Genomic DNA, 144,179 nt, shown 5'->3' with positions numbered 1-144,179 from the left:
ACATTATTGGGACAGTCGCCAATTGTTTCCTGTTAAAATTTCAGAATTTGATAATAGCACCATGGTAACATAAGGGAATGTCCTTGTTCTCAGGAGATAATACTGAAGTACTTAGGTATGAAGGGTCATAATCTCTAACCTACTCTTAATTTGTTCAGGAAAAATTAAAGAAAAGGATAAAAAAATACTGTGTGTATTAGTATACTATAATAGTATTTGTGACAAATAAAGGAGTGGCAAAAAGGGTAAAATCTAGAAGTTCTGTGTAATATTTTTATAATTTTTCTGGGATCTGAAATATTTTTCAAGATAAAAAGCTCAATAAAATAAATAAATAAGAAAATATCTGAGATAAAACACTCTAGGGGCACCTGGGTGGCTCAGACGGTTAAGCTTCTGACTCTTGGTTTCAGCTCAGGTCATGATCTCACGGTTTGTGGGTTCGAGCCCTGCTTCTGGCTCTGTGCTGACAACCCAGAGCCTGCTTGGGAGTTTCTCTCTCCCTCTCTCTCTGTCTCCCTGCTTCCTTGCTGTCTCTCAGTCTCTCTCAAAATAAATAAATAAACATTAAAAACACTCTAAGAAATTTCATATTGCTCTTTCTATTATTTTTATTACAATAATAATAGTGCTGTTTCTATGATTTTATTACAATATACTATCTTCATCTGTCATTATTGAGAAATCACTTTTCTAAAACACAAGTGAAAACTAAAGGGTAGACCTTTCAATGCCTATATAAGTTTTTTTAATGTTTAAGAGAGAGAGAGAAAGAGAGAGAGATAGCATGAGTGAGGGAGGGGCAGAGAGAGAATGGGAGACACAGAATCCGAGGCAGGCTCCAGGCTCTGAGCTGTCAGCACAGAGCCCGATTCTGGGCTCGAACTCAGGAACCATAAGATCATGACCTGAGCCAAGGTCAGATGCTTAACTGACTGAGCCCCCCAAGCACCCCCCTATATAAAATTTTTAAACAAACTTATAAATATATTAACATATTTATGATGTTCTAAACAAAATATAAGGAACATAATTTATTCTGGGTGATTCTGGGCATTTTAGGGGCCAAATGCTCTAAATAACACATGTGGTCATAACTGTTACTTTGGAGGTTACATTCTTTTTGCATGTAATCTACAGGACACCTCCATCCCCAACCCCTCACCTCTGAGTCCTGCTGGAGAAGCCACCATTATAAATTCAAGGTCACTAACTGTGCTACCGACCATCTATCTGTAATCTCTAATTCTACTTTCATTTTCGCACTCTCCTTTCAAACCACTGAAATCTCCCACCACAGCCAATCCACCAAAACAGCTCTGGCTATGGTCACCTACAACCTCTTGGTTGGTAAATCCATGCATATTTTCTGATCCTGACTTTACTTATTTCTCTGCAACATTTAACTGAGCCTTTCCATTCTTTCTGAGACCATCTCCCCTCGCTAGTTTTCATGGATCTAAACTTTACTGATTTTTCTATTTCTACTATCATTCTTTCTTCATATCCTTGAAGGAAAAGGTCTTTTTTTCCCCCTATGTTTTGGTTTTGCTTTTTTGAAAAATAAACTAAAGCATTCTTTGTTTTATTTTAATGTTTATTTCTGAGAGAGAGTGTCACACACACACACAGTGCGAGCGGGGGAGGAGCAGAGAGAGAGGGAGACACAGAATCTGAAGCAGGCTCCATGCTGACAGCACAGAGCCTGACATGGGGCTCAAACTCACAAACCGTGAGATTATGACCTGAACTGAAGTAGGACGCTTAACTAACTGAGCCACCCAGGCACCTCTGTTTTGTTTTGTTTTTAACTGTTTAGCTAATATAAATTCTCACAGATAAAGATGGGTGGGAAGAGAAAGAAAAATGGAGTTAAGCACAGGGAAGAGGAATGGGCAACAGTTTGGAAGAAAATATAAATATTTTATCCAAAAATGGTGTATATTCACAGACACGTGTCAAATTGGAAGGAAATATAAGGACATGCAAGTACAACTGGACCAAACTTCCACTCCTTGTGACTAGTACTTACCAATGAGTTCAAATACAGGTGCCATGATTTGAAGTAAAGGTTGGAAGAAGCCTATTTTGGTGGATGCTATTTTACCTGGGATGTGTGTGTGTGTGTGTGTGTGTGTGTGTGTGTGTGCGCGCGCACTCCAGGGCTCTAATATATGTATTAGAACTGACCCATATTCCTCCTCAGTTCTAATTGAGTAAAAGGAAATGACAGGAAGTAGAACTGGCAACACTTCGTCAGGAAGCTCTCAGCCTCCCCAGCCCTTCCCCATCTCCTAATACTCCCTAATACTCATGGGGAATAGTGGGAGGAGTGGCTGCCTGGAAAGGCAAGGTCTTCTGTCCAAGGCTTGGGAGTAATGATGGGAGTAGAAGATTCCAGTAATCCAAACAAGAAAAGTCTCACTATTTAGCAAGGATTTACTCAACGATCACTGCTGTGCAGTTTCCAGATGCTGTTCAGTGTCCAGTGGGGAGATAAAGATGTAAAAAGGTGCTCTAATGTACTGTATAATAACAGTATGTCCACAGGATAGTAATGGGACATGGCCCTCTTCTCTGCAGAGTTGTGCAGTTAGGTAAAGCCTCTGTATCAAGGTCACTATTGAAGGATGAATGACGACTTCACTGAGCAGGAATTGAGGAGTTGGATTGGCTCAACTTTCTGCACCTGAGAGTCATAAAAGGTAAGGTAAGACTATATATATATATATATATATATATATATATATATATATATATAATCTTGGTATGTCACATGGGAAGCTGGTGGCAGATCCAAAGGACATGACAAGGAGAGGGAAAAGTTCATTCTATGATCATTTTAATGCATTTTCACATTCAAACAAACTTATGTAATAGATTATTACGTTCATATGGAGTGTTTAAGATAAACCACAGAACTTTAAAGGAAGCCCACTATTTTTTTTAAATGTTTATTTTTGAGATAGAGATTGAGAGCACTAGTGGGGGGGAGGGACAGAGAGGGAGGGAGAGAGAGAATCCCGAGCAGACTCTGCCGGCTGTCAGCACTGAGCCCCACATGGGGCTTAGACTCATGAACTGTGAAATCATCACCTGAGCTGAAATCAAGAGTCAGATGCCTAACCAACTGAGCCACCTACATATCCCCAGAAGCTCACTATTTTAAGTACTTCAGAGTTTTTCTGCCAACATCCCTGGCATTTCTTTCCTTGACCCTTCCAGGTGGGTCCCTGATCATTAGCAAAGCAAGGGGAGATATGCAATAAATAGTTCTGTGCTTGGTACTTTGTGCCTCTTTTTTTTTTACATCAACATAACATTTTAATATTTATGTTAAATCTATTTCTATTGCATACCTTTACTTCCTTTTATGTTTATAATGTGTTTCATGCAGAGATCAGAGACATAGCCACTCACAGTTTTTCAACTTCCATATAATTTCCCTGTATTTTTCCTCTTCACAAACTTTAATCCATTTGAAATTTATTTTTATGTATTTACTTTAGTGCATGGTATTAGGTATGGAAACCAAATAGATTTTTTGTCTCCCAAACTACCAATTTATCCTATTATTTTTCCTGTTTATTCATGGTACACCCTTCATTGTATGCCAACTCCTTTTATATTATGGATTCTGTCTGTGGCCTATTTATTCTCTCCAAATGGACTTTTCTTTGTAATTGCACGCAAGTTAAAGTCAATTGAGTAAAGCAGGCCCCTTTACAGTAGTAGTCAATCGGTGTTCTTTACAACCAGTGGACTGACTTCTGCCTCACTTGGATGAAGAAGAATTGAAACAGACCTGTGGTAGCTCCCAGAGTCAAAGGAAAAGCTGAACAACCAGACCGAAAGTCCAGAACCCGCTCAGCTCCAGGGCTCAGGGTGGCAGGAAACAGGATGCTGTGCAGAGCACCAGCTCTGGGATGAATGTGCATCCAGTTTCGCGGCCTTTGTGTCACCCAGTCAGAACTCAAACTGCAGGGCACCGAACCAACAGAACCAACAGAGCCAACCTGGGTAACGTGCTCACCTAAATCCAACCAATGTTACCAGAAGAAAAGAAAATGAATGTCAAGGAAATTACTACATGTAACTCTCCAGGGACCCCCCATAAACTGTGTGCACTCAACCTATTGTCTCAGACTGTGCTACCTGGGAGAAACCAGACTGAGATTCTTTCCAATACTAGATGTTACAGAGAAGGCCGAGACCTGCCTGATGTTGCCACTTCTTTGTGGACAATGATTTTCCTGGATTCTTATAGGATTTCTTCTTTGTCATTAAAATTTTCAATTCTATCAATACATTCAGGCATGCTACCTTTTTTCTAATAATTTGCCTGGTGCATGGTATTTGCTCTTAATTTGCAAATTGGGGTCTTTGTTTGGATCAAGAAATGTATCTTCCTTGATTACTGCTTCTGTGGTGATTCTGTCATCCTTTCTGAAATTCCTCTTATGAAGAGATTAGGTCTCTTCCACCTGTCCCACTTAAAACTTTCATAATTTTCATCATTTTGTCATTTTCTCTGTTGGACAATCTCTCAAATTTACCTTCTGTTTAACTAACTAGACCTTCTACAGAGTTTTGGCATCATATCTAACTAGCCCTTTGGGGTGGATACACTGCCTCAGGTGTCCTGCTCACTCCCATAAGTAGATATAAATAATACACCATATCCTTTTGGGTTTAGTGACTTGCTTTGCCCAAATGGAACTCCCTTGGGTGCTCAGGTCTTTGGTCGGAGTGGCCAAGCACCCTGTGGACTCTACAGTTCTCTGGTCCTACTGGTGGGGTTGGAATGTTATTGTTAGGAAAGAGGAGGAGATAGGTCCAAGTGAAGCCCATTCCTACATTCCTATGGAATTGCAAGCTGTTGGGCAGATGATATTTGCCTCACAGTGTTGTGAAGGTTACAAATAATGTATATAAAAGTGCTTTGTGAACATGAAAATGCCTTTTAATTTAGAACCATCTAGTTTTGTTTTTTTTTTTTTAGAACCATCTAGTTTTTAAACTATGAAAACACTCCAGTTATGGGGCTTTACGTAATAGCACTGTCATCTCCCCAGTAAGACTTGGGAGTGAGCAGATTGATTGGCTGAGAGAATTGGGAGCATCCACCCCTTCCCAATAAGCTATTTGGAACTTCCTGCTTCTTTGTAAGGACTTGGACCAAGTATACCTGGTGTCTTTAATCTACCTAGCACTTTTTCCTCCTTTTTGAACTAGCACCAGCACTCAAATGTCCCTTTCTAGATTCACCTCCTCCTCATTACCAATGGGCACAGTACAAATGAGGCTAACCACATACCCATTCCAAAGGTGGGCATTTGACGCCGCTGGGGCCAATAAATGTGAATCACTTTCTGCTACGGTCGGTAACCGGTGGAATGGAAGCCTGGAATCATTGGTGACGATCTTTGCCACCAAAGGAAAACCCTGCTGGAGAATAGGATCAGAGCAAAAGAGAGCAGAACCAAGGCAGAGGAAGGGATGGACTTCCATCTGAGTGCCTGGGCCATGCAGTATCCGAGCATGACCTGCCCTGGCACTTTCCTGTGTCCTAAACCTACCAAGTCCCCTTTTGTCCAACCTTATTAGTGTTGATATTCTGTCATTTATAACAAAAGATTGCTAATAACACAGGCTACATGTATATTTGGTCCTTTGTTGAGATTGCATTTGCAGTGTGTAGAGGGGGAAAGAAAAGAGAAACTGGAATTTAAACTAGTTTAAGTTTCAAGTCCTGCAACTTATCAGTTGCTTCACATTGTGGTGTGGTCTGAAGGTCTTTATCTGCCCCTAAATTTTGTACATTGACATCCTAACCCCCAAGGTGGTGGTATTAAGAGCAAGGGGTGGGGAGGAGAAGGTTTGGAACATGATTAGGTCAGGAGGGTGGGGCCCTAGTAAATGGAATCAATGTCTTTATAAGAGGGCCACAGAATATGTTTGCCTATTCAATCATGTGAGGACACAGTGAGAAGTCAGTCTGCCACCCAGAAGAGGGCTCTCACCTGACCACACGGGCACCCTGATCTCACACTTCCAGCCTCCAGAACCGTTAGAAATAAACTTGTTGCTTATAAGCTACCCAGTCTATGGTATTTTGTTATAGCAGCCCAAACAGACTAAGACACATTAGAGCAGTCATTTCTGAGCCTCATTCATTATCTTTAAAATGGTAAGATTCTGGGGCACCTGGGTGGGTGGCTTAGTTGGTTAAGCATCCAACTTCAGCTCAGGTCATGAACTCACAGTTTATGGGTTGGAGCCCCACATTGGGCTCTGTGCTGACAGCTCAGAGCCTGGAGCCTACTTCGGATTCTGTGTCTCCCTCTGTCTCTGTTCCTCCCCCGCTCGCACTCTGTCTCTATCAAAAATAAAGATTTAAAAACATTAATAAAATAAAATAAAATGGTAAGATTCTACTTCTCAGATTTGTTTGTGTATCAAATGTGAAATATATTCGAAAGTTATATAGCAGTCTGAAAATGTAAGTTATTAATGTCTAATTATGTTATTTTGCCTCATTCTAAAAAGAGATATGATGCCTGCTTTTTTTCATGAAAATTGATGTTAATTAACTGTTCTTTAAAATCAGTTTGTGTTACCCTCCTAGCTAAAAATTCAGGTATGTCTTTAATTCTTTATCATTTTTTCCCACTGATGTTTCTAACTAAAATAACAGGAAAGCTTTATTATCAAAATATGTCCTGATATAAATGGTATAATGTCTGGGTTTTGCAAGATGAGGAGTGGCAGGGTAGTGGGTAAGGGTATAGACTCAAGAAACTTGACCATGAGCTGATCATTGTTAAGACTGGGTAACTACATGCATATTCATTATACAATTTTCTCTACCTTTGTATATGCTGGAAATTTTCCATATAAAAATGTAAAAATTCCCTGAAACTCTAAGGTGGCAAACACCTGTCCGAGAAGACTTACGAACATGCAGCTCTCTGATTCTGTAACATATATTCACAATCTTTAAAAAAAAAAATTTTTAATGTTTATTTATTTTTGAGAGAAAGAGAGAATGTGTGAGCAGGGGGTGGGTGGGGGCACAGAGAGAGAGGGAGACACAGAATCTGAAGCAGGCTTCAGGCTCTGAGCTGTCAGCACAGAGCCCGACATGGGGCTTGAACTCACAAACTGCAAGATCATGACCTGAGCCGAAGTCAGACACTTAACCAACTGAGCCATACAGTTGTCCCTCTATAACATATTCAAATGTCAGGTCTGGTTTTTATCAGTGAAATCTTATCATTCAACTTGCAGAAATATAGTTTTGACAGATAATCCAAAAAAATGACAGTGAAATACCCTAGCTAGAGCTAACAAAGAGAAAAGCAGAGCTTGACAATGATGATGATAAGAGTTTCTCACAAATATAAACATCATCATTCTCATTATAACTATGTCTAGAATCATAACACTTAATAGACACTGCTCTTGAATTGTTTTGTGTTCTATATAATGCTTAACTGTACCTATGCCTTTATTGGAAAAGAATCTGCAGAAATATATGAGAAAATCTGTGGAAAATATAAGAGAAAAAAAAAAAGCAAAGAACATTCCTAAAAAATATCAGGACTTCCTTGAAACCAAAAGACCATGCCCTGCCTTCCAAAAGCTCTACATTCAAACTCTGCCAGATGGGTGACCATCTAGCCTAATCAGTAGGGTATCAGTCACCATGTAAACCAAAGCTCGTGTGGCAACCCTGAAAGAATCTGGGATTTTAAGTTAAAAGCAATGGATTGGGGGCGCCTGGGTGGCTCAATCGGTTGAGCGTCCGACTTCGGCTCAGGTCACGATCTCGCGGTCCGGGAGTTCGAGCCCTGCGTCGGGCTCTGGGCTGATGGCTCAGAGCCTGGAGCCTGCTTCTGATTCTGTGTCTTCCTCTCTCTCTCTGCCCCTCCCCCGTCCATGCTCTGTCTCTCTCTGTCCCAAAAATAAATAAACGTTAAAAAAAATTTTTTTTAAATAAAAAAATAAAAAAAATAAAAGCAATGGATTGAAGTAGCTCAACTTATTTACTACTGGCTCTTATTCTTGGGCAAGTCATTTAACCTCACTGAATTTTAGTTATTTATCTTTAAAATGGAAAAGATATTAATCTCCATCTACAGGAATGCCAAATATAGCACAAGGAGGTAAAAGAGCTTTGTATGCTGTGGCAGTCTGACTACTTATTGGTTATTTTAGTCACTATTGCTATTAATATTATTATAAGAACATTTTCATGGTAAAATGTTTGAAAGTAATATAATCTTTTTTTAAAGTTTATTTATTTTGAGAGAGAGCATGAGTGGGGGAGGGGCAGAGAGAGAGAGGCAGAGAGAGAATACCAAGCAGGCTCTGCGCTGTCAGCACAGAGCCCAATATGGGGATTGATCTCACAGTGGCTTGTGAAATCATGACCTGAGCTGAAATCAAGAGTCTGAGGCTTAACCGGCTGAGCCACTTAGGTGCCCCTCAAAGTAATATAATAGAATGTTCTGAATGATTTTCTTAAAACTTACCAAATTCCTCCTGCTAAAATTGAAGTTTATTCTTCTTAGGGAAAATAAATGGATCCATTCATCATCATTCATGGAGCATCCAACTGAACTAAGGTCCACATCAGTCAAGATAATTGAGTGAGATCAAGCCCCCGTTGGGCTCTGTGCTGATAGCATGGAGCCTGCTTGGGATTTTCTCTCTCTCTCTGTCTCTCTCTGTCTCTCTCTGTCTCTCTCTCTCTCTCTCTTGCTGTCCTTCCCCCACTCATGCTCTCTCTCAAAATAAATAAATGAACTTTAAAAAAAGAGATTATGTAACTTTAAAACATTTTACCATGAAAATGTTCGTATAATAATATTAATAACAACAATGGCAAAAATAACCAATAAGTAGGCAGTCGGGGTGATAGAGCTGGCAGGAGAGACAGCCTGAAGTGTAATCTAAGTCTCTGGACTTCAGGTTGAGGTCCACAGCATCATACTATTTATAAAGAGAAAAAAAAAAACCCATAATCAAGAGTAATCAAGACACCATATCTCTATACTATTGTTTACCAGATTGTGTCCCTTGGAATACAATTTCTCAAGATGTTAATAAATGGTACACAGAAAAGTGTTCCAGAGCTAAATTTATGAACTGTATTTGATAATGTGATGTTGAGCAGGACTATTTACAAAAAACTTTGCTCTAGTATAATATTATATTATAAACTAAAAAAAGAGTAGAATTTCCCCCCAAATATTTGATCATTAGAACCCTTATTTTAGTAACACACTCCAGAGCCAGATGGCCTTTGTTCAAATGCTCTCTAGTAACTATGTCATCTTGAACAAGTTACTTAATCATTTTATGCCTCCATTTATACATCTAAAAAGTTGAAATAGCAAAGATACCTACTTTATTGGGTTGTTAGGAAGACACAGGGAGTTTACATATTAAGGTTCGGAACCTACCTGGCTCATAGTAAACACTAGAAATGTATATGCTGTTGCTATATTATTGTTGTTGTTGTTGTTGCTGCTGTTGTTACTATTAGATTGTGTTATTGTAATTCTAGGTGCTATTTCAGAGGACTACACATTAACACATCAGCGATCTAGATCAGATGTAGCAGCTGGCAAAGCAACTCTAGGTCAGAAGTTACCCAACCTGGTGGATTCTCAAACAATAGATTGCCATCCCTCCCACCTGAGATTGCTCTGCAATAGAGCCCAGGAATTTGCATTGATTTTTAAAGCACCCCAGTGATCATCAGATCACTCAAGTTTGGCAGTCTCTAATCATATCAAAGGCATTTGTTGACACTTCTCACTTAAGGCCTGTATTTCAAAACTCTAGGAAACTTTCTCTTATCAGCATGTGTGAATTTTACAGACTCAAGGGAGAACAGAAGGGACAGGCTGGAAACCCAGCATGTGCAGTGGACTTGTCTATGTTGCCATGGAGCCAACAGTCTGTTAGCAAACCACTTTGGTGTTGCAGACGTTTAAGGCAGCTCTAAGGAGACCCAGGCGAGGCCTTCCAAGAGGTACAGGGTAACACAGAGAAGGGCAAAAAATGGATCAGGGTTAGGAGAAGGGGCAAAGATAAAATAATTTGTACAAAAGATAAATGCATTTCACTGTTGGAAGACATGGGCATTTCCCCTGCAATCCTAACATCAATGAGTGATAGTGACTGTCCCCAAAGTCCTACCCACAGATAAATCATGAGACCTCTAGATTTTTGCCTATTAAGGTGAAATATAGTAGACTTTTAATTTGTATGAGCCTAACTGGCATGTTCTCTTTATATGTTTAGGGACATTTGTATTGATATTTCTGTAAACTACACAGCTTTGAATTATTTCCTTTATTCCAAGTGTAAGCCACTCCACCTAAGTTCATAAAGCACTGAAAGAGTTACAGGAAAAAGAACAAAGTGTACCCACTTCTTTGGTCACTTGCCCTTCTTTCTGCTAAGGAACCCACAAGGCACCATTTATAGCCATTCCTAACTGGAGTTTGACAGGATGTTCTTGGGTTCACCCTAGAAACAGCCAACTTTTCTTATCAGTTGAACTAAAACATCACGTTAGGTCCCCTGGTCTGGGTAAATAGATTTGGTCTCTACCTTTAAGAAATCTGTATTATCTGTCATTCTCTTCATCTTCATTGGAAATAAATAGATTGACTTGAAAATGTTATCTTTTATGCGGCACCTGGGTGGCTCAGTCGGTTAAGTGTCAGACTTTGGCTGAGGTCATGATCTCATGGTCCGTGAGTTGGAGCCGCGCGGTGGGCTCTGTGCTGACAGCTCAGAGCCTGGAGCCTGCTTCAGAGTCTGTGTCTCCCCCTCTCTCTGACCCTACCCTGCTCGCACTCCATCTCTCTCTCTCTCAAAAATAAAATAAACATTAAAAAAAATTTAAAAAGAGAAAATGTTATCTTTTCCCACACATCAACAAAGAGAAACATCAAGATACTTTAAAAATTGATTTCATACTATTATGCTATTCTGTAAACTGACTATGCCTATTTAACATATTATGGAGGCTAAATTGATTGCGGGATTTAGACAGTGAGTTGATTTAAATTACTCTAATTCAAAAAATATTATCTATCTGCTCAGCACAATGTATTAATATAAGGTTTTATGTATCACTTAAAGCACAACTGGAATTGAACCCAACATGGGAGAAGTCCCTGGCTTCAGCTAATATGGAATTATTTTATCCTCTGCAGAGCTTACTAACTAGAAGGTACGTGAAAGTTCTTATATTGATTATTATACCATAAATAATGGTAAAATAATGGATTTTCCCCCTTAGCACACACATATTTTCTCTCTTTTATTCCTAATGCAGGGGTAAGCAGAAAGGACACTTTCATCCAGCTACTCCATGTGGGCTCTCATCCAACAAAAGGGACACAGACACTAAAGAATAATCCTACAAAACACTAAATATATCATTTCCCATTAGCACAGCACACATCCTATTCCTGGTAGTAGAAATTAGGCCATGCTAATGTGAGAGCCCTATAACAAGAGCATAAAAATTAATACACATTTCTACAATGAGTTTCAAGTTTCTAAGAATGAACGAATTCTCTTTTTAATATTCTAACTGGCTTTTGCCAAAAAGAAGAAAGAATAGTGTGGTGATTAATTTTGTGTCAAGTTGACTAGTCCATGGTACCCAGATATTTGGTTGAATGTTATTCTGGAGGTTTCTGTGAAGGTATTTTTTTAGATGAAATTAATATTTGAATCAGTAGACTTTGCAGAAAGCAGATTATCCTCCATAATGTGGATGGGCCTCATCCAATCAGTTGAAGGCCTTAATAAAAAAAAGACTGACCTCTCCCAAAGAGGAGGGAATTCTGCCAGCAGACTACTTTTGGACTTGAATTGCAGCATCAACTCTTCCCCTGGTCTCCAGCCTGTCAGCCAGCGTGTAGATTTAGGACTTACCAGCCCCACAATCACATAAGTCCAAGAGCCAATTTCTTAAAATAAACCTCCATCTCTTTACTTCTTGATTAGAAAGATAGATAGATAGATAGATAGATAGATAGATAGATAGATAGAGATGTCTATCCTATTGGTTCTGTTTCTCTAGAGAACGCTGACTAATACAAATAGGAAAGGGTTTGCAAGTAATACTTGGAAGTAGGAATATGGAAGGGAGTAAGAAATGAGCCCGAGAAGGAAGAGCCAGCTCCCTAAGCAGCTAATGCATCTGTAATGAACTGGACAGACACACAGATATCAGAGCAGTTGAGGCACCTTCCAGCTGTGACACAAGGCTTTAAACCCAGGCCAAACCACTCTTCCACCAGCCCACAGTAAGAGAGAGCTCAGGGTGACTCAGCCCTGTTTACAGCAAAGGTTTTCACTCTCCCAAATTGTTCCTTCTTTGTTTCTTGAATATATTCAAGAGTGGGGGAAGAAAAGTAATGTTCTCTTTTAGGTTCTTGGCTGATACTCTCCTGTCATAAAAAGAGATTAACGGGGGAAAAACAAATTTAATTATGTGTACAAGTATAAACATACAGGAGCCCCACAAAGTTATGAGACTCAAAGAAGTGACCAGAGCAGGAAGGTTTTATACCTTTTAGACAAAAAAAAACAACAATAGATTTGTGAAGAAATGACAAGACAAAGGGGTTTCGCTAGGGTATATGGCCAACAAAACATAGCTGACCCTTGAACAATACAGGGTTTGGGGCACCTTGCACAGTTGAAAATCAACTATAACTTTCAACTCCCCAAAACTTAACTACTAATAGCCTACTGTTGACTGGAAACATTACCCATAACATAAACCATCAGTTAACACAGATCTTATATGTTACATGGATTATATACTATATCCTTACTATAAAGTAAGCTAGAGAGAAGAAAATGTTAAAATCATGAAAATTGTAAGGAAGAGAAAATACATTGATAGTACTGTACTGTATTTTTAAAAATACACATGTAAGTGGGCTCACACAATTCAAACCTGTGTTGTTCAAGGGTCAACTGTATAACAGATATGACTAAAGTTTATCCTCATTTTATGGATGAGAACACTGAGGTTCAGGGTTTTATTCAAGAGATTTGCCCCAATCTCACCGCTGGTTCTAAATCCATATTGGCTATCAGATTCCAAAGCTGATATTCTTTTTTTTCTTTGAGAGAAAGAGAGAGAGAGTGTGTGTGCGAGTGAGTGAGCAGGGGAGGGGCAGAAGGAGGGAAAGAATCTTAAGCAGGTTCCAAGCTCAGCAGAGAGCCTGATCTGGGGCTTGATCTCACCACTGTGAGATCATGACCTGAGCTGAAATCAAGAGTCAATTGTTTAACCAACTGAGCCACCCAGGTGCCCCCAGAGCTGATATTCTTAACTACTACAGAAAACTGTCTCCTGAGATTTTTTTTTTTAAGTTTATTTATTTTGAGAGAGAGAGAGCAAGCAGGGGAGGGGCGGGGAGAGGCAGAGAGAGAGAATTCCAAGCAGCCTCCACACTGTCAGTGCAGAGCCTGACTTTGACTGTAACTCAGAAACCTCGAGATCACGACCTGAGCTGAAATCAAGAGCTGGACACTCAACCGACTTAGCCATCCAGGCGCCCCTCTCTCCTAAGAGTCCATGGGAGAATGGGATACAAACAACAACAAACAAAACAAAACAACAACAACAACGACCACTTCCAATTATGATGGAGAGTTGAAGGGAATTTGATATCCTCATGAATCTGTGTAAATTCATTGTTCAAAATGCATAGGGCATTTATCAGTAATTGATAAAACCAGAAAAGCGAAAGTAAGCACATCTCTGTAAGGAACTGTTTTTGGTGGTAAGTGTTTAAATGCATTCAAATGTTTAAATGTGCTGATTATTTAGATCACATGATTTAGTGCAATTACTTCCCAAAGTAGGTTCTGAGGAACAGCAGTTCTGAGAGACTCTCCTTTCTGAAAGAATTCTAGGGTTAAAACATTTGGAAACTATTGTATATCTTTAGAAATTCACAAAGAAGTTCACTTGCAAATAATTTTGAGAAGCTCTGAAATAAGAATGAGTATTTAACTGTCAAGCCAACATGTCCCAAATTTATTTGCCTATGGAACACTTTTTGTTGTGACACTTGTTAACATCCTTTAGGCACCTTTAGTAATCCTTTAGGATTGCTGTCCTTCAAACATGTTTTGGAAAACGTAATTTTATAACACTGAAGGAAACAAAAGTTAACTCTTGCTGAGCACTATTATTCACGTTACCTAATCCTCACACCCCCAGGGCTGGTATCTTTGGATTTTGGCCACTTATTTGTGTTTGAGATTTCATCAAACAACCCTTAAATTCTCAACTTAGGCAACACCTTCACCACTGAAGTGCAATACATAGTGCTATCCATAGCTGTTTATGGAAGCATTTGTCTTAACTGCAGTTCTGGTAATTGAATGATCAACAAATGTCAAATTGGCAATTCAGAGAAATTCTCCAGTTCTCAAACAAAGCTAAAGAACAGCCAGGGGAAGATTCAGAGCCTTGAGGTGGATGTTGATGGCTGTTGTGGGTCATAGCAATTGGATTTGTGTTCTTTATTCTTTAGTTTCTAGAGAGCCTTTAGCTTTCTCTCTTTCTCTCTCTCTCTCTCTTTCTCATTCTAACAAACTCACATTAACCTTTCCTCCCCTTGAAGTTTTGCGCTCTCTCTCTCCTTTCCTTCAAAATCAAAGAATAATCACCAGTTGCTAATCTTTCACTCAGCCCACTGCAGGCTGGCTCCTGCTCTAATACTGCAATAAATTTACTCTGACAAAAGTCACCCGTAATCTCCTAAAGCAATTTTATGGCATTTTAAAGCTTTTTAATGTGAGAAATTTCAAACATAATTAAATGCGCCAACTGGTATAATGTGCTATTTGTCCCATGTACCCATCCCCCCCTCCCCATTTCAACAATTATCAATTCATGGTCAAGCATGTCTCACCTGTACCACTGTTCCCTCCCCTCTCACAGTATTTTGAAGCAAATCCCAGACATTATGTCATTTCATCCTTAAATATTTCAGTATCTATCTCTAAAATATAGAACACTTTAAAAAAAAAGCATAACCACAACCTTAATGGCCTTTTCTATTGCTTCTCGCACTCAGCCTCTCTGCATCATCCGAATGGTGCCATGTTCTTTCTTCTTGAAACGTTTTTCTCTCTTGTCTTCCTCAGCGGTTCTTTCTCCCAGTTATTTTATTTCTCCCCATGGCCCTCCTTCTTCTCTAGCAACTCTCCCTCTGCCACTGTCACCCCTGTTATCTCTGCCCCGCTTTTCAATAGCAGCCCTGCCCCCCCCCCCCAGTACTGTCCTTTTTAGCCTATTCCAGAGCTTCTCAAACTTAAAGTGAATAAAAATCACCTGTAGCTAAAATGCAGATTCTAATTCATTAGGTGCAGTGTGAGGATTGAGATTCTGCATTTCAACAGGCTTTCAGATTCCAGCTTTGATGCTGATTGTATTAGTTATCAATTGCTGCCAGCATGCACATTACTCCAAAGTTTAGCAGCCTAAAGCAGCAAATGTGTTATTTCACACAGTTTCTGATGGGTCCCCAGTCCCAGGAGTTGGATGGGTTTGGATCAGGGCCTCATAGGAGACTGTAGGCAAAATGTTGGCAACGGCCGTAGTCATCTAAAGCTCAGGTGGGGTTGCGGCAAGGGTAGCTCATCCACATAACCCTTGGAAGGAGCCCTCATCTCCTGATCATTGGGTAGTTCTAGTGTCCTCAGGACATGGCAGCTGACTTCCTTCAGAGCCAGTGATTCGAGAGAGCAAAAGAGAAGCCGCAACATCCCTTAATGAGCTCTCCTTAGAGGTCACACTCTGTCATTTACACAACATCCTCCAGTTACACAAGCAAGCCCTTTTGTTGTGGGAGGGGACTACACAAGGTCATGCATACCTGGAGGTGGGGACCTACCTGGAGGCTAGTTTTCATACTGGTCTGTGGATCATGCTCTGAAGAGCAAGACTTGACACAAAATCCTTGGAAGGTTTTGTTGTTGTTGTTACTCCTAGGGCATCAGATTTCATTTATATATAAATAAATCCTAAATTTTGTATCACTCCCTAATTTTCTTCAGAGTTCTATACTTGTAACTGTCAAATGGGCATATCTTGCTCTTGGAGAAGCACTTCAAATTCAGTATGCTCCAAAATGAACTTGTTTCTGCCCACAAACATACCCCTCCTCCTGAGCCCGATCCTCTCAGCATAAGAGAATCACCATCTACACAGGTGTTCAAGAAAAGAACCTGATAGCAACTCCTTTTGTGTCGTCTTCATACAGTTAAGTGGTTGCCAACTCCTGCGTTTTTGCCTTCTAAATAATGGCCTTCTTCACCAACATCATTGCTCCTGCCTTAGGATCAGAGCAACTGGCCTTAAAACAATTTTCCTTAACTATGATCAAACTATTTACTTAGTCACCTAAAATTCATTTGAAGCATTCCATATATGTTAGGCAAGTGTCAGCCCCTTTTTAAGAATTTCTGCGTACTTTCTGTTTCTGTGGGGGAGAGGGTTTCTATTTCACCTACTATTTAGCTTTAAGGATTTTTAAAAACACATTTGTCTAGAACTATGGGTTGATGGAGGGAGGTGGGTGGGAGATGGGCTAGATGTGTGATGGGTACTAAGGAGGGCACTTGTTGTGATGAGCACTGGGTGTTGTATGTAAGTGATGAATCACTGAATTCTGCTCCTGAAACCAACGTTGTATTCTATGTTAACTAAAATTTAAATTAAAGTAATAATAACAATAATATCACATTTGTCTAAGGACATTTCTAATAACATTGTTCTTGTAGTATGATTTTAAATCACATTGATGCATTTCTGCACAATATGATGCTAATCTCATTCTGAATATGTATGGTTTTTCTTTTTTCTATTTTGAAAATTTCAGACACTTTTAACTCATCCAATGATGCTGTTTTTTATTTTCAAATTTTTAATATATTTATCAAATCTGTGATGCTCAAAACCAGTATGTCAAATGTTTTCAATATTCTTGCCTTTTTTCAAACTTTTTTTCCTGATCGTACATATATATCTTTGCCACAAAATGGATTTATTCTGCAAATTGGCACAGGCTCAATGATGATTTCTGATTACTTCAGCCTAATGTGCTAAAAGTAAGAGTAAGAAGATGGTATGGATATATCCAGTGCAAATTTAGCACACTCCTTTGTTTTTCATACTATCTAAACAATAAAGTGGTGCTGGATTTGAAAATATCATCAATTTAAGTAACATCTTTTAGCCTAATTTTTTAAATAAAAATTTTTAAAGTAATACAGTCCATTTTTTTTCATTTGAAAGGTACATACAAGTTTTTAAAAACCAGTCATAGGGGCGCCTGGGTGGCGCAGTCGGTTAAGCGTCCGACTTCAGCCAGGTCACGATCTCGCGGTCCGTGAGTTCGAGCCCCGCGTCGGGCTCTGGGCTGATGGCTCAGAGCCTGGAGCCTGTTTCCAATTCTGTGTCTCCCTCTCTCTCTGCCCCTCCCCCGTTCATGCTCTGTCTCTCTCTGTCCCAAAAATAAATAAACGTTGAAAAAAAAAAAATTAAAAAACCAGTCATAATTAGAGCCAGATTATGAACATTAGAAGCTCTAAGCACTGAAAAGATTGCTTACCCACTCCCAGTATAATTCTATCTAAACCACAAAAACACAAAACTTACATATGTGTTGATTTTGAATAGGTTATTTCTGGATTTTTCTGAAGCAGTAATTTGAAACCAAATTTTTCTTTCTCCTTCCTTCCTTTCTTTTCCTTCCTTACCTCACCCCTCCCAACACTCCCCAGCCTTCCTTTCTTTCCTTTTCTCTTTCTCTTTACTTTTGTGTATGTGTCCTATTTTGCTACTGTCCTAACTGCAGGTTTAGTTTACCTACTGTGAAATCCATTCTTTTCCATGGCCCCACTCCTTGGCTAAGCAAATACATATGGAACATCTGTTATGAGCCAGGTGTTGTATCAGGTGCTAAGAATACAATGCTGGGCAAAAGAAAACCAGTGCCCATGCTCTTGAAGCTTATGGTCAGGCATGGGTGTTAGTCATTAAAAAAATAATCCTATGGATAAATACAGAATTTCAGACTGTGATAAGCACCTCGAAAGGACAAGCCAGGGTGCAATGAGAGTTGATTCCCTCCTAATTTAGGAGACTGTGCCAGGAGACTGTGCTTTCCTGAGAAGGAGATTTTTTTTTTTAAGATTTTATGTTTAAGTAATCTCTACTTGGGGTTCAAACCCACAACCCTGAGATCAAGAGTCTCATGCTCCACTGACTGAGCCAGCCAGGCAGCCCAAGAAGGAGATATTTTAGATTGGAGGTATTTACTAAAAGGAGTTAACTATGCAAAGAGAGAACGGACTGAGAGCAGCCCAGATAAAAAGAACAGTACATGCAAAAGGCCTGAGGCATGAAGGACTTGCTGTACCTGATGATCAGCAAGGAGGCCTGTGAGGCTTAAGAATGAGGGGAAGGAGAGCTGGAGAGGCAGGTGAAGTGGGATCTCGTACAGCTTTTAGGTCTCGGGAAGGGTCTTGGTCTTTATCTTTCATTAATAATTAAAAAACCACTGAAGGAGTTCAGGGAAGAGGAGCAATAATATTTGTATTTTTTTTTAAATATGCCTCAGGCTGCAGTGTCATGAGTGATTGGGAGGGGAGAAGAGTGAAACAGATGGACTCTTAGGACAAAATCGACCAGTCATGAAGATAGCTTGGGCTGAATTGCTGGCATGAGATGGGAGATGTGGGACACCTGACGTGCTTGCGGAGGATACAGTAACACTGGAAAGTGACTGATTGCATACGGGGGAAGTGAGGAAGAAGGAGGTATCAAGGCATAAAGAGTGGTCAACCCGAGGACAGAATCTACTGAAGAATTTACACATGTAAATACAATGATAATTTGGGTGTCAATTATGTGTGAAGCATTTTCTTGACTTTTTTTACAACCTTGGGGCACCTGGCTGGCTCAGTCTGTAGAGCATGCAACTCTTGATCTTGGGGTCATGACTTTGAGCCCTACCTTGGGTATAGAGATTTCTTAAAAATAAAATTTTAAAAACATTTTTATTTATTTATTTATTTATTTTAATTTTTTTTAACGTTTATTTATTTTTGAGACAGAGAGAGAGACAGAGCATGAACAGGGGAGGGGCAGAGAGAGAGGGAGACACAGAATCTGAAACAGGCTCCAGGCTCTGAGCTGTCAGCACAGAGCCCGACGCGGGGCTCGAACTCACGGACCGTGAGATCATGACCTGAGCCGAAGTCGGCCGCCCAACCGACTGAGCCACCCAGGCGCCCCTTAAAAACATTTTTAAAGATAAAGTAAAATTTAAAAAATCTTTTACAACCTTGAAAAGTAGGCATCATCTCTATTTCTTAAAGAGAGGAAACTGAAAAACTCAGACTTTTTATGCCACGATAGCCACTAACCACACTTGGCTATTTATTTTCAAATTAAATTAAACTAAAAATCAAGTTCTTCATCCACACTAGCCCCACTGCACATACTCAGTAGCCACCTTGGATAGTAGCTACTGTATTGGGCAGTGCTAAATTATAGAACATTTCTATTCTTGGAGAAGTACTACTAGGCAGCTTGGTCTAAGTAATTCAACCTGACCCAATAGGTGGTAAGTCATAGAGCAGTGGTTTAAGAGCAGATCTGTTTGACTGCCAAGCCTGCTCTTCATACCAGCAGGGAATGGGCAGCAAGAGTGCTGATTGATTCTGAGCGAAAGGTGTCCGAGACCAGGATTCACTGAGGATGGCCTCACCTGGCCAGAACCAATCTGAAAATGGGCATGAATGAGCTTAAGCTTTAAGAGGCCAGGCAGATAGCTCTGGTTGAAATAGGAACTGATGTTGTAGGAAACAAACAATTTCTAATTTGTTGACTTGGTCTACCCACAGTGAGTATATAATTCATAGTCTACTTTTGAGAGTACAAGGGAGCACTATTAATATTTATGCCAGACAACAGGCAAAAAGCAGGACTGCACTGTGACACCTTGTCACTCTGGTAATCGGGCACCCTGTGTAATATAAATACACAAAAGTCATTTTGTTTTATTTTTTAATTTTTATTTAGTTTTGAGAGAGAGACAGAGTGTGAGTGAGGGAGGGGCAGGGAGAGAGGGAGACACAGAATCTGAAGCAGGCTCCAGGCTCTGAGCTGTCAGCGCACAGCCTGACGTGGGGCTCGAGCCCATGAACCCTGAGATCATGACCTGAGTCAAAGTCAGATGCTTAACTGTGGGAGCCACCTAGGTGCTCCAGGCAGAAGTCATTTTAAATTTACCTTCATTTTTTTGCAATTCTTATGTAATTATTCTCTTAGAATAATTAAAAACGGTAAGGAGCTTAAAAACACATCAGTCCTTTATTGTTCAAGGAAAAATGAGTAATTTTACAAACTAAAGGTATAACAAGAGTCATTTTTATGTCATTAATCTAAACAAAACTGACTACATAAAGTGACCAAGAAGATGTGCCACTGAGAAGCCATGTTAAAATGGGAAGGAAATGCAACTTTCTTCATTCAGCAAATACCACTTGCTTGCTGAGCGTTCTTAGAGAACTCACTCAACTTTTCAGCACCTCAGTTTTCTCATCTCTAAAACTTAATTTTCTATTGCCATATACCAGTTGCCCCAAAACTTAGATGCGGTCTAGCTGGGTAGATTGGCTCAGGGTGTCTCATGAGGTTGCAGTCAAGGTGTCAGTGGGGACTGCTGTCATCTCAAACAGGAGCCTTCAGTTCCTCCCTCCAGGAGTGTCTCCATATGGCTGTTCCTGACATGGTTGCTGGCTTTCCCCAGAGCAAATGATCCAGGAAAAATTAGGGAGAGCAACCAAAATGGTTGCCATCATGCCTTTTATAACCCAGTCTTCTGCCATGTACTGTTGGTCACACAGACCACCTGGAACAATATGAAACGGAAACATTTAAGGGGTTGAATACCAAGAAGCAAGAAATGGGGGGCCATATCCGAAGCTGGCTACCATAGGTGCAAATTTGTTTTGCTGGGCCTTTTGTTTTGCTTCAAAAGTATAACAAAGGCAGAGTGGAGAATTACAAATGATTGACGAGTAGATGCCAGATAGATACTTGAAGAATTATACAGTGCATTATTCTCCTGAAATCTTAGAGAAAGAAGTCACATGCCGCCCCTGCCACTCAGTTACAAATCATACTTTGAGGAGTCATTTGGGGATGCAAGAATGAAAGAAAAGAAGTAAAGCAATATATACTATTTGGACACATTTCATTTAGTTGAAAAGTTAACCAAAAGCAAAACTTTATCTTCATTTTATTTTTAATGTTTATTTATTTTTGAGAGAGAGAGGGAGAGAGAGAGGGAGAGGGAGAGAGGAGGGGAGGCACATAGAGAGACACAGAATCTGAAGCAGGCTCTATAGGCTCTGAGCTATCAGCTTGAACTCATGAACCACAAGATCATGACCTGAGCCGAAGTCAGATGCTCCACCAACTGAGCCACCCAGGCACTCCTAAAAGAAAAACTTTAAAAGAGCTCAAGTGAAGACTGGCATATCTCCTTTTGAGTTCCCTCCTTTGAGTTCCCTCCTTTTGAGTGAACACCACATAGAGAATCACACAGCTGAAGAGGATCCAGAAGATAATCTATTACTAGTCCAACACATAGCCTTCAGACCCAGGAAGTTAATGAAACTTATTCAAGTTAAATAGCTGATTCACTGCAGAGGCAAAAGCAAACATGGCCTCCTAATTCCCAGTCCAGAGTTTGTGCACCGCTTACCAATAGGGCAAACTTGACCTACTCACTTAATTTCTATTGCCTCGGTGTCTTCATCTACAAAATGGAGATAATATTAAAGCCTACCTTGTTAAGGTTGTTCTGAGCATGAAATTAGTCAAGGCATATAAGTTAACATTGAAAAAAAATGTTTCTTATTGTTAGTATATTATTTACCATTGCAAATGTAAAAAGAGCAAACAGGGCCCTTCTTTAACAAAGAAGGGCCTGGCTTATTTCTAAGCCTGGTGTCTAATCTTCTGTCAAGACAGCTGAGCAAAGATCTTAACTGGGTCAGTCACAGGGTTTGGAGGCTTTAGGAAAGGGTTAAGATCAAGGCAGAAAAACAAGTCCAGCTCAAGTCTCCAATGCAAAGGAGTCTAAGAGAATATCAGTAGGCATCTTGGGAGACAAAGAGAAGAGAAGTGGATTCAACTGGGCAAGCAGGAGATAGTTGTGTATTTATTCCTGTGCTGGGATAATACTCTCTGGAATTATTTTGTATATTCCTCATTCATGCTTTTGTGGGAAATCCAGGTTTTTAATTTAAAAAATCGTCATTATATTTACATTCCTTTTATGTTTACATAAAGTTATATGGCAATATATGATTTTAATTTTGAGTACTAATTTTTAAAAAGTAGTTAGTTCTAACTATATGATATTCAGGAAAAGGCAAAACTAGTGAGGAGAGAGGCATGAGTTGGCACAGTATAGAGGATTCTTAGGGTAGTGAAATTATTCTGTATGATATTGTAATGGTGAATACATATCATTATACATTTGTCCAGACCCATAGAACATACACCAAGAGTGAGCCCTAATATGAACTATAAACTTCGGGTGATAATGACCTGTCAATGTGGGTTCGTTGATAGTAGCAAATGTACCACTCTGGCATGGGATGTTGACAGTGGGGTAGGCTGAGTAGGGTGAGGGGAAGGTCACAAGGGATATATGGGAATTCTCCGCATTTTCTGCTCGATCTCACTATGCTCCAAAACTGCTCTTAAAAACTGAGGTCTCTTTTTTTAAGTAATTTTTTTCTTTTTAAGATTTTATTATAACTTTTTTTTTCAAAAATACAAAGAGAAAAAATAGAACGAATCCATCAGACAAGCTTTAGTAATTATCAACACATAGCCAATCTTGTTTAATCTATACTCCCACTCACTTCCCTCTGCCCCCTCCACCGGATTATTCTGAAACAAATCCCAGCCAACAAACTATCTCATTGAGCCAAGTTAATTTCAAGGAGCTGAGAAAGATTGAATCAAGCATATTAGGGACTCATGAAAACAAGTTCTCAAAGGCCCTTACCATGTAATAATAGCTAAAAATGGAAATTTCTTTTATTTTAAATAGAAACTTCAAAATAACTTCAATTTATATTCATTCACCTAAGCTAATAATGTGAATTTTTTTTACTGTATTTTGCTTTTAGATTTTTTTCCTTTTATGTCAAAACATTTTTGGATGGTTTTTCTCTAAATTCATGGTATGTCCATCTTTTTTAACCTCCAAATTTAATTTTTTCTATACCTTCTAAACAAAATCTATTCATAAAAATTGAAAAATATCATGACCACTGTACTGACAGAATGAATAATTTACAAAAGCTCTAAGAGAGAAAAAACAGAACCCTACAAAATAGTGTCTAAGTTGTCTTATGACTCTTTAATAAATTTTAAGAGGTAAAACCCATGCTTTTATTATCATATTTTCTTGGCACCAGGACACCTCTTCATGGAGAGTTCTCATTTACCACTCAAGTAAGCTATTATGAGGCACAACTTGGCCAACACTCCTGGAATGCTGAAGTCAGTGACCTGAGCTTCCTCAGGGCGGAGCTGAGTAACTTCATATGATGTGCTTAGGAAGACTTACAACAATATCACTCAATAAATAAGGGCAGGGCTGTAGATCTTCTTTCTGATAAATATTATTACAGGTCATATTGCAATAAGGATCTTCATTAAAATTTTTTTTTCCAACGTTTTTATTTATTTTTGGGACAGAGAGAGACAGAACATGAACGGGGGAGGGGCAGAGAGAGAGGGAGACACAGAATCGGAAACAGGCTCCAGGTTCCGAGCCATCAGCCCAGAGCCTGACGCGGGGCTCGAACTCACAGACCGCGAGATCGTGACCTGGCTGAAGTCGGACGCTCAACCGACTGCGCCACCCAGGCACCCCAGGATCTCCATTTAAACATGGTATACTTAATACCATGTTTATCACTACTACCTAGGGGATTCCACTAAAACTATAGGAAGGGAATTTAAAAAGATATAAAGTCAAGAGGATAAAGAAAAAGGGACATGAAAGAAAGAAAGAAAGAAAGAAAGAAAGAAAGAAAGAAAGAAAGAAAGAAAGAAAGAAAATGGAAATGAGAAGAGAGCAGAGGAAATGTCAGCAACATTTTGGAAACCGGAAAGTAGATAGATGAATAATAACTGAGGTGGCAGACCAGAGAAAGCTGAAGTTTACTTGTGCCAGGGAGAAAAGCCAATAAAAAGCAAGGTACTTCTCACACAAGGCACCTGCGCCCCTAACCCCTGCCACTGAAAGGACATGATAACACCATGCTTGCCTGCAGATGGGAATTTGGGAAAAGGGTGAAAAACTGAAGGATTTATTGAGATTCTACATAAGGAGCAAATATAATTATAAGGGGTTCAAGATCCTCATGCAAATCCTTTGTAATTAGGCTAGTACCATTCCCTCCTCAGGCAGAAGACAGGTTGGTTCTCTTTGAACCATGGAGTCCATGGACTTGGAGACACTAGACATGGGTGAGAGCAGTGGGGAGGGACTGAACTGAAAGCAAACACAGAAATTTACATCCTCAAAAGTGAGATTTCCAAATCTGCTCCCCTCAACACCAACATCCATATGGCTTCAAGAACATGAGAGGCAGATTTAAATCCATGGCAGATGACTGAAGAATTTCCCTCTGGTGAAATTGATCAAGGCAAGAAAAAAAAGGGATATTGATACTCGATACCTTGATCATGCAGTATGAAGTCCACCATCAAGGCCTACCATGCACAGGGATGCCCAGCAGAGTGGCAGGGGCACTGTTGCTGGCTGCAGGGCTTCAGAGCCTGGCTCTCTGATTGTCCCAGAGATTTGTTCAGCTGCTCAGTGGTCTTCCACAAAATCTCTTCTGTTTAAAGCACCCAGAAGAAATACTGAACAATGAAAAATGGAATGCTATTCAGACATTAAAATTACAAAGTTCATTGATATGCCCTTATATACAAACAGCTCAAACACGTATTGTTAAACAAACAAAAAAGATTAAAAATGATGTGTAGTATTCGAAAATAAATAAAATAACATAAGAAGGGCCCTTGGATTCACTGGAATAAACTAACTTGATAGGACTTCAAAATATCGCCATATGTTGGAGTCAGTTTGTCAAAACGGAAAGAACTAAACTTTAGCATAAAACAGACTTGCGTTGAAAGGGTAGATTTGCTTATTACTAGCTATGACGTCTTTGGCAAATCTTTTATCCTTACCTTCTCTGAAGGTCAGTTTAGGCACATGTAAAAGAATGACATATCTGGTGCTGTCACTGTAAGAACTGAAGCTCTGGGAATAGTGCCTGGCCTGTAGTAGGCTCTCCCTAAGTGGCACCGCACCTAGCTAGGTCCCCCCTTCCTGTCACCACATAGATGAAGAACCCTAAACCCCACATTAGTTTGCATTGTGGGGTATTGGAGGAAAAGGGAGGAAAGCTGCAAGAGGTCATAGGACTGCATCAAAGCTGTGTGGATAATTGGCTGTGGAACCTTAGCATTATGAAAAAAGAAAATGGGCTGGCATTGTTTTCCTTCCATTTTCCTCATCCCCCAGAAGTTCTAGCAAACACACTATACAATGGACCACCAATGGGGCTCCTGGGTGGCTCAGTCGGTTAAGCATCTGACTTCGGCTCAGGTCATGATCTCACAGTTTGTGAGTTCATGCCCTGCGTCAGCCTCTGTGCTGACAGCTCAGAGCCTGGAGCCTGCTTCGGATTCTGTGTCTCCTTCTCTCTCTGCTCCCCCCCCCCCCCCCCGCCACTTGTGCTCTGTCTGTCTCTCAAAAATAAATAAATGTAAAAAAAATTTATATGAGAAAAATGGACCACCTGTGCAGGGGGTAGGCATGGGTGACTAGAAGAATATGGATTGAATAGCTAGACTGTCAGAACTTGAGGTTGTGTGAATCAAAGTGCTACTTAGGATGTAGTGTAATGGATAAGCCAGGAAACCAGCAACAAGCAGATTCGTCCCACAGACACCACCAGACTCCCCACAGCCCAGCCATAGATGTGACACTGCCACATGATGCCAGTTACTTGAAGGTCTGCTTCAACTAAGACTTCTAAAGTAGAATTAGGAGAAAAACTCTTGTGTAATCCAGTCCACAAGATCTGCTTAGGAAAATGCTTACGATATACTATTAAGTGAAGAAAAAAAGATTAAAAGGCAGTGTATGGAGATAATATATTTGTGTGTACATGTGTGTGTTTCCATAAAAGACTAGAAAGGAATATGCCAAAAGATAAACAATAATTTAAAGTTTAAAGCAAGATATCAGAAAAATCCAAATCCTGGGGAAAGAATAACCATTCTGAAGGGTAAGAGTTAATAAACAAACAAACCAAAACCCCACAAAATTCACTTCAATTTTGGGAAGAAAAAAAATCAATGTAATCATCCTAACAACAATGAAATAAATAACCCTTAGGCTGTTAGTGTTCTCTTCATCTCATCATTCATGAGACATGCTGATTTGTAGACTTTGGTTCTTGGTTTAGATGATGATCTTTCAGATTGTTGCTGGGTGTGTCCGAAGAAGCCAGCAGGGTAGTGAAAGTAGGAACCCCAGAGTCCCACAATTCTCATTTTTGTTTCTCCTTTACACAGAAAGCTGATACTGCAGGTTCAGACTTCTCCTTATGTTGCAAGGCTCAAGAAGAAAACAAAGAAAACTTTTGCTAAAAGATATATTGAAATGCGTTTGAAGTTAGGCTGTCATTATCTGCTTTTAACTTCCTCCTGGAAAGAGATACTGTTTGTGCTTAAGCATTTTTCACAGCAGCAATTTAAGTGCAGCATTTTGAGCAGCTTGTGGAAACAGGAATAGCATGTTTAAGGGGTAACATCCTACTAGATATAATTAAAATAACACCTTTTTTTTTAACCTGTCCAGTGGAGCCAATTAGGTATTCTGATAGGTAGAATGCCTGGATAAAATTGCTAATTAGAATAGTAGCAAGTCTTAAATACTAGAGTATATAGGAAGTATTTATTGGCCAAGCTGATGAATTCTATCATATAATTCATTCAATTTTATGGATGAGAAAACAGGCTTATGGAGATTAAATAGCTTGCCCAAAGCCACATGTCAGGAAGTAAAAGAATGAGAATTACAAACTAGGACAGCCTGCCTGGGAAATGCTCCTAACCACTGGATGACATGGCCTTACCAGAGCCAGCTTTTAAATTAAAAAAAAGAAATAAATAAAGTAAAATTTTAAGTTTGAGAGAGAGAGAGCATGAGCAGGGGAGGAGCAGAGAAAGAGGGAGAGAGAGGATCCCAAGCAGCCTCTGGCTATCAGTGCAGAGCCCGTCACAGGGATGGATCCCATGAACTAGGAGATCATGACCTGAGCCAAATCAGGAATCAGATCTTAACTGACTGAGCCACCCAGGTGCCCCCAGAGCCAGCTTTCAGAAAGTTAACCTAAAACAGCTAGTTGTTTTATCAGCAAAATGTGTTAATTTGGGAATAGCAGAGGAATTGCAAACAATTAGGAACAAACCAGCTATCGCCTAAGTCATAGGCAAATCCAGAAAACAAAGATCCGGGACCACTCTTTAATAGAAGAAAGGGGTGGTGGTGCCAGAGTGGCTGTTATAAACAGTCCGTTGGAGTAAACTTGGAGTTTGAAATGTATCGGCTTTTCATTGGCTGAGTTGTGACTGCCTCTCATTGGCTAAATTGTGACCCTAATTGGCTGAGCTGTTGCCAAGGGAGGAGAAAATCTTCCCTCCTCCTGGGGTGGTAGTAAGAATGCTAAGTATGTCTCTTCTTCTCAGATCTGCAAAGGGCTACAAGGAGTAGTAGGTGTGAGAGCTCCCTCTTTCTGGCCTCCCAACTCCATTTTATTTATTTATTTGTTTGTAATGTTTATTCATTTATTTTGGGAGAGAGAGAGAAAGAGAGCAGTGGAGGGGCAAAGAGAGAGATGGAGAGAGAGGATTCCAAGCAGGCTCCATGCTGTCAGCACAGAGCTCGACCGAGCTCAATCCCCCAAACAGTTACATCGTGACCTGAGCCCAAATCAAGAGTCAGAAGCTCAGCTGACTGAGCCATCCAGGCACCCCCAACTCCATTCTAAATGAGGTTTCTTTTATTTGGTTTCACAAAACTAACCACCCACAATGGTTTAAATGGTCGGTTCACCTTTTCTTCCCACCTCTTGGTTTCCCATCCCTTCTCTCCACCACCTTCACTACTGCCTGGTACACACTGACAGAGATGGTCAGGGCAAGTCTAGAACCATTGAAAAGTTTATCCTCCTCAGGTCAGATGGATTGATGTCAGAAAATAGATATTTTCCTTAAAGTATGTCTATTTAGAACACCATTTAAAATCAGTCAGGAGGAACTTGCTCTTAAAAGTAATACCATAAGGGCACTCATGCATCTCTTGATCTTGGGGTCATGAGTTCAAGCCACACGTTGGGCATGGACGCTACTTCATTAAAAAAAAATAAAAATGAAGTAATACCATAAAGCATTTCTAAGGCAATGATTGCATGTGTAGGGTGTGTGTATGTGTGTGTGTACATATGCATGTTAATTTGGGAAATTTTGGGTTTCTTGACATTCAGTTTAGATTGATACCTTGAACACACCCTTACAAAGTACATCCAGAACTGAGGAGTCAGGAAGTAATAGAATGGAAACAAAATTAAAGAACACATTGGATTTATTATGAAATAGAGAACATTTTGTTTATTTATTTATATTTATTTATTTATTTATTAAAAAATTTTTTTAATTTTATTTATTTTTGAGAGAGAGAGAGAGACAGAGCATGAATGGGGGAGGGTTAGAGAGAGAGAGAGACATAGAATCTGAAGCAGGCTCCAGGCTCTGATCTGTCAGCAGAGAGCCCGACATGGGGCTCAAACCCACGAACTGTGAGATCATGACCTGAGCCGAAGTTGGATGCTTAACCAACCAACTAAGCCACCCAGGTGCCCCAGAGAACATTTTGTTTAGAAAGAGTAAGTGGAATGAGGAAAGGCTCAAAGATTACCCGTAAATAAAAAACAGAAAAAAAGTACTTTAAAAGATCTTGTACAAAATGTACAAGGGAATCTGATTGAAATGGTTATTCTGAAAGGGACAAAGTCAATAATTCCATGTAGACAAATAAACCAGGTAGATACGCTGCATGGTGAATTCAGACTGGATGTCCACAAGTTCAATGGCTTTGGTGTAAGACTGACTGGTTTCTGAGAAGTTGAGATCTTCTGAATTCTAAGAATTCTTAACACAGAAAACAGAGTAGGAGCAAGTCATAGTTTACTAAATTCTCTTAACCTTTTAATTCACAAGTGTTGATGAAATGTTTTTAGCAAGGTTGCCACACCAATACGAATGGTTTCACTAAAAGCTTAAATTGATTTGAAACCCAATATCTTCTCAGATTTTTGCTCATATTTAATGGATATGTATAATCCAACGCAAGCACTTTACACTATAATTACTGAATATTTTATCAATATCCGTGATGAACAATAAACTGCAAATATGTGTTTTGAAAGTTAATAGGTATGTTTGCCTTTTATTAATCAATGTTGGGTTTTGCACATAGCACATATATTAAAGGAAGTAGCATCTGAAAATGTCATGAACTCCAGAAGGGCAGGAACTATGCTGTTTCGTTCACAGAGAAGCTGTACATTGTAAGAGTGGGCTTTAACAAGTAAATGCCCCAGTTTCATCCTGCCACTGACACCTTCCAGGAATGTGACCCTGGTGAATTATTCAGCCTCTCCTTGCATATCCAGATGGATGATCTTACAAAATGGGTGATGATTAGTAAAGTACCTACGCATAAGAATGCTGTGAGGGTTACATGACTTGTGTGGAAAGCATTTGGAGCAGTGGATGGCACAAATGAAGATCAGCCTATCATTCCTCACAGCTCTATCCCCAGCCAGGCTCAAGGTAAATCCTTGTTGGCTGAATAAATGAATGTCAAAGAATCAATTCCTTTTTTTCTTCTTTTGTATTTTTTAATGGATCTAAACTGTATGGAAATTACATGGTGTTGAGATATAATAGGTACTCTTTACTGTCAATATGTATAAAGATACAAGATCTTTCAGAGTAAAAGTAGCCTAAATCAGGAAAATCACAAATCAACATATACTATATCCATCTCAGTTGCAATCACATTGGTTTCTGATGAGATATCTTTTATGGTTTTATAGATTAAAAAAAGGGCCTAAAGTTAATAGAGTACTATAGAAAGTGAGAAAGTGAATAACCTAGTAGACAATTAGGTTATCTCAAGACTTAAACTAGGTATTTAAAATTAAAGAGGAGAGGAGTGGCTGGCTGGCTCAGTTGGTACAGTATGTGACTCTTGATCTTGGAGTTGTGAGTTCAAGTCCCATGTTGGGTGTAGAGATCACTTAAAAATAAAATCTAAAACAATAATTAATAATAATAATAATAATAATAATAATAATAATAAAAGAGGCAGCGCTTTGGACAGAATCTGCATAGTCATTTACTTGATTTAAATAAATTTGAAAATCACAGAAATGACCCTAATTTTCAACTGGTAGATTTAGCCAGTGAATACTTGTTTTTAATTTTTTTTAATGTTTTATTATTTATTTTTGAGAGAGAGAGAGAGAGAGAGAGAGAGTATGAGCAGGGGAGGGGCAGAGAGAGAGTGAGATACAGAATCTGAAGCAGGCTCCAGGCTCTGACCCAGGACTCAAAATCACAAACCTTGAGATCATGACCTGAGTCAGACCCTTAATCAACTGAGCCCCCAGGTGCTCCTAGCCAGTGAATACTTAAATTGAGTGTGAACCAGATAGCCAGGAGCCACCCAGGCTGAACCTGCAGCTCAAATAAAATTCAGTGTTAGCTACATGTCGTGCTCCATTCCCGGGAAATGTGGGAGTCCTGTCTCCTACTGTCCACAGTATCAGAATACTCAGGAAATGTGCTTTATAAATATCTCCAAGTGAATTCAAACGGAACAGAACCTCAGAGGCAACATTTTGTACCATTTCTCTTTTGTGCAATGAGTTGCTGGGCTGAGTTAATTTGGATTGCCAAGTCAGAAAAAAAGATGATATGAACTCAGTCGGGTACAGTTTCCCAGATAAAATAGAGGATGCCCAGTTCAATTTCAATTTCAGATCAACAGCGAATACTTACTTTTGGTATAAGTATGTTTCAAATACTGCATGGGACATACTTATAGTAAAAATAAGCGTTGTCTATCTGAAATTGAAATGCAACTGGACACCCTGCATTTTTATTTACTAAATCTGATGATCCTACTTTCTGCTCATAATAAGCACATACCTTTTTATTTTAGCCACTGCTCCTCTATCCATTCATGGGGGAGGGGAGGGAAGAACACTAGCGTAAGAGGCAGTGGAAAATATTTACTATTTGTTTTGGCTTTGATCACAGAGAAAATAAATGGAGAAGGACAAAAGAAAATAATAGCTATGTGATTAACATGTTTGTCACATTAGGGCAGTCAGCTATTTTCTAGTGGCAACTAAAATTTGTTCAACTGAGACTACTGGGCCCTTCAGAAATGTCAAGTTCTCTGTGGTGGAAGAAAGAGAAAAGGGAGAAAACGTGGAAGGAGACCATGAAATGGATACGATATTATAATTCTCTCAGAGGCTGAGCCTGTAGGTGGATGCAGTGCAGGGAGGGAGCAAGAGCCACCTGACAGAAGTTACCGCAGCGGCTTTCAAAGTTTGGTTTCACTGAATATATTTAACTGCAAACATGGAATAATGGCTTTTTTTTCCCCTTTCAATCATTTTTTAAAAAAAATAAGTTCTGGGGGCGCCTGGGTGGCTCAGTCAGTTGAGCATCCGACTTTGGCTCATGTCATGATATGGAGGTTCCTGGGTTCCAGCCCTGCATTGGGCTCCCTGCTGTCAGCGCAGTGCCCACTTCAGACCCTCTGTCCCTCTCTCTCTGCCCCTCCCCCACTTGCACTCTCTAATGAATGAATGAATGAATGAATAAATAAATAAATAAAACATTTAAAAATAATAGTGAAAAAATAAACACTGGAACAGACCCATAGAGTCCAAATTCTAACTCCGCTATTTAACAAATGCCTAGACTTGAGTTATAAACACCTCTCTATAACTTACTTGGGAATAGTAGTTCTGATTATGTGAGAATTCAGTCAGTCCATAAAAGGCACATAACAGAGCCTAGTACACAATGAGGATTATATGATTGTATAGAAACTCTGGATTCTCAGACGTATCTTCTGGAGTAGTGCTTAAAGGGTCTGGATTTTAGGGTTCTCCTAATCCTGATTTGATTACCAGCTACGTGACTCTTGACAAATTGTATAACTTTCATAAATCGATTTCCTCATCAGTGAGGAGAGGTATAATAACAATACTTTGGTCATACGGTTATTGAGAATTTTAACTGAAATAATGCATGCCATTTTTTAAATGTTCCTTTTTTTTTTTTTTAAGTTTATTTGAGAGTGAGAGAGAGAGAGCATGAACAGGGGAAAAGGGCAGACAGAGAGAGAGACAGAGTGTGAGTGAGGGAGGGGCAGAGAGAGATAGGAAGACACAGAATCTGAATCAGGCTTCAGACTCCAAGCGATCAGCACAGAGCCTGACGTGGGGCTCGAACTCATGAACCACGAGATCGTGACCTGAGCTAAAGTCAGACACTTGACCAGCTGAGCCACCCAGGCACCCTATCTGATTGTTCGTTATAGTTAAGAGTCTGTTTCTTGGTTTGCTCACTCTATCTCTTTTTTTTCTGCTTGTTTGTTTTGTTTCTTCAATCCTACATATGAGTGAAATCATATGGTATTTGTCTTTCTCCAACTGACTTATTTCACTTATAATGTATGCCATTATTGAAGGTTTATAAATGTTAGCTGTTGTTGAATTTTTTCCTTCTCTGGCATTCACAATGCTATATCACCCTGATTCTGTTCTTACATCTCCATCCTTTGCTTGTTGCCGCCCTGTATTCTTTCCTTTTCCTTACCCTGGTCAGGAAGCCTTTTGCACACTCATCCAGTGTCTCCACTCCAGCCCCCCCGCCACCCCTTCCATGCTGGCGATTCCTGTCTGTTACCTTCAATTTTTGTTCTCCCAATTATGCCACAGTCTCATACAACTTCCACCACCTCAATGTTGTTACTTCAGAGAATTATTATTGTCTCAAAACGTGCATGTCCAAATAAGATTCTCAGCTCTCACCCACTGCTAATTTTCATTGGGGTTACACAGGAAGTAGCAGCTCTTTTCAGTGTCCCCGCTTTTGGCAAACACTGTCATTCTCTAGTGGTCTCTGAAGTAAAAACTTTGGAGTCACCTTTGACATATCCATTTCTATTATCCTTCATGTCCACTTAATAACCAAGGCACTAGGCCAGCTCCCAAATACCAGGAAGAGAAGTCAAAATCCCTGAAAAGCAAAAACAAAACTACCGTCTTTACAAAGATACATCTGACAGGAAAACAAAATTAGTTATTTAAAATCCATACCCCACCCCATACCCCCCTCCTCACACACCCCCTCCACCCTTCTCAGGAGGGTGGATATCGGTTGGTAATTGGAGTGTAGTTGCTTGTCATTTTCAAGATAACGGCTTTTGCATATTTGAAATGGTAGGAGTAGGAAGCACAACTGAGAGAGCTGAGATAAAGTTCAAGTGTACTTCATGAAAAGGATGAGAGATGGGGGCCAAAAGGGTGGATGATACAGAGGTGGAGCTGTGTCAGGGGAACGCTAAGGAGACCACTGCAGTGACAAGTAGCCAAAGATGAACTTGGAGAGAAGGCAGAAGTTGTGCTGACAAGAGTGGGATGTGGATTGGATCTGTGAAGGTTAACTTTATGTGTCAACTTCTATGGGTGCCCAGAGAGCTGGGAAAACATTATTTCTAGGTGCATCTGTGAGGCTGTTCCCAGAAGAGATCAGCATTTGAATCCATAGACTGAGTAAAATCCACACTCCCCAATGGGTAAGTATCATCTAATCCTTGAGAGCTAGCAGAACAGGAAGGCGGAGGAAGGTGAATTTGTTCTCTCGCTTGAACTAGGACATCCATCTTCTCCTGCTCTTGGACATTTGTCCTCCTGGCTTTTGGGCCTTTGGATTTGGGTGGGGACTTATACCTTTGGTCCCTGGCTCTTGGGCTTATGGACTTAGACTGAGACTTACACCATTGGGTCTTCTGATTCTCAGGCTTTTTGGGTTCGAACCAGAACTATACTGCCTAGCATCCCTAGGTTTCTGGCTTTCAGACAATGGATATGGGGAATTTTGGCCTCCATAATCCCATGAGTCAAAAATTTATAATAAATCCCTTTCTGCAGATATAGATCTTATTGATTTTATTTATCTACTATAGAATCTTTTCTTTTTTCACAATCATATTTTCCATTTCCAAGAGCTCTTATTCTTTTTTTCCTTTTTTGTAGTTGTGATATAATGCTTTCTGAGAAATACATATATTTCTCAGATATATTTGGTCTTCATCCATAGTTTCTGAAGCCATAAAGGTGGCATGGGTGTCTTGTTACTAATGAAGGGGATTTGGGATCCCACTGGAGGGTGGAGGCTGGGTGCCAGGAGGACCAACCATGTAATTATAAGGTTGGGCCTTCTAACCTCACCCCCTGACCTGCAAGGAGGGGAGAGGAGCTGGAGGTAGAATAAGTTAATGGCCAGTGACTTAGCCAATCCTGACTATGTAATGAAGCCTCCATAAAAACCTAAAAGGACTGTATTCCTGTGGCTCAGGATGGTGAACAAGTGGAGATGTGTGGAGAGTGGCATGCCTGAAGAGGGCACAGAAGTGCTGTGCCCTGTTCCTATACCTCACCCTATGTATCTCTTCATCTGGCTGTTGATTGGTAACCTTTATCATATCCTTTAGTAAGCTGGTACATGTTAAGTGTTTCCCTGAGTTCTGTGCAAATTGAAAGAACCAAAGAAGGAGGTCCTGGGAACCTCTGATTTGTAGCCAATTGGTCAGAGTACAAGGTAACAAATGGCAAGTCCAGGGAGAAGACAGTTGGAACCCTTAATCTGCAGCGGGCTGGTCAGAAGCACAAGTAACAACTTGGGGCTTGAGAATGGTGTCTGAAGTGGAGGGTGGGGGAGGTTAGAGGCAGTCTTGTAGGACTGACCCCTCAACCTGAAAAAATCGGTGCTATCTCTAGGTAGATAGTGTCAGACTTGGGTTGAATTCTCAGACATTCTGCTGGTGTCTGAGAATTGCTGGCTGTTGGAAGGGTGCTCCCCCTTCCCCAACACTGGAATTGGGTCCAGGAACCAAAAAGAGTTTGTGACAGTAGAATAGCACTCCCTTCTTGTTTCAAAATTCTCCACTAGGTTTTTTTTTTAATTTTTTAAAAGTTTATTTATTTATTTTGAGAGAGAGAGAAAGCACGAGTCAGGGAGGGGCAGAGAGAGAGGGCAAGAGAGAGAATTCCAAGCAGGCTCCATACTGTCAGTGCAGAGCCCAATGTGGGGCTCGAACCCATGAGCCATGAGATCATGACCTGAGCCCAAGTCGGATGCTCAACTGACTGAGATACCCAGTCTTTTCAAGTTTCTTTTTTTAAGTTATTTATTTATTTTGAGAGAGAGAGAGAGAGAGAATGCACAAGGGAGGGACAGAGAGAGAATCCCAAGCAGGCTCCACACTGTCAGTGCAGAGCCTGTCTCAGGGCTCAATTCCATGAATTGTGAGATCATGACCTGAGCTGAAATCAAGAGTCTGACGCTTAACAGACTGAGACGACCAGTCTCCCTTCTTCTAATTTCTAAATTACCTTTGCCAAGTACCACTTAGATATCTATATTTTTATTTTGTAGCATACTTTTCTTTAAATGCCTGGTGATGTTTTCCCCCTTCATATTAAAGAACCAACTAGAAATATTGGATTGTGATACTGCCCGTGGAAGAGGTTGGTCAACCAAGGGAATTTACATTAGAGGACTGTATGAGATGTAGGCATTGGAGAGATTTTTTTCCTCTTGGATTGGTCCACTATCTTTAGAAAAAGTATTTGGTATTTGCCAAGGATTCTGTGCACATGGATGAAAAACAGGCATAATGAGATGGAGTCAATTCTTCAATACATTGGTTTCTAATGTCCATTTTCTTTTTTCTTTTTTTTTAATGTTTATTTATTTTTGAGAAACAGAGAGACACAGAGTGTGAGCAGGGGAAGGGCAGAGAGAGAGGGAGACATAAAATCCGAAGCAGGCTCCAGGCTCTGAGCTGTCAGCACAGAGCCTGACGAGGGGCTCAAACTCACAAGCCAAGCTGTGAGATCATGACCTGAGCTGAAGTTGGACTCTTAACCAACTGAGCCACCCAGGAACGGCTTTAATGCCCATTTTCAGCTCAAGTCTCACTCCCCATCCTGACAGCTGGCATATCATTAAATAATATGCTCCAAGGCATACTATTAAATTAAAAAGTATGCTATAGAATATTATGCAGTACATATACATGTATATAATATGTAATGTATATAATGTATATATTTCTGTGTGTGTGTGTGTGTGTGTGTGTGTGTGTGTGTGTGTGTGTCTGCAAGGAAGTCCACCAAACAGTTAAACAGTAGTTTTGTCTAGGAAAATAGTATATTTTCAGGAGTTACTATATACTCTAGATAGTACAGTATTGTTTAACTTTTTAACTTTCATGTATCATTTGTAATTGGATAGGTGTGTATGTGTGTGTATGTGTGTATGTACACAGATTTTAAAAAATCCAGGGGCACCTGGGTGGCTCGGTCAGTTAAGCGTCCTACTCTTGATTTCGGCTCAGATCATGATCTCACCGTTTGTGAGACTGAGCCCTGAATTGGACTCTGTGCTGAAAGTGCACAGCCTGCTTGGAATTCTCTCTCTCCCTCTCTCTGCCCCTCCTCCACTCATTCTTTCTCTCTCTTTCAAAAATAAATACATAAATTTAAAAAACCCTACATATTAGAATTTCACTTGGTTCTTATCTCCGAATCCCATAAAGTGCCTCGCAGAGTGTACTGACGTTTGTAGGTGCACAATAAATATTTGTTGCATAAACAGATGAGTATCTATGGAATGAAAACAGATATGCATTATTATTGTTTCTAAAGTATAATTTCCAAAAATCATGAATCATGAATCTCATAAAAATATGAAACAAACACGTCAAAGATTTTATTTGATGCATTAATTAATGAGGGAGCCAGAAAGATATTAAAATTAGTTCAATGGGATTTTGACTTAAAATGACATATTCTCTATCAGAAAAAATTCATTTACATTGTCATGAGCAAGAACCAAGTCCATGGTTATCAGTTTTCCACAAATCAACTTTCATCCCTACAGAGTTATAAAATAGCCTAGGTGAGGGGCGCCTGGGTGGCGCAGTCGGTTAAGCGTCCGACTTCAACCAGGTCACGATCTCGCGGTCCGTGAGTTCGAGCCCCGCGTCGGGCTCTGGGCTGATGGCTCGGAGCCTGGAGCCTGTTTCCGATTCTGTGTCTCCCTCTCTCTCCGCCCCTCCCCCGTTCATGCTCTGTCTCTCTCTGTCCCAAAAAAAAAAATAAATAAACGTTGAAAAAAAAAAAAATTAAAAAAAAAAAAATTAAAAAAAAAAAACAAAAAAAAAAAACTCTGACTTAGAGATACCCTTAAAATAGCCTAGGTGATCAAACACAATTGCTATAGACTGAATGTGTGTCTCCCACCCAAATTCATATGTTGAGACTGTACCCCCCAATGTGATGGTCTTAGGAGGTAGGGCCTTTGGGAGGTAATAAGGATTAGATGAAGCCCTGAGGAGAGTCCTCATGCATGGGATTGGTGATTTATGAGAGCCATTAGACAGTTTGTTTCCTCTTTCTGCTGTCTGCCAAGTGAGGATCTGAGAAGTCAGCAGTCTGCAACTGGAGAGCAGGCCGTTAAAAGAACTGGACCAAGTTGGCACCCTGATCTTACACATCCAGCCTCCAGAACTGTGAGAAATAAATTTCTATTGTTTATGAGCCACCCAGTGTGTGGTATTTTGGTTATGGCAGCCTGAGGTGTGTAAGGCAACAAAAAAGGTGCATCCCTCTATAGTATCAGATAATCTCCAGTGGACCTGCTAGGCAGTGCCCAACACCCATGGCAAGGACCACTAAATATCTCTTTTGCTTCTTTTTAGGGGCACCTGGGGGACTCAGTCGGTTAAGCATACTGGGTGACTCAGTCTGTAAAACACCCAACTCTTGGTTTCAGCTTAGGTCATGATCTCACGGTTTCATGATTTAAGCCCCCGCTTGGGATTCTTGTCTCCCTCTCTTTGTCCCTCCCCCACTCGACTGTCTCTGTCTCTCTCTAAATAAATAAATAAATAAATTCTAAAAATTGAGGCATCTGGGTGGCTCAGTTGATTAAGTGTCTGACTTCAGCTCAGGTCATGATCTCATGGCTCATGAGTTCAAGCCCTACATCGGGCTCTGTGCTGACATCCCAGAGCCTGGAGCCTGCTTTGGATTCTGTCTCTGTCTCTCTCTGCCCCTCCCCAGCTGGTGCTATGTCTCTCTCTCAAAATAAACATTAGAAAAAATTAAAAGAAAAACTCCTTTTCTCCTTTCCAAAACTTGTCAATTTTACCTGACACTGCTATGTTAACAGTCATTGGTCTTGATGTTTTGAAAGAAACATTTATGAATCTCTCTTCTTTTTTTTCAACGTTTATTTATTTTTGGGACAGAGAGAGACAGAGCATGAACGGGCGAGGGGCAGAGAGAGAGGGAGACACAGAAATGGAAACAGGCTCCAGGCTCTGAGCCATCAGCCCAGAGCCCGACGCGGGGCTCGAACTCACGGACCGCGAGATCGTGACCTGGCTGAAGTCGGACGCTTAACCGACTGCGCCACCCAGGCGCCCCTATGAATCTCTCTTCTAACATGTGTCAATGATTCCATAGTTTTGAGTAACTTCTTTAATTCACATATATGCAAATTGATACTATTCATGCATTCTTTTGACAAGATTGCCAAGTGACAAGGCTGTCTAAATTTGGTTTGCAAGTAAGGCAATTCAAGGTTTTGTCTAATGAAAAGTACAGTGTCCTTGTAGAACATGCTTTTTTATTGCACTACTAATCTCCTCCTCAAAAATGCTGGAAATAACTTGGCACAATCAAGTTAAAGTCATTTTGGCATTTGTTTCCTAAATGCAACAGTACAGTATTTACAGTCTGAATGATATGTTGCTAAAGCCAGGTTTGTTGACAAAAACACACACTGAACGGTATTCGGTCTTTCTTAAGTATCTTAGGTTAGCGACCATTCCTGGCCCACCCAGATATTCTCATCCGTTTCTTGTTCTAGGCTCTTTCCAGCTGCCTGGAGGCTATAGTCCCTCTCCACCCCCAGAAGTTTAAACACAAGAAAATGCATCAAATACTCCATGATCAAGGCACCAATTATTGTTAAGGGGACAGAGGGGATTAATTTAATCTCTGCAATAATTTGGGATATTAATATTAATTTGGGAGCATATCAAATCTCTTAAAATATGATAAGAATATTTTTAAGTAAATCGGACTATAAGAGGGGCAACAGACAATAGGTATTACCAGAGATACATCTAACACTAAAGGTCTTTTGTCATATGCAGGATTATAATAGATTCACTTATGAAATAAATTGTTAAACATGCTTGCTGAAGATATTTTCCAAATAAAAAATTAGGCCTCAGGGCACCTGAGTGGTTCAGTAGGTTAAGCACCTGACTTCGGCTCAGATCGTGATCTCACAACTCGGCTCGTGAGTTTGAGCCCCCTGTCAGGCTGTGTCCTGACAGTTCAGAGCCTGGATCCTGCTTTCTCCAAAAAATTAATGTAGCAAAAGGTATTTTTGTTTTTTGTTTGTTTGATTTGTTTGTTTGTTTTTTTTTTTGCTATGAGAATATATAAATGTGGAAAAGTTTTTCAAATTTTTGAAACCTTAATAATACATAGTTATATATTGAATAGAATAAATATCCTTTACTGAAAAGAAAATAAATGCATGTAATTGGGACCATCTGCAAAAATCCAAGATATGTGATCTTAACCAACAATAGTCAATCTCTAAAGTGCTATACTTCATTGACTCACTTAAACCATCATTTAAAAAATGCACTATTATTTCATGTACTGCGAAGAAAAATAAAATGGCCAATTAAATATGACACAGTGTTTTCTTATCACAGCAACTGTAAGACATACTATGATTTCAGAGAAGTTGAAAGGTAAATAAAAAGGGAGTCTTAGGGGCACCTGGATGGCTCAGTGGTTAAGCGTTCAACTCTTGGTTTTGGCTCAGGTCATGATCTTACAGTTTGTGGGATAGAGACCCATGTTGGGCTTCACGCTGCTTGGGATTCTCTCTGTCACTCTCTCTGCCCCTCCCAAACTTGCTTGTGCTCTCTCTCTCTCTCTCTCTCTCTCTCTCTCTCTCAAAATAAATAAATAGACATTAAAATAATTTTTCAAAAGGGAGTCTTAGATGAAATACAGTTTTTGTTATGTTTTCCAACAGACATGAACTGTATCTTTTATTTCTGATCAGTAAAGAGTTTTTTACAGATATATCTTATGGCTATTACTACATCTTTTCAAATTATTTTTTATTTTTTTCCTTTTTTCTATTGAAGTATAATTAATACACAGTATTATATTAGTTTCAGGTGTATAACATAATAATTCAACAATTCTATACATTACTCAGTGCTCATCACAGTAAGCATAGTTACCACCTGTGACTATATTCCTTATGCTGTACTTTCCATCTCTGGAGGTTTGTACCTTTTAATCCCCTTCACCTATTTCACACAGACCCCCATCAACCTCCCCTCTGGCAACTACTGCTTTATTTTTATTTATTTATTTTTTTTAATTTTTTTTTTTCAACGTTTATTTATCTTTGGGACAGAGAGAGACAGAGCATGAACAGGGGAGGGGCAGAGAGAGGGAGACATAGAATCAGAAACAGGCTCCAGGCTCCGAGCCATCAGCCCAGAGCCCGACGCGGGGCTCGAACTCACGGACCGCGAGATCGTGACCTGGCTGAAGCCGGACGCTCAACCGACTGCGCCATCCAGGCGCCCCTGGCAACTACTGCTTTAAAAGTCTGTTCGTTTGTTTGTCTCTTGGCTTCTTTATGTGTTCATTATTATTGCATCTTATTAGGAAATGCTGCCTATTGTTAAAGTGTAAGTAAATAAGAGTTTGTGAAGAAAAACCTAAGTGAGAAAGAGCCAGTGGTGGCAACTGTGGCACCTAGTGGCCGGTGCCCCAGAGAGAAGGTGCAAGCCGTGGTGGTCTGTCCCAATGGGTCTAGCAGCAGGGGCCTCCGTTGGCTGGTTGTGGGTATGGCTTGGGCTCCAGTCCTGGCCGCTTCTTAGCATCTTTTGTTTCTAGCAGTTTTCTGCGTGGGTTCTTTAGCTTTCCCAAGAGTTCTGTGAGCTTCTTAACCATTTAGTAAATTCCTTGTCTGCCTAAGTCCGCCAGACTTGCATCTAAGAACCTTGACGGATACCTCTGGATCTCAGCAATTTGTTGACAGAGATAATTGATATAATTTGAAACAAATCAGTGATTCAGCCTCTTGAAGGGCAGTTAACCAATCTCCCCCACTTCTCTAAATGACCACCTCCAAAAAGATACAAATCCAGCCAGATTCAACAGTAACAAAATCGTTGAACCATGCGATATTGAAAGCACACGTATACCTATTCTTTTAGAACATAACTTATAAGGCTAGAGAGGGAATATACTACCTATTTTCCAGAAGAATTAAAGTACCAAAATATAATTTGCTGAGAGTTACTCTGACTCTGTACAGAAACTAGAGAAGGAACTCTGCAGTCACCATATCATATAAGGCTACACGGTAGTAATGGATTCCAGTTAACAATAGGGACTGCCAATTTCGTTCATCTTACTACCACTGGAGGATAAAGCAAAGATTTATTTATTTATTTATTTATTTTAATTTTTTTTTTTAACATTTATTTATTTTTTGGGACAGAGAGAGACAGAGCATGAACGGGGGAGGGGCAGAGAGAGAGGGAAACACAGAATCGGAAACAGGCTCCAGGCTCTGAGCCATCAGCCCAGAGCCCGATGCGGGGCTCGAACTCACGGACCGCGAGATCGTGACCTGGCTGAAGTCGGATGCTTAACCGACTGCGCCACCCAGGCGCCCCAAAGCAAAGATTTATTAATCTGACAAGCTGATGATTTCTTTGTACCTATTTGCAAAGTTGCCCTACCCCATTTTTTAATCTCTACCCACCTGGGCAAAGTAATGTCAGCATGTCCTTTTTGCTTCAAGGTATTCCGGGGTGTTGCGGCTTCAGTGAATTTAGAAGTTGAACATTGGGGCGCCTGGGTGGCGCAGTCGGTTAAGCGTCGACTTCAGCCAGGTCACGATCTCGCGGTCCGTGAGTTCGAGCCCCGCGTCGGGCTCTGGGCTGATGGCTCAGAGCCTGGAGCCTGTTTCCGATTCTGTGTCTCCCTCTCTCTCTGCCCCTCCCCCGTTCATGCTCTGTCTCTCTCTGTCCCAAAAATAAATAAACGTTGAAAAAAAAAATTTAGAAGTTGAACATTGTTCTTGACAAATACAGCTTTTATTAATATAAATGGTAATCAGAGATAATACTTGCATAGTCCTTCAATATGACCAGATAAGGTTATAAGTATTTTATATGTATTAACCAATTTCATCTTCATAAGACTTCCAGGAGGGAAATATGGTTACCCATACTCTCATTGTATACATGAGGACACTGGGGCACAGGGGGTTAAGTTACTTGACTACTGGCACAGGCCGGTAGGTGGCACAGCTAGAATCTGAACTCAGGTTGGCTCCAGAATTCTGTGCTTAGTTGTTAGAAGTTGCCCCCTCTTAGAAGTTATTTATTTCTGCTACTACCTATTTGTAATACACAGTGGACCCGGAAGAATTTGAAGTACAAAAAACCTAGGCTTCAATCCCAAACCTGGGCAGTTTACATACTGAACCTTGGATTTTTTTTAACTTGAAAAATAGGAATAATAATATTTGTCCTACCGAAATTATGGGTTGTTGAGTAGAATAAATAAAGGCGCTTTGTGAAGTGTTACATGAAGAGCTACTACTTAAACTTTGAACGGTCATGTCAGTTAGCATATGGCTTCAGCTGCATGTGGTGTTCCGCGAAGTAAGGAGGGTTACAGCTAGAAGGTGATAGGGTTATGACTGGAAGGCATGGCTGCCCCTATGTTAAACCTGTGTGTCTAACTGCACTACTGCGCTTGCCCCTCTGATACTCAGTCACTATCATACCTGATGGTACACCGTTGTTTTCCTGTGTTGTTTCCTTAAAAATAAGATTGCAAACATAAATTATCCTTCAGGGATTTCCCACAAATGTTTCTCTAGTAGGCCTATGTTGGAAATTACTACCTGCAACTTACGGACTGGCAGAGGGCAACAGAGAAAGACAGGTCAAGTGAGGAAAGCTACAACGAGAGTGTGGCAGAGGAAGATTTCCTGGTCCCCTGGCAAGTTGGGGACATTCCAGTCAGGCGCCTTTGAGGCTCTAATGTGGAAAGCAGCTCAAATTCCCACACAAGAGGTATGTTTATCAGTCTGGGAACATTCTGAGGATTCCCAGGGAAGACAGTGATAACAGGTCTCTCCATCTCATCCACTTACCACTTCAGGCGAGGTCTGTCCATCTTTGGGTAACATAAAACTAAAATCAAAACCATATAAATAATGTTAGTACTCTCTCTCTTTCCCCTCTAGCAAATCCCCTGCTAAGGGTTATAAATCATTCCAATATCTCTAATGTAGAAAATCTATAAGCCAACTGAGAAGTATTGGCAAAATGTCTCCTGTGTGATTAGTCCCTGCATGTGCTTGGGGTCTACATGATGCCCTTTAGTAGATTAAACTCTCATAATAACAGGTGAAGACTTAGAAACCATTACCTGCCAGATTTTGTGTCACTGAACATAAATGTAATAAACTTCAAGAACGTAAGCTCCTCAAATGAAAAATGGAAGATAAAAATGAAAAAGCACACCTGAAACTAATGTAACATTGTGTCAAAAAAGAAAAAAAAAAGACACCAAGAAAGCCTGAGAACATAGAGCTCAGTAAGGCCATGGTTGACTATATCATAATATATCTTATAAAAAATGTGCAAGCCATTACTGGAATCTCTTAATATATTTTAAAAATCAATCTTTCTCTTTTCATATAAAGTGAAAAATGACAAATGAGTACCTATCTAATTCTAAAATAGACCTTTTTAACAAAACCCCAAATACCATATACCTGGTTATGCTATACTGCTGCCACTCATTTGTTTTTTCATTCACTTCTTCAACAAATGTATTAACTATATGGGGGTGTGGGCCAGCACTGTGGCAATGGCGTGGCCTGTGAAGATGAATAAACTGTGGTTCTCGCTGCCTGGACTCAGTGTGATCACTCGATGAGAGGCAATAACTATAACAAAGAAGTGAAAGACATGACTATCTTAGCTGAAATCCAGGCAGTAGGCAGGGCTTAACGAAGGGTGAGGTAAAGTGGTAAACAAGTCTGTTTTGGCCGTCTGTACATTGTTTCCACTTTTCCTAGGTGAGGGAATACCATTCCTCCTGTCCTGTACTTTTTTCCTCTGTTGTTTCCTCCTGCTGCATCTCTCACTCTTTTTTCCTCCTAAAGCAAAAGGAGAAGGAGGTCAAAGGACCTCTTATTGGGTTGACTAGGGAAAGGGGTTGGAGGAAACATTTCAGGTACCTTGCTATGCTAGGTCCCCCTTTATTGAGTCATGGGGGAAAGGAAGGACTGGATTCTGGAAATGTGAGACGTTAGTTGCAGAATCGTGTGCGCTGGAAGGGACCGCAGAGGCCATCTTCCTTAGTATCCATTTTATAGCTGGGGGCATTGAGACTTCATGACTAACTCAAGCCAACGACATCAGCAAGACCACAACTCAGGCTTCTTAACTTCCATGAAAGCTAGAATGGACCAATGAAGCATTTCTAATGCCCCTTTTTGCTTGGTGAAGGAGTGAAAGATGGAAACTTCACTGCTGTCTTCAGCAGCCTCTTCAACCCTATGTTCTTGACAAGCACGCAGTCCTTCATTTCTGGTCCTCCAGAGAAATGGAGGACAGTTGATTAACCTAGTCACCCCATAGCTCTGTTCCTTGAAGAAAACCACACCACGTCTATCACTCAAAGGATTTTTTTCATATATTTTATTATTTTTGTTACCCCTCTCATAAGTCTGATTTCTCTATATCCTTTTGAAAATATGATGACCCAATCTGAACTCAGAGCTTTCAAGATTTGTTTGGTGAAACAAAATGATGTCCTTGTGCTCTGGTTTTTAATGCATTCTACTTTGACTTTTTGGTTTTGCTTCTTATTAAAATTTCAGAACAACAGCTACTTATTTTCAACATGTCAGTAACGACCTTGAGAAATTTATATTATTTATTTCTGTTAAGGATGTTTTCTTGAACGTTGTTCCGTTTGTGTGATGGCCTGTCTTCCCCCCCGCCGCGCCATTTGTCAGCCTGTCAGTAACAACCAGGTGGTGGATACATGTCAAGAAAACTAATCACCTTCTAACAGGATTTGGAACGGAATTAATGCGGATCTTGGGCCCTTCCTGTTCCAACTTTAGCAGCCCAAGGTCCAGGACTGCTTACAGATTAGCTGGCTGGTAACTGCGCCCCGCGGCGTTTTAGGGTCTGGGTTCTCTCTTCAGACCCTAGGCAGGGAATTTTGTTAGATCCAATATTCGAGGTCCTCGGAGACAGAGCTTGGGTTTGTGACTGAAACGGGCCAGTCCATCCTGGGACGCCCAGCGGCGTAAGTGCATCTATTTTCAAGGTGATGACACCAGGCTAGAATGCCGCGAAGTCAACGAGTCCATCCTGCCAGACAAGTTTCCGCTTCTGGACGCCTCTGGGGCTCCGACACGCCGTGGTGTGCGGGGCTGATGGGACCCTGGTCATTGGAAGGCGGTAGTGCATAGTGCTGTCAATATTTACCAGGCGTCTTCGAGTTGTTCTTCCAGCCCTCCCGGTTGCTCGAAGACGAGGTCTCCGAGGTCTCAACTCCTCCCTCTTGCTAATCAGTGTGCTCGTCTCTCCTCCACCTCCCCGCCCCTCCCCTTTTCTCCAGCCCGCAGGGCTCCCACCTTTTCTCTTGGCCTCCACCTGTGTGCGTGCAGAGACCAGGGTGGAGCCGTGGCGGGGGGGGGGGGGGGGGGGAGGAGGCCGTGACGTCACCTCTCCGCCACGGAGGCGGGGCTGTGGGAACCGCAGTGCAGCGCAGAGGGGCGGGGCGGGGCGGGGCCTGCGGCGCGTGACCTGGATGCGGGAGGCAGGAACCCGGAGAAAAGGTGTAGGGGGGCTGGGACCAGCAGCCTCCTGAGTCCGGGGGCGGGGCGGGGAGCGCCCGGGCTGAGGCGGCTGGCGTCCGATGGAGTGGTAAAGCGGGTCACGCTTCCTCCTTCCCTCCCCGCCCCTTCTTCTCCTCCCACCTGGGCCTCTGCGTGGAGACGCGCACCTGGCAACCGGCTGCAGTGCTCCGCCGCGTCCCCGCCTCCTCTGCTCGGGCCCGGTGCCCCGAGCCCGACCCCGGCCCCCGGCGCTCGTCTCTCCGCCGGCGCCGCGCTCGCTGGAGGCGGCCTCGAGCGCTCGCTCGTTGATGCCGTTTTGGGGGTGACCCGACGCGGCGGCGGTGCCTCCATGGTGGGGGCGTGTTAGTGGCCGCGGCTCTGCCGGACGTCGAGTGCGCGGCTGCGGGGTAGCCGAGCAGCCCGTCAGTGAGACGCCGCGCGCGTTTCGGGTTTCGGGGCGCTGGAGGAGGCCGCCACGGCCGCGCGGGAGCGGGAGATGTTGGAGCTGAGGCACCGGGGAGGCTGCCCTGGCCCCGGGGGAGCGGTGGCGCCGCCACCCCGCGAGGGAGAGGCGGCCGGCGGCGACCACGAAACCGAGAGCACCAGTGACAAAGTAAGTGGAGCCGCGAGAGGCGCACACCTGCGCACGGGTTGGGTCCTGGTTTGGGCCGGGACACCTGGGAGCAAGGGTGGGGCCCGAGGAATGTGTGGGGAAGCTGCAGGCTGCCCGCTGCGCCTTCCTCCGGCCTGGCAGTATTTTCTCCTTCCTCCAGTGGGGTCGGGAACCCGGACGCCAGAGCCGGTGCGTTTCCCAGGATGGCCACGACCGCTGCCCAGGATAGCTGGATGATTCGACTTGACTACAATTTAGTTTCTTCCCGTGCCAGTTCCCCTTCGTGGCGTCTGAAACCGACGCTGGAGTTAGCTGGAACCTGCCACCTTAGGAGGTGCAGATTTCTAGTAGCTGCCACCTAACACCTCTTCTCGATAGGGGAACAAACTTAGGAAGGACTAAAGTTAAGACGTGCACCTTCGTCTCTAACATGTCATTGGATCCTGGCGCTGGAGGCTTGGCCTGTTGAGCTCCTCCATTAGCACTGTTTCGTTTCCTGTGCCCTTTCTCTGCATGATAGATTGGGGGGGGGGGTTGGGGGTGTGTGTATCATACTCGTGACACGGTTGTAATCCTCCAGCTTCTTTAGAGTCCCAAGACAGTGCAGCTCTTCCAGTGGATTTCATTTGACCTGATATGGTAATTCATGAGGACTTTTAACTTGCATTCTATTTAAAGGTAGCAAAAGAGTCAAAGCTCAGCGTATTCCTTAATACAGTTGTCCAAGTAGGAATTTTGGGAAAACAAAGCACTTTTATGACCTTTTAGACTAGGTGGTTTAGGAAATTGGACCAGAGAATAGATTGCTTCCCAAAATCTGTTTAGACAATTCCATTGTATTTTAGAAGCTCAAAGCTCTTGAACTATTCCTAGAGGCATTCTTTTTTAGAAGCAAGCATCGCAGTTTGAATTACAGAAGTGAAATAAATGGATTGCCCAAGGTCAGATCAGTGGCCTTTTGGAAGTAGAAGTGTTTCCTGATACCCTTTTCTTCTGGTTTGTCCTGTTGCGGAGACCCACTGGGCAGTTCTGATTTGTGGAGGGTTCCACCTGCAACTTGATGTTGGTGAACTTGATGTAACTCAAGTTACAAGGCCTTGGTAGGAACATCACAGGATATCATGAAATAATAACTTTAACAGTGATTTTAGGAATGAAACCTTAGAATCAGTGGGATGACAGATCTTTTTATTTTCTACCTTTGATAGCAGGTAGAGAGTCTGTGATAGAACGTATGTGTCAAGGAATTACACAAAATATAACAGTTTTCAGTTACTGAAGGTTGGTGTTACAAAGCTAGAAACAGTGGGCTGAGAATAGTCTGTGAAAACTGCCTTGGAAACTAGACCAAAAATAGAATTAATTAGGTTGGGATTTGTTTTGTTTTAGCACTGGTATAGTTTAGAATCAAGGAAATACCAGCTTCGCCATGTTGACTTCCTTAACCAGCATAAGCTAACAAGCTTTTAATAAAAGAAAACATGTTCAGGAAGCCATGCATAAAATAACTTTCGAATTAATTTAGTTTCTTAACACCCTAATGTATTTAAAATGGAAACTACTGTGGTTTGATTTGATCATTAGAACTGTTGTCTCTATCTATGACTGGGTTACCTTACTGCATACTCACTTATTTATAAACACTGCACTATTGGTTTTCATTAATATGTACCCAGCTGGATTTTGTTTTTTGAGAGTAGATGTTGCCATATGCAACCCATTCTGTCAAGATTCCTTAGGCAAGGATGAGCATTTTCAAACGGTCTAAAATACTGCTGCACTTTTAGAGTTTATCACAAGGAACTCTTGACTGGGCAAGCCCTGAGACATTGAACTCTATCCTCTATCTGTTCTTTATTATCAGGGTGTATGCTTGAATGCACCTGTCTTTCCAGGTCAAGGGCTGTTTTAAAAACAGCTTGCACATCAGAGGCGGGTTAATATTTGGTCTATTTAAACTGTTATAAGTCTTTTCTCTGTTCAAGTTGAAGTAAAGGCTGAACTCTTGGGGAGGTAATGAAGTATTATTATATTCTGCTGTTACAGTACACCCCTAAGCCATTTGTAATGGTGTTGTTAACATGACTTTCTCATTGTTCAGGACCTGGAGACATGCTGGGAGAAGGATCTGTGCTCCAGAGAGTTAGCAAGTGAAAAAGTGTGTCTTACCTGCAGGGGAGTGTTTCCAGTTGTTAAAATACTGGAGTAATACTTAAAAGATGACAAGACCGCCCCCTCAAGGAACCTCCCAGCAGACACATGAGTTAGATTTATTATAAATCTGAACAAGGCTAATTGCGAGCACAGAGGGCATAGTTGCACTCTCCATGGGACAACTGGAAGAGCTTTAAAGAGGAGATGAGGGTTGAGCCTGGAATGAAAAGATGCCTGGGGACGCACCAGGTGTGCAAGCATTGGGGCAGGGCATTCTAGGCAGAGGGCATGAGGAAACTTTTTCTTGAGTCAGCGTTGCAGGCACTGAGAACTGGAAATAGTTGATGATCCTGGAACATAAATTGTGTATGTTTGGGAGGTGCAGCTGGGAGCTTGAAAGTCTTGTGAAGGAGGTTAGGCTTTATTTTATGGACTCTGGGAAGTAACTGCAGGGTTTTTGCAGAGGCATTAGCTAATCACTGCAGCAGCAGCCTGGAAAAAGCATTAGAAACAGGAGATACCTGTTGCAAAGAAGCCAGATAGGCGTGTATTGCAAATGTGATAGATGTGAAATGACAGGGCTTGTAGTAGATCTGGTAGGGGCAGGGAAATAAGGGTGGAGAGAGAAAGTATATTTTAGATAATGATTGTGGGACCTAGACTAGGTAGATCAGAGTTAAGAGTAATACAGGAAGAACCTGCTAGCAGGTACACTTTGATCCATAACTTAAGAGGCTTTAGGGGAAGAAGCAAAACTTTGGGAGTAGTTTTGCAGGTTGGGAGTTGGCATGAGTGAATTGGGTTGTGCATTCTCTAAAATAGAGGTGATTCGGGGCGCCTGGGTGGCTCAGTCGGTTGAGCATCCAACTTCAGCTCAGGTTATGATCTCATGGCTTGTGAGTTCGAGCCCCACGTCAGGCTCTGGGCTGACACCTTGGAGCCTGGAGCCTGCTTCGGAGTCTGTGTTTCCCTCTCTTTCTGCCCCTCCCCTGCTCATGCTCTGTCTCTGTCGCAAAAATAAACAAACATTACCAAAAAAAATAAAAAAATAAATAAAATAGAGGTGATTCAAGGTAGTGATGGAAACTGAAATGAAAAGTTCGGGTCTGGAAATGTCAACTTTTGATTAGAATATAAGAGGGGAGAAAACTGAAAACAGAACCTTGGGAGGTGCCCATGTATAGAGCAGAGTTGTATATATAAGAAGGGAACCAAGATAATGAGGTCCTGGGGGCTCAAGGAAGGATATCATCAATAGTATTTAGGATGAAGGGGAGGCATGGAACAGAGAGTTTAGCAGAAGGTCCTAGAAGCTAGGTTTTAGGTTGAAGAATGTGAGAGGTAGAGTACTGGTGGTTATTGTTAGAAAGTGCCATTGAAGGGGCATACAGGATAGCAGTTAGAGAAGACATTCAAATGAAAATCTCCTTTTTCAGGGGCACCTGGGTAACTCAGTCGGTTTAGTGTCAGACTTCAGCTAAGGTCATGATCTTGCAGTTTGTGAGTTTGAGTCCCACATCCGGCTGTCTGCTGTCAGCACAGAGCCCGCTTCAGACCCTCTGTCCCCCTCTCTCTGCCCCTCCCCTGCTTGTGCTCTCTCTCTCTCTCTCAAAAATAAACATAAAAAAAATTTTAATTAAAAAAATCTCCTTTTTCAAAGGAGGGAAGATAGGTATTTGTATGAAAGAAGTCAAATGAGAGTCAAGATGCTGATGAGGATGGGCAGGCTTTAGAAAAAAGGAAACAGATGGGTGTGAAGAATACAGATTAGAGTATCCAGGGAAAGGAAAGAAGGAATGGAGGGTGGATGCAAAAACATTTTGAAAAGCAGAAGAGAGTAGATTAAAATGTTTGATGCTTTCACTTTTCTCAGTAAAGTAGGGTCTGAGAACCATATAGCTTCAAGGGATTTTAGAAACAATTTAGTTCAACCCAATCTATATATACATAATATAATATAGATAATAAACTTGCTCTAGAGTGTGGTTGTTATTGCCCAGAATAACCTGGAGCAAGCAGCAGAGCTGGAACTAGAAGTCCTTGCTGACTAGGACCTGTTGGGAGTTTATTTTAGAGAGTATGATATGAAACGACCAAGAGGCAACCAATAGAATTATCACCAGTGAAGATTCAGTTGAGGGGCACCTGGGTGATCCAGTCAGTTAAGTGTCCAACTTCAGCCCAGGTCAAGAGGTTGGTGAATTTGAGCCCTGCATGGAACTCTGCTGACAGCTCAGAGCCTGGAGCCAGCTTTGGATTCTGTGTCTCCCTCTCTCTCTGCCCCTGCCTTGCTCGTACTCTCTCTTTCTCTCTCTCAAAAATGAATAAACATTAAAAAAGTTCTATAAAAAGATGATTCAGTTGAACTAAAATAACACAAATTTGTTATTTGTACCAAATTAGCATAGTTCTTAAGTCAGTAGTAGTAATAGTCATAATAGTTGATACTTGTAGACTGGTTTAGAGTTCACAGAGTACTTTTACATTATTGAGGAGGAAGACTTTTCTCTGACCTTCAGGGTCCTTCTAGCTGGACTAAGAATGAAATTTACACAAGACAGATTAGTAGGAGGAGCACCTGGGTGGCTCAGTTGGTGACGCATCGGACTATGGCTCAGGTCATGATCTCACGATTCATGGGGTTGAGCCCTGCATTCCTCTATGCACTGATAGTGTGGAGCCTTCTTGGGGTTCTCTCTCCCTCTCTCTTTCAGTCCCTCCCCTGCTTGCATGCTAACCCTTTCATAAATAAATAAATAAATCTTAAAAAAAAGATTAATGGGAGAAAATAAAATTTAATTTTATATGTCCAGGGAAACAAGACAGACATGGAAATTCCAAAGACAGGCAACATGAGGTATGTAAGGAGAAGGGGGTGTATAAGGAGAAAGGGAGTAGGGATCTGGAGTTTCAGAGGGAAGAAATACAGTTCACAGGAGGATGAAGAAAAGCAAACGTTGGCAAACAAATGTTTGCTGGGCCTCTGAGAAACAACAGGACATGGAGGACTTTGATCAAACAGGCCTTGCTCGGCTCCTCCGTATCATACCTAGTTCATAGTATAATGTAGCTATCTATGGTGATAGCTCTCTACCTGGAGCAGGGCTTCCTTCTATCTAAATTCTTTTTAGGCAGTTGGAGTGGGGGGAGGCAAAGAACTTTTTCTGAATCTGCTGGGTTTTGATTGCTTTTAATTCAAAATAATCTTCCCTCCAAAGTGGCTCATCTTGGGGCTGCCTGCTCTTGGCCCCTATAACGTCTTACCTTACTTGCACCTCACAACAGTTATATATGTGTTAGGAGTAGCCCCCATTCAATAGCTGAGAATAAGAAAGGCACTGAGTGTGATTTCAGCCTGGGAATGCCAGGTCAGGAATGCCAACGGAATGAGCAAATCATCGAGGCCAGATTGAAGTGGCTGACCACACGTTAGGGTAGGCAGGGAAGTGGACTGAAGACCAAAGTAGGTTATTGAAGCTCTGGATGGATTGAGAGGGATTGAGCAGTTGGAAGTCAAGCTAAGAGCTGATTTCCTAGACCAAAGTGAGAGAGAGGGGTGCACATGGAAGTCATGGCTAGTAAAGAGGGGCACATGTGGAATAGAGGGCTGGGGGACAAGGTAGGGCTGCTACCTTGGTACAGATTTTGGTTTGTGAGGTTGAGGGTGAAACGATCTGGTCAGTTAATTTCTGTCCTTCCCTATTTCAGATGTGTGTAGTTTCTTTCACAAACAACTATAGTTGTTGTTTTGTTTTGTTTTTTTTAATTTTTAGTTTTGGAACTTGTGTTTCTATAAATTCATCATTTTGCCACACTTCATGATGGGTTTGTCTTAGGATCACCTGTAGGTGTAATAAACATTTTTTCTTTTTCTTTTTTTTTTCATTTAAATCTAGGCTGTTAATAAATACTAGTATTTAGATCTAGACATCTAGAATACTGTTGAGATTGATACTCCCCAGTTGTTGATCAATTATTAGTCAGTATTACCACCTAAATAATTGTTCATGGTTCTGTTATCATTTGCAGCATATTCGTTTTATTTAACAACATATTTTGAATGCAGGCTTCCCAAATATTACCAACCTACGAATTAATAAGACTAAGACAAAGGTGAGTTTATGGGTTCCCATGTTGAGGGAGAACAGCACCTGAACAGAGCTTTGACAGAGTCATGGAGTGGGAAAGGTAAGGTTGGATTTTAGTGAGAATCGAAGTTTGGCTTAATGCAGGTCTTTCAGTGCAAGGACTTGTTTGGGACTGAGTAAAGATCACAAATAACAGTTTGGGGTTGTTGGCAGTAGCCACACAAGGATTTTAAGGCAAGGGTTCAAAGAATCTTAGGAAGAAACTTGTTGATGCTTCCCATTAAAGAGTTAATGTGTCTTTCAGAAGGTCTTTTGGTGAACAGTGAACTGTAGATCAAGTGTCAGGAATAGTAAAGTTTTGCTAATGTAGGCAGTCACATTTTATTTTATTTTATTTTATTTTATTTTATTTTATTTTATTTTATTTTATTTTATTTTATTTATTTATTTATTTATTTTTTTTAACGTTTATTTATTTTTGAGACAGAGAGAGACAGAGCATGAACAGGGGAGGGTCAGAGAGAGGGAGACACAGAATCTGAAACAGGCTCCACGCTCTGAGCTGTCAGCACAGAGCCTGACCCGGGGCTCAAACTCACGGACCGCGAGATCATGACCTGGCTGAAGTCGGACGCTCAACTGACTGAGCCACCCAGGCGCCCCGACAGTCACATTTTAAAGTCATGTTAATGTAGGTAGTAAACTATGTGGAGGTGAGGGCGGGTAGTTTGTTCTCATACCTTTAAATGATGTGTTCTATTCTTGGGACATCCCATATGAGTTTTTCCTTATTGTTTGTGATCTTGACTTTCAACAGTTTATTTTCTTAATATTTTGAGAAATTTTACCATAGGATGTCCTCAGCTATATCAGGCTTTGGATGTGTACTGCAGTGGACTTTTTGAGGCAAACAATATTTTGTTTGGCACAGATGTCCTAGGGAAATGTAGCACAGTTTAAAGTAATACTCTGGAAATTATCTCCTACAGAAAAATTAGGATGTATACATGTAAAGTATGATTATCCTTCATGTTTATATATGTGCATTTTTGTAAAGCAGGCTTTCCTCTGTTTCTTCATGGATAGCACAGCTAAATACAAAGGTTTTTTCTGCTTGTTTTTCTTTAACTGTTTTGTGGTTGGGAATGTCTTTTTAAAAAAATACAGGTTTTGATTTAGTATAAGGAAAGTATGTCACTTAAGAATTTGTATACGGATGTATTTTGTGAGGCTTGGCTTCCTTCTGTGCATTTAGTAAATACTTGTTGGATGCCTGTTTGGGGTTCTGATTAAATGTCACCTTTTTTGTGACTCTTTGTACCTTTGAAAAAGGGGTGAGGCCAGGATTTGTCTTTTGCTCAACAACTAATTGTAGAATATACTGATTTCTTGGACTGTGGACTTCAATCGTATGGAATAAAGGTAGTAAAGTAATCATAGTTTGCAAAATACTCACTTGTACATAATGCCAATTTCAATCTCTTAACAATTGTGTAGACAAGGGAAATAGCTTTGAGCAAAGCTAAATTCCTTTCCCAAGGTCACACAGTGTTAAGACCTAGGATTTACCCTAAATTTTCTGTCTAAAAAAACATAAAGGAGAAATTAGGTATGTGGCCCTAAATTTAAAAATTATTTAAAATATTTACTTAGGAACTTTTTTACTCTTACTACTTTCTGTGATTTTTGAACTAATTTGGCCTTTCTGAATTTGGTTAGAATCTTTTAGCTCAAAATCTATAATTCTGTGATTTTACTCACATTGATTTTTGAACTAATTTGGCCTTTCTGAATTTGGTTAGACTCTTTTAGCTCAAAATCTATAATTCTGTGATTTTACTCCAGCACCTGGATTTAACTCACACAAAATAGTTTTTAGTGTTTCCTCACTTATTTTGTGATTGATTAGGAGAAGAAATCATTTGTTGTTTTTTTTTAAAATTTTTTTTTTAACGTTTATTTATTTTTGGGACAGAGAGAGACAGAGCATGAACGGGGGAGGGGCAGAGAGAGAGGAAGACACAGAATCGGAAACAGGCTCCAGGCTCTGAGCCATCAGCCCAGAGCCTGACGCGGGGCTCGAACTCACGGACCGTGAGATCGTGACCTGGCTGAAGTCGGACGCTTAACCGACTGCGCCACCCAGGCGCCCCAAGAAATCATTTGTTTTTATTTTATAGCTGTTTATACTTTGATTCATTTAGTTGGGAAATGTTTCAGAACCTATTTAATGAGAATGACATCACATTTTGAGTGACTCCAGAAAACGAACTAATTTCATTAGCAATCCATTGGTTGTTGGTCACATGCCAAGTTTAGTTATTTTTCTAAGCATTTACTAATTTTCTTATCCATGGGGAGAGGTCAAAGTTGTTTTTCATGTCATGTCATTGAATGTTTGTTTGCTTAAGACTCAGAACTATCAGTGTTGTGAACTTTCTTTTAAATATAAAATTGAAATGCACCGAAAGGGAGAAACAAGAGTCCAGTCCAATGTGAGGAGCTCCTAGCTATAGAAATTTCAAGTTCCTTTTTGCTAATGTGGTGGTTAGGGAACCAGCGATACTTTTCTGTTCCTGGCTATGCTTGCAATTCCCTTTATTTGCCAGGATCCATGGCCAGCTGTTTAAGAGCTTTATGTAGGTCTGGATGAAGCCAATCTGACTTCTTCATCTGTCTGGCCCAGGTGGGACCAAACCGTGGCAGTTAAGATTGGGCTCAATGCCACGTTTCTATTCCAAGCAGGTTATTTGAAGACAGTGTGGTGCTGTGGGGCAGCAAATGTTTATTAAGCCTACCGGGGGCTTAACATTTTACCTTGAAATGCAGAAATCCAGATCTGGAAAACAAAATTGGACTCCTGTCTCTTTCAGGGTTTTGGTTTTTATTTTCTTTTCACCTACTTACTGTGTTTGTACATGAACTGTTTCTGTGTTGTCTTTGAACAACTCTGGGACACCATTCATGTAGGGCTTAATGTAGATGGTGTCCCCTGGAATTCTACAGGTGGTGGTACTACTTATAAAATTGTTATAAATAAATATAGTATCGGTATGAAAGTATCATGATACAAGGAACCCCTTAGGCACATGGCTAATCATACCTTGAATTTTGTATTCAATATTTTCTTTTCTTGATAGGTTTATAAGATATTTGTATCCCCAGTGTATTGTTTAGTTTTGAATTTTTTCCTAACTTTTTATTATAAAAGTGTCTAATAATGTAGAAAAGTTAAAAGGCTAGTATGATGATCATATAGTCAGCACTTAGATTTAACAACTGTTAAGATTTTGGACAGATTTGCTTTATCTTGCCATATATGCAAATATTTTGTTAATGAACCATTTGAAAATAAACTGCAGACCTCATGGCCCTTCACTCCTGATACTAAATCATGCATCTCTTAAAGACATTCTCCTTTGTAACCACAATACCGTTATCATATCTAAAAAAATTAATAACTTTCTTGACTAAAAGGGATCCATATTCATATTTTCCCTTTTGGTGCCAAAATGTCTATTGAAGATTCCCCTCTTCCTTCCCCCCTCAAACCAGGATCCAGTCAAGGTTCACATATTGTAGAAAATATCCAAGGACAGGTTTAATCACTCTTAGTGCATATACTTGTTTTTCCCTCCAAAAGGCAAGAAGAGCTGTAAGCATTATTTTTCTTAGCCATGAAAGAGTGATGTCCCTTTGGAGAGCTCAGCACTACTATATGATCTCAGATAAAATGCAAATTTGTGGTGACAGTAATATTCCACATTTGAATAAAACTCCTCAGATTTCTAAGTTATTTTGTATTATCCCATGGATTTCATCTTCAGGGATCTTTATTCCTAATTTGGAATTTAACACTCATATAACCGAAACCATAAGATCTAGTACAATTTTAATGTATAATAGAGTTGGGTGTCATTGGGAAAAAATCAGAATGAGCCAAAAATATAGCAAACACTTAAAACAGGCCTGGAAACTAGATCAGATTTGAATATTGTAGGTAGCATTATAGGACTGGCAAAAAATAGAGTAACGGTACTGCAGATTGGGAGAATCAGCTTGATTCCGTTTGGAGGTAGAGATGACTGGTCACCATTTACTCAGGACACACTCGCTGAGCTCCTGGTTACAGGCATGGCAGTGGCGGACAAGACTCTGGTGGGTGAACTGGAAACCTAACTGCGTCCTGTAAACTGTGGCAGAGCTAGGCTGCCTGAGGGACATGCAGGAGCTACACCACTGCTCTGAGGGGCTATGAATTTAGTTGTTGGTTGCTGCTCTGCCAAATCACCACAAGTCTGTCTTCCAGTTTCGGACATCAGAAGTTCAAGGTGGGTCTCCCTAGGCCCAAATTGAGGCATTGGCAGGGCTGTGTTCCTTCTGGAGGCTCTAGGGGAAAATCTGTTTCCCTGCCTTTTCTAGCTTCTAGAGGCTGCCTGCATGCCTTGGCTCATGGTCTCTTCATCTGTCTTCAAAGTCAGCATCACTGAGACCTCTTGTTTCTGTCATCACATCTCTGACTCTCCTCTCTTGCTTCTAAGGAACGTTGTGATTATATGAAACTCACCTGAATAATCCAGGCTAATCTCCCCATCTCAAGGTCAGCTGAGTAGCGAACTTAGTTCTGTTACTTTAATTCACCTTTGCATTGTGACATACTCACAGGTTCCTCAAGACATGGACATACTTGGGCACCCTTATCAGGCTTTTGATAGGCTCCCTGAAGAAAGGTTTTCTAGAAGTGATATCAAAGCTGAGACCTTTGGGATAAACAGACACTAGCCAGCAAAGCCAGGCTCAGAGGAGGGAAGCACGTTACAAGAGCAAAATGTCATGAGAATAAAACTGTTCATTCTGGGCATGCAGGAAGTTCAGTTCTGCAGAGCATGAAGTGGCATGGTGGGCATGCCGAGAGCCCTGGCTGGAGAATGAGGCGGTTGGATTTGAGCAGTGGGAAGTTCCTGGAAGATTTTAAATGGATGATTGACATAATCAGATTTGCCTTTTACTAGGGCATTTTATGTGCTGCTGATGCACATTGGGTTTTCTCTGATCCCAGCATTGGGATGCACTAAATAGTGTAACACCTGATCAGAATAGTATGGCTGTGCATTGGAGCATACAATCATCTTTTTCTTTCAGTGGGGGACTAGAACAGGGCTGCAAAGATTTGGAGGACCAGTCTTTTCCTTTTCAATTCAAAATTAGAAAAGGCAAAGAGGCTTTATCGATCATAATAAGTGCAGGATAGGACCATAGAGCTGATCACTGAGATAATCAGATTTTTTAGAATATAAAGTCCTCTGACTGTTCATCTTCGTCACAGAGGTCTTGAAGACCCCTGTACCCCACTCTTAGTTCACAATACTGATGACTCACTAGGAAATAAGTTGATTTAGTCTCCCTCCCAAGCACAGATAGAGGCAATTTTGTCTAGTGTTCACTTCTTGTCCTGGGAGAAAGCAAAGGAAATCCGTGTGTTTATGGACAAATGGAGGAACGGAGAGAAAATGCTGAAATCGGGAATATAACCTAATGTTATTTCAAGTAAAAACTGTTCAGCTTCAAGATTTTTAAAAGGCCTCCTCCTTTTATGCACAGAGAGCTCTGTGTCCTTTTGCTTGGTTGCAGTTTTAATGCTAACTAGTACAGGGATCACCATGAACCTCAAGGGACCAATAGTGGAGAAGCTGACCCTGACTGACTCACTTTTTAGGGAATCTGATATAAAAAGGTTGGAAGCTTTGAGTGATTTAATACATTATCCTTTGTTGAATTCTAAACTGCTTACTTACCTTCATTAGTTTAGAGACTTTGGAACCATGATCTTGAGTAGACTGGAGCCCATTCTCTTGTTCCTGTCTTTTCAGTCCCCAGTGTTGGGAAGTACCTCAGTTCTCTTTCCCTGACTCCTGGTTCACCTGTGGTCTTCAGGAGTCATCATGATCTATAAATGACATACACTAAACCATACTGACACTGCAACATTTTGTAAGTTTTGATATACACATGTATCTGTGAATTCATCACTGTAATCAAGATTATAAACATATCCATCACCACCAAAAGTTTACTTCTGCCCTTTTGTGATTCCCCGCTCACCTCCAGGTAACTACTGTGCTGCTTTCTAGCACTTCAGATGAGTTTGTATTTTCTAAAATGTTTGTATAAATTGAATTCTATGCATATGTGTATGCATATAAACATATGTATGTACATTTTTATCTGGCTTTTTTACTCAGTGTAAATTATTTTGATAGTCACCCATATTATTCCTTTATATGATATAGCCCAACCTGTTCTTTTCCCTGTTGGACATTTGAGTTATTTCCAGTTTGGAAATATTACAAATCAAGCTGCTGTGAACATCTGATGTACAGTCTTTGTGTGGATATATACTTTCATTCCTCTTGGGCAGATGCCTAGGAGTGGAATGACTGCATCATGTGATGGATGTATATTTAACTTTTTAAGAAACTCAAACTATTTTACAAAGTGGTTTTACCATTTTACATTCTTGCCAGCAGTGCATGAGAGTTTCAGTTTCTCCACATTTTCTCCATCAGTTTGGTATTGTTTTTAAATTTAGCCATGCTCATAGATGCATAGTAGTGTTGTATGTGGTTTTCACTTGCATTTCCCTAATAACTAATGATGTTGAACATTTTTTTCATGCTTATTTGCCATCTGTGTATTGCCTTTGGTGTATTGGCTATTCAGATATTTTGCCCATGTATTTTGAGTGGATTTTTTAAAATTAAATTTTGAATTATTTATATATTCTGGATGCAAGGCTTTTACTAGATAATGTGATTTGCAAATATCTTTTTCTAGTCTATGGCTTGTTTTCTTGCTCACCTACTAGTGTCTTTTGAAAAGCAGAAAGTTTTAATTTTGTTGAAGTTCTGTTTGTCAATTTTATCCTTTATAGATCACACTTTCATTGTTATATTTAAGAAATCTTTGCCTAACCCAAGTTCTCAAAGATATGTACGTTTTATAGTTTTATGTAAATGTCTGTGATCTATTTTGAATTAATTTTCGTAAGTGATATGAGATATAAAGCAAAGTTCTGTTCCCTTTTTAACATATGGATATACAGTTGTTCTAGCATCATATTGAATTACCTTTCAACTTTGTTGAAAATCATTTGACTGTATGTGTGGATTTATTTCTGGACTCCTTATTCTGTTCCATTGATCATTTTTTCTATTATGCCCGTACAACAGCTTGATTACAGCTTTATAATAACTCTTAAAGTAAGTCTTTCAACTTTGTTCTTTTTCCATGCTGCTTAGGCTCTTCTAGGTCTTTTGCCTTTTCATGTAACTCTTAGAATCAGCCTGTACATGTCTACAAAGAAAAAAATGCCTATTGAGATGTTTATTGGGATTGCACTGAATCTGTGGATCAACTTGGGGGAGAATTGTCCTTTTATTTTCCCTCCTGTGTGGTTTCAAATGCAAGCTATATTGCTTAGAGCTGTGTAAACATGGGCACTTAACCTTTTGGATCCTAAATTTTTTCACCTAGAAAATGGAAATGATTATTTACCTACCTCTGTGGTAATGTGAGGGCTGTTAAATAAGTCCATATTTTTAAAGTGTTTTGCTCTTATTTTCTAAGTATACTTTTACCGTAGGAATTGGATTTACAAGATAATAAACTTATTTCTTTGACTTTTATCCATCATTTCTCAGACATATTTTCTTTTTTTAAAAAAATCTTTTTTTCTTAACGTTTATTTATTTTTGAGACAGGGAGAGACAGAGCATGAACGGGGAGGGTCAGAGAGAGGGAGACACAGAATCTGAAGCAGGCTCCAGGCTCTGAGCTGTCAGCACAGAGCCCGACGGGGGGCTAGAACTCACAGACCGCGAGATCATGACCTGAGCCGAAGTCGGCCGCTTAACCCACTGAGCCACCCAGGCACCCCTCTCAGACATATTTTCATTAACGTTTAGTATTTGGAAAATAGTAGTTCTGCATAGTCCGAAGCCTTCATTTTATGTAAATAAGTGCAATGAGGTTTCAAGCATGGTAACTTGGCCAAAACTACTCAACTAGCAAGAACAGATGAGAACTTATTTTAATCTTAAATGTTAGCATGAGTTGACAGACTCAATTCATTCAACACATATTCATGTAGTGTTTCATAAAAGCCAGCCACTGGGCAAGTTCCTTTGCTGACCTCTTAGGATTTGAGAGTGAGGCCAGTGAATGGTATTTCCTCTTCTCACAAAGCCTGTGGACTACTGGAAAATAAAGACAAGCAAATAGTTTTGATGTAAACTAATATGTAAAAATTAGAGGAACTGTGGAAGCACAGTTGAAGAACAGCTAACCTGGAGCTGGAGGTGAGCAAAGACCTTTTCAAAGGAAATAACCTGGAAGCTGAGGTCACAGGCTGAGGGACAGTAGCTAGATGTGGAGATGGGAACTGGGATGAGAGCAAGAGAGAAAGTGTGCAGTTTGTACTTTGTACATAGAACAAACATCTGCATTCAAGAGAGTATGGCACTGTGAAAACTGGGGAGTCACCAAAGAGGGGCTGGAAGAGCAGGGTCTCATCATGAAGAACAGTAAAAGCAATGCTAAGTAGTTTGGCTTTGTCCCGGTGGCCTCAGGCTGCAGAGTGGTAAAATCAGATTTGCAATTTAGAAAGATTATTTTTATGTTGAAATGAATTTGAGAGGCAGGCTAGAGGGCAGGGGGATGAGCTATGTGAGAGGGGATGATGTTCAGCAAGGACAGAGCAGTGGGTGAGGATGGAGATGGGAAAAGATGAGTGATGGGCTTGCTCCTAACTGAATGGGTTTCCAATATTTGAGTAACATAGCTCTAAAATATCATTATTTTGGAATCATCTTTCATTCTTTAGTTATTAGAATGGAATCGAAAAAGCGTAGTTAAATCTTCAGAGTTTCATTTTGAGTTTCTTTAAGGTATATAAAATAGAAATCAGAAGCTTAATTAATGAAAATAAAAGCAGGGCAGCTATCTTGAGGGGGGGGGCAGTTGTGGCGCATCACCATTATTGCCAAGTAGACTTTAAGGTAGCTTGCTGAGAGCTTTGTGTTTGGAAGAGCACAGTTTGAGTTCTAGTCCAATGCTTTTAATTTACGAGGAAACCAAAGGCTGGGTTTCTTGTATTTTCTTTCTTTAATTTTTTAAATGTTTTTTACATTTATTTTTGAGAGAGAGAGACAAAGCATGAACAGGGGAGGGGCAGGGAGAGATGGAAACACAGAATCCGAAGTAGGTTCCAGGCTCTGAGCTGTCAGCATAGAGCCCTACATGGGGCTTGAACTCGTGAACTGTAAGATCATGACGTGAGCTGAAGTTGGCTGCTTAACTGACTGAGCCACCCAAGTGCCCCCAAAGGCTGAGTTTCTTAACCAAAGGGTCAAGTGATTTGCCTTTCATCACAGTAATAGAGTAGAGGTGGAATTAGTGCTGGCAACTTCTGATTCCTAGTCTAGTGCTGTTTTGCAACATGGTGATGTTGCCTTAGGGAGCCAGGTCCATTAATCACCATCTCTACCACTACTCACACCACACCTACAACACTCTGGGTTATTGAAGTTTAAAAAAAAGGGTGGTAGGGAAATGGAAAAGAGAAGTGATGTGTTCCATCATTCTAGATGTCAAGGACCTGCTGGCATGTCAGACTGGCAGCAGTGCCCTGACATTTTCAGGGGTTGTTCTGTCTGGTGGGTTATAGTCATCAACATCTCTCTATGTTTAAGCTGCTTTGAGGACAACTGACTCGGTGTCGCAGTGGGAATTCAGCATGTCTATTTCATTTGTTATTTTTGGTATGATGACACATTTAATTTAATAATTGTTTAATAAGAAAGTTATAGTTAGTAAACAAAAAGTTTATTATTGCTTTACAAAACCTGTGAAAGTGTTCTCCCGAGGCTAAAATTTTATTTGGTAAGCTACTTAATGAGGAATTGAAAGACTTGATTCAATCATAATAATAGCTTCCTACTTCTTTGACTTTACTGAGTCCTTGGTGTTATATTAAATGCTTCCATTATTTGGATGAAGAAACCGGTAAAAGGGGTGATATTTACCAAAACTTGGTTGCTAGTAAGGGCTCAGTTCGGTTTGAGATTCTGGAACATTCTGAATTCCTAGGCACTCATTCCTTGGATCACTTCTGGCCCAAGGTTCTGCTCAGTGTTCTTTCTGCTTATATTCACCTGTAAATATTCCCTTTCCTCCAGCCCAGTTCAGCACGTTGCCTCAGTTTCACCGTCTGTAAACCACTCTCCCAAAGCACATGTATGTGTAGCACTCTTTACTCGAGGTTGCTGGGGGTGGAGGGTGGTGGGTGTGGGAGAGGGGAGGACATAGGGGTGGAGACACGTTAGAGCTGAATGAACAACTTTAAAACAATGTTTGATAGATCTGTTCTTAAAATTCCTTGGTCACTCAAACCCTGGAAATTCCACAGTGACCACCTTTGTCAAAGGCTAGAGCATATACACACAGCTCCTGTACATGTGTTCTTAAAGGTCAGTTTGCATTTTAAATAACTTTATAAAAAATATTACCATCAAATAAAATGCTTTTGATCATAGTTTATGTATCCATAAAACAGGTTATAATGTCTGTTTGACCTGCTTCACTGAGGTTGTCTCTTGAGGATCTAATAAAAATGAAGGAAGTGAAAATGGTATATATGCATATATATATATATATATATATATATATATACATATATATATATATATATGCACGCCAGTGTAAGACACTCTTTTGTTGATGGCTTTGATTGTAATCAAAAGGAAACTGTGCAGTTGATCGGAATTAACATGTTCTCTCAGTTAAGTAGCAAAACAACCAACATTTGACTCTTGTTGGTAGGTTTCTGATTTAAATAATATAGGAGCTTCTATTTGTGTCTTTTGGTTAAATTAATCCTTTATATTGATAGATTTTAGCAAAGATGATCAAACTTTCTAACAGGAAGTACAATAGTGCTTGGTTATTCAAAGTTCTTTTTTTGTTTCAAGTTATGTAACTGAGATTTGACACACTGAGCAATAAGTTAAATACCTTGGCAAGCATGTACTCTTTTCGTTTTTCAATTTTGCAAAGTGATTTTCCTTTTTCTTTAATTTTAGGAAACAGATATTGATGATAGATACGGAGATTTGGATTCCAGAACCGATTCTGATATTCCAGAAATCCCACCATCCTCAGATAGAACCCCTGAGATCCTCAAGAAAGCTCTGTCTGGTTTATCTTCCAGGTATGATTAGGTGAAGATGACTATAATGGGTGCTCAGGAGAAGTTGTGCGGTTATGCCGGTTGGTGTAATAAATCTCACTTTTTCACAGTTTTGGAACTGTGAAAGAGAGGGCTTATACTTTTTCACCAAATATGCAGCATGGTACTAAATGCTTGATGTATATTCTTTCATTTAATCCTTACAGTCCTGTGAAGTGTGAGAAAACCAAATCTCAGAGGTCAACTGATGAAGGTTACAGAGCTAGGAAGGTATAGACCCGAGACTCTTGTCCTAGTTTTGTCAGATTGCTCAAGCCGCTGATCCATTTACTACATCAGGTAGCCTTTCCTGGTATTGGAACGTCTAATAAAGAAAATTCCATATTCTCTGTTCCCTGTTTTTCAAATGCCACACATAAATAGGTCATTGTTTTTCTTTTACTGAGCTTAAATTATCACCCCAAACTCCACAACCCTTTTATCATTTTATGTTTGCTATATTTTTTAATGTTTGATCACCATCAAGATTCAGCAACTTTTATATTGCCCTCCATTGTATACTTTAGTAATATGAATTATAAAAGTTACAAAAGCAAAATAAATGTAAGCTTTATCCAGATTAATGTGTGAAATCTTAAATGTTGGTATAGAACAGTGTTTTTCCAGCTTTTTGATTGTGATACACAGTAAAAGACATATTTTACACCACATCCCAAGAGACACAGAAATGTATATTTTAACTGTTGCAAAATGTTATGAAGCAATTCTTGCTACTGTGTGTGATACTCTCTGATTTCTTTTGATACTGTTCTATATTATGGAACAAAACGGCTAGTTGTGACTTACTAAATTGGTTTTACTACCAGTAGGTCATAACAAAAAACACTGGTTAGTCATATCTAATAAATGTAATACAAATTTTTCTGCTTTTTAATATCTAAGAGATAACCATATTAGAATAAATTGATTCAAACAGAAATTTTCATATTTTTTAACCAATAGAATAACTTTTTGCTGTCCATTATTGAAAACATGATTATTATTTTTATAGTTCTTGATCCTAGTTTTTCTGACCTCATTCACACATATACATTTTCTTTAAAATCTTATCAGGTCTATTTCAACTCTGAAATTTTTTTTTAAAAGCTTTTTAACGTTTGTTTATATTTGAGAAACAGAGCATAAGTAGGGGAAGGGTGGAGAGAGAGGGAGACACAGAATCCAAATGAGGCTCTGAGCTCTGAGCTGTCAGCACAGAGCCCGATGCGGGGCTGGAACCCACAAACCATGAGATCATGACATGACCCTGGACGCTTAACTGACTGAACCACCCAGGCGCCCCTGAAATTTTTTTATACTGATGTTATATAAAAATGATGCTGGACGCCTGGGTGGCTCAGTCATGTTTAGCATCTGACTCTTGATTTCAGCTCAGGTCATGATCCCAGGGTTATTGAATTGATCCCCATGCCAGGCTCTGCACTGAGCATGGAGCCTGCTTAAGATTCTTAAGATATTCTCTCTCTCTCTTGGGGTGCCTGGGTGGCTCAGTCGGTTAAGTATCTGACTTCCGCTCAGGTCATGATCTCACGGTTTGTGGGTTTGAGCCCTGCATCCAGCTCTGTGCTCACAGCTCGGAGCCTAGAGCCTGCTTTGGATTCTGTGTCTCCCTCTCTCTCTGCCCCTCCCATGCTCATGCTCTCTCTCTGTCTCTCAATAGTGAATAAATGTTAAAAAAAAAAAAAAAAAAAAAAAAAAAGATATTCTCTCTCTCTCTCTCTCCTGCCTCCTCTGTCCCCCCCTTTGTCCCTCTCCCCCACTTATTCTCTCTTACTTTCTCTAAAAAATGAAAAAAATACCTCTGAAGAATGATTTCTTTAGTGTGTCATTTATATTAGATTTTTCCTTAATGATGAAGGGTTTTTCCCTGGTGTAAAGTAACAATAGCAAATAATAGCAGCTGCTATTTCTTGAGCATATGCTCTGTGCTAGGCACTACTCCAAGCACTTTACACATAGTGACTATTCTCACAGCAACCCTGTAACAGGTTCAGTTATATAGACCTATTTTATAAATGAGGAAATTGAGGCACAGAAATGTTATATGTCAAGGATCATGCAGTCAGTAAGTGATAGAACCACATTATGAACCTAGGTATTGTGTTCTGTTTATAAAACAATTGGTTTTGGGGCACCTGGGTGGCTCAGTCGGTTGAGCGTCTGACTTCAGCTCAGGTCACGATCTCACAGTTTGTGAGTTCAGGCCCTGTGTCGGGTTCTGTGCTGTCGGCTCGGAGCCTGGAGCCTGCTTCCGATTCTGTGTCTCCCTCTGTCTGCCCCTTCCCCGCTCATGCTCTGTATCTCAAAGATGAATAAAAAAAATTACAATTAGTTTGAAAAAATGAACAATAAGTAATATATAACAAGTTTCAGTCTTCTCAGACTTTGCTCTAAAGGTTACATGAATGTTTCAAACTCTATCTTAATTCATTTTAGGCTCTTTTTAATCTAATACCCAAAATGGTCTGTCTTGAAAAAATTTAGAAGTTGTAGATGCATAGAATTAAAAATATTAATTGCATTATAAAATTACATGAATTGCAGGGGGGAAAAAAAAACTCTTGTAATCTTCCCACCAAAACATTGATACCTAAAATATTGTGATGTTTACTTTTTGAAGTTTTTTTTTTCTTCTGCGTTGTGTGTATTCGTGTGTGTGTGTGTGTGTGTGTGTGTGTGTGTGTGTGTGTGTGGTGTATAATATAAAAATAGCATTGTACTGTTTCTTACCTTTCTGGTTACATTTTCATTCTGTGGTATTAGAAACTATATCATTTTTTTAATGACTTAAATTTTTTAATGACTACATGATAATATTGTTTTGTATGACTGTAGTTCAGTTTATTCAACTAAACTAAAATTGCTGGGCGTTTAGCTTGTTTCCAGATTTTCACAATTAAAAACAACTCTGTAGGGGCGCCTGGGTGGCGCAGTCGGTTAAGCATCCGACTTCAGCCAGGTCACGATCTCACGGTCCGTGAGTTCGAGCCCCGCGTCGGGCTCTGGGCTGATGGCTCAGAGCCTGGAGCCTGTTTCCAATTCTGTGTCTCCCTCTCTCTCTGCCCCTCGCCTGTTCATGCTCTGTCTCTCTCTGTCCCAAAAATAAATAAACGTTGAAAAAAAAATTAAAAAAAAAATAAATAAAAACAACTCTGTATTAAACATTTTTCTTTGTAGCTAGGTTAAGATTTATGCTCTTTTTTTTTTTATGTTTATTCATCTTTCAGAATGAGAGGGACCGTGCAAACGGGTGAGGGGCATAGAGAGAGGGAGACACAGGATCCAAAGCAGGCTCCAGGCTCTGAGCTGTCAGCACAGAGCCCAACTAGGGGCTCAAACCCACGAACCGCGAGATCATGACCTGAGCCAAAGGTGGACGGTTAACCCACTGAGCCATCCAGGCAACACTAGATTTATGCTCATTTTTAAGGCTTTAATATATCATATTAAACAGAGCATAAGGTGTTGAAATTAGAAGAGGCCTGAAGGTTTTTAGGCACTTGGCACATTGTCCCAATTGACCTGTGTGTGGGTCTTGTGGAGATGAATAGTCACTTAACCAGTTAAGTCTGATTCTATCCGTTAGTGAAGCTCTTCTTCAGCTATCATCTCATCCAGGGGCAATGCCCTGCTCCCCCTCACCCGAAACTGCACAAGTGGACATGTGCATTGACTGGAGACATTTTAGGTTGTCACAAGAGATAGCACTACTAACAGATAATGGGTAGAGGCCGGGGAGGATGTTAAACATCCTATAGTACACTGAACAGCTCTTCACAACAAAGAATTCTGTGGCTCACAACGTTATTAGCACTGAGGTTGAGAAACCAAGGAAACATACAGGCATAGCCTTATACTGGGTGCTCTTGTACTGTATCATGCCATTTTCCTTCTCTCCAAGAACTTGCACACTTCCTGTCCAACCTCCAATGGCTGGTAGATGGACTTTTTCAAAAACTTTTCTTGCCAGATGGCCCACAAAATACTTATTTATTCTTTTTTTTTTTCCTTTTTTTTTTTTTAATTTTTTTTTTTTAACGTTTATTTATTTTTGAGACAGAGAGAGACAGAGCATGAATGGGGGAGGGTCAGAGAGAGGGAGACACAGAATCTGAAACAGGCTCCAGGCTCTGAGCTGTCAGCACAGAGCCCGACACGGGGCTCGAACTCACTGAGTGTGAGATCGTGACCTGAGCCGAAGTCGGCTGCTTAACCGACTGAGCCACCCAGGCGCCCCAGTACTTATTTATTCTTGAGGAGTGTCTCTGTGTACCGATTCTTGGCTCAGGTGAACTGCTTTGCCAGCCCAGGTTCTTGATGACTCATGATGTTTGTGTCCCTAGGAAAATATTTTTTTTTTTAAACCTCATCATTACTTTTGAAATAAAAACCACTCAATATCTGTAGTGACAGTAAAACATTGTACATCTCGTAACTGATTTGAACAATAAGTATATATGACCACTTTAGATAACCACTTGTAAGGAGACTCCTGAATTATATACTTTTTAGAAACCTCATTTCTAGCTCATATAGTTCTGGAGATAAGGGACTTGAACGAAAATCTCCTATATTGATTCTGAGTTCCTTTTTCCAAAGCAATTGTGAGGTGATGATAACTTGGACCTGAAATCAAGGCTGTCTCTAATGTGCTCATGGTAGTATGGTAAAAGAAATCAATAATTTGAATTCAGAATCAGGTTATCCTCTGGTTTTTGGTAACAGTGATTTTTTTTTCCCTTCATATCGTGCTCTGTTTTGAATTCAGTGGTTCTCCCTTAAAAGATGTCTTTCAGTCACTGTATCCATGGATATGTATAAGTATGTTCTTTTATTTTCTTTGTATTAAGTATTCTTGAGAAATTTGAGGAGTCTGTGAAAATAATTAAGAGAATTAGTCTTTCACCTTGTTGGGGGAGGGGAATTTTTCTGGGAAGGGAAATAGGTATATAAAAGATAACTAGGTGAAATATGTTTCTTGATGGCTCAGGTTTTCAGTTATCACGGAACTTTTGGACGGTAGGAAGAAAGTAGGTCTTCTGTTTAAGATCTCTGGTTCCTCAGCAGCTACCATCCTCTGAAGTTCAAAGCCAGAGGCGTCTAACAGAGGTACATGTGGACATTGGCAACATCCACCTAGGGACTGATTGGTGACACTTATGTAGTGTCTGTCATCTTCTATGGGTTCTGAACAATTCTGACTCTGAGGATCAGTTATACAGGAGAGCTAAATACGCTTCTGGGTTTCATGCAAACAGGACGGGATCACTATCATTATCTCTGTTATCATTAGAGACTGGTTTATGGTCCATTATGTACCTTTGACTAGCTCTGTGACCTAGCCCAGTTCCCAAATCTATTCATTAATCCATAAAGAGTTATGTATATAAAACTCAGTGGAACCTTTCAGCTCTAACAGTTTTTGACTCTCTGCTCATTTCGGTTCAGTCCTAAAGCCGAGAGTCTAATGAGAAATTTATGAGCCACATAGTTTATCACACAGCAGAGAGAAGGAAAGTCGTCTAAGTATAATGTGACCACCTCATGAGAAACCGTGGAAGTTAGGTGAAAGAGTTTGGACTTAATGTTGTTGACATTTTAGACCTTGAGTACAGAAATGACCTCATAAAAGGGATATTTAATAAATATCTGGAATATTGGTGAGAGCAGGGAATGTAATCAATATTTGATAAATGGATGAAGTCAGCTAATTTTTTTATAGAGAGGAGAATGAAAGCCTGTGCTTAGAACACTGTGTGTGCATGCATGTGTGTGTACATATATGTGTGTATGTGTATGTATGCTACTATCCTTTAAGATGAATCCAGGTATCTTGTATCATAATTTAAATGCTGCCATTTGAATTAATAGACATAAGAAAAGTCTTAAAACTTTGCTGTGAGTATAATGTAAAATGAGTGTAGAATGAAGAAAAGCAGGGGGAAACAATTTTAGATTCAGAAATATCCATATATAGGTGTTATTAGAATCCTTTTGGTTTTACACAGTGGCTGCTGACATTTTTCATGACATAGCCAAAGAAATAGTGACAGTATCTGTCAAATATGCTGGGGGTGAAACGTGAGTGTCCTGGGTGTGAGGGGAGGGCTGTTGGGCACCCTGGGCCCTTCCTAACCGCCAGAGAGGATTGAGGGAGATGAGTTCTTAGCCTAGCCAGACATTCAACAGGGAAGGCCTGCTCTAAGGAACAATTAAAGGCCCAAGGATGAGGAAATAATGTTGTGCTTTTAAGACTCTGTGTCTAAGTGCAGAAAGCCAGCAGCACACTTAGAGCTCTAGGAGAAAGTGATCATCCGTCTGGCCTTGCCCTCAGTGACTGACCTGCTTGCCTTCTTCATTTCACTGAGATTTCTGTGCTCTGTAGTTGGCTTCTGTATTATCCTTTCTTTACTTTCTCTCATTGGAAGTCTGTGTTCTCTGTCTATACCACCTCAATAAAATCACTGTTGTTATATACCACCCCAAAGGATAGATCATGGTTTTCTTTTTTAAGTTTATTTATTATTTTGAGAGAGAAAGTGTGTGCATGCATGCGCTGGGGAGGGGCAGAGAGAGGGAGGGAGAAAGAGAAAATCCCAAGCAGGCTTGCACTGTCAGCACAGAACCTCATGTTGCTGACACTCAGAGACTGTGAGAGCATGACCTGAGCTAAGATCAAGAGTTGGCCACTTAACCGGCTGAGCCACATAGACACCCCTTAAAAAAGTGTTTTTTAAGTTTTTTTTTTGTTTATTTTGAGGGAGAGAAGGATAGATCATCTTTACAGAGGGCTTTTTGCACCTGCCATCTTCCCTTCTCAATGACCCTGGTGGGGTGTGCACATATCCACATTGGCCACCTCACTTCCCAGCCTAGTGATTCATCCTCATTCACACTGAACAAAAATTAGTTTCTTTCTTTGGCTAACATAATTTTACACTTAATTTAGCTCTGAGTGAGTGAACAAATGCTGTTGGTTAGATTTTTGTTTTTGTTGTTACTACAGGTGAAGTAAGGGATTCTTTTTTTTTTTTAATATTTATTTTTGAGAGAGTGCAAGTCAGGGAGGAGCAGAGAGAGGGGAGCAAAGGATCTGAAGTGGGCTCTGCACTGACAGCAGAGAACCCAAAATGGGACTTGAACTCATGAACCAAACTGTGAGATCATGACCTGAGCCGAAGTTGAATCCTCGACCAACTGAGCCACCCAGGTGCCCTGAAGTAAGGGATTCTTAAAATATAGTTAGGGAAAATATGAAAGTCTGATAATACTGAAACCACACAAAAAACTCAATACATTAAACACTAACTTTATAAACATTTTCTTTATAGGTGGAAAAACTGGTGGATTCGTGGAATTCTTACTCTAACTATGATTTCATTGTTTTTCCTGATCATCTATATGGGATCCTTTATGCTGATGCTTCTTGTAAGTGTTTTACATTTTTCCAAGTATCTCTTGCTTTGTTTTTCAGCACTGATATGATTGAAGTAATTTGAACATGTCATAAAAAATAAAGTAGTTCAGGATTTGGTAACAACAAATTTATTTCCCTTAAGCATTTTCTTGTTCATGAAATTATCTGGACCAACCTTTCCTCTTTGCAAAATGGCCATTCAGTGTATTCACTCAGCAGAGACCAAGTATATGTAATACGTAGTATTAGGGATTGCTAACGACTTCACACACTCATGACATGATCATATGGAACTATTAGCTAGATCCCTAACTTGAAAGAATTCAATCTAATGGCACAGATATATAAGTAACCATATGAATAAATAGTATAGTAAATAAGTGGGTAACTTTTTGGGAGAGCACAGTAAAAAAAGTATCTAAACCAGCCTGAAAGAGAGCAGAGAGGACTTCCAGAAGAGTTTATGCCAAAGTTAAACCCTGAAGAAGGGGCTGGACAGGAGAGGGCCTTCCAAGGTGGGGATATCATAAGCAAGACATGGAGATAATGAGAGAGTGTGGTTTGTTGGGGGATTTGCAACTGGTGCCTTTGGAGGGTGTCTAGGGATGAGACCAGAGAGGTGCACAGAAGCCATTTTGGGAGTGTGGGATTTTGTTGTGTATGGGAAGTCCAACAAGTCATGAAGCCAGACAAGTATTTTAAGATTTTAAATCATTCGTTTAGTAAATGCTCCCAAGATGCGCAGGCATTGTGCTGCTTCTGGGGTATGATACAGCAGTGCTGAGAAAAGCACACATGTCTCTTCCCTGGGGAGTTTACTGTCTGTGCTTCAAAGAACTGATCAGAAATATAATTACAGGGGCACCTGGGTGGCTCAGTCGGTTGAGCGTCTGACTCTTGGTTTCTGCTCAGGTCGTGTTCCCAGGGTTGTGGAACGAGCCCTGCTTTGCGCTCCATGCTGAGCGTGGAGTGTGCTTGAGATTCTCCTTGTCTGCCCCTCTCCTGCTTGTGCATGTGCGTTCTCGCCCAAATATACATATAGAGAGAATATATTTATATAGGATAGGGTGCTATGAGAGCAAGGGGGGATCTGGAAGACTTTCCAGAGGCATCCTGTCCAGCACGTGTGCTGCAGTTTAAAGCTTGAACAGGTGGGGGGTAAAGGGGGAGCTTGGGGACAGGAGTGTCACAGCAGAGGATTCCTGTTTATGAAAGCCTTGATATCCAAAGAAGCGTGAAACATTTGGAAGTGGTGGGAGTGGGAAGGAGACCTGCGTTTGTTTAATAGATTCATCAAGCACTTGAGGGTGCTGAGTGTGTTTAGCACAGGGAGAGCCTTGCTCTCAGGGATATGCACAGTGTCCCTCTTTTTTGTTGTTTCTTTTTCATCTCATCTCCTTTAATTGAGCCTCTTTCACCCTCACCACCTCGCTCTCTGGCTGCTCCAACTTGTCTGCTCCCCTCCATGCCCAGTCCTATTCCTAGTGATAGGCATGGGCAATATGATACGGTTTTCCTTTCAGTCTATAAAAGAATAAATAAGTTTTGAAGTGAAATCAGACACGATTGGGGAAAAAAATCCCATCAACTCCTGACCATCAAGCCCTTTCACTTTCTTTCTGTTCCCTCATTAATTTTGTACTTCCTTGGGGGTATCAAGGTAACAGGAGTGAATAAGAAATCACCTTCTCTGTTCTGTTTTTGCTGACATCGTAAAGAACTTTTTCTCACAGAAAAACAATGGATAGTGCATAGGACCTCTTTAATGTGAGGCCAGAAGATGCTGAGTCTAAAAACCAGGTAGGCCGGTGTGAGCACGGTCCAGGTGTGACTCCAGGGAAGGGCCCACTTCTTTTCTTCTCAGTGTGCACCTATGGAGGGTTGTGAGTGCCAGTGAGTTTGGGCCTTTCAGGAGTGAGTGGGTACAGAGCACTTCTCAGTGCTGTGTGCTGAGTGATGGGCCAGGGGACAAAGGGATTGGGTGATAGCTGACAGCTTGGTAAGGCTTTGTGGATGAAGGGACCTTTCATCAGACCTTGAGGGTCTTTCAGGGTGGAGTGAGCACCGAGAGTAAAGGTCCAAATGGCTAGATGTGTCAGGAAAAGGCAAATGATGTCTTTTTCCTGGAGCATAGGGCCTTTGAACTTGGAAAAATAATTGGAGATCGGATGCTAGAGGGCCTTGCAATACTGTGTGAAGAAGTTTAGGATTTATTTGTAAAGGATTGGGGAGCCATTGGAAATATTAAAGATCATTTAAATTATTATTCCCCTTTAGGAGGTAATTTTGATCTAAGACATTGTAAAGCACCAGCATCCTTGATACATGGACACAGGCTGGTCTGGTGGGCTCTCTGTGAGTAAGTTACATTGTTCTCCAAACTAAACCATTTGGTGTGGTAACTTGGGCCAGAATTTGCAGATAGAGACTAATTTTCAAGCACCCTTTTACGAGAAAATTCAAAACACCTTTAAAGATATCCTTGCATATTTGGATTTTGGTTTTTTAAAAGAGAATCATAAGCATACCTAAAGTACTTGAGCTTTCTTGTTTATTTTTTCTGTTGTGAAAGGAAAATACCATTTTAATACGAGTTCTGTTTCATTGGTGAGCTTAATCAGAAGAATATTAAAGATCGAGTTAAGTAGATTTGAACTGTTACTGCTCTTATTTAGGTTTATTGTAATGCATGCACACATGTACCATGCATACATACACATGTTGTATTTATGATACGTATATTAAGGAAATATGGGTGGATATACACATATGCACACACTGTTGGTACTCAATTGTGATACTACTTTTATGTGATTTCAAGTCTTATTTATGCTCATATCCCTAACTAGGTCATTTATATTTTGAGAGGCTTGCATTTGCCCTACAATATCAGCACTCGTAAATGATTGATTCAAGAGAATTTTATTAAAAACTTATTTCTACCAAATGATAGCTACTACTTTAAGATGGAATCATACAGGAACTTTTTTTTCTTCAATCTTCTATTTATAGCACTTACATGTTACATTCATAGCTTGCAATCACACTTTTTTTAAAAACTTTTTTTTAGGTTTATTTATTTCTGAGAGAAGGGGAGAGAGAGAGAGACCAAGCTTGAGTGGGAGAAGGGCAGAGAGAGTGGGAAACAGAATCCGAAGCAGGCTCCAGGCTCTGAGCTGTCAGCACAGAGCCTGACGCGGGGCTCTAACCCATGAACTATGAGATCATGATCTGAGAGCCAAAGTCAGATGCTTAACCGACTGAACCACCCAGGCACCCTGGAATCACACTTTCTAGGTGATGGAATTACTAAAGCATACTTTGATTTAGAGGAAGATAGTGTAAGAGGTTCTCACCTTCACCTTCTTGGAAACTCCTATAATAAGTTTTAATTCACATGTATAATTTAGTTTTAAGTAGTTTTTTTTTTTTTTTCCATTGTGAGAGTTATAAAAGTGTGTTAAAATTACTTGGGGAAATTGTTAATTTTTTGAAAATCACCCGTAGCCCTATCATCAACTACCAAAACCCAATTAATACTATTTGATATATTCTTTTAGTCCTTTTCTTCTTGTATGTTTTAAAAATCATGGTTGTAATCATAACATGACTAGAATTTTGTATCCTGCTCTTTTGAACTAAGTATTTTATCGAGTGTTTTGTGTTGCTCCATCTTTACAACCATCAACATTAATACATTCCTTGACTGAATGGAATGGAATGTATCATAAGTTATTTGAACCTCTGTGTTATTTTCAGACATTCGGGTTATGTTTTGGTTTTCTCTATGGTGAATAATACTATCCTGAACATAATAGAATGTAAAGCTTTTTCATATGCAGGATTATTTTCTTTGAATAGATTCCCAAAGTGAAAATAGGCATTTTTATTTGGATAACCCATAAATACCATAGTTCAAACTCAACATATCCAAATCTGAACTTCCCTTCCATCCCCATCCATTCTGCATAAATATGTCTCCTTTCCCAAAAGCCTTCTCTGGTGTTACTCTGTGTTCCTCTGACTCCCTTAGCCACTCCCCCCCCCCCCCCCCCCATTTCCTCAGCCACCAAATCCAACCAGTTCTGCTTCCTCAATGTCTTATTCCTTGTACTCCACTTCCCCGCCGCTCGCCCAGTTAGAGGTTCATCTACACTCAACTGGATGGTGGCATCTTGCCTGCCTTACTTTCTCTCTACTCTTGCTGCCTCTCCAGTCTGTTCTTTCCACCTCTCCTATCCCCAAACACACACATCTGATCACGTGTAGTCCTTTGTACTGTTTGCTGTGCTTCTTGTCTCTCTCTGCCTCTCACCCCCATCTCTGTGAGTAGGCAACTCTGAAATACTTGTAGTTCCCTAACATGCCTCGTCTTCTCCCATATATGTAATTCTGTATATCTTTCTCCTCTGCCCCAACTGTGGCCCATCTCTACCCCCCACCCTGTTTTGTTTGCCCATGCTTATATCCATGTGGCAGTTTCCACGTGGCGTTGTAGCCATTTGTGTCCTCCTTGACAGACTATGCCTCTCTGAGGACAGATATCCTGTATTATTTCTCTGAATCCTCAGTAACTAGCAGAGTAGGCATTTAAATATTGGTGGTTGTCTTTAAGGCTCTTAACACATTTATTGAGCCAACAGAGTCCTGCCAGTGTGCACGGCTACCAGTATTGGTGGCCTGGAATATCAGTTTCCGGGTGATCACCCAGCCTGGAAGATACACATACATTTTAAGGATTTTAGCTGTACTGTTGTGAACCCCCTGTTTTCTGTTTTCCCAGTGGCTCTATATTGATTCTACTTGCAAACTGTAATTGACAATCATATAAATATGTATGTGTGTGCTATTAAAAGTAGTTTTATTTCCTCTCAGTAAAATATCATGTATAGTGCTAATGGTTGTTCTTGAGCAAATGTGTTCATTTAGCAAATAGAAATTGCATCAGTGCATTTGATAGTTTAAAAGCCCTTGGTTCTATAAATAGTACAGGCTTTGCCATTTTATTTTAACACCTAGCATTGTCCCCATTTTGTGATTATTTAAAAAAAATAACTTTTGACACATTCAAAGCTTATTGAAGGACAATATTTGAATTTCCTCTTGTCTTTATATTATAAAACATTAATGACTTCTTCTTAAAATAACTATTTATAGTAGTTTGACCTAATATTTTCTTAGCATATGGCTGAGGGGACACAATTGCTTTAAGTATGTGATTGGACACAATAGGTATAATGGAGAAATATAGCTTAAGAATATCCGGGGGCGCCTGGGTGGCGCAGTCGGTTAAGCGTCCGACTTCAGCCAGGTCACGATCTCGCGGTCCGTGAGTTCGAGCCCCGCGTCGGGCTCTGGGCTGATGGCTCAGAGCCTGGAGCCTGTTTCCGATTCTGTGTCTCCCTCTCTCTCTGCCCCTCCCCCGTTCATGCTCTGTCTCTCTCTGTCCCAAAAATAAATAAACGTTAAAAAAAAAAATTTAAAAAAAAAAAAAAAAAAAAGAATATCCTGAACAGTAGGTTTGGGAAAGCTGATTTTGGGGGAGCTTAAAAGGAAATACCAAAGTATATTCTTGGGCAGAGTTTGGTAAGCTTTTTGAGTATAGAAACAGGTAAAAATATTTTAGGCTTTAAGGAACCACATATTTCTCTGTAACATCATTTTTAGTTTTTGTTTTTAACTAAAAAAAAAATATCAAATCCATTCTTAGCTCGCAGGCTGTACAAGACCAAGCCCTTGAGTATATTCTCCAGAGGCTGAAGAAGTCTGCTATACTCATAAAGATTTTAATCTCTTAGCTCATGGTAATAAGTGTTCAACTTGCCACTTGTTTTTCGAGTCTTGGAATTGACTGAAACCAAGCATTAGATATGATGCTGCATCCTCAGGGATTACCTGTACCCAAGTTGGTGGATACAACAGTTTGAAGGACTACTAAGTAGACCATCAAAAAAGGATTCATAAATATAAAACAATTTGTTAGGAATGTATAAAGAACACTGTGCAAACAGAATTGCATAGAATCAATTGACCGGGTGAAGTGGCTGCAAATGTAGAAGGCTATTTATCATTTGCCAGTGTAACTCCACTTAGATGTATCAGACAGATATGCAGCTGGCTATGTGAGAGTTGGCACAGCTGGAAGAATGAAAAGACCGTGCCCAAACCCTGCTAGGTGACAGGGTGAAGATGTTTTAATTACAGTCATTCGTTTTGACCGTGGCTTTATCCTTGGAAGGCATACCAGGATGTATGGTTAAAAATAAATATATACAGGGGCGCCTGGGTGGCTCAGTTGGTTAACCATCTGACTCTTGATTTTGGCTCAGGTCATGATCTCACAGTTCATGAATTAGAGCCACGTTAGGCTCTGCACTGACGGTGCGGAACCTGTTTGGGATTCTCTCTCTCTGCCCCTCCCCCCCACCCCCCCATGCACGGGCTCTCTAAGTAAATCAATAAATGCAAACTTCCACATATGATCCTTTTTCTAGGGTAACTCAAGAAACAAAATGGACGAAAAGATTGTCCATCTTAGTACAGATGAACTCAAGAAATGAAGTAGTAATGAGAGATAAAGCCTAATCAACCATGACCAACAAGACTGTATCCCTCAAACTTTAAGCTACAGTGCGACCTCCTACCCCAGGATGGAGCTTTCATGTTTTGGATAAACTTTCATTTGCTTACCCCTTTGAAATATCGCTTGATTTTAGAGACATTGACTTACTGAATTTTTGCTACTGACATTTAGAATAATTAAAACTGGGCAGATTAAAGATTTTTTTAAACACATATGACATAAGAAATGACTTATTAAATGATTAAGCACAAATGTAAACACTAAGAAATGTATGTTAATGTGTTCTCTTGGTTTCAGGTACTAGGCATCCAAGTGAAATGCTTCCATGAAATTATCACTATAGGTTATAGAGTCTATCGTTCTTATGACCTGCCATGGTTTAGAACATTGAGCTGGTAAGTAACTTAAAACTGTTTCAGATGTGAAAATCTGGTTCTTTTCTAAAGTTTTTAAAGGAAGCACCCTGATGAGTCAGTATCACACAGTTGACCTTATAGATTGATTTTTGGAGAAAGATAAATAAAAATAATGCAATTGGATTTTGATAAGAAGAAAATCACCTTTAACTCTCCTTTTCTAACACTACTATTTTCATATCTCATCTTTCAGTCTTTGTAGAGATACTTTATATTTGAATGTATACACTATTGACCTCTTTTTTTTAAACATTTTTAATGTTTATTTTTGAGAGAGAGAGCATGTGACAACTGGGGAGGGGCAGAGAGAGAGGGAGACAGAGGATCCAAACAGGCTCTGCACTGAGAGCAGAGAGCCCAGTGTGGGACTTGAAGTCACGAACTGTGCGATAATGACCTCAGCCGAAGTCGGACTTAACCTACTGAGCCACCCAGGTGCCCCTGCGCTGTTGTCTTCTTTAAAAAACATTGTATTGGACACCTTTTTATATCCTTTATAGTTACAATTTTAATAAAGTTTCGTTTTGTAAAATGTTAGAAATATGTGTAATCTTTTGCTTTCTTTTGCCTCAGTTGAAATGAGAGCACACACAGAATTAGATTATTTCTGCAGAGAGTGAAAGATGAGATATGAAAATAGTTGTGTTTTCTGTTTTGTTGAGTGGTCAGTGGTTTATTCATGGGGAAGAAAGCCCTTGATGAATGTCTGTCCCCCCCCCCCCCCCACCCTTCCTTCCCCACTACTGCAAAGCTGGCCCACCTCCTTGTAGGCCCTGGGGGCAGTTAGAGGAGAGGCAGCTCCTACCTTTGTTGTTCCTGGTTTGATCTTGTCTTCAGGCCCCTGGCTGGTGACCTGCTACAGGGAGGGTTGTTAGAAGAGTAATACTCTCTGAGGAGCAGTGTGTAAGGCAGTCTTGTAAATAGCACCAGCAGTTACCAGCACTTGAAATACTGTATATGTACCATGCATGTAAAACTTAGTTTAAAAAAAGGCATGCGATTTTAATATTTAAAGTTTAATATATCTTTTTATAACTTTTCAGTTATAGTTCTCAATTATCAAGACCTTGACCAGGAAGGAAACATGATAATATAATAGTTCATAAAGAACCAAATTGACCATGCCTTTGAATATAGCTGTTTGATTAGTATCAGCCAGAGGGTCCAGTGTCTTAAGAAAACAGATGTATCACCTTTGGGGTTTAGAGTAGTCAAAAAATAGTTTCTAATTTTTCCTTATGGCAAGTTTCTTCACGAAGGGCAAAATGTATGGGAAATGTTAGATTAAGTAGTTGGAGAATAATTAAATGCTGAACCATGCAGGATTGATCAATTCTAAGAAAAAAAGACATAGGTCAGGATGGGCTCCAGTGATTGCAGAAGTATTTATGGAGAAGGTGAGAAACAAACTATCACTTGAAATAAAGACAAGTTTTGGATAGAGAAGAGTGCTCCGCAGTGGGGAAGCATCACCTATCAAGTTCTAGATGAGGGACTAGGAGGAACATGCCACAGAGGCAAAGACATTCCTGGCCTTCTTGAGCAGAATAATGGGGGAAAAGTTGGGTTGGTGGACTAGGGCAGGCCTTGATAGCTTGATGGAGGAGTCAAAGACAGTTTCCATTGTAGGAGAATAGAAAAATGGTAATGCAGCTGATAGAAATGGGAATACAGTACTTTACTTTGAAAACTGTGGGGTCTAATTCCATCCATGAGGACCAGAGGGAAATCGCTCCTTTCCTCCTCTGCTCTCCTGGCCGAGTAGGACTCGGCCCTTCAAAGGGTGAGGCACGGAGGAACTCTGAAGCGGTGCTTCCCAGCCTTCTTTCCTGGCTCACACAAGTGCCATCAGTCAATTCTCATGGGTTCTCCTTTCCCTGGGGGGGAGGGATATATCAGAATTGGGTGGAGGGACGGGTGATTTACACAGTTTTTTTTTTTTAATTTTTTTTAATGTTTATTTATTTTTGAGACAGAGACAGAGCATGAACAGGGAAGGGTCAGAGAGAGAGGGAGGCACAGAATCTGAAACAGGCTCCAGGCTCTGAGCTGTCAGCACAGAGCCTGACGTGGGGCTTGAACTCACAGACCGTGAGATCATGACCTGAGCTGAAGTCGGCCGCTTAACCGACTGAGCCACCCAGGCGCCCCTGATTTACGCAGTTTTAAGAAGTTTCTCTTAGAGGGCTGCCTGGGTCAGTCAGTTAAGCATCCAACTTCGGCTCAGGTCATGATCTCACGGTTTGTGAGTTTGAGCCCCGCGTCAGGCTCTGTGCTGACAGCTCAGAACCTGGAGCCTGCTTCAGATTCTGCGTCTCTCTCTCTCTGCTCCTCCCCTGCTGATGCTCTGTCTGTCTGTCTCTCTCAAAAATAAATGAACGTTAAAAAAAAAAAAGTTTCTCTTAGAGATTTTTACCTGCTGCCTGCTTCTATCCCCCACTACTTCCTCTTAAGAATCACTGTGCAACTGGGGGCGCCTGGGTGACTCAGTCAGTTAAGAATCCAGCTTCTGCTCAGGTCACGATCTTGCAGTTAGTGGGTTTGAGCCACGCATCGGGCTCTGTGCTGACAGCTCAGAGCCTGGAGACTGCTTCAAATTCTGTCTCCCTCTCTGCCCCTACCCGCCTTGCACTCTGTCTCCATCTTTCTCTCAAAAAATGAAAAAACATTAAAATTGAAAAAAAGAATCCGTGTGCATCTGGAGTCCATCTGGAACATGGAGGAGGGGGAGAAAGACACCAATATGCGTAATGCAGTGAGGATCGGTCAGAGGTTGAATTGCCTCTTCCTGCTTTCCCTATTGATTTCCTCCTCAGGGCAGGTGGGAATTTGGCTTAGAATCTCCACTATTAAAAAGCTTTAGAGCTGTGAATAGTTAGTTGAAAGTGGATTTTCATTATAAAATACTGTGTGTGTGTGTGTGTGTGTGTGTGTGTATCTGCGTGCATGTGTGTGTGTTTATCTGTGTGCGTCTGTGTGTGTGTGTGTGTGTATTTGGGTATGCATAGTATTTTTTACATTGTTTCCCAATCTCTGGCACTAGATTTTGAGCTAAGTAGAGGCGTGAGCTGTATTCAGTAAACTTTTGTTGACTGACACATTTGAAATTAAGTTTAAAAGAGGAAAAAAATGTTTTGGTGGAATATCCTGAACCTGTGTCCTGAACTTAGTTTTTTTTTTTGTTTTTTTTTTTTTAATTTTTTTTTTTTTTTCAACGTTTATTTATTTTTGGGACAGAGAGAGACAGAGCATGAACGGGGGAGGGGCAGAGAGAGAGGGAGACACAGAATCGGAAACAGGCTCCAGGCTCCGAGCCATCAGCCCAGAGCCTGACGCGGGGCTCGAACTCACGGACCGCGAGATCGTGACCTGGCTGAAGTCGGACGCTTAACCGACTGCGCCACCCAGGCGCCCCCTGAACTTAGTTTTTGATCTTTGTGACATCATGAAAATATAGAGAATAGTTTTGCTGAGTTTGAGAGGGGAAAAAAAGGCTTCAAATATGAAAAAGCTAATTGTGTTTCAATTATAGGTACTTTCTACTGTGTGTAAACTACTTTTTCTATGGAGAGACCGTAGCCGATTATTTTGCTACATTTGTTCAAAGAGAAGAGCAACTTCAGTTCCTCATTCGCTACCATAGATTTATATCATTTGCCCTCTATCTGGCAGGTAAGGAAAATAGTCCGTATTGGTATGTAGCTGATATATATTACATGCTTATTTTTACTTACGTTATTTGAATTTATGACATCTTCTATTTGTTACATTTTAATCCAGTTCCATTTTTATTTGTTCCATGTATAAAAAGCTGTTGCTTTCATCATGGTCTTAAACAGCAATTACTCCTTCATGGTGATTTAAAAAAAGGACCTACTTGCTTAATACTCCACATATTTGAAAATTTTCTTTGGAAATTGTAGTAAACTTTTAAATACATGGATTGATTGTTAACCAAGTATGATTTACAAAGAAACTTTTACATATATATTGCTTTATTTATATAGTATTGTGGTATTTAGTTTTACTGACATGGTTTATTATATATTCTTTCTATACATGTATATATATATATATCATATGTATATATATGATATATATACATATTTGTTTATAGTACACTGTACCATTTGTTTTTAAGATTTTAGATTAAGAATTAGATACTAGGATAAAATTAGAATTAACAGGTATTTCTTTAATAAAAGTTTATCAATCATAAAAAAATTCTAAAAACTTGATTTAGATATGTACTTTTTATTTTTATTAAAACAATTTTTTTTTAACATTTATTTATTTTTGAGACAGAGAGAGACAGAGCATGAACGGGGAGGGTCAGAGAGAGGGAGACACAGAATCCAAAACAGGCTCCAGGCTCTGAGCTGTCAGCACAGAGCCCAATGCGGGGCTTGAACTCACGGACCGCGAGATCATGACCTGAGCTGAAGTCGGACGCTTAACCGACTGAGCCACCCAGGCGCCCCAAAACAATTTTTTTAATGTCTATTTAGTTTTAAGAGGGACAGAGTGTGAGTGGGAAAGAGGCAGAGAGGGAGGGAGACACAGAACCCGAAGCAAGTTCCAGGCTCTGAGCTGTGAGCACACAGCCCTACGCAGGGGCTCGAACTTGCAAAATGTGAGATCATGTGACCTGAGCCAAAGTCAGATGCTCAGCCAACTGAGCCACCCAGGCGCCCCAGATATGTACTTTTTAAAAGTCAGCTTGCCAATGTGAGTCTTGGCTCTACTACTTACTAGCTAAATAAACATTGGGAAATTTAATTAATTTATCTGTACCTCAATTTCTTTGTAAAGCACTTAGAACAATACCTGGCACTATTTAAATATTTGTTGTTGTTATCATTACTTTCTTCTTAAAGGAGGATATGAACTTTGAGTTTTTACTTTAGCTCTTACAAGTTTTTCAATAAATTCTTTTCTTATTAGCACAGTTTTGGAAACTGAATACAATACGGATGACTCTTCATTTCTCATTAAACTAGAAATATGAAGAGTGTATGGAGAAGTATGTCCAGTCCTTTAGAAGTATGTCATTGTATTCAGTTTTTGTGCTGTTCTGCATGATGCTCTTGCTTTAATAAAGCCTTCTTCAGACCCTGGACTTGATTTTGTTTCTGGATCTAGAAACCCAGAAAGTGAAACAGTCTGAAATGAGAATAGTAGTTTTTAGAGAATCATTTTTGGGATGGGAGGAACCTACATTTTGTAAAGAGTTTTATTACTCTTTTACATTCAGGGTTTTTTTTGGTGGGTTTGTTTGTTTGTTTGTTTTTGCTTAGTCCAGTTTTCTGTTACTTTATTTTTAAAAATTGTTACTGATACATCTAAAGAAAGTACATGCCTGAAAGAGGATATTGAAAAGCATTTCTTTTCTTTCATGGGCAAGAGAAATTACTCATTTTAGGTAGTCATTCAATTTTATTTTTTTTTAATTTTTTTTTTTTAACATTTATTTATTTTTGAGACAGAGAGAGACAGAGCATGAACAGGGGGAGGGCCAGAGAGAGAGGGAGACACAGAATCTGAAGCAGGCTCCAGGCTCTGAGCTGTCAGCACAGAGCCTGATGCGGGGCTCGAACCCATGGACTGTGAGATCGTGACCTGAGCGAAGTCGGACGCTCAACCGACTGAGCCACCCAGGTGCCCCAGTCATTCAATTTTAAATTCGAATCAGTTTACAAGAATCATGATAATAGAGAAATTAATGATGACTGAAAACAGGTAGAATTTGGATAGAAAAACATTGACTCCGATTCTATGTTTACCAAAGCACATTTGTGACATTTTTTTCTTGGAAGGAACTTTGAGTAGTTTATCTCACTTATCAAACTAACAGATTTGATTTACACTGTTAAATGTAAGTTGGATTTGGGGATAGATTCTTTACTGCTACAAGAGCAAAGAATACAGTGCCTTTTTACTTTGTATTTAGACTGGCAAGACTTTATTGGTATTTTAAATTTTAAAAACCATATTAGCAAAAAGTGTCCATAGTGGCTTCTGCTGCTGAACCCAACAAATTCACATTATTTCATAATATCAGTCTTGTAATTACTGAATAACAAAATGATGATTAATGAAAATAGAAATCATTTGTATCAGTGTATGTCAGTTAAAAAATCAGTTTCAAAAACACAGTGTAGACCACAACCCTGTACCCCATCACTTACAGATTATTTTTTTTTCTAAGTAATATGCCCATTTCTTAATTTATATTAGGCATTACCTATTAACTACCTCTTATAACCTTTCTCTCTTCTCCATACTGTTTTTTATTGCCATTGTTTACATTTTTTAAGTTTATTTTTTTTTATTTTGAGGGGGAGAGAGCAAGAGCATGCATGAGTGGGGGAGGGGCAGAAAGAGAGGGAGAGAGAGAATCCTAAGCAGGCTCCGTGCTGTCAGCACAGAGCCCGTACATTTCCATTCTTATACAACTTTTTGTTTTTCTTAAACTTAGAACTGCTTCATCTTCTCTTTTCCACATCTATAAATTTCTTTTTTTGTGTGTGTTTATTTATTTTTGAGAGATAGAGATAGCATGAGTAGAGGAGGGGCAGAGAGAGAGACAGACAGACAGAATCTGAAACAGTCTCCAGGCTCTGAGCTCTTAGCACAGAGCCCGATTTGGGGCTCGCACTCAGGAACTGTGAGGTCGTGACCTAGGCCAAAGTCGGATACTTAATCAGCTGAGCAACCCAGGCGCCCCAGCACATCGATAAATTTCTGTATAGGAATCCTTAATATTTCTTTTGGGTCTGTTCCATGCCTATTGGTAGTTTTTACAAATGTTCACACAAATCTCTTTTCCACATCTATACATTTCTGTATAGGAATCCTTAATTCTTTTGAGTTTGTTCCATGCCTATTGGTAGTTTTTACAAATGTTCACACAAATCAGTGTATCAATCTCCTTTTTTCCTCAAGACCTCTGTCCTAGAAACCTCTGTAGTCTGGTCTTGTCTGGACTGTCTGCTTGTGGGCCTACTGCCTAGGTGTCCTCATGATTTGGCCTTCTCATTTCTTATATTTCACATCTTCCAGTTTCTGAGTTGACACCCTTATTTTGCTGAAGCATGGCCTCCAATAGTTTCCTGTGAAATGTTCATAGATGCTAAATGTTTTATGTTCATACATTTCTAAAAATATTTTAATTGTCACAGCTGACTGCTTCTGCTGGGGCTTGCACTTGTTATTAGTAGACTGGTACTTAGCACTATAGTCTAGAAGTCTAGGCCTTACCTTTGCCTTCTACTGAGAGATCTCTGTTTACTTTTTTCTGGAAAATACTGCTAGTCCCTGATTTCTCAGGTCTGCTAAAATTTATCAAGTCTGTTTTCCAGCTTCAAAATTTTGTAGCCATTTCTCTTCTATTTTCCTTGATGTTTCTTCAGTTCTCTTTGCTCTCTGGGTTTTCACTGTAATTTTCTTTTCTTTTCTCTTCTTTTCTTTTCTCTCCACAATCAATGTTGGGCTCAGTATTCAGTGAAATCTCCCTCCTGCCTCAGAGCCTTATTTACAATCTCCAGAATGTCTCCAGAAGGTGGCCAGTACTTTTGCAGACATTTTCTAAGTATTAAAGCTTATATGTTTATATCCTCTCCACACTCTTTTTTTTTATACAAATGAGAACAGGTTATTACCTACCTGTTTTTTTCCACTTAATGCAGTTTGTGCATGGTTTTATATCAGCACATCTGAATCCAGTTTTTTCATATCTGCAGTTACATCTGTATTGATGTGTGTACAGCAAATCTGAGGTAGAATGTCATAAAATAAGGTGACTACTGTTTCCTTTTCTTACTTTCCCTTTGTGGTTTGCTATAACTAATACTTAAGAATAACTTCTCCATTGAGTGGGTAAAGACAATGTAATTTATTTTCTTTGTTTTATTTAGCTCTTAATTTTTAGTAATTGTTTGCTTCATATGCTAAACTTTCCGACTCTACTTTTCTAAAGAAAAATCAGTATTTCTTCCTTTTTTTTCTGACTTAGTTTCTGCCATAGAAATAGCTTACCGCTTGCTGTTTTAGGCTATTAGAATCATAAAAACTCGTCAAAAGCCATTTTTTCAGCAAACATATGAGTGCTTTCCAAATCCTAGGTACCACAAATGGTGTTGAGGATATACAGAGGGAAAGGAGGTTGATAGCATGCCTTCTGGGTCTTGAAACTGGTGAGACATGACTCCCCTAGTCCATTGCTGAAATGTGGACAGGGACCTCGAAGAGTATGAAGGGTAAGGAGGACTTTACTCTGCTGGAGACCATAGAAGGCCTTTGAGAAGAGATGACAAGTGTCATGAATAGTAAAGAACAAGCAGACATTTGCTAGGTGAATAGAGGAAAAGGGCATTCTAGGCAGAGGAAAGGTGCAAAGGTTGGAAATGAGAGAGGATTGCATGTTCTGGGCCGCTGGCAGGCATTAAAGGTTGGAAAGGAGGTGGGAAGGAGCCACATCTTGAGAAGCCTTGTGTATCATGGGAAGGATTTGGACTTTATCCCTAAGAAACCAATGGAGAATTTTAAATTAAGAGATGATATAACTAGATCTGTAGTGTAGTGAAGGATGAGTTGGGAGACATTAATAGGATGACCAGACAGGAAACTGGTACTGTAATTCATGCTAAATATAAGGAGGGCCTGAGTTTGTATTTAATACTAAGAGGGTTGGAGGTTCCTGGGTGGCTCAGTCAGTTAAGCATCCAACTTCAGCTCAGGTCATGATCTCATGGTTTGTGAATTCGAGTCTTACATCAGGCTCTCTGCTGTCAGCACAGAGCCTGCTTCAGATCCTCTGTACCCCCCTCTCTCTGCCCTTTCCCTGCTCGTGTTCTCTCTCTCTCACACACAAAAATAAATAAACATAAAAAACTTAAATACTAAGAGGGTTGGTTATATATTAAAAAATAAAAATAACTGTGGACTATTCTTAGAAACAAACTGCTCTTTATTTTTTTTAATGTTTATTTTTGACAGGGCGGGTGGTGCTTGGGTGGCTCAGTGGGTTGAGCATCCGATTTTAGCTCAGGTCATAATCTCACGGATCGTGAGTTCGAGCCGCATGTCAGGCTATGTGCTGACGGCTCAGAGCCTGGAGCCTGCTTCAAGTTCTGTGACTCCCTCTCTCTCTGTTCCTCCCCTGCTCACACACTGTCTCTCTCTCTCTCTCTCTCAAAAATAAATAAACATTGAAAAGAGAGAGAGAGACAGAGTGCGAGCAGGGGAGGTGCAGAGAGAGGGAGACACAATCTGAAGCAGGTGCCAGGCTCTGAGCCGTCAGCACAGAGCCCGATGTGGGGATTGAACTCCAGAACCGCGAGATTATGACCTGAGCTGAAGTCAGATGCTCAACCCACTGAGCCATCCAGGTGCCCCCAAACTGCTCTTTATAACAGTCTATGAAAAATTGCTTTTGTATCCCAAATTATTGGCTGAAAATGTACTTTTTGTTGAGATAACCACCTGTTTACATGTAGTTGTAGGAAGTGATAAGAGCTATCCCTTATACACTTTGCCCAGTTGCCAGCAATGGTAATATTTTGCAACACTAAAGTACAATATCACACCAGGATATTGACATTATTACAGTTGTATGAATGTAGTTTCCTAATGCAACCTTGTAGTAACCTAGGAGTTGCTGTGTTAAATGATAAAACTTCTAATATAAATCATGCATAGTATTCTGTATCTATTGTCATTTTACGTGTGGCCTAGATGTGGTCCTGTTAGAACATAAACAACCTACTTTGTGTCTCTCTTATTTTTTAAATGCCCAGTGCCTAGTGCAAGGCCTGGCATTTATGTTCCCAATACATACTTTTTGGATGAATGGTCAAGAGGCCGGGAACATGGACATTCACACCCAGTGCTTCTTATAGATATATTTTCAGCATCTGTGTTTTGCTTGCCACATCTTGAGGCCTTATTGGTGATTCTTGAAGTAGTTAACAACATTCTTGGGCTTAGTCTAGCAAAGGGAATTTGACTTTAAAACAGGAGTGAGGAAATAGAAAGCATGCTATGTTGAGAATGTGTACTTTTTTCTCAGATTATGCTGTGAAAATCATTGGAATTCTTTTTGTAAAAAAATATTCAAAGGAGTCCTATAAGAATTTTAGTTCTTCAGTGATCAAATGGCTTTGGAAGGTGTAGGTCTTAGCAGATTTAAACAGCAGATGCAGCCCAAGCTATTTCATTGATACTGAATGTTATTAAAATAGAATGTAGGTATCTCCAGGTCTGACCCCCTCACCAAGGCCCATGAGACTAAATGACCTGTCTAATATCATACAAAGCAACTCATTGACAAAGACCCAGAAAGTCATTCTGACATTTAGATAATTTTGTTGTAAAATGAATTTGATTGGTAGCGAAGAAAAAAATCAGCAAGGCTGAAAGTAATAGAAAAAACATTTTCTCTAGGGTCTAAACACATTTTTAAAAAGCTCTTGGTCATTTGGATTTGGGGCTCTTTAGGAACCAGAGCAGCCATGTGATTATGTAAATAGTGATGAGTGAATAAGCTTAAGATGTTTGACTCTTAATATCATCACTGTAACATCTCTTTAGCTGACCAGTGATATGCATGTTATTTCTAGTACTTTTTTTGCTTGAAATGTATGCGTGTATGCTTGTATTTTGATCTATAAAAAAACCCTAAAGGAGAAGGTGTGACTGGAACATAATACTTTGAATTCAAGAACATCAGTAGACTTGTAAAATTAAATCATGGCTAAAGTTAATGCATAATTAAGAATTTTTTCCCCAGACATCCTAGATATCTAATTATCTCAAAGGGTGTTGATGAAATCTTTAGAAAGACATCACAAACAACTGTTCACAGAGGACTCTACCTCCAAAACCATTTACAGTTTTTGAGTTAAAGACAGAATCTGTGCACATGCCAGTGTTGTTCTACACCTTAAACTCAACATATAGATGATAGAAAACTTTCTTTGTCTAAGCTAATATAATGGTTGGTTTGCGTGACAGTTTCTACAATAAAGATTCATTTAAAACTTTTGAGGGGCGCCTGGGTGGCGCAGTCGGTTAGGCATCCGACTTCAGCCAGGTCACGATCTCGCGGTCCGGGAGTTCGAGCCCCGCGTCGGGCTCTGGGCTGATGGCTCAGAGCCTGGAGACTGTTTCCGATTCTGTGTCTCCCTCTCTCTCTGCCCCTCCCCCATTCATGCTCTGTCTCTCTCTGTCCCAAAAATAAATAAAAAACGTTGAAAAAAAATTAAAAAAAAAATAAAACTTTTGAAAAACAACTCAGTCAGAGTCTAATGTCTCAATATGGGCCACATAATGCAGTGGGCTTCTGATTTCACGTAACATGATATTTGAAATGTTTTGAAAAATATGGCCACATGAAAGAGTGAGAAAGAGTCATTAAGCTCCAATATTTAATCCTGGGTCCATCTTAATGTCTGTTTTTTGAATTAAGGACTACATGTATTGAATTGGTTAATCAGCAACAGTAAATTTTAGAAACAACTTTATTATGATTTCTGTCTCTTCAGTTAGATTCTGACTGAACTCCTTGAATGGGAGTGCTGGTCATATTCATTTTATATATATTTTTTTTGTATCTGGCATATCTTCACTGTTCAATAAATATTTTTTGAGTGTTCATTTTTCTGAAATTGCCTCAATCTCATCTTTATGGGCTTTTTAATGCCTTTTTTCTCCTTTACTTCTCCTGACTCGTTTAGAAATCTCATTCATTTTCTTTTTGAATATATTTGTCTCCAGTCTTTTGGGTAATTGGATCTCCCTAACTACCTGGGAACTCTTTGATATACTAGACAACAGGATGTACACATCTTTGTATGGACAAAACTAGGTGCAGTGCTATGTACATAAATGCTGACCAGTAGTAGTAATTAAACATAATTATAGGGGTGCCTGGATGGCTCAGTCTGTTAAGTGTCCGACTTTGGCTTGGGTGCTGATCTCACTGTTCATGGTTTCGAGCCCCCTGTCAGGCTCTTTACAGAGAAGAGCCTGGAGCCTGCTTCAGGTTCTGTGTCTCCCTTACTCTATGCCTCTTTCCTACTCATGCTCTGTCTCTCTCAAAAATAAACATTAAAAGTGGCTACAATGAACAAATCAGGAGACTAGATGCTGGCGAGGATGTGGAGAAACAGGAACCCTCTTGCACTGTTGGTGGGAATGCAAACTGGTGCAGCTGCTCTAGAAAACAGTGTGGAGGTTCCTCAAAAAATTAAAAATAGATCTACCCTATGACCCAGCAGTAGCACTGCTGGGAATTTACCCAAGGGATACAGGAGTGCTGATGCATAGGGGCACTTGTACCCCAATGTTTATAGCAGCACTTTCAACAATAGCTAAATTATGGAAGGAGCCTAAATTTCCATCAACTGATGAATGGATAAAGAAATTGTGGTTTATATACAGAATGGAGTACTACGTGGCAATGAGAAAGAATGAAATATGGCCTTTTGTAGCAACGTGGATGGAACTGGAGAGTGTTATGCTAAGTTAAATAAGTCATACAGAGAAAGACAGATACCATATGTTTTTGCTCTTGTGTGCATCCTGAGAAACTTAACAGAAGACCATGGCGGAGGGGAAGAGAAAAAAAAAAGGTTAGAGAGGGAGGGAGCCAAAACATAAGAGACTCTTAAAAACTGAGAACAAACTGAGGGTTGATGGGGGGTGGGAGGGAGGGGAGGGTGGGTGATGGGTATTGAGGAGGGCACCTTTTGGGATGAGCACTGGGTGTTGTATGGAAACCAATTTGACAATAAATTTCATATTAAAAAAAATAAATTAAAAAAAATAAACATTAAAAACAAAATTAAAAACAAAACAAAACAAAAAGCAGGCTCCAGGCTCCAAGCTGTCAGCACAGAGCCCGATGTGGGGCTCAAACCCATGAACCATGCCCCAAGAAATCCTATTTTTAATTGGAGATGTGACCATTCAGATATTGTTTATTAATTAGGAAAAAAAAGTAAAACTATGTATCCAAATGGACAAAGTTATGCTTTCCATAGGTTTATTGAAATATAGGATAATGTATTTTTTATTAAATTTTTAAAAACGTTTTTATTTATTTTTGAGAGAGTGTGAGCAGGGGAGGGGCAGAGAGAGAGGGAGACACAGAATCTGAAGCAGGTTTCAGGCTCTGAGCTGTCAGTACAGAGCCCAATGAGGAGCTCGAACCCACAAACTGTGAGATCATGACTTGAGCCAAAGTTGGATGCTTAACTAACTGAGCCACCCCAGGCACCCCAGTATAATGTATTTTTACACATTTAAGCATAAAACGTACACATAGCTTTATGGTTGTGTATGAAAAAATAAATTTATGTGTTTCTTTTCCAGATTGTTCTTTAAAAATAATATTCCTTAGATATTCTAGGAAAATATACCCTCGCCAAATTCAGAAAATTTTATTATCTCAATGTATCTTAAGAGTCAGACAATTATAGCCTTTATTAAAGCACCATAAAAAGCTGCATGTTACTGGTGATTTAACAGTGAAATTGGACCAGGTAAAAGTGAGTTACCAAGACTGTCTTAGATAAAATCACCATTAGGAAAATATTGAATAATTCTGTTAGTGATTTTGTTTGAAGAAATGCTTAAGGGTGAATGGTGTTATATGATCTCAAAAATGAGAAAACCATACATGTGAGAGTGGTATTTGTGAGGCAATAATTCACAGTTAATGATGTTGAGAAGTTCCCACGGTTGTGCTGGGAGAGTCAGAGGGGTCCGTTTGGACAGAAGTAGAGCTTCCAGAAACGTCTGTCTTGTCTCTGCTCAGCTCTTACCCCATTAGCCTCTACACCACGTCCAATTTACATTTGCCTCTAACTGTGAACCAATAGCATAAAACAGCACAGAAATTGCATTGTTACTTGAGCCACAAAATAAGTCTACCTGTTAGAGAATAAAATCTTAAAAGCAATAATAATTACTAAAGAGGTTCTTTATGCTACTGGTGATTTCAAAGCCGTGAATTTCATGTTTTAATCTGTACCTCCTCCCAGTTTCTTTCTTTGTCTCAAGAAAGTGACCTAGGGCTTTCAGTTGTGCTTCCATTTGAAAATGTTCCCATGTTTATCTTGCAGTTCAGTCAGTCACATTAACTCCATAGGTGACACATAGGAGGTGAGATAGGATCTGGGAGCCAGTATGTATTTTCTTCCTTTGTCATTTTCCTTTACACTGACATTTCGAATTAGCTTTCAAAAAATAGCTAAAGGAAGCTGCTGGTTGATTATTTACTCTGGTCAGTGTAGTATCCACCTTGGTTGCTCTAGTAGGTAGAATGGCCTTGGTAAATATAACTTAGATATATGAAAGCTAGTGTTTATTTCATATGGGATAGATTACCTGACAATTCGTTTTCTATCTTGGGGAACTCACAGTAAGGATATCGTAGAATAGAATGCATGGATGGCGCTTAACTGAAGTTAAACTTAATTTATGTATTTGCAATATCTACTTCTGTAAAGGAATATTTCTCTTTAGAAGTTTACTGATACCTTAGGTAAAAAGTGCTTCCCGTTGCATCTCCTTATTTTGTATATGATTATTTCACTGAATTAGGTATAATTTTTATTTAGTAAAATATTATTGTGATAAATTTGTGGGATATAAACATAAACCCAAACACATTTGCTGCTTGTAAATCTTTATTAAGAATATTATGTTTTACTACAGTTATAATGTGGTTCTGAGAAGTTTCAAGTCATTCTTAACCTGAATCTTACTAATAAGGATTTATGGAGCCACATGGCTCTTCAGAGTCCATAGGATCTGAGGGTTTAACTGTTTTGTAGCCCTGTGATTTTCAGACAGTTAATAAAGTCCTTTGTGCATTTTTCTTCATACATAAAATGAAGATAATAATAGATACTTACCATCATAGGGACGTTAGAAGCATTAAATGAGGTGATATTTGTAAAATGCTTAAATGAGAGCCTGAAACATAATAAGTGTTCAGTAGATGTTAGCTGCCATATAATTAGTATTAATTTTTGGTCTTATGTAGAGATTACAACATTCTGTACATACACCTGATGGACTGATAAAGCAAGTACCTTTTTTTTTTCATAATGATACTTTGTGTTTTTTTAATATAGTTGACACACAATATTATATTAGTTTCAGGTGTACAACAAAGTGATTTGATAAGTTTATATCCTATGCTATGCTCACCACAAGTATAGCTACCATTTGTCACCATACAATGCTATTACAATATCACTGACTATATTTCTTATGCTGTGCCTTTTATTCCTGTGACTTACTCATGCCATGAGTGGAAGCCTGTATCTCCCGCCCACCTTCACACACTTTGCCCATTCTCCCACCACCTTCCTTCTATTAACTGTCAATTTATTTTCTGTATTTGTAGGTCAGATTCTGGGTTTTTGCTTATTTACTCATTTGTTGTTGTTAGATTCCACATATGAATATAATTATATGGCATTTGTCTTCCTCTGACTTATTTCACTTACCATAATACTCTAGGTCTATCCATGTTGTTGCAGTGGGTAGAGCTCATCCTTTTTATGGCCGAGTAATATTCCTGTGTGTGTGTGTGTGTGTGTGTGTGTGTGTGTGTGTGTGTGTGTACACACATATATAGCCACATTGCCACATATTCCTAACCTGTCTATTGATGGACACTTATGTTCCTTCCATGTCTTGGCTATTGTAAATAATGCTGCCATAAATATAGGGTGCATGTATCTTTTCAAATTAGTGTCTTTGTTTTCTTTGGGTAAATACCCATTAGTGGAATTTTTGATTCATGTGGTATTCCTATTTTTAATTTTTTGAGGAACCTTCATACTGTTTTAGACAGTGGCTATAACAATTTATACTCCCATCAACAGTGTATGAGGGTTTCTTTTTCTCCATATACTTGCCAGTGCTTGTTATTTCTTGTCTTTTTAATTTGAGCCATTCTAATGGGTATGAGGCGATAGCTTGTTGTGGTTTTGATTTGCATTTCCCCAATTATTAGTTACGTTGAGCACTTTTTCAGTGTGTTAGAAAAATGTCTGTTCAGGTCCTGAATTTTTTTAATTGGATTGTTTGTGTTCTTTTGGTGTTGAGTTGTAGAAGTTCTTTATATATTTTGGATACTAACCCTTTATTGGATAAATCATTTGCAAATATCTTTTCCCATTCAGTAGGTCTCCTTTTATATTGCTGATGGTTTCCTTTGCTGTACAAAAGCTTTTTATTTGGTAGTCCCAGCAGTTTACTTTTGCTTTTGTTTCCCTTGCCTTAGGAGACACATCTAGAAAAATATTGCTATGGCTGATGTCAGAGAAGTTACTGCCTGTGCTTTCTTCTAGGATTTTTATGATTTCAGGTCTCACATTTAGGTCTTAAATCCATTTTGAGTTTATTTTTGTGTATGGTGTTAAGAAATGGTCTAGTTTCTTTTGCATGTTTGCATGTCCAATTTTTCCCAGATCTGTTTATTGAAGAGACTATCTTTTTCCCATTTTATAGGTTTGCTTCCTTTGTCATAGATTAATTGACCATATAATCAGGAATTTATTTCTGGTGTCCCTATTCTGTTCCATTGATCTATATGTCTGTTTTTGTGTCAGTATTATACCGTTTTGATTACTGCGGCTTTGTATAGTATATCTTGAAACCTGGGAGTATGATACCTCCAGCCTTTTTTTTCCCCCCCTCAAGATTACTTTGGCTATTTGGGGTCTTTTGAGGTTCCATACAAATTTTAGTACTATTTGTTCCAGTTCTGCGAAGAATGCTTGGTATTTTGGTATTTTGTTAGGAATTGCATTGAATCTGTAGATTGATTGGGGTAATATGGACATTTTAACAATATGAATTATGATCCATGAGCATGGAATATCTTTACATTTGTTTGTGTTATCTTCAGTTATTTTCATCAGTGGTTATAATTTTCAGAGTACAGGTCTTTCACATCTTTGGTTAAATTTATTTCTAGGTATTTTATTCTTTCTGGTGCAACTGTAAATGGTCTTGTTTTCTTAATTTCTTTTTCTGCTACTTTATTATTAGTGGATAGAAACACTATTGATTTCTATGCATTAATTTAATATCCTGTAACTTTACTGAATTCATTTATTACTTCTGGTAGTATTTGGGTGGGGTCTTTAGGATCTCCTGTATATAGTATCATGTCTTGATCCCCGTTTAACCTCTTAACCAATATGGATGCCTCTTCTTTCTTTTTCTTGTCTGATTGCTGTGGCTTGGACTTCCAGTACCATGTTGAATAAAAGTGGGGAGCATGGACATCCTTGTCTTGTTTGTGATCTTAGAGGAAACACTCACAGTTTTTCACCATTGAGTGTGATGTTAGCTGTAGGGTGTGTGTGTGTGTGTGTGTGTGTGTGTGTGTGTGTGTACACATACATACTCTAACCCTACTTTGTTGAGACTTTATCATTAATGGATGTTGGGTTTTGTCAAATGCTTTGCAACTATTGAGATGATCATATGATTTTTGTCCTTCATTTTATTGATGGTGGTGTATATCTTGTTGGTTGATTAGTTAATATTGAACCATCCTTGCATTTCTGTAATAAATCCCCCTTGATCCTGGTGAATCTTTATAATGTATTGTTGTTGTATGTGGTTTGCTAATATTTTATTGGGGATTTTTGCATCTGTGTTCAGGAACGTTGGCCTGTAGTTTTTGGTTTTTTTGTGTGATGTCTTTGTCTGATTTTTGTGTAAGGGTAATGCTGGCTTTGTAGAATATATTTGGACATTTTTCTTCTATTTTTTGAAATAGTTTGAGGAGAATAGGTATTAAATGTTTTCTGAATGTGAGTCTGTCTAGTCCAGAACTTTAATTTTTTGGTAGTTTTTTACTAGTGATTCAATTTCTTATAATCAGTTTCTTTAGATTTTCTATTTCTTCCTGTTTAGTTTTAGAAGATTGTGTATTTCTAGAAATTTATCCATTTCATCTATCCATTTCTTCTAGATTGTCTTATTCGTTGGCATATAATTTTTCATAGTATTCTCTTATAATCCTTTGTGTTTCTCTAGTTTTAGCTGTTACTCCTCTCTTGTTTCTGATTGTATGTATTTGGGTCTTTTCTCTTTTTTTTCTTTATGAGTCTGGCTAAGGATGTATCTTAATTTTGTTTATTTTTTCAAAGAACCAGTTCTTGGTTTCACTGACTTTTTTTTCTACTGTGGTTTTTAGTCTCTATGTCATTTATTTCTGCTCTGCTCTTTATTGTTTCCTTTTTTCCTACTCACCTTGGGCTTTGCTTGTTCTTCTTCTAGTTCCTTTAGGTGAAGATTAGGTTATTTATTTGAGCTTTCTTCTTTCTTGAGGTAGCCGCTTATCACTATGTATTTTCCTCTTAGAACTACTTTCACTGTGTTCCAAACATTTTGGATCATTGTGTTTTCATTTTCATTTGTCTCCATGTATTTTTTTTTAAATTTCTTCTTTGATTTCCTTTGGCCCATTAGTTGTTAGGATCATATTGTTTAGCCTCCATATGTTTGTGTTGTTTCCATTTTTTCCTTGTGATTTGCTTCTAGTTTCATACCATTGTGATTGGAAAAGATACATGGTCTCAGTCTTCTTAAATTTATTGAGGTTTGTTTTGTGGCCTAATATGTGCTCTATTCTGGAGAGGTTCCAAGTGCACTTAAAAAGAATGTGTATTCTGTTGTTTTTAGATGGAATGTTCTGTATGTATCTCTTATGTCTATCTGGTCCCATGTGTCGTTCAAAGGCACTGTTTCTTTTGTTGATTTTCTGCCTGGATGATCTATCCATTGATGTAACTGGTGTGTTAAAGTCCTTCAATATTATTGAATTACCATCAATTTTTCCCTTTGTGTCCATTAATATTTGCTTTAGGTGCTCCAGTGTTAGGTGTATAGATGTTTATAATTGGTATATCCTCATGTTGGATTGACCTCTTTATCATCATATAATGCCCTTCTCTGTCTCTTGTTACATTCTTTGTTTTAAAGTCTACTTTGTTTGATATAAGTATTGCTATGCTGGCTTTTTTTTTCCCCACTTATGTTTGCATGGTAGATGTTTTCCCATCTCTTCCCTTTCAGTCTGTATGTGTCTTTATTTTTTTTTTTATGTTTATTTATTTTGAGAGAGAATGAGTGGGGGAGAAGCAGACAGAGAGGGAGAGAGAGTCCCAAGCAGGCTCTGCACTGTCAGCACAGATTCTGACATGGATCTTGATCCTACAAACCAGAAGATCATGACCTGAGCCTAAATCAAGAGTCGGATGCTTAAATGACTGAGCTACCCAGGCACCTCCCCCATATGTATCTTTAGATCTGAGGTGAATTGCTCGTAAGCAGCACACAGATGGGCCTCTTTTCTTTATACATTCTGTCATCCTATGTCTTTTGATTGGAACATTTAGGCCATTTACATTTAAAGTAATTGTTGATAGATATTGCCATTTTATTACTTGTTTTCTGACTGTTTTTGTATTTCTTCCCTATTCCTTCTTGCTCTCCTTCTTTGTGATTGATAAGTTTCAATAGTCTTATGTTTGACTTTCTTTCTCTTTGTTTACTGTGTTGATTACAGATCTTAGGTTTGTGGTTATCATGAGATTCATATATAACATCCTAAGTAGCAGTCTACATTAATTTAATGGTCATTTAAGTTCAAACACATTCTTTAAAAAAAAAAAAACAACAGAAAAAGAAACAAACACCTTTTCTTTTCCTTTTTTTTTTTACTCCCCCCATGTATTATATGTATGTGATCATATTTTACATCTTTTTATTCATAATTTTCTTATGTTTACTTATGGCAATTTCTTTTCTACTTAAGGAGGCCCCTTTAATACTTCTTGTAAGACTCTTTTATCTTCTGTTTGGGAAACTCTTTATCTTTTCTTTAAATTTAAATGATATACTTGCCAGATAGAGTATTCTTGGTTGTATGATTTTTCCTTTCAGCACGTTGAATATGTCATGCCACTCCCTTCTGGCCTGCAAAGTTCCTGCTGAAAAATCAGCTGATAGCCTTATAGGTTTTCCCTTGGAGGTAACTTTGTTTCTCTCTACGCAGATGACTTTTATTCAGCTGAAATTCAAGATCTGTTTTTTCATGTTCACATATTTGCAAGAGACTAATTCTCTTAATGCAGGGGATGTTTATTGAATTTATGTCATGGAATATAGTAGGCATTTTGGAGAATACAAGATCATTTCACTCAAGAAGCTTTTATTTAAAATGCTTAGGGGCACCTGGGTGGCGCAGTCGGTTGAGCGTCCGACTTCAGCCAGGTCACGATCTCGCGGTCCGTGAGTTTGAGCCCCGCGTCAGGCTCTGGGCTGATGGCTCAGAGCCTGGAGCCTGTTTCCGATTCTGTGTCTCCCTCTCTCTCTGCCCCTCCCCCGTTCATGCTCTGTCTATCTCTGTCCCAAAAAAAATAAATAAAAAACGTTGAAAAAAAAAAAAATTAAAAAAAAAAATAAAATGCTTATTATAAGGGGCACCTGGATGGCTCAGTAGGTTATGTGTCGGACTCCTGATCTCAGCTCAGGTATTGAGCTCAGGGCCTTCATTTAGTTCAAGCCCCACATTGGGCTCCAAACTGGATGTGAAACCTACCTAAAAAAATAAAAATAAAAATAAAAAAAAAAATGCTTAATATGAGTAGGAGAGGTGACCTATGAGTAAGTGCTAAACTATATCTAGAAGTGGTTCAGAAAATTGGCTTATTTGAGCTCCGTGAATCCTACATTTTGTAACAAATTGCACAAGCGCATGTGTTTTGTTCTTGAACAGGTTTCTGCATGTTTGTGCTGAGCTTGGTGAAGAAACATTATCGTCTGCAGTTTTATATGGTCTGTATTAACTATTATTCTGTAGTCACTGTGTATAATAAAAACACTCACCTTTAATTTTTTTTTTCTGTAGTGAGTAGATCTAATCTGCTAGTTGATGTTTTGCCTAATGTGGGGGCATTTCAGTTTTGGTTGACTATTAAATACAAAAGGTTTAAGTTGTAAAGTTTTTGAAGGTTTAAAAATTTTAACTGTTTTCAAAGTTTCCCAAACTCTTTCTTTGAATATTTTCAAAGCCTATAAAATGAAAAGCAAATATTTGAAGCATGTTCATAGTCTCCTGAACAGTTAGTGAGGAAAACACATACCATGTTTTTCTAGAGAAAGTATCTATGTTTATTTGTTGTTAGCCTGAGCATAAAGAGAACAGAACATATATTTTCTTGGTAGTTGTGGTTAGTCACACAGTTGATTGCATAATTCTTTTTGCCCTAAGGTGTTTTTTTTGCACTGTATCATTGAAGTATGTTCAGTGTTTAATGAAATTTATCACTGTGCATTATGAACTTATTTTCTTAAAAGCTGGCTAATTATAAGATTGTAAAATGCAAAATATAGTATTTAAATCTGTGAATTTATGTGTTAGGCTTATTTTGGATTTGGATATATTTCCTATTCTTTATGCTTTGCTTTTCCCCATTAGGACATTCTATTGAGCATCTTCACTGGGAAACTAGAATTTCTTACATTTCTAATTTCTGGGGATCTTGAGAGGAGATTAAAATTCTCCATAAGAATCTAGAAATCATCAAGACAAGTTAGAAATAATAGAATGTGCTATGAAAATATAAATGGTGCCTACTGAAAAAAATTAAATACACATTTTGAAGAAACCAGGATAAAAACAATTGGATCTTTTATACAGATAAAAAACAAAACAAAACAACTAATATATTATTTGCCAAATTGGGAAATAAGTTATGAATAAATCAAAATATTAAGAATTATGAACATTTTATAAATTCTAATCAAAATTGTAAGACAAACATATAGAAACATTAGTTTTTTTCATTCATATTGTCCTCATACTGATGATGCTAAAAATTACTAAAGTGACATTTCTCAGGCTAGATGGACTTGATGAGACACACAGTCTTTGAAAATCTGAAATCAAATACTGTCATTGAATAGTGCTGTGAAGACCAGTTTTCGAGAATGAAGAGCTGGCACTTAAGGGTAATTGGTCCCTGCTGGTTTGAGTTATTTGAAGTCAGAAATAACTCCTAATGGGAAAAAGCTACCATAGTGAATTCTGAAAGAAAAATCATTTTTAGCATTTTTAATAACTGCAGAATGCCAAGGAAAATGTTTCTCTCTAAATTCTGAAACAACCACCATAACTTTCTCATTATCATTTTAACTAATGACTCAAGATTATTGTATATTTTGTATATGTTTTTAAATTTAGTAGTGTATCAATACTGTTAGCTTTCTATTTGTGTATGAATTAAGATTACTTTGTTAAATGTCTTCATGGTTTTAAGGTTCCAGTAGGAACCAAAATGAATATAATTTACTAACAGCATTTATTCTGTATGACTCTACCTTTTAAAATTTGACTGAAAGTCATGCTAGAAACTTGTGTTTCAAAATTGCTATTGCTCCAGGGCTGCACTGATGAGTTGTGTTCACTAATTGTTTTGTTCTTGGGCTATTAACAGTTTGCATGGACTCATGTCACTTTACTGATAACAGTTACCCAGTCACATCTTGTCATCCAAAATCTGTTTGAAGGCATGATATGGTAAGGGGACAGTGTTATGCTGCTTTGTATTTATATCCTAGCCTTTTTAAAGCTCTTTCACATTGGACAGTGTCTTTCAGATTTCTACTAAAATGTGCTCTCTGTTGTTGCTCTATTTCATTAAAATGTCTTCCTGAGTTTTGCTTACCATTTGACACCTGAAGACAAATGCTTTGTTAACAACTTGAAAACCCTTCTTATTCGGGTTCCAAATAAAATGCAGGAAGTCTTCCTAAAAGATCCCACAATTAATTAACACTTTCGGGTGTTACTGCACCTTAGTGTGCCTTTTTACAAAGCACACATAGACTTTAAAAAGAGTATATTATTTTTGTGGAATGCAGAAAGTACATGAATGTTTGCTTGTCAGCAAACAGAATGCTGGCAATGTATTTTCTCTGGGTGAAAGTTGGGTAGGTTTTACTCTGCCTTTACACAGGAGTAGGTGTCCAGATTTCAGATGGAGTTACTTGCTACATAGCAGTGCCTTGCAGATTCAGAAAGCATTTTTGTTTAAAATTATGAAAGTTATTAGTTAAAAATCAGAGTGGAGAAAAACTTACGCTTTAAGAAATCTGACCATATTTTCCCTGCGTTCTTTTAAGTCCATTAATTAAAATCTTTTAGAGTTGATAGGTTTTGTCAAGATAAAACCCTTCACAGCTCTGTGTTTTAATTTGTTTATACTGAGGTGTGTGTATAACAAAGATTGTCTTCCATATGCAGACTTTTAATTGATGGGGAGCAGTTACTGAAATTAGTAGGTTCTGTACAATTAGTAGGGTTTAATGTAACTATAGGCTAAGATAGAATTGAAATTGATAATTATTCCTGAAAAAGAATTTTTATTAAGAGCTTGGTATAAATTTATGAAGATTATACTGTGTCTAAACAGATGACTTATTTCCATTTTGAAAGACCGCTTTTTAAATTCTTTGTTCTATTTATAACTTGTTCCTCATAAAAGTAAAATTTGAAAGTTTATAGCTATAGAAATGGATTGCTTAATATTAAAATTAAATTGATTTTTTAATATTTTCCTTAGCAATATTCTCCTGGTATGTTAGTTTATTTATAGATTTTGCTGTGCTGAATTGCTTAATGGGAAAATTTACTTGATACTTATTGTTTCTACTAATGTTTTGGCAAGTGTTATGTTCTGGATGAGGCTGCAATATAATCCAAAGGGCTATTGCATTGGTTCAATATGAGTCATAAACCTATATAAATGTTTGCCACTTAATCATATGGACTTTTTTCTGATTTTTTTTAAGGTTCCTTGTTCCAATATCAAGTGTTATTTGCAATGACATAACTGCTTACCTTTTTGGATTTTTTTTTGGGAGGACTCCATTAATTAAGGTAATGGAACAACATCACAAGGAAGCCATTACCATAACCTTAAAGATTAGCCACTGGAGAAGATCTCCAACAATTTGGTGCTGTGGCACATTTTTATTTCTGAGGTGCTTTGATTTTCCTTAGCTGTGTTTAACAGCCATAGTGTAGAGGCAGTGAGCCATGTTTCCCAGTGATTCCATGTGGATTCTTAGATAACCTGTTAGCTCCTCCGTAAGGACCTGACTCCATCATTTGTCCTCTGTCTTGTGAAGAAGGCTCATTTCATCTTTCTGCTGGTTTCTTTCTGTTAGCTATAGTGCAATTCTTCTTTCTTCATTCCCCAGCAACCCTACAAACAAGCCTTTCCTAGACTCTGCTCTCCTCTGTCACTGTCTCCTCTATCACCTCCTTTACCAAATTTTTTTTAAAAGTGTACACTTCAGGGGCGCCTGGGTGGCGCAGTCGGTTAAGCGTCCGACTTCAGCCAGGCCACGATCTCGCGGTCCGTGAGTTCGAGCCCCGTGTCGGGCTCTGGGCTGATGGCTCAGAGCCTGGAGCCTGTTTCTGATTCTGTGTCTCCCTCTCTCTCTGCCCCTCCCCCGTTCATGCTCTGTCTCTCTCTGTCCCAAAAAAATAAATAAACGTTAAAAAAAAAAAATTTTAAAAAAAAGTGTACACTTCATCACCTTCCCATAGTCCTGTCCATTTGTAAGACTTTTACACCCAAGCTTATTTTGAAAAAATTTGAGGCCCTACAATAAAATACTGATAATGCATGTAATAAGGAAAGGTTAAGATAAGGGAAAGGAAAATACATGTGAAAAGACCATGTGTTTTGCCTTAGATTTGGTTCTGCTTACATTCAGTGGAGGCAAAGAAAGAAATGAATTAATGAATTATACAGTGCTCATTTTGGGGAAGAAAGAAACAAACTGATTCCTCATGGAAAAATAGACCTTTTACTAGAACTGATTACCTTTAAACAAACTTTTCGTGTTGCGGCTTTAGATAGGGTTCTCCCCATTCATGTATTATGCAAAGTCTTTAATAATATCCCCACGAATATTTTGGTTGGCTATTTTGATGTTACTGTATGAAGGCAGTTTGGAGGGACTGGGACAATTGTGCAGATACAAAACCTGTTTGTTAAGAATGATACAAGAGTAGCTTAAGTGTTCCCAGAGGAACACATGGATGTGCCTGTCCTTTAAAAGTCTTCCATAAGTTCTTCCCCATGTAAGAGTCCAGCAGCATACAGCATCAGGCTGAGCTATAGGGAGGGATACAGCAAGCAAGGTATATATATATTTTTAAAAGTTTCTAAAGCTGCTGCAGCATCAGGGCAAGTGATTAAATATTCAAGACTTCTGTACCAGATAAGTTTTTGGCTTAGAAAGCCTTCAGAGAGGATGTTATGGTTGTAGAGGAATCTTACTGTTTGATTTTGGACACAGATTTCTAGTGAATTTACCAGGCTGGATTAGTTGTATAATATACCCATATGTGATTAAGCAAGTTAACCCCTAAATCAGTTTTATATAGGTCAATTTAATTTGAGAAGTCATCTTTAAAATAATCAACAGGCACTTTTGAATTTGAGTCAACTACTTCATGATAGTAATACTGAATCATCCTAGGAAATTGTCTCTGTGGCAGAATTGTTATCAGATTTGTCAAGAAACCATTTCTGTCAACACTTTGGCTTTGGGTTTTATGAACATCATTAGGACAAAAGGTCTATAAAGAGATCAGGTAGATTAGCCTGTCACCTGTTTCTGTCTGCAGAAACTTCTGTCTGATATTTATTTGGCTTCTGTCCCCACCCATCCACTGAAAGAGTCATCACAGAGGCCATCAGTGATCTCCCCATACATCAGTCCTTATCATATAGGGCACCTCAGGCAGTTAGAGCTGTGCACTCCCAAATCTTTTCCTCCTGCCCCTGCATCACTGATTTCCAAACTTTCCTCCAGATTTCTCTGCCTGAATGCCCCATTGACTGAGAAACAATAGCCGGAATCTGAAACAGTATCTATTATTAGAAGCACAACATGTTCCTTTCTTCATGGAGACAGACATAGATTGTGACCCAAGGGAGAAGGATATGTGAATACTTGTGGAGCAAATACTGTATCTGGAGTGTTTTGCCATTTCAGGAAGAGGTCTGTTGAATGCATGGCATTTTTGAGAATATATGAAAATCTCATGTGCTGCAATGTCTGTGTTTTGTTATACTCATTCTTCTATTTTTTGTCAGTTGTAGGTCAATACAGACCATATGTACTTGGAATGACTATATCTCACCCTTACTGCAAGAACCACCCTATTGTGGGGGTTTATATAAGCATAAGAGTCATGGGACGATGATTTCAATATAGAGTTCATAGTTCTTTGGGAGAGAAAAAAATAAATTGAGGTTATTTATACAGAAACATATATTCACAGTTTGAGGGTCTAAAATGTGTTAGATATTACTAGAGAAATTTGTACAAATAAATCGGGATCATGGAATGAAGGAAAAAGGTTTGCAAAGCCATTCCATCAAGAAAAAAGTACGGAGAGATGTATAAGGTATTGTGGGAATTCACTGAAAACAATTTGCCATATGTATTTGTGTGTTTTGTGAGTGTAGTAACTTTTTAATTTTATTTGGCCTTTTTTAGTTGTCTCCTAAAAAGACTTGGGAAGGATTCATTGGCGGTTTCTTTTCCACAGTCGTGTTTGGATTCATTGTGAGTTTTACTGAGATGTTTATTTTATTTATATTTTGAAAATGGTGGCAAATTTATCAATCTATTTTGAACCTAAAAAAATTGAACCACAAAATGCTAATAATGTATTTATTGAAACCCATTAAACAGAGCCAATTCTGTACTCCAGTAGTTCTCATCATGGCCTCATATCAGAATTACCTGGGGAGAGGGGTGCCTGAGTGACTCCATTGGTTAAGTGTTCAACTCTTGATTTCAGCTCAGGTCATGATCTCAGGGTTTTGAGATCAAGCCCTACAACAGGCTCCCTGTTGGGTGTAGAGCCTGCTTAAGATTCTCTCTCTCTCTCTCTCTCTCTCTCTCTCTCTCTCTCTCTCTCTCTCCCTCTCTCCCTCTCTCCCTCTCTCCCTCTCCCTCTCTCTCTCTCTCTCTCCCTCTCCCTCTACCCACACCCTCCCTCTTAAGTAAATAAGTAGGGGCGCCTGGGTGACTCAGTCAGTTAAGCATCCAACTTTGCTCAGGTCATAATCTTGTAGTTCATGAGTTTGAGCCTTGTGTTGGGCTCTTTGCTGACAGCTCAGAGCCTGGAGCCTGGTTCAGATTCTGTGTCTCCCTCTCTCTCTGCCCCTCTCCTGCTCATGCTCTGTCACTCTCTCTCAAAAATAAACAAACATTTAAAAAAAAAAAACTTTAAAAATATGTAAATACATACATACATACATCTTAAAAAAAAAAAAAGAAAAATAGAATTGTCTGCGTTGCTTATACAAAATATATGTCCCAGCCCTATCCCATCAGTGGACTCCCCGTTAATTCTGACGTACAGCTAGATTTGAGACCCGCTGTTGTGCTGTTGTGTTTGGCAGTTTCTAACAGCTGTTCTGCCTTATGGGGGACACAGGGACACAGGTGCTGGGACAAGTGGTGGCTTTGAGAAAAGCAGAGAATATAAACGATGTTGAAGAACTCTGTCTCCTTAATGCATGCTGGCTAATTGATTTAGTGGGGGTGTTTGCTGCTGTAAACCCAACTTGCAGGAAAAGTTTGATAAAAATAATTGACATTTACTTTTAGCCATGCATAATAGATATTGTTAACATTTTAATAATTAGTGTACAATTATGGAATTTATGTTTGTATTAAAAGAGGTCTCATGAGAATTAATAAAGATACAGTAAAATGGCTGGATAGAAGTATGCAAAAAAAATAACTGGTAAGAAGTTTAATTTTTCAAGAGTCTAGTCCCTGATAGTTCTGAATATATTCTGTAGCCAGATGTGGAGTAACTGGTAACAACATGGAGCTTTGAGAGGGAGCAAAATACAAATAAGTGGAAATGTGCCAGGTTCCTGGATGGGAATACTACCATAATTGCCCTGTTTAATTTGTAAGTTTAGTTGATTCTCAAGAAAGTGGCAATAGAATTGAGTAAAATTATTCTGATGTTTATGTGGTAGAATACTGGTGAGATAATAATTGATAAATAGAACAACGAAAAGAGATCCAGGCTTGTCCAATGTTTTTACATCACAAAGCAGGTATAATTAGAATATTAAGTTAAATAATACTATAAGAATGTGGTATTAGTATCATTAAAGACTTATTTAGAAATACTACAAGAATAGCCATATCATTAGAAGACAATAAAGAGCTACTCTATAAGAATATAATGCATGACAAAGGAACAAGGAAGGAAATTACTTACATATATTTTTTAATAAATGATTTTGAGTAAACTGGTTGGAATGGTTGGATTAAATCCATTCCTAGTGTCATATTTGTACATTTGTTAACCATTCTTCAGCAATATAATGGGGCAAATGGCTGCAAAATAAGAGGGTGACTGTTGTCTAGCAATTTAAATTTATAATGAAATATTTTATGTATCTTCTCCCATGGCTGAGGATAGCTAGTTTTAAAAATTGTAGTGATATGGCTATAAGAATACTTTAGTAATAGTTTCCTGGATTGGTTAAAAACAATGGTGTTTTTCACTTACTAGTAATTTTGAATAAGCAGTTGTTTATTGTTGAAATTAATGTAACCATAATTTATGCAATAAATTTCAGTCCTGTACTCTCTCATCCCTTTATAATTGTTAGCTTCTGCTAACATTCATTATGTGTACTTTAAAAAAGTAAAACCTTGCTGTAATACAGCAGTTTTCTTTTTCTCTTTCCCCTTCCTTCTTTTTGTTGTCGTACAAAGATTGTAAGATCACTGATTTCCAAAACCTTTTTATTTTCTTTCTTTCTTTCTTTCTTTCTTTCTTTCTTTCTTTCTTTCTTTCTTTCTTTCTTTCTTTCTTTCTTTCTTTCTTTCTTCCTTTCATTCTCTCTGTCTCTCTCCCTCTCCCCTCCCTCCCTCCCTCCCTCCCTTCCTTCCTTCTTTCCTTCCTTCCTTCCTTCCTTCCTTCCTTCCTTCCTTCCTTCCTTCCTTCCTTCCTTCCTTCCTTCCTTCCTTCCTTCCTTCCTTCCTTCACGGAGAGAGGCAGAGGGAAAGAGAGAATCTTAAGCAAGGCTCCATGCTCAGCACAGAGCCCAATGCTGGGCTCTGGGATCGTGACCTGAGATGAAATCAAGAGTCAGATGCTCAACTGACTGAGCCCCTCAGGCGCCTGGAAAAGCTTTTTGTTTTCTAATGGCTTTTCAGAGTCTTTTATTGGGTCATTTAAGACCATCTAACTTTTAAAATACATAGCAAAATGTGAATGCAAAGAAATTTTGGCATTCTGTCTCTGGTCTTTCTGACACATTATGATAGTTAAGAAATATGATAGGTTTTTTTCATTCAATGTTTCATGGACTCCTGCTTTGTTATTCAGGCTGCCTACATGTTATCCAAATATCAGTACTTCGTCTGCCCAGTGGAATACCGAAGTGATGTAAACTCCTTCGTTACAGAATGTGAACCCTCAGAACTTTTCCAGCTTCAGAGTTATTCACTTCCTCCCTTTCTAAAGGCGGTGTTGAGACGGGTAAGATAAACATAGTTAAGGATCCTGCATCCCAGAGTTTAAGGTTCATTTAAAAAAAGGACTAAACTTTTTGCAAGAAATCAATTTGTACAGAATTTTAAATTCAATGATACAGAAGTGGTATCACTGTCTACTTAGCATCAATAATATTTTCTATTCCCTTGTGACTTCCCTTTCTCAAACATAAAATGAATATTACTGTCATAAACCAGTTGTCTCTTAGGAATTTACTTGATAGTTTGATTACTGATGCTAATTTATCTTGTATTTTTTTGAAAATATTTTTCAGTATTTCTTAGATTTCTACAAATCAAATGGTTTACAGTGAGCTTCCCTTGTAACTGGTATGAATTGACTCAATTTAAAGCGTAATTAAAATTCAGCAGCTCAAAGTCCCTTGATTTTTAGGGGACCTGTACTAGTACAGAAAGCAGCTGCTTCTAAGAAATCAGTTTACCTTCAAAAAGCACACTGTTGGCATTTAAAAGCAATACTGACGTCTCTCACTGAAGGATGTTGACAAGCTGTCTGGTAGAACCCTGCTGATCCATGCCATCAGGACTGGTGGTTGGTTGGTTAAAGTGGGGATGAAACAGTTAGGTGTGTACTGTGTACGTGTGTGTATCTGAAACATTTTTAACTAAAATCCACAATTTTGAGGAGCAGATTAACCAGTAAATTATTTCTCTCCTTGAGTGTTCAATGCACGGATTCCAAGAATTGTTTTCAGTGTCCAAGCCATCTGTTATCTGCTGTAAAACTTTTTGACACTACTGATCTTTGCTTTGGGGTAAGGCCTTCACTTTGAGAATGGGTCCAGAGATTGGTGTTCTAAAGAATCTTTCTTAAACCACAGTATTTATGTACTGTCTACAACTTGTAGTTTTAGTTTCTTTAAAATGGAGCAAGAACCAAGCATTTACAAAATAATTAGACTGTAGAATTCTTCTCAATTTTTGTTATCTCCTCTCTGAATCTTTTATAACTGTCTTGCTGATGCTCAATTTGGTGGTCTTTTTGAAAGCAGCTTGAGACAAAGACCAAATTTCCTTTTATTTTGTCATACAAAATTAAAGTGAAATAAAATACAGAATTAAAATATATAATTACAAAGTTCTACTGGTAAGAAACAAATTCAGAAATCAACTCAACCGATTCTTAGCCTACAGCTCAAGTGTTGTAGAAGTTTCTAGATAAACTAGAGTATCCTATCAACTGCAAGAGTTGAGTGTTCCAAGTGCTGCCAGTATGCCTACGGAGGGAATGGAGAGTGCTGGCTATGTAGAGAATGGTATTAAGAGCGTACAAAATATTTTTCTCCCACGATCCTGAAAGTTTGTGAAGTTAACAAAAATGTGGCAAATGGTTTGACTTAATATTTATATCATGGTTCTTAGTTTAGGTGGCATGCTCAAATATAATTTTATTGCAGTTAAACCCTTTCCCCCTTTTTTTCTGTTTAGGAAACAGTGAGCTTGTATCCTTTCCAGATACACAGCATTGCTCTTTCAACATTTGCGTCATTGATTGGCCCTTTTGGAGGCTTCTTTGCCAGTGGATTCAAAAGAGCTTTCAAAATCAAGGTATGTGTTTAGAATCTTTGTTACATTATTAGAGAATTAGAGAATGTAATATAGTTGTAATTTGGTTTTCCCTTAGTCTCACATTTAGCCTCTGGGCAAAAACTTTTACATTCTAGTTGTTTTGGCCTCATAGAAATGCTTCCTGGCTAATTTTGGTGTATTCTATCTCATTAAATTTTGGTCAGGTCAGGTTAATACATTTTATTTTTAAGTTTTTTTTTTAAGTTTATTTATTTTGCGAGAGAGAGCAAGCACGAGCAGGGGAAGGGCAGAGAGAAGAGAAGAGAGAGAATCCCAAACACACAGGCCCTGCACTGTCAGCATGGAGCCCAGTGTGGGATTCAAAGTCACAAACTGCGAGATCGTGACCTGAGCCAAAACCAAGAGTTGGATGCTTAGCTGGCTGAGCCACCAGGCGCCCTGTGTTAATACATTTTAAAATGTCATGTCCACCTCATTTATAGAATGGCATGCGTCACTTAATGTTGGGACTTCAAGTGCTCATGCAAGAATCCAGCTATGAATTGTCTGAGGTTTAGTGTTATGCCATAGTCTCCCTTAAAGACACAAGCAGGAGAGCCTTTGCATATGACCATTCATTCTACTAGCTGTGGGCTCAGTAAACTCTTTGTGTAAATGGAGAAATCATACATGTATTAATCATATCGCAGCTACTGAACTCTGAACTCTGCCACTGTAGTGCAAAAGCCCTATGGGCAATATGTCAATGAATGGTTATGACTGGGTTTTAATAAGACTTTATTTACAAAAACAGGCAGTGGGCTAGACTTGACCCGTGGGACATAGTTTGCAGATCCCTGTTCCAGATACTTAAAGTTATCCCTATGTTTTGTTTAATTTAGGTTCTCATAAAGTTACGTATGTTTGCCCTGTTATCTCAGCTGTCCTTACATGCCTTCCTTAAGAGTGGATGTTGTGCCATTAGGAGTCAGAGTGGCTACTGAAGGTGGGGTGAACAGGGCAGGCCTCTCTGGAGGAGGTAGCATGTGAGCAGGGGTCTGACAAAAGAAGAAGGATGAGTCCTGTAGAGAAATCTAAGGAAGAGTGTTCCAGAAAGTACAAAGGAGACAAGGAGCTTAGACTGAAAGGGAGCAAGAATAGTGTGGCTATGGTAGAGAGTAAGTGATCAGAATGCATAATTGATAAGGCCAGATCCCACAGGGCCCAGAAGCCAGGGAAATAAAAAAAAAAAAAAAAAAAACAACTCAGTGAATACTTGCAGTGGGGAAGATACTATGTTAGGTGGAAAGCAGTATGCAGAAGTGTATAAGATGTCTCTGTTCTCAAGATGCTCACTGCCTTCTAGGGGAGATAACACACATCCACAGTGAACCACAACAACAGCCAGACTGTCCTGTAAAGCCTGCAAACAGCAGAATGGAGTTGAGTTAATATGGCTCTTTTGTGCATTGGTTAGTAGGGAAGAGAAGTAAGGAGATGTGTTGGCAAGAAGTAACCAAAGAATTTTTCAATAATTGTTTTAGATAGAGAAATATTGCATTTAGAATGATACTTTCTTCAGAAGTCTCTAATTCAGGGTTTCTTGTTGAATGATGATACTATTTTGCATGTCTGAAATGAAGGTATAACAACTGTTTAGATGTTTTTTGGTTGCCTGAGTAAACTAGAAGGGTGATCCATCATTTCTATATCCTTCGCACTCAGACATGTGGCTATGTCTGTACAGAGCCCATTGGAGAGATGTACTAACCATTCCCTCAGTTTGGCCATTTAATGGACTAATGTGTCCCATGTGACCTATTTTGATTTTCTTTTTATCCTAAAACTTAAAAAAAAAAAAAAGAATATATATTATAATAGCAAAATATTTCAGAGTAAAAACTATTAAACATGAGTTAGAACCAGTTGTAAATCTGTCTCAACACTAGAATAGCTCCTTAAGTAACTTCTGGTTAAACAGGAAAAGAGACTAGAGCAGTATTAGATTAATAATAGATGATAGCGCTTTTTATTTAGAAAAAGCTTTATTAACTAAAAAAAGTTAGTGCTGGATTTAATATTTAATTAGTGTTACTTGTATGTTTCTAGTCAATTTGGTAATCATTCCAACATCGGTGCATATTTGAAAGATGTGATTTTAATTTGTTAGACATGTTACAGTAAGTTTGTATTAAGTAGAAAAATCCTGTAGTATTTTTCTGAGAGTCTGTGGTCCCAAAGAGACATTTCCAGGTAGGAGTTTTATAGCAGGTGATTTTTTTAATTTTTTTGACATGTTTATTTATTTTTGAGAGAGTGAGACAGAGCATGAGGAGGGGAGGGCCAGAGAGAGAGGGAGATACAGAATCTGAAGCAGGCTCCAGGCTCTGAGCTGTCAGCACAGAGCCTGATGTGGGGCTAGAACTCACAGACTGTGAGATCATGACCTGAGCTGAAGTCAAACGCTTAACCCTCTGAGCCATCCAGGTGCCCCGATAGCAGGTGATCTTTTTAAAATTTACTCATATGTTTGTTTCTGAAGGATTTTGCAAACACCATTCCTGGACATGGCGGAATAATGGACAGATTTGATTGTCAGTATTTGATGGCAACTTTTGTGCATGTGTACATCACAAGTTTTATAAGGTACTTTTCGATTTTTAAAAAATGTTTTATTAGATGATTTGAGTTCTCATTCCCGTAGGCATTAGTTTGAGTTGCTTTTTCTGTCAGTGGTACTATGTAATATCAAAGGGGAATGGTGGCCATGGAGCTGTCACATCTTACTGCCCTGAGAAGTATGGTTAAATTATAATTATGTTACATATATTTGAACAACTTAAACAATAGTGTATGTCATGGTCTTTAATAGGACCAAGGTAAGATCTAGTTAATGTGGATAATACTGGATTGAAATATTAGAAAATTTAATTTCTCATTTTCTGTGGTGTTACAATGGTGTTACATTTTCTTTTCAATTAGTGAATACTAATTAAAAAGGAGGAGGACATAATAATTCATCCAGTCCCCCAGTTATTGCTTGAGTGCCTCTGATGCACTGGGGAATATTCTAGGATGTATCACAAAGAGAACAAAACAAAGTTCCTGACCTCAGAGCTTATATCCTTACTGGGGAGTTGGACGGAGAAGGTGGAGAAGTGAAAGATAAACAACTAAACATAGCGTTTTAGGTGGTTCTAAGTGTGATGGAGAAAAGTAGAGCGGGCTGAGGATTATGGTTGTGGGGGTGGAGATGTGGGTGAGTGGGAGGGTATTGCTCTTTTATAAAGGGTGGCTTATTCTTGTTAAACCTAAGGTTTTGGATCTGCCCTAAAATGCCAGCTTGGGGTGTGAAAGCAAACCACAGCAACCACACGTGAACTTTATTTTCCATGGTCTCTACTAAGTGCCTGACCACAGAACACATGTATTTCCTTTATACAGTATCTGGAGTGAAACTCATATTTGTAGATCCTTAAATACACATTTTAAATATATAGCCTGAGCAGTATAGGAGTTTTTGTATTAATCTTTATTTTTCTTGAGCAGTCTTGTTACTACATTGATCTTTCAAAGAATCAAATTCTGGCTTTGTTAACTTACTATTTCATTGATGTCCACTCACATCGTTCATTCCTTCATCTTTCTTTAGATTCAATTTGCTATTGCTTTTTGAACTTCATGAGATAAAGCTTATTGATTTTCAGTCTTCTTGCCTAATATAGTCATATAATACTGTAAATTCCCTCTTAAGTACTGCCTTATTCTCATAGTATATGCTATATTTGTATTTTCATTATCAGTTACAAATATTTCCTGATTTCCACTAGGATATCTTCTTTGACATGTGCTTTATTTAGAAAGGTGTTGATTACTTTCCATACAAATGGAGATTTCCTCATTCTCCTTCCTTTATTGATTTTTGCCTTAATTCCATCCATTGTGGTCAGAAAACATACTCTTTATTTTTCCTTCTTTTGGTGGAGGCTTGTTTTATGCCGCAGCATACCATCTATGCAGGGATGTGTTCATGTGCACATGCAACAAGTGTGCGTTTCACAGTTTGCGGACATAGGGTAGTACGTGCCAGTTAGGTGAAGTTTAGCTACATCTTCTGTACTGATTTTTGGGGTTTGTTTTTTCCATCTCATCATTCTGTGAGGAAGAGAGCTTGGTCAGAATCTCCCACTGTGATTGTAAATTTACCTATTTCTGTCCTGTCAGTTTATGCTTTATGTATTTTGATGTTGTCTTAGGTATATACACATGTAGGACTGTCCTGTGTCCCTATTGAATCACTCCTAAGGTCATTATATAACATCCATCTTTATATACTACTTGCTTAAAGCCTATTTTGTTGGATCCTAGAAGAGCTGCATCAGCCTTCATTTGGTTAGTGTTTATATAGGGTTTCTTTGTCTAGGGTTTCATTTTTAGCGTTCCTTTATCCCTATATTTAAAGTGTGTTTCTCTTCTAACAAGCATATAGCTTGATTTGTTTTCTTATAACCAAGATGACAGCCTTTGTCTTTTTAATTGGAATATTTAATCCATTTATATGATTTATTTACTGATATCTTTATTAGTATTTAATGCTCAAATCCTTAGAACTCTATTTTCAGATGGTAGCAGCTTTTAGGGCATTAACTCAAACTTTTTTTTTTTTAACCTGCTATTCTCTCCATAGAGAAGAGTCATGCTGAGCCATGTTGTCTACCATTTGAAAGCAAATATTTAGACTATTAGAAATACAGGGCAAGTGCCAGGATGCATCTAGCTGGGAGCACCTGCTGACATAATTTTGCATTTAGCTGAACTTGCTAGAATACCCTTCCTTTTCTCTGTGGGTCCCTACTCTGGGTTTGTTATGAAGTTGCTGAATCTTTTGAAGAGATGTAAGACAAGCTGTGCCCTGACTTGAGTGGACAGTGGCCGTGAGAGACATATGGCCACACTTTTGGCAAACGAGTTGAGCCACGTGCATGAAGGTAACCCATGGGATGGCTGATCTATGACATCGTGCAGTTTTTTTAATCAAAGATTTTTGTTGTGTTATCCCTGCATAGCAGACATTTCTTTGCCGCTGGGTTTCCTATTTCCTATAATTCCATTTGAACTGATAGTCCTTACACGGATAACTAAATTTATGATTTACAGTATTTCTCAGAATTCGGTGCCATTCTCCATATATCATTTATGTCTTGCTTTTTCCCATTGGATTTTACTAATCTCTCTTTACAAAAAGTAAACCATACTCTCCTTTACTGATTCAAATAGACTGTAGAAATTGCAAAGAACAATACATACACATTAAATTCTGAATCAGTTCATTCTGAATTTGAGAGAATGACACTTGAGAAGATCACACAGGTATAAACAGGTTGAGTTCTAGCGTCTCAGGGGTGGGGAAGTTACAATCCCCTGACTGCAAAAGTGTCACAGCAGGGAGAGGGTAGGAGTCCTGTTTAGAACCTTTTCTGACTGACAGTGCGAAGGGCAGGAAGAGAAGGGCTGGAGTGGGGATGCTGGAGGAGCCAACCCGAGGATTGCTGAGGTTGCTGCTTGAGGAGAGGCCCTACGCTGCCCTTGGGATGTCCCCTGGAGAGAAGGGTGAGGGCATCACGGGCTGCCTTGGTATTGCTTCAGTTCCAGCCAGGCTTATCTCGTCACCACAGGGACTGCTGGGGGTGGGGGTGAGGGGGGCAGGCTGTCCGCCTCCTTTTTTCAACTAGAAAAGACTCACTTTTGTTTCTTATATTGGGGCTCACCTAAGACTTTCTTTGGAACAAAGGCTGTGGCATCTACTGCAAATCCTGGGTTGGGGCTTTTGTGCTGGGCCAGCACCTTTGTGCCCTGTCTCATGAACATTCATAATTCCCCAGGGGCATTTCTTGAAGTTTCTTTGCAGCTAAATTTAAAAAAAAATTTTTTTTAATGTTTGTTTATTTTTGATAAACAGTGAACAGAGTGTGAGTGGGGGTGGGGCAGAGAGAAGGAGACGCAGAATCTGAAGCAGGCTCCAGGCTCTGAGCTGTCAGCACAGAGCCCGATGGGACTCGAACTCATGAACCGTGAGATCATGACCTGAGCTGAGGTCTGACCCTTAACCAGTTTAGCCACCCAGGCGCCCCTGAGGCTGAAAAATGTAAAGTATATTTTCAGGTCCTCTTTTGGCTTATCTTCATCCACCAGGAATTTTGATAGTTTTTGTGTCTTGTCCAGTCTCAGGACTTGTTAGCTGTTCTCACCTTTCAGTCAGGTTGCCCTTTTGAAAAGTTTTGTAGAACTTAGATTTGCATCCCCTAAACTGCCTAGTGTCATTCCTGGGTTTTGTGTTGGTGCGTTCTTCCCAAATCTAGACTGTATGCCTCTCAGTGCAGAATGTTTCTGGGTTTTTTTCCTCCCTTTGCCACTAACATTGGGCACGAAAGTGAGCTTGGTCAAGTAAAGATTGTCACTCTGCGCTTAAGTGCATGATTTATTTTCAGTTGGGGGTATATGCCTCCTTGAGCTCTCTTAAAATAGCCTGAACTTGGTCTTCTCCGCTTTGTCCTCAGGGGTCCAAATCCCAGCAAAGTGCTACAGCAGCTGTTGGTGCTTCAGCCGGAACAGCAGTTAAATATTTACAAAACCCTCAAGACTCATCTAATTGAGAAAGGAATTCTGCAGCCCACCTTGAAGTTATAGCTGGGTCCGGAATGGGAAGGACTGACAATAAGGAATTCTACAGAAAAGCACTGACAGATGAAATTTTGTAATTGTACAGAAAACTGGTTGAAAATGCAATGGATTGAAGTTTTAAAGACATAAATGTTTCTTCTCTAAAATTACTGTGAATATTTAACCAACACTTGAGCTAAGTTATGAAATGAGTAACAAGTGATCAGCAAAAGATCCTGTACTTTTTTCTAAAGAGTATTTTCTGATGTAAACTTCCTTCCCCTGACTTGCCTAGATTTCATAACGTAAAAGACTTTGTGTTTTAAAGAGTCAGACAGAAAAAGAGTAAAAATTGAGGATGTCTTAAGATTGCATCTGGCATTGTGCCCTTTGCACAAATATTTACTTTTGTACTTGGAGCTGCTCTTAATTTTAACAAAATGTTTTATGTAAGGCACAACAGGAAGTTAGTTCTACTGTACTTCCTCCTCTTAGTCTGAAGTTGCTTCTGAAGGGCTAAGTTGGATCCAAAAAAAAAAAAAAAAAGAAGCTTGTCTGCTTTTCAAAGAAGTAATCATTTGCCAGGGAAAAACATTCCACTTTTCGGTAGGTTCAAAAAGAGCAGACCTCAAACTCTACTCCTGATAAAATTGTTTGGAAAAACATGACCTTGCAAAAAATTTTCAAGAAAAACAAAGAATTGTGCTATGAAGAACATCATGTACGCATCCTCCACAGATGACAGGAGCTCAGGAGGCAGCATAAGACAGTGATGCGTGACAACAGGCCACCTCTTGGCCGAATTCTCTGCTTTTCCTCATTTCCCTCTAAGCTGATTTCCATCAGTTTTGCAGCCTCAAGCACATACGATCGATATAGAGGGTGGCAAGTAGGGGTGGAGGCTGAAGCACAGAGGGGGTGCAAGAGTAGCCCTTCCCCAGATTAGGGTCTGCCCACTTGTGTCCTGGGTGCCTCCCTGCTGGTGCCTGTGAAGCCCCCCGGACACTCACCCGTGAAGAAGAAATCTGCCTGGAGACCCAATCCCTGACGAACTCTGTGGGTACAGCCAATCTTTGTTCCGTTCCTCTTTCACATCATGTCATCAAATCCGAGGACAACAGCTCGTTATTTTTTTCTTCCAAGAATGAAAATCAAGCAGAAGTGATTCTCATCTTCAGAACAGAAAGCACATGAATGCCAAACCTTTCCTTTGTTGGCCTGGACACTGTAACCGGATAAGAAATGTGTTGTCATCAGTGAATGTAAATAAGCTGCTGTTGCTGTGTGCTCTCTATATCCATATTTATTGTATTGAACAGTTGGCATTAAACCTTCAGAAGTTGCCTAGTGCTCCTTGGCTAACTGTTCAAAGAGGAGAAATAGATATATTTTCAAGAATGTTTTGCTAATGAAAAGAGTACTATTTTTGTTTAAATCAGAAATAAATTTCAATTATTTTATATTTCCGTTCTACTACTCTGAGATAAAAGATAACATATCTGCTTGGGATCCCTGGATGTAAATCTATAACTAGCAGCTTCATCCCCTGCACCACACGATTATAGTAGATAGAATTAAACTCTGTACCAAGAGTCTGGTTTTTTGGTTTGGCGTGCGTGCGGCCAGTTCATCTGCCCCGGAGGTGCTCAGTCAGTGTCATTTCACTCTATCCTGTAAGAACCTAGCACTGGCACTGGGAATGTTATTACAGGAGGGAATTTTTCCTTTCAAAGGCTACCTACAAGTTCATGTTTAGCATCTCTCATTTGTATTTGCCTAATTAAAAGCTCCAGATGTTGATCCTAAAAGAATTTAGAGTAACAAAGTTTAAAAAATAAAATGAAAAAATTTGTAACAGGAACTTTGAAAACTTGGTGATTGCCCAATTAAGAACTGCTTGGAGGCACACAGTTCCTTCTGCATTTTTTTTTTTTTTTAAAGTGATGGGTGAGGCGCTGCGATACAGAATTATAAGAGCATTACTGAATACACGTATTATAAAATCAATATTATAAACAGAATACTATTAACAATAAACAAAATATTAAGCTAGAAATATTTGGGGTCACAGTAATAGCTTCCCTCAAATATGGTTTTAGAGGTGGGTGAACATTATGTGTAAAAAAGTAAATTCTTTAACAGAGCTCTAAAGATTGACCTTTTTAGTGTACTTTTGTAGCATGTATATTAAAATAGAATATATTTTAGCAAGAGATTGCCATAAAACCCTGACTTCGATAATTTTTATACTTGCACCACGAAGAGGGCTTAAATTCCAGTGTAGGAATGTGGTGGCAGAAAAAGACGACTAGGGACTTCCTTCACAGTAATGGCTAATTGTTCCAAATCTGCTATCTTTGGAGGTACTCTAATTGTATTAATTGCTTGACTTTTTAACCTGTGGGATGCAAATATTTCCTCAGTGCTTTTCCCGTAGTGGTGGTGCATATACATTTACTGTCTGTGAATAAAAAGACCACACCCATATCCCCCCCCCCCTTGGTACTTTGGTTTGAACAAAGTATCAATTTGTTCAGTGAAAAAAAAAAAGTAGAAACTGGACATATACTGTATATGGGTGGGAGATAGCTTATGATTTGTGTCAATGAGTTCTCTGAATCTTTTACTGAAACTGAGATAGGAAAATAAAATTGAAACAAATCAGATTTTAACTTTGTTGTGCCATTTTCTCATCAGAGAAGAATCATTCATTCAGCTGGTGTTTACAAAGTGACAGCTGATGTGTAAGCATCATGTACTGGGTATATTCCATCACCAACATTGACAGTGACACCTTCAGGGCTGGGATATGTGGTTCTGTGATGGTGGAATGTGTGTTTGTTGAGAAATGATGTCCTCAATAGAGGACTGAATTTTTATGATATTTTCCACAGCTTATAATTACACATTTATTTTTGTGAACCTCTGATCTGGCTTTAAGCTATATGGACGCTGAATAGCATCAGGTTTTTTTTTTTTTTTTTTAATTTTTTTCTTACGTTTATTTTTGAGGCAGAGACAGAGCATGAATGGGGGAGGGTCAGAGAGAGAGGGAGACACAGAATCTGAAACAGGCTCCAGGCTCTGAGCTGTCAGCACAGAGCCCGACGCGGGGCTCGAACTCACGGACTGCGAGATCATGACCTGAGCCGAAGTCGGCCGCTTAACCGACTGAGCCACCCAGGCGCCCCAATAGCGTCAGTTTTGATCAGCCATTGTGTTTCCGGTGTTTGGCTCCCATGCCAGCACTCTCGAGGCCCTCAAACTTCTGAACAATGATTGAGTATGGAGTCTTAAGACCCAAATGTGTACATTCCTACTGATCTTTCTTGGATAGCCCCTCCTCACCTGCCCCAGTTCTCATTTTGCGTAACTCTAAGATGGATGTCATTTTTCCTAGTTCCTAGGGTTAAGTAAAAAGTCATATGAATGTACCATGATTTTGTCCAGCATAGAGGAGCTGATTAGTAATCCTTAGTTTCCTTTCTTCCTATCTGCTCATCTGTTGCCCACATCCAGTGCAAAGTGAGACAGTTTGGTAGAACTGACCAAAAAGGTAACCACATTTGGCCACTTACGATTTAGGTGGTGTTAACATGAAGAGTCCCTTGAATGGTAGCAGCCCATCTGTCTAATTCAGCAAACCTAGAATGTTTCCCAGACATCCAGCCCCAAGAACAAGAACTGTAGTTCTCTGCCTAGTGACAAAAGTAGGTAAATACTATATGAGGCGGATGTTGATTGGGGCAATAACAAATGTGTAAACCAGAGTGGGGAAATGGGAGACCACCATTCTGGCCTCCACAGAGGATCTGTCTGCCCTATAGACCATCCACAGCCAGTTCTTGCCACCTGTTCCAGAAACTTTACAAACTTTAAAAGTCAGGCCTTAAAGGGGGGCTCCATTTGGGATGCTCTACGTTGTGTCCGCAAATAAAAAGACAGGTCTAGACAATTGAGCCAAAATCAGATACCTGTCCTGCCTTAATCCCATTGTCATCCTTGTCCTGTGGAAAAGGGGAGAACATTCTTGAATCATTAGATACCATAGAGACTCAGCGTTGATGAATGGAATGTTAGAAAATGGCAAAGTGAGTTTCTAAAAGGAGCTGAGAAAATACAGCTTGGTTCTCTAATTGTGTACAAAGGACGTGTGGTTGTAAAGCAAAAGCCTTGTTCAGATAGAGAAAATTATTGAGGGATGGTCCACCCAACGGTGTCCTCTTAGAGAATGAAATCTCAAACTGCGCTCTGTCAAACTTACAGCACAACAGTACGGTTTGGGGGCATAAGCTCTTACCCTTCTTTCCACTGGGCATCCTGCTTGAGTCTGATGGGTCCAGGTGGCTTTTGAATAAAAACTGCAGTGTCAAACTTCAGACAGGACCTAAAAGAGCGGTAAGTTTGGAGAACGTCTTTGAGTACTAAGTATATTTTTGATCAGTTTTAACCTCAACTTGTGAAGAAAAGGAACCCAAAGGCTTCAGCTAGTATAGGTAAGACACACAACTGAATTGCCAGCAATTCCATTTGCTTTTGCTTTTTCAACAGCTGTATCAAGATATAGTTTATGTACCATAGCATTGTACAACCATCACCACATCCAGTTTGAGACGATTTCCATCACTCAACAAAGTTCCCTGGTGCCCATTTGCAGCTAATCCAACCCCCAGTCTTAGGCAACCACTACTCTGCTTTGTGTGTCTATAAATTTGCCTTTTCTGGACATGTCATCCACATGGAATCATACAGTAGGTAGTGTTTTGCGTCTGGCATAATGTATGTATCAGTACTTCATTCCTTTTTAGGAATACAGTATTTTGCTGACCTACTTACTAGTGGCATTTGGGTTAGCTCCAATTTTTGGTTATGAAAAATGTTGCTATGAATGTGGACATGTCTTTGGTTATGTCTTCATTTCTCTCAGATTTCTAAAGGTGGAATTGCAGGGTCATATGATGTTCGTGTTTAACTTTTAAAGAAATGCCCAAGCCGTCTAAAGTGGCTGTACACTCTTACATTCCTGCATGCAGCATACGAGGGTTCCAATTTCTCTACAGCCCCACCAAAACAGCACCGGCTGTCTTTTTAACGGTAGCCATTCTCACTGGGATATAGAGGTGTCTCACGGTGACTTCAGCTGCATTTCCCAAATGGCTAATGGTGCTGAGCATCTTTTCATGCGCTTATTTGCCACTTGTAGATCTTCCCTGATGAAATGTCCGTTCGTATCTTTGCCCATTTTTACATGGGGTCGTTTTTCTTCTTCTTGAGTTGTAAGAGAACATTATATGTCCTGGATAGCAAACCCCTTCTCAAATTCATGACTTGCAATTATTCTCTCCCAGGCTGTGGTTTTTTTGTCTTTTTGGTTTCTTTCTTTTTTCATTAAGACTTTTTTTAAAAAGCAGTTTAAAGTAAAGTTGAGGGGAAGTTACAGATATTTCCCATTAACCCTTAGCTCCACTCCCCGCCCCCCCCCCCATTCCAGCTATCATCAGATTCATGGCGTTCCTATTATTTACATCCCAACCAGAGTGGTGCATTTGTTACAACTGATTAAACCTGGACTGACAGATCATAGTCACCCAAGTACACAGTTTACACCAGGGCTCATTTTGGGTGGTGTACATTCTTTGGATTTGGAAAAATGTATGATGATATATACCCACCATTATGGTATTATACAGAGTATTTTCACTGCCCTAAAAATCCTCTGTGCTTCCCGTTCATTCCTCCCCACACCCCTAATCCCCAATCTTTTCAGGAATCATAGTTTTGCCTTTCCCAGAATGTCCTCTAGCTGGAATATAGTTGGAATCGTACAGTATGTAGCCTTTTCAGATCAGCTTCTTTCACTTAGTAATATGCATTTAAGCTTCCTCCTTCTTTTCATGGTTTCATAGCTCCTTTATCAGTGCTGAATGATAGTCCATTGTCTGGATATACCGCGGTTTGTCCATTCACCTACTGAAGGACTTCTTGGTTGCTTCCGAGTTTTGGCAGTTATGAATAAAGCTGCTGTAAACATCAGTGTGCTGTAATGTCAGGTTTTTGGGTGAACATAATTTTTCACCTCCCTTGGGTAAAATTTACCAAGAATTATAGTTGGTGGATCACATGGTAAGAGTATGTTCAGTTTTGTAAGAAACTACTAAGCCGTCTTCCAAAGTGGTTGCACCATTTTGCATTCTTACCAGCAGCGAATAAGAATTCCCATGGTTTCACCTCCATGCCAGCATTTGGTTTTGTTGATATTCTAGAGTTTAGGCATTCTAATAGGCATGGAAGTGTTTTGATTTGAATTTTCTAATGATGTATGATGCGGAGCATCTTTTTTTTTTTTTTTTTTAACAAGAAGTTTATTTAAACAACAAGACATTTGACTTGAAGGGAAAACGACTTAGGATACGTTTCTTTTAAATTTATCCCTACTTAAAGACAGACTGCCCTACATGCAACAGCTATGTACAAAAACAGTTATAAAATTGACCTTGGTTTTACAATGGGAAATAAGAAACATTAAGTTCTCCAATTGAGCAAAGTGAGCAAGTATTTTTCTGTTGTTCTTTTTTGGTTAAACAGTGAGAGCAAAATAACTTAGTGGGACATAAAGGTACGATCTGAATGAGCATGCCACTAACGGAGAAAAGAAGTATTTCCATAGAATCCGTATTTTTCCCCATCCCATTTCCATCTAATATTGATCAAAACATATCACTGGCCATTTAGTTAAAAAAATGCAATATGCTTATGCACATATAGTTACTTTATGTACAATAAAGGAATGGAGAAGAGGAAAATGAAAGAATAGAGAAAATTATCCTGTAGTAGTCAGAATGTGGTAGAACCAAACTGCGGTTTTCTAACTAAGAATGTCTTCTTGGTCTGGAGGAACAGAGTTCTGGAGTGAAATAGCAGCTTCACTTTTTGGTAGACACGGCCTTTCTGACACTGGGACACATCATTTGTATCTTCATCCTTCATCCCCAACTGTGCGGGTGTGTCTTTCATTGATTGGCTGCCCATCCAATCGGAATCTGATCTGCCTCATCAACAAACCCTTTTAAAGTAGCACCAGCCCAACTTGCTTCAGAAACCCACAGTTTTCTCATTCCGTATGATAAAAGAGCATACAGCTATTTTCATCTGCTGAAATCTGAAAGATGAAGAATCCATGGGCTTCTTGTTAGCCATGGTGAGTGCGGGAGTCTTCTCAGCTACTGCTTCACCAAGGAGGTCCCAGGTCTGCACGCGGTGACCACACAAGCAGCAGGACCCGAGGCAGAACAGCATCTTTTCATATGCTTGTCGTCTGTACATCTTCTCTGGTGAGATGACCATTAAGGTCTTTGATCCATTTTTCTTCTAATGGGATTATTTCCTTACTGTTAAGAATTCTTACATATTTTGGACAACAGTCCTTTATCACATGTGTCTTTTGCAAATATTTTCCACCAGTCTGTGGCTTATCTTCTCATTTTCTTGACATTATCTTTTGCAGGACAGAAAATTTAAATTTAATTAAGTCCAGCTAATCAATTCCTTCTTTCATGTTGTAACTTCTTCTTTGATGTTGTAACTATGATGTGGTTACCATGTGGTTATGTGGCTATTCTGTAGCTGCTATGATGTAGTTACTATGATGTCACAGCAACTTAGATGTTATCTTCTAGGTTTTCTGTTATATTCTAGATTTATAGTTTTGCATTTTACATTTAGGTTTATGAGGCATTGAGGTAATTTTTGTAAAAGGTGTCACATCTATGTCTACCTTTTTTTTTTTTCTTTACATGTGGATGTCTTTACATGTTTTTTTACATGTTTTTTTTTCTTTACATTTAAGCACCTTCTTAAAGTTTATTTTGAGAGAAACAGGGACAGTGCAAGTGGGGGAGGAGCAGAGAGAGAGAGAGGGAGAGAGAATCCCAAGCAGACTCTGCACTGTCAGCACAGAGCCTGACACAGGGCTCGAACTCACAAAACTGTGAGATCATGTCCTGAGCCGAAACCAAGAGTTGGATGCTTAACCGACTGACCCATCCAGGTACTCTTCCAGCACCCTTTTTGTCTTTGCTCCATTGTATAACTTCTGCTCCTTTGTCAAAATCGATTGACTATATTTATGTGCTTCTACCTCTGTGTTCCGTGTTCTGTTCCATTGATCTGTAGGCTTATTCTTTTGCCAATACCACACTGTCTTGATTATTGTAGCTAAGTCTTATTTACAGTTTACTATATGTAAGCTTGTGACTTATCACTTACCTTAAGTAAGTCTTCAGACTGGGTAGTGTCAATCTTCCAACTTTGTTCTCCTACAATATTGTGTCGGCTATTCTGGGTCTTTTGCCTCTCCATATAAACTCTAGAATCAGTTTATTGATATACACAAACAATCTGTTGGGATTTTAATTAGGATTGCACTGAATCTATAGATCAAATTGGGAAGAACTGATTATTCTGACAATATTGACTCTTCCTATCCACGAACATGGAATATCTCTACATTTATTTAGTTCCTTGATTTTATGTCTCAGAATTTTATACCTTTCCTCATAGAGATCTTGTATATATATTGTTAGATTTATATGTAAGTATTTCATTTTCGGGGATGCTAATGTAAATAGCATTGTGGTTTTAAGTTCCACTCATTCATTGCTGGTATATAGGAAAATGATTGGCTTGTGTATATTATCCTTATATCCTGCAACCTTTCTATACTTCTTAGTTTCAGGAGGTTTTTTGGTTGATTTTTTTTTTTTTTTTTTTTACTTTCTACATACAATTAATTATGTCATCTACCAACAAAGATAGTTTCATGCCTTTCTTCTCAAACTGTATGTTTTTATTTCTTTTTGTTTTATTGCATGAGCTGGAACTTCTAGTATGATTTTGAAAAGGAGTGGTAAGTGGGGGGACATCCTTGTCTTGTAACTGATCTTAGTGGTAAACCTCTGAGTTTCTCACCATTGGGTATGATGTTAATTGTAGGTTTTGGGGGTTTTTTTTTTAAGTTTTTAAAAAATTTTATGTGTTTATTTTGAGAGATGGAGAGAGAGAATCCCAAGCAGACTTTGTGCTGCAAGCATGGAGCCTGATATGGGACTTGATCTCACAAATGATGAGTCATGACGTGAGCCAAAATTAAGAGCTGGACGCTTAATTGAGCCATCTAGGTGCCCCAATGGGTTTTTTATAGATTGTCTTTACCAAGTTGATGGTGTTCTCCTCTATTCCTATTTATTGGTAGATTTTATCATGAATGAGTGTCAGATTTTGTCAAGTTGTATTTTTGCATTTTGATATTATTTAAGAATTTTGTTGCCTTTGTCTTATTTTAAAGCAGGCTCCACACCTAGAGTGGAGCCTAATGTGGGACTTGAACTCATGACACTGAGATCAAGACCTGAGCTGAGATCAAGAGTCAGATGGTTGGGGCACCTGGGTGACTCAGTCAGTTGAGTATCCTACTCCTGATTTCGACTCAGGTCATGATCCCAGGGTCATGGGATCGAGCCCCATGTAAGGGTTCATGCTGAGGATGGAACCTGCTTAAGATTCTCTCTCTCTCTCTCTCTCTCTCTCTCTCTGCCCCTACCCCTGCTTGCACATTCTCTAATAAAAAAAGGCCAGACACTTAACTGACTGAGCCACCCAGGCACCCCTTTTTTAGCTGGTTGAGGTGATGGCTTATATTAATTGATTTTCAAATTGGAACCAGGCTAATGCTGCATACTTGGAATAAGTCCCACTTAGTTATGGTGCATAATTCTTTTTATACATTGTTGGATTTGATTTGCTAATATGTTTTTTGAGAATTTTAGCATCTGTATTCATGATAATGGTCTGTAGTTTTCTTGTAATGTTTTCATCTGGATTTGGCATTAGGGGAATGCTGGCCTCATAGAATGAGTAGGAAGTATCTGCATCTGATCTCCAAAAAAGATTGTAGAGAACTGATAGGATTTATTTCTTAAATGTTTCATAGAATTCACCAGTGAATCCATCTAAACCTGGTGCTTTCTGTTTTGGAAGGTTATCAATTATTAATTCAATTTCTTTAATAGTCAAAGTTTAGCAATTCGCTTTGGCAAATTATATCTTTCATGGAATTGGTCCATTTCATCTAGGTTATCAGATTTGTGGACATGAGTTTTTCATAGTGTTCCTTTATTATTCATTTCCATGGGATCTGTAGTGATGTTCTTTCTTTTCCAATATTAGTAATCTCCCTCTTTTCTCTCTGTGAGTAGCCTGGCTTATACTGATTTTATTGATGTTTTCAAAGAATCAGCTTTTGGTTTCATTGATTTTCTGTGATGATCTGTATAAAATCTGTATTGATTTTTTTAATTACACTGATTTCTGATCTAAATCTTATTATTTTTTTTGTCCTTCTGCTCATGTGGGATTTAACTTGCTCTTCTTTTTCTATTTCCTAAGGTAGACCCTTAATCGAAATTTGGTATTTTTTTCTAATATATACATTCAATGATATAAATTTCCTCCTAAGCACTGCTTTCACTGCATCTCACAAATTTTGATAAGTTGTGTTTTCATTTTCAGTTAGCTCAAAATATTTTTAGATTTCTCTTGACATTTCTTCTTTGGCTGATATGTTTTTGAGAAGTGTGGTGTTTAATCTCCATGTATTTTGGGACTTTCTTGTTATTGATTTATAGTATAATTCCTTAGTGGCCAGAGAGCATTGCATGATTTCTAGTCTCTTAAAATCGTTAAGATGGGGGCGCCTGGGTGGCGCAGTCGGTTAAGCATCCGACTTCAGCCAGGTCACGATCTCGCGGTCTGTGAGTTCGAGCCCCGCGTCAGGCTCTGGGCTGATGGCTCAAAGCCTGGAGCCTGTTTCCGATTCTGTGTCTCCCTCTCTCTCTGCCCCTCCCCCGTTCATGCTCTGTCTCTCTCTGTCCCAAAAATAAATAAATGTTGAAAAAAAAAATTTAAAATCGTTAAGATGTATTTTATGACCCAGAGTATGGTTTGTTTTGGTGAATGTTCCATGTGAGCCTGAGAGCATGTGTGTTCTGCTGTTGTTGGGTGAAACAGTCTATAGATGTCAATTATATCCAGCTGACTGAGGGGGTTGAGTTCAACCTTAACCTTACTGATTTTCTGCCTGCTAAATCTGTCCATTTCTGATAGTGGCAAGTCGAAGTTTTCTACTATCATAGGACTTCAAGGAGAAATAGATGAATGCACTTAGTTTTTGCCTCACATAGTTTGACACTCAGTTGTTAAGTGCATGGCTTGACTGTCCTAACGGTATGTTTTGAAGTTTGATGCCTTTTAATTTTGATGCTATTCAATTAGTTTTGTCTGCTAAGGATCCTGTGAGCAGTGTCAAGTTCAGCCAGGAAGATGTGGATCACCCAGACCTTCTCCAAGTCTCTGGTGTGCATGTGCATAGTCTCATCCAAGAATGTGCTTGGTTCAACCACACAATTCCAGGCTTATGGGGCCATTAGCTCACCCCACTCACTCTTTGCTGAGCTTGTCACTTCCACTGACAACTTTACTGCTCTCAGGCTTCATACACTGTTTCAAATCTAGTGAGTCCTCTTTGACAGCTGGGATCCTCATAGTTCTGTCCTGCCAAACCTGCTGCTCTGACCAAACCTCCATGTCAACTAAGCTGGTAGGGGAATGGGAGTAGCCTGAGGAAAGAACTGCATAAACTCCCACTGTGCAGCAGTTTTTCAAGCATAAATGCCACTCATATTGTTGTATATCTTTCTTTGATTTCCAGAGCAGTGGAATAATCAATTTTTGTCAAGCTTTATAGATCCTTTCTGGGGAGAGGCTGTGCCAGTCTCTCCCTTAGCCATAGCTGGAAATTCTATTTTGTAGAAGGAAGAGAAGAGATAGGTCTTGATCCAAATATAACATCCTCAGCTGAGAATCAGTGGCCAAGTGTACATACACATTCATATTAAAAATATAAAAATAGGGGCACCTCAGTGGCTCAGTCGGTTAAGCGTCCGACTTCGGCTCAGGTCATGATCTCACGGTCTGTGAGTTCGAGCCCCACATTGGGCTCCATGATAACAGCTCAGAACCTGGAGCCTACTTTGGATTCTGTGTCTCCTTCTCTCTCTGCCCCTTCTCTACTTGTATGCTTTCTCTATCTCTCTCAAAAAATAAACATTAACAAAAATTAAATAAAAATAGGGGCACCTGGGTGGCTCAGTTGGTTAAGTGTCCAACTCTTGATTTTGGCTCGGGTTACGATCTCAAGGTTTGTGAGATCGAGCCCCACGTCAGGCTCTGTGCTGACAGCGTGAAGCCTGTTTGGGATTCTCTCTCTCTTTCTCTCTGCTCCTCCCCTACTCATGCAGGTGTGCTTTCTCACTCTCTGAAAATAAACTTTAGAAAAAAATAATAAAACCAGTGCCAAAAGAACTTCACAGAAGTTCTAAATGAGAGCCTTCAGATATACCATCTGCCCTCCGAAGAATGTGCAGGTTACCTGGGGAGACACTGTGGAAGGTGCAGAGATTGTGGTCTACACGAGAGAGGCCCCTCACCTGGCTGGAGCTGGGGAGGGAATGAGGAGGAGAGGTGGCAGGAAAACCCAAGCAGGAGCTGAGACTAGTGCATTCACAGGCTGCTGGTGCAGGCTGTCACTGCCACCTACGTTCTTACCAGATACCTTCTTGGAAGGTATACTAGCAGGTGGTCTGTCTCTAAATCAAAGAGACATTCTAATGAGGGCCTACATGTGACAAGAAGGGGGAGTGCAGGTTGGTTGCTGCTCCCTGAGAGTAAAAACCGATTGGATACACTGCTGGCAGGAATGTAAAATGGTGAACCGTTTTGGAAAAAGTCTGGCAGTTCCTCCAGATGTTACGCATAGAGGTGCCATATGATCCAGCAATTCCAAAAGACATCAAATGCCCGTCTACACAAAAACACTAATGTTTATAGCAGTGCTATTCACAAATAGTGAAAAAGTGGAAACAACCCAAATGCCCATCCAGTGGTAAGTGGATAGATTATAAAATACCCATGCAATGAACTAAACTACTTGGCAATAAAAAGGAACAAAGTTCTGATACATGCTACAATACGGATGAATCTCAAACATATGTTAAATGAAGTAAGACAGTCACGAAAAACCACATATTGTATGACTGCATTATACACAATGTCCAGAATAGGCAAATCTGTAGACAGGAAGTAGATTCCTGGTAGCTGGGGCCCAGGACGGGGAGGGTGGGAAGTGACTGCTAATGGTATGAGGTTTCTTTTTGGATGATAAAATCAGATTGTGGTGATAGCTGCACAACTCTGTAAACATAATGAAACCCATTGAGTTGTACACTTTATTTTTTTAGATTTTATTTTTTAAGTAATCTCTTTACCCAACATGGGTCTCAAACCCCAAACCCCGAGATTGAGTTGCATGCTCCACCGACACAGCCAGCCAGGAGCCCCAAGTTGTACACTTTAAATGGATGAATTTTATACTATGTTAATTATAGCTCAATAAAATGGTTTAAAAATCTGATTTTAGGAGCCTGAGTGGCTCAGTTGGTTAAGCGTCCGACTTTGGCTCAGGTCATGATCTCACTGCTCACGAGGTCAAACCCCGCATTGGGCTCTGTACCGACAGCTTAGAGCCTGGAGCCTGCTTTGGATTCTGTCTCCCTCTCTCTGCCCCTCCCCTGCTCACACACACTCTCTCTCTCTCTCTCTCAAATATAAAAAATAAATAAATAAAACGCATTAGAAAATACATTAAAAATCTGATTTAGGAATCTGTAATGATGGGATCTGCAGGGGAGCTAATTCTGGGCCTTGGGAGGGTCAGGGAAGGACTGCCAGCTCATTCCATAATAAGACCCCCTCAACAGGTTGTGCCACCTCCCTGAATTGTCTGATGGGCAGCTCTGAGGGGTGGGGCAGTGCTGGAATATTTAAACCTCCCCAGTTAGGCGAGACTAGGAGAAAGAGGGCAGGCTCTCTTCTCGGGTGTTGCTGCAGAGATCCTAAGGCTTCTACCATGGGCTGGTGGGCAGCTGGCTCTCCCTGTGGGGAAAGGGTGCTTTGGTCAAAGGTGTCCTCAAGAGTTAACGAACTTGGAATGTTTAAGGTCAAACCCCAGTGAGAGTTTGAAACATAAGTGTTCAGGCACGTGGTGAATTCAACACATGAAAAATTGAAGACTTGGACAAAAGCAGATTCTGTTAAGGCTGAATACCCACAACATTATGCTAAGTGCAATAAGCCAGTCACAGAAGGACAGACACTGTCTGATTCTCCTCACATGGGGTCTCCAAAGTATTCAAACTCATGGATAAGTAGAGAGTAGAAGGGTGTCTGCCAGGGGCTGGGGTGAAGGTAAGAGGGAGATGTTGTTCAAAAGGCACAAAGCTTTAGTTGGGCAGGATGATCAAGTCTAGGGGTCTGCTGTTCAATGTTGGGTCGACAGCTAACCAGATGGTATTGTACACTTCAACATTTGTTAACAGGGTAGATCTCAGGTTAAGAAGTCTTACTAAGGGGTGCCTGGTGACTCAGTTGGTTAAGCATCTTACTCTTGGTTTTGGCTCAGGTCATAATCTGGCAGTGTCAGGAGTTCCAGCCCTGCGTTGGGCTCTGTGCTGAGAGCGCAGAGCCTGTTTGGGATATTCTCTCTCTCTGTCCCTCTCCTGCTCACACTGTCTCTCTCTCAAAAATACATAAACTTAAAAAAAAAAAAAAAGAGAAGTCTTCCTACAATAAAAATAAAAGTTAAAAATTGGGGTGCACCTGGGTGGTTCAGTCAGTTGAGCGACCGACTTTGGCTCTGATCTTGTGGTTCATGAGTTCGAGCCCCACATCAGGCTCTGTGCTGACCGCTCAGAGCCCACTTCGGATCCTCTGTCCCCCTCTCTCCGCCCCTTCCCTCTGCCTCTTCCTGACTTGCGCTCTCCCCCAAAATAAATAAATATAGAAGATAAAAGAAAAAAAGTTAAAATCGGTAAGTTCAAGATTAGTAAAGATGGGGGTGGGCTGCCCCTAATTCTTTCACTCAGCAGATTCACTGAGCAGCTGCTCCGCCAGGCACAACTGTGACCAACACGGATGCCCATCTTAGCCTCTGTGTAGCTTACGCTTCCCTGGGGAGGCACCACATAGCATCTGGACCGTCTCACCGTGGTAGATGCTACAGGGAAGGACAAAGCAGAGGAGGGTGGAGATGGAAAAATCAGGGGCTGGCAAATTGAGATACTATAGTTTGGTCAGAAAAGGCCTCCCTTACAAGGTGACATCTGAAGACCAAAGTGGCTGAGGGAGGAAGAGGAGCACAATTGGGTTAGGATCCTCACAGGCAGAAGTTCAAGTCTGGGCACAGATGCGCAGGCAGAGCAGAGCGAGTGCGGGGGCGGGAGCCCCGCTGGATTCAAGCAAGGAGGATGCCAGCAGTCCAGCTGAGAATCACAGGGGCCAGCAAAGGCAGAAGCAGCCCGTCCTTAAAAGGAATTCACTCACACTGTATCTCAGCAAATTTAAGCCTGGGGGGCAGTGTCCATATTTAAAACAAGGAAGATGAGGGGCGCCTGGGTGGCTCAGTCGGTTAAGCCTCTGACTTCGGCTCAGGTCATGATCTCACGTTGGGCTCTGTGCTGACAGCTCGGAGCCTGGAGCCTGCTTCGGATTCTGTGTCTCCCTTGCTCTCTGCCCCTCCCTGGCTCTCTCTCTCTCAAAACTAAATAAACATTAAAAAAAATTTTAGAACAAGGAAGATGAAATTCAGTGGTGTTGACACCTCTACAGAACAAAGGCAGACAGGCAAGCAGGCAGAACAACATTTGCAGATGACCGAAACCCAGCCTGGAGGGAAAACAATTGTAGCAGAAGAGAATTTTCCGGTAAGGCTTTGCATTCTATAGAACTAGAAGAGTATGAACTCAATTCCTATCAAGGATGAGATGATAAAATAACAGAATGGTATGACAGTGAAGATTGCAGAGCTAAGAAAACAAATGTGGCGAGTGTCATTCTTACTGAATTAGAAACAGCAGGAAGTGGAACAGACTTGCTGGAAACTGAGTTACACCTCCATGAAGGCGAGCCTCTTGTTTAGGACTAGAAAGTTCCTGAAGAGGGTAGTCATGACATTTTTGAATCATCCTCAAGGCCCAGTGGCAGAGGTATCAGCAGGAACACAAAAGCCACCTTTGGAGAAGGCAAAATACATCTACGTGGGCAGATCCAAATTTGAGCCAGACGCACACTTGATAGCATTGCTCAAGTAGATCGGTTCCTTCCTTTTGTGCAGATTCAGCCTGCAGAGCCAGACTGTGATCCTTAGTTTTACACCAAAGACTCCTCAGGTTGGCCTTGGTTCCAGGGTTTATTTCTAATGAGGTTGCAAAGGAGTGGCTTCCTTTTATGAGTAGAAGTAGCACTTAAGGGATAGCTTTTGTTTGGAATTTGAAGTTGTGCTTGAGGGCAAGTTAGTCAACACACAAGTTGTTTGTCTTGAAATAACTGTCCTCTGCTCCGGGATGCAGCTTACATCTTTCCCTGGTAGAGCAGGAGGAGCGAGAGCTGAAAGCCAAGGTTGAATTTCTAGTGTTTTATTTTCTCAATAAAGTACGACATGATTATGCATGGATAATAGCGGAAAAAAAAAAATCTTAAGTACATTTTCACGGCAGTCACCACTCCCGCCCCTCAGGGGAAAAAAAAAAAAAAAAAAAAAAGGAAACTGGGAATGGTTTGTAAAGAGCATTGGCCTGGGAGTCCAGAGCTTAGGCTGAGAATGAAACTCAACACCAGCACAGCTTTAGGACCAGCAAACACCTCTCTGAATCCCTTTCCTTTCGGGTTAAATGAGGGTTTGGGGCAGTGATTTCTAGGGCCTCTTCCCACACTTAACATTCTGCCTGTTGTGGATCTAACTAAAGATTAACAACCTGCCAGTGGCTTGATATGGGGTTTTAGAGATGTTTCAGCGCATTCCTTTTACGTTCATATTTCCACATTAACACACTATATCGAGGACATATATGTCAGGCACTATGTGTCCTATATATATGTTACCCAATTTAATTCTTAACAACAATTCTCTGTGGGCAGGTATCATCCTACAAAATTTACATGTGAGGAAACTCAAATGCTGAGAGATAGCCCAATTTCACTGCAAGTGTTAGAATGGGAACTGAGCCCCCAAGCTGGCCTTCTGCCACCCTGTTCCTCACCAGTATATTGTGAACTGTACCTAACATGAAAATGTTACTATTTACAGTTTTTTTTTTTTACTTGATCAAAACTTGAAAGTCTTGGACTAAAGAATGGACTAAAAAAAAGACATTAGAAGACTTCAGAGATGCACTCTTGGGGTCTGTGTTGTGTTGAGCCATGGAGGTGGTATTTGGATAGCTGGGTGTGGCCGCCAACAGAGGGTCCTGTGTGCAGGGCCTGGTCTTAGACTTCGTAGGTTTCAGGGGGAGCCCAGTCAGAAGACCCAGGCCTAAATTAGGAACATTTTTCCCAAATGAGATTGTGTACGTGCTTCTCTGCAATTTGGGGAGTATCCTCACACATCTTTTCCTTGGACCAATACTTCTGGTTCACAGAACCCTAGGAGTCCTGAGCCCCTTTTGTGGGGTCTGCAAGATGAAGATTATTTTCATAATACTAAAACATTATTTGCACTGATATTTGTACTTAACTGAGGTACAGAAGCAATGGTGAGTTAAACTGTTGTAATGTAAGCACGAATCAAGCCAGGGGCACCAAACTGCTGGTAGGAGTCATGATATTCTTTACTTCAAGCACACTCTATAAAAAAAAAAAAAAAAGTACCCGTTTCACTTAAGAATGTCTTTGGAGAAGCAGTAAAATTTGCTACTTTTATTAAATCTTGAAATTTAAGTTGTGGGACATAAAATGAGAAACACCCAGAAGGCACTCCTATCCCCATGTACAATGTTGGTCTGGAAGAAAAGTACTGGGCCAACTGAGCTGGGAGTTGAGCTAGCTGCTTTTCTCACTGCACATGGTGTTTACTGAAGAACTGACAAACTGGGGTTCTTTGGCAGAGATGTTCTTGAAATTAACAAAGTGACCCTGTTTTTTCAGAGAAAACAGCAAACTGTCACCAATGATAAAATTTTAGGTTTTAAGCAAAAGTTCTACTTTTAGAAAACTTGTATCCACTATGTGAGTTCGACTTGGAATTTCCTTAGAGACTGCTTGTGATACTTTGATATTATAAATGATTTTTAAAATATATTTTGTAGTGCAATATGTCAAATACTTAGAAGATCTACACACATTTCAGTAGTAGCAGTCATGTAGTTCGGTACATACGTGAACCAGTATTTTCTAAATGATGGATGTGTGGGTAAAAAAAAGATGGAGTCACAATGCCAGATGGACCAATGGCCTTTAAAGTAACAAAGTATCAAAAGTTCACTGATGTAGTTCCAGACGCCATAGAGTCATCAAGCTTTAAGAAACAAACTATTATCTTTAAAAAACAATAATCTGGAGAGGCTATTAAGAATCCCCCTTCTCTTGGGGCGCCTGGGTGGCGCAGTCGGTTAGGCATCCGACTTCAGCCAGGTCACGATCTCGCGGTCCGTGAGTTCGAGCCCCGCATCAGGCTCTGGGCTGATGGCTCAGAGCCTGGAGCCTGTTTCCGATTCTGTGTCTCCCTCTCTCTGCCCCTCCCCCGTTCATGCTCTGTCTCTCTCTGTCCCAAAAATAAATAAATAAACGTTGAAAAAAAAAAAAAAAAAAAAGAATCCCCCTTCTCCACATACCTGTGTGAGGCTGGATTTTCCTCATATGCTTCAACCAAAATGAAGTATCACAAGATTGAATGTAGACGCAGATTTGAGAATCCACCTGTGTTTAAGTAAGCCAGACATTAAAGAAATTTGCTAATTGTAATAAACAGTTCCACTCTTCACTAAAATTTTTTTTTTTTTGGTTTAGGTTCCCCCCCCGCCATTGAAATATATAATGGTTTTATCATTATATTTTATTACTTTTTATCATTTTTATTACTTTTATTATCATTACTTATAAATGAATTAATACATATATTTTTAAAATCTGTTTTGATTTCTAATACAATACTATTGATTGATGCAAACCACATAAACAGAAACGTTAGGGTCCTTGATGGTTTTTAAGGATCAAAATGCCCTACAACCGTAAAGTTGAGGAAGCACTATCTTGACCCCTCCCTCCTCACAGGTAGCCATGGACACAGGAAAACCTGATGCACTGAGGGCACTTCAACAGGGGCTTCTCAAGTTCACAGGCTGGGGAACCACTGCAGCCTCCAACTCTCCACTCCTACCTCCAGGCTCTCCAAAACACCAGGCTGGCTCTCAGTGTGGTAGCTCGGCTTGGTGCCATTTCTAGCAAAAGTCAAAAGGAACAATAAATAAAAAAGAGCTTTGCAATGGGTGGGGAAGATGAGAACAGCGATAAAGCAAAAAAGACTAAGCCAACGCTAGACCTATTCTGTTGGCCTGGTTCCTCTTCGATGCTCCAAACAGGCTAAAATGAGGGGTGCAGATGTAATTTTATCAGAGGAGAGGCAAACAGCAGATGCGGGACTTAGTGATCATTTGCACGTTTGTTCTTTAAGCCCCGAAGAATTTCAGCACTGCTCATCTTCTTGAGGTCACTAGAACTAGGAATATTGCATTAAAGAAATGGTAACTACCCTGTTTTCTCTAAGCGGCTGTTGTCTTAGAAGTTCTCGGCCTTCCGATAGCTTTGCCTCTAAAAGGAGTTGCACTGAGGTGGCATTTGTAATAGGCACTATATCCTCAAGTTTGGGACACTGCTGTTCAAGCTTCAGTTGAACTGGGATTTTGTTAGTTATCTTCAGAAAGAGGAAACATAAAGTTGCTAACGTAGCCTATATACATTTAAAAAGTGTTTTCTATAGTCTTCTTTATTGGGAATGCAGTTTTAAAACTAAGTAAGCCAGTGGCCAAAGGAATGGATTTGTGAGTCCTTGAAGACAGAAATGTAAAGACTAGCTTATGACAGTAGATGCTGTGCTTCTAGAAAAAGGGCAGGATACCAAAATATTCCTGATACGAATATGGTAGGGAGAGGAGACAGATGATTTACTGTTGCTTACTTTTCCTAATGTGATGGAGACAGAATAAGGCTCAGTAAAAAAGAGCCAAAACTACATGATGCAGACTTTGTCCCTGGGTCCATTCAAGTTTGTAGGCGTGTCTCCAGAAGTCACTTGCCTCTCTCTGCGGCCATCCACACACACTCATCAGCCCCAGGAAGTCAGCACAATTGGGAAGCTCAATGCAGAAAGCATTTAAGGACGGATCAAACCAGAGCTTGAACCAGACCCTCACAACAAGCATTTCTGTAAGCAGGAGCTTCTGAAAGATAGATTCACAACTAGAAAAGAACTATACAAAGTTGAGGGACTTATTTGCCTTCTGTTTTGTTTTTCCTTCCCTGAATAAACTGGCTTAAAAACAACTTTTTTTTCTTTGGGTGGTAAATAGTAGGTATTTATTTGAAATGAAAAAAAAAAAGTACCTGGACTACTGCATTTAATCATGTATTGTAATTGTGTTACTCTACCTTTTTGCATCAGAGACAGATATACAATGAACATTCAGTTATCACAGATTGCACACTAGATAGTAAATCTTCAGGCCTTTTACATAACCACCAAAGAACAGATATTGGATTCTGCAGTATAGTACAAACGTCCACAATCAATCCAGTCTTAGCCAGTATCTTCAATTTACTTCTGTTGCTGTACAAATAATTGGCCATTACTAGGGCTTACAAGTTAATAACAGGACAAAAAAATATACATTGCACTGACACAAAAAGTCAGCTGTGTTAATAGTCATGCAACAAGTAACCAAACTTGCTGAAATTAAAAATACTTTCTAAAAACAGTTTTAACGGCATAAATAGTTTATACACAGTTCATTTACCAAAACAAAATGTATTTAAATGATACAAAGCAAAAATAAGTTTCTACCAACTTTATACATAAGAAAGTGCAAAATAACTTATCTAGAGGGTTTTGCTATTATCCAGACGGATGGCTGCTATGGGCAGCTATTTTCCTCTTCAGAAGCATGACATTACAGTTGCACACTATACACAGACATTAGAATAAATGGGTGGATGGATATATGGATGAATGAACAAATGAGCTACAACGATCAGGCAGGGCCCTGTGAGGTACTCTCAAAGAATACAGGCCACACAAAAGTGGATGTACATGCTGAGAATATGCGTCGGTAAACAAATTTACATGGAACACAGAAAGACATCCAGAGAAACGATTAGTTGATGTATGTGAGTGTACTTGCATGTGTGAGTGGTTTGTGAGTTCTGCATTAGAAAGCAAAAAGAAAAGAAAGTCCACCGAATAAAACAGTTGCCCACAGCACCAGCTGCCAGAGGAAATACTATCATGAGGGTTTTGGTTTCCACCTTCTAGTTATGGAAGTTGTGTCGGAAAGTTTAAAAGTGTTCATCCCATATAACTTCATATTACATAGAGGAATAACCTTTAAGTAACTACATACACACATTCATATATTCAAGTCTTTAAAGAACACCTCTGCCATTGGGTTTGGGGTAAACACGGTTCATAGACACGAGGAGGACGCTTCTTTTAAAAAGTGTAGAATAACACTGCTACAACTCATCTATAGGGCCGGACAGGGGCGAAGCCCACGGTTACGTGATGGCACAATTCCTGCCACTGTTAAACATCCAGCGTTATTTATTAGAATTGAAGTAAGATGGTGGGCAGGGAGGGGTGTGGGGGAGGGGAGTAAGACAGGAAGGAAAACAACACAACTTTTCTTCAAGTGAAAGTATTAATGCCGATAATCCTTTTATTAACAAGTGTATTTGAACTTTTAGAAATGGAAGTGTATTAATCGATTTTGATATGTAATCATAAATAGACTGTAGGCTCAAACCTAGGTAAATAAAGGTTTAAATTTAGTAAGCATAAGGCACTAAAGCAGCCTTTATATTTTCTCTTGGAGACCTAGTTATCAGGAAGAACAAATTTGTTCTTAAGCTGGTTTCAGCCCATTAGGTACAAGGTTACTATTGTACCAATGCCTATTTTTGAATGCATGTGCATATATGTGCATTTTAGTGCATAAGTGTGCCTGTCACCAGGGCCTAAAGATGAAAAGTTGGGAAAGCCAGAGCCACTGTCCTTTGTATGATACCTCCATGAGCATGTGAAGGTCTGTCCTTCCTTGCTTGGGCCATAAATACTTCTACATTTTTTTTCAAATCACAGGGCTTTTAGAATTGTTCATAATATTATCACTAAATATCTGAAAATGTTAAAATCTAGATTAGTTGTTTCATTTGTTTTATATATATATACACATATATATATGTACATAACACACATTTAAAAAAATCCCACCACCAAAGCCTTTTTGTCTGTAAACTAAACTTCTCGCTTAGCCCCAACCAGCTTTAGTCTCCCTGGATTTGTGTGTTCTGTATCCAACTAGTAGAACAAATTAAATAACTAAATATTAAAATACTGTAATTATATTCATAGCAAAAACAAAAAAATAGACATTGATACAGTATAAATCTCACTGTTTTCAGGTAGATGGCATTAAATGGTAAAGGTTAATTATAAGCAGTTCTGACATGATCCAGTTTTACAACAAGGTTTATACGTTAATTCTGTACACTTTTTTCATGTTTTACCCTTTTTTGAAAATAAGCTATAGTAGAACATTAGTGTCACCAAAGACACATACTTATTATGTTCTATGCAAGAGAAGCTAATTTGGGTTACATGCAAAAATATTTCCATTAGTTGAGGCAGGGCTGTTTCCTGCATTGCATCAATCACGTGACCACCGACCGCTATGCAATGCTACGAAGTTACGCTATGGCCACACAGCAGTCCGGACAGAAGTTTACAAGGGGCCTTAGGACACTGGAACAACACTGAGGTGGCACACGGCCAGGTGCAAGATGCCCAGCTATTTCCAGGCTATCTCATGGCAGGACTCTTATTCTCCCACACTGTTTCCTAAAGAAGGTCCACATTATTTTGGTTACTAGCCTAGTTTAAGTGGAGATACTGTGGGCAACTTGAAAGAAAGGACATCGGGCACAGAGGCTGGGTTTGAAAGAAGGGAAAAAAGACCACAGATAATGTCTTTGAGGATTTAAAAAACATTTATAATTAATTTGTGAGAGATGTCAGACAAACCGTAAGTAAGTAGTTCACTGAGTTAGTGGTTTAGTTTGAAGTCTCATGTTACAGACAGTTAAGTCCTTATTTAGAAAAAAAGGCCTTTATACCTATTTACAATATACACAGTTACTTGCAAAGAAGTCAGATTTACAACCATTTTCTAAAAGCCTTTTTTTTTGTTGTTGGTGGTGGTTTTTCCAAATAAGGATGAGTAGATCTATAAAAATGAGACGCAAGAAAAGACAGTTAATATGCGAGGATTTTCTCTTGGAGACAGCTACTGGTAACAGGGAGAATCGGATATTGGAAGAGTCGCTCCTAGGAACCACCTTCTGTTCTTCTTGTGCTGTTCACCCGAACAGTGTCTGCCCCATTACTGCACTCTACACCCGCTTGTTCACTGATCCCTTTGAATTCAACGCTTCAAACACGTGGCATGAAGAGAGGCATAAATGGAGACTGTTCTGATGCCTTCTGAGCTGTGAGCCGTGCCAGGAATCGGGAAGGGGGTCTATGGACCGCGGTCTGCAATCGGCTTGTTGAATCTTCAACAATTCCGAGGCCCATCCTCTGAACCCCTCTCATGCTGTAAATTGTAGTAACAGTTCTGACACACGCGCACCGGGGATGAGATTTTCAAGCGTTTGATTTCTGACTGAAACCGACTGCACCTAAGGGAAAGGCAAAATCAAGTAGTTACAGGTACTCTCCGTGGTTGATCATGGCATTGAGAAATACAAACTTAAGAATTGAACAGAAAGCCTGTGCTATAAAGCCAAAGACCTACTGGTTTGTGTCGTGTGGTTGACCTAGGACCAAAACAACCTGCCATATTATTTGTTTCCATCTATGAAGAAAAGTAATATTGAACCAAGAAAAGCTATATGCTTGACTGGAGAGAATTTCCTTTTTTTTTTTTTAAAGTTAAGATTTTCCTACAGGGTGAAGCCAAGGGGTCTAACCAGCTGTGAGGCCATTCTTCCTGTGTGACTGGTTCTCACGCCCTATGAACTTGGGAGGGAAGCCCGTGTCTTTACTTGGAGCTTGCCTTTTTTCTCGTGGCAGAAGATTTACTACTCGTTTTAAAAGACTCTTACGTCACTATCAAGTTCCTTTGGGCTTTTAAACACCCCGTGATCCACTCCTCAGTCATTTCTTGAACAGTAGTTTGGCTTTTCTGTCTAGTCCAATTGTTCTCATTTTCTGTTTATCCTGACAGAATTCCTTGAAGAAGACTCTACTTACGAGGTGTTCAAATTCTTTAAAAAGTATTCCTATTCCTGGAATAAAGCAGGGTATGACCTTGGATGTGGCATTTAATCACTTTCAGCTTGCCTTTTCACAAGACTGAAATAGAGAATTGTATTTCATCCATTAATCTACCAGTAAAGGTGTCCAGGGAATAACTGAAGTGCCACCAGCGTTAGGAGTTTAAAGGGCTGTTCTTGGACTTTGAGGAGACACTCAGAAGCGCTAGGCCCCGCCCAGACAGCTCTTCCTTCCATGCCTGCTCTATCATAATCAATCACTGTTAGCTGGTTGTTCAAATAAAACCTCCATCTAACATCTGATAGCAATGGAAAATTTAAAGAACTAACTACCTTTAAACAATATTTTGAAAATTAAACACTTCAAAGAACAATGTGTGCCAGTGTACAAATGGGGTGTTGACTACCACAAATTCCTAGATTACTAGGTTTTATAGAGTGTGCTTCTCAAAGCACAGAACCACAAGACAGAATCCTCTGCCAATCTCATAGAAAGTCCCATAAGGCATAATGGCTGGCACCGACATTGTGGCTACTTGATCTTGAATCAGACTTCCCAAGAAAAAGGTTTAAGGTATTAATTTGGAAAATAAAAACAAAAAAACCAAACCAAAACAAAAAAAAAAAAAGCTATAATTACACCTTTTACTGAACACCTGTATTGCCAGACTCCACACTTGGTGTTTCGTAAAACTCATGCACGTGATTTCACTGAATTCTCTCAACACCTCTACGAGGAGAGGTAGAATTATCCACATTTTTACAGATGAAAAATATGCTCAGAGAGGGTTAGTAACTTGCCTGAGATGACAGAATGGACAGTAACCCAGTGAGCATTTGGTCAGTGTAAACCCAAAGACCACCGCCTTTTCAATAACTGGCTCAAAAACAATTATCCAGTCCGTGGTTTCTGTGAAAGTATTTCTACAGTAAAACAATGTAAGCCTTAGAGACTTCTGCCTACAGGATCCTTTCCCTTTTCTGTCATGTAAAGTGAGAACTGTACATGCATAGATGGGACCCCAGTGCATGCATAGATGGGACTGTACATGCATAGATGGGACCCCATAGATGGGACCCCAGAAATGGCATCCAAATCAACTATGGGGGGACAACTGGAGATGAGAAAGATCCCCACTACACGCCATACCTCCAAGTATATTCCAAATGTATTTGGATCTAAAACCCTAAGCATGAAAAACAAAACCCCAAAACTTTTAGAAGAAAATAACCAAGGCTGTCTTTATGGTTTCAAGACAGGGAAAGCTTTCTTAAGCCACAAAAAAAGGAAAAATCACAAAAAGTAATAAATGTGATTACAACAAAATTAAAACTTATGAGACGCTCCCTGGGTGGCCCAGTCAGTTAAGCTTCTGACTTCAGTTTAGGTCACGATTTCACGGTTCGTGAGGTCGGGCCCCGTATCGGGCTGTGTGCTAACAGCTCAGAGCCTGGAGCCTGCTTCGGATTCTGTGTTTTCTTCTCTCTCTGCCCCTCTCCCGCTAGTGTTCTGTCTCTCAAAAATAAATAAGCATTAAAAAAACAAAACAAAACCCTTATGTGAAAGAAAAAACGTATATAAAGTGAAAACGTACATCACAGACTGGCGGAAGGTATCTGCAAGATGTAATGAAAGACAAAGAGCCCAGCACATCTAAAGAACTCAAGTGGGGGGGGGAAAAACACCCAAGCAAACCTAAAAGGACGATGGGCCACATCAGCCGAGAGGAAGTGCCAACGCCCTGTAAGCATATGAAAAAAGGGTCCACTTCAGTAGCACTGCAAGTGGAAACCACCAAGCTCTGCTGGCTACTGGCCTGGCAAAAGGGAAAATGTATGGCAACTGCAGGCGTGGGTGAAACCTGGGAGAGCCCGCATATCCTGCCTGAGGTGGCGTCAACCAGCACTGCGGTCCTGGAGAGTGCGTGACATGTGGCAAGACCTAGCGCAGCTCAAGAGCGCGTGTACAATCTGTCATTCTGTCCTGGGGTACCTCCTCTATGGAAACTCCACCGCACATAAAGAGGGCATTTACACAGATGTGAGCTGCAGCGCCGTTCAGAGTATGGGTAAAAGGAAAAGTTCCCATAAGGGCCCATCAAAAGGGAAGTAGATAAACTCTGTATGTCCATACAAAAAAATCTAGGACAACAATTAAAATGAAAATATTAGAATAGTTATTTACATGAGTGACTTCAAAAACAATGTTGAGTAAGAAAAGGGAAGTTTAGGGAAGGTACAGAGAGTATGCTGTATTTATGTAAAACGGAAAACACATGGTGGTTTTTATGGAGACAACATGCGCTCAAAGTATAAGACACGGAGAAGTGTGATTGGTAAGAGTGAACATCCATAATGTTTTATATGCAAATCTGATGGAAGAGTAGCACCTTCTATTCTGAGTCATGGGGGACCACGTATTTGTAATGATTATTTCCATATTTTTTAAATGTTTATTTTGAGAGAGAGAATGAATGAATGAATGAATGAATGAATGAATCCCAAGCAGGCTCTGCACTGATACTGCAGAGCCTGACGTGGGGCTCCAACTCACAAACCGTGAGATCATAACCTGAGCTGAAATCAAGAGTTGGATGCTGAATCGGCTGAGCCACCAAGGTGCCCCTCCCTATTTTTCAATATGACAGAAATACTTCACAAATGTGATAAAAAAAAAAAAAAAT

General features: G+C 39.6%; 2 protein-coding genes across 16 annotated transcripts in view; one reads left to right on the top strand and one right to left on the bottom strand.

Moving 5' to 3' along the window:
- Positions 1 to 46,560: 46,560 nt before the first annotated feature.
- CDS1 (CDP-diacylglycerol synthase 1) lies at positions 46,561 to 119,670 on the top strand. The gene is made up of 13 exons (XM_025921685.2): positions 46,561 to 47,189; positions 64,570 to 64,697; positions 72,068 to 72,164; positions 79,034 to 79,131; positions 82,685 to 82,824; positions 99,971 to 100,029; positions 101,691 to 101,773; positions 103,048 to 103,135; positions 105,778 to 105,846; positions 108,650 to 108,802; positions 110,266 to 110,385; positions 112,889 to 112,992; positions 116,904 to 119,670. The coding sequence occupies exons 1-13, from the start codon at positions 47,073 to 47,075 to the stop codon at positions 117,031 to 117,033; spliced, it is 1,386 nt and encodes a 461-aa protein (XP_025777470.1). The 5' UTR covers positions 46,561 to 47,072; the 3' UTR covers positions 117,034 to 119,670.
- A 17,889-nt stretch (positions 119,671 to 137,559) lies between these two features.
- WDFY3 (WD repeat and FYVE domain containing 3) overlaps positions 137,560 to 144,179 on the bottom strand; it is a 277,574-nt gene continuing 270,954 nt past the window's right edge. For all 15 annotated transcript variants that reach the window (XM_086704669.1, XM_086704671.1, XM_086704668.1 and 12 more), the window contains one exon: positions 137,560 to 140,898. In XM_086704669.1, the coding sequence (XP_086560795.1) occupies positions 140,775 to 140,898 (124 nt within the window). In that variant the 3' untranslated portion in view covers positions 137,560 to 140,774. The remainder of the gene's footprint in view (positions 140,899 to 144,179) is intronic.

Source organism: Puma concolor, chromosome B1, assembly GCF_028749965.1.
Source record: "Puma concolor isolate L17-30 chromosome B1, mPumCon1.1.hap2, whole genome shotgun sequence".
Classification (NCBI taxonomy): Eukaryota; Metazoa; Chordata; class Mammalia; order Carnivora; family Felidae; genus Puma; species Puma concolor.
The sequence above is the reverse complement of the archived record's forward strand: the minus strand, read 5'-3'. Positions and strand labels throughout refer to the sequence as shown.

What these genes read in the sequence shown, in the direction of transcription:
- CDS1 (XM_025921685.2), top strand. Translation starts at nt 47,073, where the DNA reads ATGTTGGAGCTGAGGCACCGGGGAGGCTGCCCTGGCCCCGGGGGAGCG. An exon ending in ATTTGCCCTCTATCTGGCAG is followed by an intron (nt 82,825 to 99,970) that starts GTAAGGAAAATA and finishes GTTCTTGAACAG; the next exon opens with GTTTCTGCATGTTTGTGCTG. An exon ending in CTGTTTGAAGGCATGATATG is followed by an intron (nt 101,774 to 103,047) that starts GTAAGGGGACAG and finishes ATTTTTTTTAAG; the next exon opens with GTTCCTTGTTCCAATATCAA.